The sequence below is a fragment of the Electrophorus electricus genome, chromosome 8 (assembly GCF_041902795.1).
Source record: "Electrophorus electricus isolate QZ-2024a chromosome 8, ASM4190279v1, whole genome shotgun sequence".
NCBI classification, from domain to species: Eukaryota; Metazoa; Chordata; class Actinopteri; order Gymnotiformes; family Gymnotidae; genus Electrophorus; species Electrophorus electricus.
The window spans coordinates 14,809,575-14,950,000 of record NC_137504.1 but is presented as its reverse complement, the minus strand read 5'-3'; the positions used below and the strand labels follow the sequence as shown (position 1 = coordinate 14,950,000).

Here is a 140,426-nt window from a genome sequence, read left to right as displayed (position 1 = left end):
TGTGCAAACGTTCAAAAATGTCTTAAAAGACCTCTCCCCTCCTCTAATCTCCTCTTGCGTCCCTCGTTCCACTCTCCCAGGCCATATTCCTAGCTCTGCCTCTTCCCTGTCCTCTTACTCATGTCCTTATCAATGCTGATATTGGGGTTTCCGTAGTAACCCTGACTATTAGTGATGCATTAGCATCATGACGCTGGAGGAGGAAATGAAGGCTGATGTTTATCGCAAGCGCTCTAGACACACACGCTCAGCAGGGGCTAAACTGTTCTCCTAATCTCTCGTTGTTTTGATTTCTCTTGTTTAATTGTGAATATCTTACCAGCAGCTGAACACAAACGGGGGAAAGACATAAAGCCCATGAGCGCACGAGAACATCTGTGAGCGTTTTTCGCCGTGCAGGGGCAATTATTGGCCAAGGCTGATTAAACGTGTATTCATTAAGAGAAATATGCCTTTTGTTTTTGTCTTTCATCTGAGAGCGTTTGGGGGTGGGGGCTGTATGGTACTGGGAGCATCTGTTGTTTCGTCACATTTGTATTCGGTGATTTCCTGTTCATTTATCGGTGAGACGCGATTGCTTTGTAAGCAATCCTATTGCAGTTGACTGGCATGTCTGTTCTTTGCTGACTGATGCCTGAGTTAAGTAATGTTCATTCTCCATGGTATGATATCCAAAATATATAAATACAATACCTAGATGTAAAGTGTAATTTCACATATAGTTTGTTAAATGTTTTCCAGGTTCATAGGTAACTTCTATTCTGACTATGAGACTTGGAAAAACTTGGAAAAAGACTATTAGTTAACAAATTCAGGTGTATTCTCTGTAACTGAAAATGCAAAGTCACTTTTGCTGGTGGTACTGGCATGACAACTTTGTGCTTATACGTCCCCAGACTAAAGAATACTGCATGTTCTTATAATCCTCTATGATTCATGGAAAGCCTTCTAACCGTGTTGCTTGTGAGGTCATGTGGAGATTGGCTGAGCAATGATTAGAACCATCTAATGGTGTGCTTTGATTGGCTGAGCATTGATTAGAACCTTCTAATGGTGCGCTTTGATTGGTTGGTTTTTAGAAGCAGTGATACCTGAAGCGGAGCCTGAGCATAACAGCAATCAGCAGGAGAACTCATCCGTACAAGGTAAGACTCCACACTCTGTGTGTGTTTGTGTGTGTGTGCGTGTGCGTGTGTGTGTGTGTGTGTGTGTACCTACTGCACTGCACTGTGCAATGTGAGAATTCAGCACAGGCAGGAGGGTTTTACTTCGGATCTCACCCACATCCCAAGTCCCAGTTTTAAAGTGGCTCCTGTCATCCTGTTTTACCCCCATCAGAGTGGCTCTCCCATTGTACTACAGGGGTTAGAGGCGAGGGGGAAAGAGGTTTAGGTGGAGGGAAAACGCAGGCAGCCATGTGCAGCACACATGGTGGGGAACCCCCTCAGCCTGTCTTGGCTGCCAGGGGCCACGGATAAGGTTGAGCCCCCTCCAGCCCCTGCTCTGCCACCACAAACACTAACCAGAGGCCCCTCCTCAAACCGCGCCCCACCTCTCCTCGGGCCCTTTGAAGACATCCCCGCTTTTCAGATGGGGGATTGCAAACTCATGTTGTTCCATGTGTGTTTTCAGCTTCTGTTTTCCGCAACTTCTGTTTGTATTTTATACCACCACCCCCATCCACACCCCACCCACACATTCTCATAGTCACCCCGTTCCATCTGCACGCCTTTCGAATCACAGCGAACCTCCCGAATCTGGCCTAAGTAGTCTTTGACGAATGGGGCCTATTATCAACACGTCTGAAGGTAAATTAAAGACCCTCAGCCGTAGATCTCACTGAGATGTGTGGCGAGAAAAAGGTGAATAAATACATATGTTTAGGGAATACACAGTGGAAATGCTACAAAGTGCTGTGTTTCCCTCCTCCCCTCCACCTCTGTAGCCAGTCTCACAATGTGCAAATACAGAGATGCCTATTTTTCTTTCGGTGCTTGACAGCAGAGCTGCAACAGCAGAGCACCGCAACCCTGTGCAAAGCCTTCACTCAGTCCTGTCTTTATCTTCGGGCTGGCTCCGGAGTGCGTTTGCACTCAAAAGGGGTCACCGGCCGGTCACCGGTGGGTGGGTTTCGCAGACGAATCAGGGACAGAGTTCACTCTAAATCTTCGGCCCTTCTCATGTTTCCAAGGCCGTAACTCTCCAGCAGCTCAGACCTCCAAAACCAGAAGATGAAAGGCTCAGAGCTCCATGTCCATGACAAGAAACATCTTCACCGCACGAGCCAGTTTCTGGGATAGGGACCCGTTTAGCATGTGCACGTGCACTGATCCTAAGTGCTAGCAATTAAGTTGAGAAAAAAAGACAGAAGGCTACTGCAGATTCGAGCATCGATCCTGGAGATCTTGCGGAGCTCTGCGCCATCGCTTCGAACCTCCTGTCATCAGAAGTGCTGAGAAGCAGAACAGACCCGTCGCTAATGCTAGCGCAGAGATGAGGACGAGCGACAGCGTCCGAGCTGTGACACCTCTGACCTTTCAAAGCAAGGAACAGGGCTGGGGATGGTGTGGCGCTGATTGTGCGATCATGCCCCGTAACACTCGGAGGCCAACAAGAGGCGCAAGTCAAAGGCTCTGCTCCAGGTCAGTAATCGTTTGGTCTCAGCGCTAAACTGTCACGCTTCCTCCATTCTACACTCTCGACAGCGATGCCCACACCATCCCATGACAATGACAAGATGTCACGTCACATTTAGCAACCTTTATTTTATTTATTTATTTTTACAACCGTGACCCCACTGTGAAGAAATGGTTATGGGCTGGCTGTTAACACAGGAGCCCCAAGCATTATCTGCAGCTGTTTGACTGCTTTTTTTTTTTTTGTCAATTAGAATAGATTGAGGTCATCTTAAAGACCAGGGTGCCTAAAGTAAGGATTTGCAAGCCAACAGTGTTCTTGTTGAATATAGTTAACAAAACATGACTGTCATAAAGCAATTTTCCTGCCGTATTACTTAGTTAAAGGATGCCTAGACAAGACATGCAAAGAACTCAAGACTTTAGTAAATGTTTCTCATCAGTTAGGGGAAAAGTTAAATGATGTAGTCTGTGTTTTTCTTCTATGCATTTTGGTAAATTTTGCTGGGGGTACCATTAATTGTTGACGGTCTATGGATCAGGAGCTCTGTGGATGAGTAAGAGGACTTTCTTCAAGAGTTTGTGTATGAAGTCAGCTGTCCGGTCTGCCTAGCCCCTCGCACTCTCAAGTCTGCTGCCCAGCCCCCACGCCTTGCCACATTTATCCATTATGCCCAGCAAAAATCTAATTATTTCCCGCTTCACTCCCAAGTCGGACTTCACAGTTTTGCAAGCTTAGCACTGACAACTGATTTCATTAGGTTTGATTGTCCTTGCAGAGAGCCCGCTTGGCGAGCTAAAAGCTTTTTACGCTTTCTCAGGTTCCAGGCCAGTGCTGGCCCATTACGCTGGCCCGTGCCTTCTCTGATTAATCAAGACAAGTGGCGCGAACAGCAAACTGCTGAACACAAAAGAAGGTGACATCACTTTCCAAGCCGATTAAGAGAAGTGGGGAGCAGAGAGAGGGTGGGGAGCACGGCGGGGGGATTGGAGGGGAGAGGTGAGGAGGAAAAGTAATTACGGAGGTGGACCAGGAGTGCCGAGAGAGCATCTCAAGACGGGCAGTATCTTCAGATGCCTCCGTCACGAATCCCGGCCATTTGTCCGAGCGCTATCGCATTCCTCCAACTTTGGTAATTATGTGCTCACAAACAGTGCTGAAAACTACAAATGACCTACTCTTGCACCAACCATGCTGGATGTACACACCCCCAAATGAGCCCCTTGGGTACCATTCATATACATAAGTTTACAACCCACTAATTGGCAGAAAAGGGGAAAAAAATATGGTATGAAAAAGTCAAGCTTCACCAAAACAGGGTAGTTTGCATCAGACGCAGGGACGAAGCGGGTATGGAGTAACATAAAATATGGGGTCTGTGGGTGTGCAGGGGGTCCCAATGGAAGATCAACCCCTCACCCCCCTCCACGCATCTATTTACAGTATCTCACATGTGGGCCATGAAATCCAAACCTTTGGTTGTAGTTAATATATCTATCCAGGCTGATACAGGCCTGGTCAGGTCTGGGAGAAGACACACGCAGCTGGATGTCTGGGGATCAACTCACATGACCACACATGACCAGAAAGGAGAGAGTATAGAATTGAGAAGTTAGAACGCGCGGTTTGGGGAACGGGAACGTCATGCTGCCTTTGGGGATCTTCATGGTGCCTTAGACGCTCACTTGACAGGCCCGGTTTGTTCACCCCACCGAAGAGTATGGCTGCTTCCCCTTCCTGCTCTGTGTCAGATCGGAGGTTGAAGCGGATGATCTGTTGGACTCATCTTCCCCTGGGTGTTGCATTTCTGTGGCAGATTTAGCCTGCTGTCAGCCATAGGGCCCAATTAATTGCACTTCAGGATATTACAAGTCATATTTCACAGCACGATAAAACACATCTTTGGTGCCCCCATCTGAGCAACTCTATTAGTCTGCTGGCTATAGCTGGTGGGCCTCTGTGTGGCTCTAACTCCTTTGTGAACAGAGTAATATGAGCTTCCCATGTCACGTGTTCACATGACGCACGTTACAGCATTTAACTACGAAAAAATCTGCACAAGTTTGTATGAAAACATTGTTGCATGTAAACGTAGGCGGATCGCAACCTAGCCAGCAACATGACACACTCTGACAGTTCACGCTGTCCGATCGACCAACCCCCCACCCCCATGACATCATGCCTACCTTTACATCCTGAATACATATTAGTTCATCTGTTATCACTCGCCAAAACAGGCACGTTGCACACAGAAGAACAATCCGCTTCTGATGAACTGCTTCCTCCATGGCGACGGCAGAAACTTGGAATTCTGGGTTTAACACACCACTGTGCCGCATCCTCTCCTTCCCAGCCACTTGTCCATTCCTGATCCGGGGTGTCATGTCAACAGCTAATGCTAAATGATTCATTCTCCAAACAGGCTTCGGTGGGAAGACTGCAGTAGTATTATCAGAGTACTTTGTGGAAGGGATTTAAAGGAGGAACACTCTGTGTGTGTGTGTGTGTGTGTGTGTGTGTGTGTGTGTGTGTGTGTGTGTGTGTGTGTGTAATTTTTAAATTAAAGCTTTATAATTTACTTTCTCTCCTATTAATCTGTCAGTAGAGATGGATTAATATGTAATGTTTTCTTTTCTCATTTGGTGTCCAGAGAACAGACCCTACTCCAAACCTCCCATCCTGTACTGAGATGGACCGGCAGCCCTTGTTGGCCCCCTTCCCCACCAGTAGATGGCGCTGCTTCATGCCGCTATGGACTCTTTGCCTGGAGTGGTGTGGAGAGGGGGTGTGGGGTTTGTATGTGAAGCGCTCAGGGTGATTATGACCAATCACCCTAAACTCCTGTACAGGACTCAAGAGTGTGTGCGTGTGTGTGCGTGCGTGCGTGTGTGTGTGTGTGTGTGTGTGAGAACTCGCGCCAAGATTGAGTTTTGATGCGGTCCTCGTGAGAAATCTCTATCCTGAGTACCGTTTGTTGGCAGCCGCCCACCACACCACAACAACTTGTAAAAAAAAACAAAAAAACAAAAAACAAACACAAAAAAAAATCTCTTTCCCTCTGTTTTTCAATTCCTCTTACATCCTAACCTTTTTTGAGACTAAAATGAAGTGGTTTGGCTTTTTTTTCTGGGTGAACACACACTGTTGGGTCAGTCCTCCATCTTCTTGCAAAGCACACACCGGCGTCCTCCCTGTGTTCACCGTTTCTCCCTTCTCCCACCGTCAGCCTTGCTATTATCATTATTAATTATATTATTATTGTTATTATTATTGCTTTCATTTGACCCCATGTGCAGCAGTGATTCTGTACAGCACAAAGCTCTTGACGAGTCTCTAAAGGACAAATGTCCACAAAAAGCTTGAAAAGACTAAAGGAACTGAGACCGCTGAACATGGACACCTTAATGACTCCAGTCAGGACCAGCAAGCTTCTCCTATGGACAGTGTCTGTAGACGAGGCTTCGTCTTTGCCAGACACGGGACTTCTCCTTTTTTTAAAAAGAATCTGTTGTATTTTTTAGGAAATGTAGTAATGTCATCTTTTCCTTCTTGGAGTGTTTATTATTCTATTGTTTCATTTTGCTGTTTGTTTCTTGACCGTATTTTAATCAGCATTTCGAGCGGATGTTCGAGAAGTGATATTGAAACATATTCTTTGTACATCTGACTTCGCCCCTCTGACAATGGTCTTTGTATCACTCCTTGACAAGTTAAAACGTTTTTAAAAAAAGGTGTTAAGTTGTTGTTGCTATAAATACAGTATTACTGTAACTCGCCCCCTTTCTGTTTTTACCTTTGTTTATAAAGACTTGTAAAAATGCTTTAGCATTTGCTACTCTAATGTCGTTATAAAGTGGATACATTTTTAGTGGCAAAGGGAAAGAAAACAGACATAGAAAATAAAGTACCCTGACGCACCTCCGATGCAAGCATGCTTGTAGATACAACACTGAAGACAAGTGATACTGTCTCAACACGAAAGAGCTGCCTCTTCTAATCTATTTTTTAACGTTTCTGGGAATTCCATTGGAGACATGATCACAATCTGGCAGCTATCGATGATGGTTGACCTTGTTTTAAAATGATGACATAACCATAAATCACAGCCTTGCACATGACACAGCAAATAAAACATCTCTATGGACGTCATCCTGGTAGATTATGTTTGGGTTTTTTGGGAGTAATAAATATGAGCTTGAAAACATTGTTTGTTGGTTTGATTTTCTCGCTGCAGCTTTTTTAGAAGTTCAGTTCTTGGAAATTTGAAACGGGGCCGTATTTGTTCCTGCCTCTTCACAGTGAGCTTGAAGTGGAACACTGTATTAGACAGACATCAACTACTAACTGCTGAATGCCAAGGTAAAAAAAAATGGCTACCTTTGCAAATTTTTTTTAAACATCAGGTTGAAAAAGCCAACCTCTGCCTCCTCTAAGTAGTACAATCCTCTCCCCATTCTTACTTTGATTTGAAAACATAATGCTCTACAAACCATGGGGATTTATTGATTTTCTTTGCTGCAAACTGACAACCACAGTGAGAAAGCAAGCAAATGTCCACTTTGCGCTGTAAATGCGTTTTACGGTTCCTGCGTTCTGCTCGTCTCCTACAGCAACAGGTGGAGACAACGTGGATACACGCACCATCCATATGTAGGGTTGTGTCCAACAGGCTTGCATAACACTAAAGGTTCAGGGTACTGCCCAGTTTGGTGGTTCCTTTGCTCTAACACACATGGATCAGCACCATAGATGAAGATCAGGCTTAGTAGGTATGTTAGAGCAGGACAAATCACCAAACTGATGGATGCTGGGTGTCCAGACTGGAGTTGTACATATGAAGGTTTAAATTGTAACTGGTGGGTGCAACTTCCTAGACCTTAATAAGAAAAGTTAAATAAATGCTAATTATAGATCTCCCACAAGAGACAAGGTCCTCACATAATGATTAAGGCATAAAGGCAACAAACGTGAACTGAAACTGGAAATCTAAGTGAGGTGCAGACGTAAATGATACAATCTCAAAGCCATCGCCCTGCAGCATGAAATAGTTCACACCATGGCAACAAGTCTCTGTACAGCTCAAATAAGATTTTTAATAATAAGGTTCTTTTTTTTCTACCCACACACCTAAAACTGTAGCGTTTGCCAGCCTGAAGCTCCACAGCATGTCTCGCTCTGCAGAAGCTCTGCTCAAGCTAGTGCCGCTCACCTGCACCCACCAGAGGAACTGACCTAATTAGACACGTCCTCCCAAGCCCCCCTTAGCCATTCAGCAGCACCCCCTCGAGACCACATTTCCCAGAGTGACTGCCGTGTTTCGTCTGTTGTCCGCGCCTGCACGGACCGCTGGGACGGCGAGGAAAAGGACTGAGGCTGCAGACAAGAGAACTGGAGCCCGGAGTAGTCCTCTCTCTATAACAAAACCAAGAGGGTCTGCTTTTGCACTTCAATTAAGAGCGATTCGTTTGATCTAGTCCTGATTAGTCCTCTCCTCACTTACCGACTTTATGTAAAGTAGTAAAACTACTTAATTTATGATTAGTGATTTTTTTTTTTTAGAGTGGGCGTGGGAGGGATGAAAAGACAAACGCCGCGGCAGACTATTTGATCAGCGAAAAGCACAAAAAAAAAACAAAAAAAAAAACAAAAAAACACCCCAATTTGCATGAGTTTCATTAAAAAACATTGAATTTGATTATGGCCAACAAGATATGATGAATCAAAATGGGGGCAGGCACAGGGTTAGAGGTGGAGGTAGAGTGGACCTGTGACCTTGACATTAAAGCCAGGTGTTGCTTTCCTCTTCCTGTCCACCCTCAGCTCCTCCTCATCCCTTGCTCCTTTTCTCAAGCCTATAATCCATAACAGCGGCTCCGAGTCAATTAAGAATATTGTTCCCGGGGATGAAATATGAGCTGTGGCTGAGATCGATGGCTCTTAACCTCTTCGGAGCAGAGCTGTTTGGACAGATTATGCCTGCTGTGTCCCACAGCGATTGACTCTCATGGATACACAGCGGTGCGGGACAGCGTCTCTTACCTTGGGGTGGAAGGGCAGCTTGGGGGCAGGGCGGGGGATGGCACAGATCTGTCTGCCTTGCCCTGTCAGTGAACGCGGTGCGGTCTACGTCCTGACACATGGAAACTCTTTGGAGCACGTAAGGGGTAGTTTGAGTGCATGCGATACTAAATCCACTCTGACCCAGCTGAGGACAGGAGGAAAGCCTGAAGGCCAGTATTATGCCTGATGTATGGAGAGAAGATCATTTTACATTCACATGCCATCTTTCTATTTGTTTGTATGTATGTTTTAGGTCCTCTGACCTTTATAAGGACAGGCGTGCTCGGGGTCTGTTGCCATGCCTGTAGCATGCAACGGTTAGCTAACAAAAACCATGCACTTGAAGGCTAAACGAAACCCAAACAGGGGTTGCTGTCGGGGGCGCGCATCTGAGCGTTTCACTGGAAAAGCAGAGAGCAGGTAAACAAATGCTGGGGCCATGGGAGTTAAAGAGACCACTAAAGCGTCCGTCTGCAGCGGCGTCAGGGGGTCTCACCTGCGGGCTGCATTAAACAAAATACAAACAGCAATAAATTTCACTCTTAAACATAATGGCAAGTAATAACCCTGGGTGTGGGTTTGTGAAGATAAAGTGGTGTCTAGGAATTTCCTCCTGGTATGCTCACATACACCCCTACCCCCTCTCGCTCTCTCTCTCTCTCTCTCTCTCGCTCTCTCTCTCTCTCTCTCTCTCCCCCTCTCTCTCTCTCTCCATCTTCCCTTCCTTCTTTCCTCTTATGCACATTGCATCTGTCATCTGAAAATAATGCAAACAAATAACAGTTTATTGTGTTAGAATTCATGGACACAGTTGAAGAATAATTATTTTTTTAAAATACAATAAAACATGCAAAAGCCACAACAAGCAAAGTATAACTTGGAAGACTGCGAACCCCATATCAGTGCGAAAAACAAGCCTAGCAGCAAGGTTAAGTGGTACTTGAAAAGTAATGGATTCAAAAAACATGTGTAATAGGTGCAAAGGAACATTACATACAGCTTCCTTCAGTGGGGCAACATACTCTGGGAATGGTCAGGAAGCCCGGAAATGAAACAGCAGAAACAAACTAATGCAATAGAATGCACAGCTTTGTAAGTTAAGGGAAGCAACTATGTATACATTTCAAAACTGACTTTCATTCATCATGGTAAGCACACACATTGGCAAGCGACACTAATCATGGCCTGAAGCTATACTATTTCAAGTGTTTTTGTGAATATATGTGAATTAAACTGAAGTATTGTTTCAGTATTCGCATGAACATAAAATTCAAGCACATTAATCACGTTTTTAACCTTGTGTCGGTCAGCAGGGGCCAGAACAGGCATATTGATGATGTGGTAGGGGAGCATAAATTTTGCCTAGTTACATTACCCAGTGAAAGGGTTGAACTAACTCTCAGAGAGGATGGTCCCCCCTCGGCCTAGCCAAGCACTGCCGCTAAAAGGCTTAAGCCAAAAGGCGCTTGTGCTTAGACCTTGATTCTAATTCTTGATTCCATAATGCATTGAATGTTCACTACGGTCCTAATTTGGGTCAGCGAAAACACGGAGATGTCTTTACGTCCATGCGCACGCATTTTTATTTTAGCGGCTGTGTCTCGACAGATACAGACTTAATCATTTAATGTTTTGTTGACAAGTGGATACCCTTTTGAGAGCGGGTTGAGTCACGCTCACGTGCTGTTAGAGATACAATGTGCTGTTGGGGGAAGATACAAGCATGAGCGCAAAATGTAAACTATTTGTACTCACCAATGTTTATTTATTCACCTATATCTTTATCTCGTTTACGTTACTAGTCTGAAATGGTTGGAAGCAATGTTTTCGTGTGTGTGTGTGTGTGTTCAACTTGAAGGTTCAGTGAAGTTATGACACATAACCATATGGAAATTCAGGTGGAGGTGAGAATAGCAAAGGGTATTGAACCCTCCCTGCCACCTCACCACACACACACACACACACACTCTCTCTCTCTCTCTCTCTCTCTCTCTCACATTCTTTTTGTTCACATTTGAACGAGTGCAGGTTATTTTTACTGGGTCGGGAATCGCGTTGGGAGCGCCACGTAATGAAGCATGGAGCCAGAACTGGGCTACACCACAGCAGGAAAATGTCAAGTCGCATCTCACTGCTCGCAAAAGCATAAATCACCACCTGTACTCTTTGCTTGAACACACACGTGCACGCGCAAACACGCACACATTTGCACATGCACACAAACACAAAGTTGAAGGACAGGAGAATATGAACTTGTACATAGTTATTCTCAGCAAGGAATAATTACAAAGAAGACACAATGTCCAACACCGATTCAGAACTGACAATGTTTAGATATTCACATTTTCTTCTTACAACTAACAGTATGCAAACAAGCACCTACAGCCTATTGCATTGCGGGGTTGTGCACTCTGAGACACTTCGGATGAGACGAGAACAGACCTCCAGAAATGCAAGAGGAAGCCGGGTGGGATATAGAGGGGGATGAACGTGACAGAGTGAAATCTACAACGAATATCGTAGAGAGCTTTAAACTTCCTATATTATTAAACACATCAAAATAAATCTTTAAATTGTAAGCGCATAATATACTGAAGGCTACTTGTTAGTAAGTGCTTTGTGTGGGTGTCCGAAAGCACGGCAATTTCCCTGCGCAAAACTGCAACAGCAGCACGACAGCACACCGGACCGCCGCTCTGCGCTGTCTCGTTTTATGCACGCTCTCGAAGAGCCGAACCGGTCCGCGTAGCGCCGCGTTCTCCGCAAAAGCGGGCTGTCAGCGCGTGATAAATGGCATCATCACGGCGAAACCAAACAGCACCAGTGCGCTCTCTAGCCAGCCTTCCCAACATATTAACACATTTATTTATTTCTGCTCCGCCACACCGTAAATAGGAATGTTTCGAGCAACCTCAGATGTCTGCAGGCGATAACGTTCTGGTCAGCAGCTTCAGCGAGTTGTGTCCATGCCCCCCACCCCCCCCACCCCCGCCCCGTTTCATTATTTAGAGCTGGGATGGGCACGGCTTGTTTCTCCAGCGAAAACCGAAGAGGTTGTAATTGTAGTGGCAAAATGGCACAAGGGCGTCATGCTGTGCTGAAAGAGTGCGCAGAAAATTCCCCAAACTTTGCCAGAATGCACCCCTTTTAAGCATTATAAGTTTGTTTTTTGTCCCAGAAAACTGATTTATGGAACTGATGAATGAAATTTTAAATGTGCTTTCCATTGTAACTGATGGGTATGTAAACTGGCAGCAGTAGGGAAACATTCCGCTTGCGGTTATATATTTATATCAAAGTGAGTACCGCACACACGCTAAACATAATAGAAAATACGCAGTTGTACACAGAAATACAATTTAAACCATTTTTTTTTCAAAGAAACTCTGATGAAGTACATCTTTTTTCTAATTAGGCTAGAAAGCATGACTTTATACGGGGAGCTGTAGACACTACTGCAGCGCTATCACTTGAAGCATGGGAGAGGATTTCCAAAGCTAACATCCATTTAGTTCTCCCACATTCGGTCCGGTGATTCTGACAATTGATGGATTGTTTTAGTTTTCCTTCTAAGTGGAGCAGAACTGGTACGGAGTGTTTGGTTCTCCGTTAGAAAAACACAGACTGATAGCCAGATTGAGAGAAAGCAAAGTTGACAGTTCGGCAAACAAGTCTATGAGTAACGGTTTACTGGGGTGTGTGTGTGTGTGTGTGTGTGTGTGTGTGTGTGTGTGTGTGTGTGTGTGTGTGTGTGTGTGTGTGTGTGTGTGTGAGAGAGAGAGAGAGAGAGAGAGAGAGAGAGAGAAAACAAGGCAGAAAATTATATTAATTTGTGGGTGACATGTATTCATTACCATCATTCATTGCAACTCGCTCATATTCCTGCTTTATTGTACAGTACCCCATAACAGTATTACTTCAAAACTCACATAGAACAGCACTGTGTGCTCAGAGATGGGGAATGTCTGAACTGAGTTAGACTTTACAGCACACAGTTAAGAGGCTGAAGTAGAAGTGTTGATTAGACGAATATGTTCAGTAATCTTCAGTATGCTGCTAGCCTTACTTTCAGCAGTGTGTGTGTGTGTGTGTGTGTGTGTGTGTGTGTAGTAGGTGATCAATAATAGATGAGCCCTGTCAAGACCTGTCTGCGAGACACACAAGATCAGCAGATGGACCCAAGAACCAGGCCTGTGTTACTACAGACTTGTACACACACACACACACACACACACACACACACACACACACACACACACACACACACACACACTCACACACACACACACACACACACACACACACACACACACGCATGCATATGAATTGCACTTATTCACTTGCCCTGCTGAAGACACTTTATGTACATTTGCCCCACTCCCACGATGAAGGCTCTATAAAACACTGCCGTTAAGCCACTATACAACTGACACCAGCCATCTAAATAAGAAGTGAGAGAACCATGTGACATTTCCACTCACCATGTAAGTACACACAGACTGAGGCCATGTTCTGAAACATTCCAACATTCATAATAAAACATTGCAACACTTTTTTATCTTATGGTTCAGTTCACTATGTCTAAAAATAGGGTACTACAAAGGATCACAGCTGGCTGTCTTGGATGTGCCCCTTAGCTAAGTGCTAGTGTGTGTGTGTGTGTGTGTGTGTGTGTGTGTGTGTGAGGTTGTTGTGGCCATGCATTTGTAAAGAGACTTCATACCCAGAGCTGAGAGGCACTGATCTCTCTACACGTGGGCATAACAGAGAGCGGGTGCGGCGGCCCGTCAGACTAATCCGGGCAGTGTGATGGAGGGCGTGCGACGGAGGGCGCGTGAACAGCAGAGTGGGGGGAAGGGACCGGCACTGCAATTAGCAGCTGGCATATGCTGAGCCTGTCAGGAAGAGTTTGAGCGTCGTGCTAAAGGGTACGCTGTGCCTTCTGTCCCCGTGGAAGAGAAGACGCAGAGTTGCTGTCCCACCCACGCCCAGAGGAGCCATCAACAGCTAAAGTCTAGCACAGTGTCAGAAGAAGCTGGGAAAATGAGACAGTTTATATAGTACATTCACATGTTATAGTAAACAGGCAACTCCTATAGTGGATTGTCTACGGAAAGGAGTCACTCAGCTGGGTTATGAAGTAATCACAGTCATTGCGGATAACGGGGTGGTGCGTGACATGTATGCAGTGGCTATGTTCTGCAAGTTCGCACACAGCAAACAGCACATGAATAATCAGCCATTACTGTGGACAGTTTGGGTGTTAAACAACAGAAAGGATGCATACTAAAAGGCCTAGCCAGCTGATCGAAAAGTCGGCCACTCAGCTAAGCAGTCCTTAGTCCCACTTAAATGCAAGTGAGCAAAGGGAATCCCAGCAGTAATAAAAAGAACGACGAGCCAAATGAGAGGAGATTTTCTCTAATGAGCCTGATTAGGGGCGGCAGAGGGCTGGGAATTGTAGTCTTACTAGCAGCAGGCTTCACAGCCCGGAGGCAAGGAATCTACAACCGAATGACGAGTTGGACCAGAAAAGGACATTGAAACTTTGAAGCGTGAACTCCAGAAGGATGAAGACCTGGAGTTCCCGATTAGAGCAGCCTACAGTCTGGAGGCAAGTGAGTTTTGGACTGCGAAGTACATGCAAGAGTAGCCGTACAGCTCAAAAGCAGATCTGCAGCGTGGAGAGACAGATTGGGGGACTTGTGGAAGGTATATGCTGAGCAGAATGGAATAGTGACAATAGTAACAGTGCCTGTGCAGGGCCTTCCATTGGGATCCCAGATGTAAAACATTTAAAGAGGGCGGAGCACTCATATTTTTGTGATTGGAGTTCCATCCACTGCTCGATTACAAATTGACAGGAAATTACCCATTGAAAAGTCACATCTTGATTTAGCGAGGCACACCAATAGCACAACTGCAATACCCAAACTACTGGGAACAGAGCACGAGATGGAGACCACAGACAACATGAGCATTTCCCTTCTTAAATGTGAGTTTAAAGCTGGTTTTCGGAAATGGCGAGTTCATTACTCAAATCTCCTTCTTTTGACGGAACGCCTTTTGCTTTCCCCTAGACCTGCCCTAATATGTGCTGCTATCTGTACTCCAGCTTATTTCGGATGAGTTTCCTGCCATCAGCCTAATCATGGAAAAGGCATTACGGGCAAAGGGTTTCTCACGAGACGGATAAACATAAACTCTGGGGTCATGCGGGAGGAGGATGTCGTATTGGAAAGGACTGCCTCTCCCAGGGCAAAAGTGGCGATCTCACGAAGGCCCAATCCGGGAATAAATACATACATATTTGACTGACACAAATATAAGCTCATGAGGCATAATAGCGCTAATAACAGGAACAACTTCCATGGACAAACACAGTGCAAAAAATGCCATGTCCACGATCAGTGCATTTTTGAGTTATGAGCGTGAAGCTGTGCTCAAATAGAAGGTCCTCAGACATACAGCATAAGTAAACATATTCTATTACTGTCTGAGTCACACTTGAGATTGCTTTCCAGTGCTGGCCCTGCCCTCTATGTTTTGCTCCTCTGCCTGCTCTGAAACACCCATTTCAAACTCACAAATGACTCTGCAACTGTAGAGAAACCGGTGGGAAACAGGGGGATTGTGAAAATTGTGAGAGTATGAAACATGGATCTGCCCAAAGAGCATGCAGTCTCATTTAGGGGTTGTGAAGTTCAGAATTATGTCCAGAGCAAGCGGAGAGGAAGGTGAGCCGAGCCGGCAGGAAGCGAAGCCTCTTCAAGTGATGGACGCTTTCCTGCTGACTGCATCGGTGGAGCTTCAGAATGCAGGCAGGGGTAGCAACACCTCCCAGCGCCCACTGAACTAGCGGGTGATTCAGATGACAAGGCCAATGGTGGTCTCTCTGGGTGTTTCCAGCAAAGATACTTTAACAAGCACTCTGTTTGGTTGAGATTATATAATCTTGTTTTGTTTCACTCATTCCCCCCACCCACCCCTTTCCTTTATCGTCACACTAATTAAGATTTAGTGAGGTGCGGTGAAGATTAATAACCTAGAACAGGCCAGTAAAAACCCAGGAACAATCTCTATGCTTTCAAGACAGTCAGCAGTACCGGTCCTTTGAAGCGTTTTTGTACTGTACACACGTTTTTGTTTTTTTTTTTTTAACAAGGCTCAGTAGGAAGCTCTGTGGAGTCATATGGGGGCGTTTCTGTCTTTCTTTGAAGTGGGAGTGAGAGTAACTGCTGTCTGGCCGGTCAAAGAGACAAGCCGGGATGGTGGTAGTGCAAGCCGTTGATTATGGTTGCTAAGCAGCTGTTCATCATAAACAACAACAACAACAACAACAACGGCAAGTGGTTGCTATGGACGTCCAGCATACGGCTAGAAATTTCCCCGATTCTGTTTAAAACCATTAACAATGTTGCAGCCTTAACCCCCATGCCTCTGTTTTCTCTAAGTCTGTTTTCACAACTCACCTCAAATCATGCGCATCACCACATGCTCCACAACATTCAGACTATTACCAGTCTGGTTCTTACATTGCTTATTAGAAGTACTGTTCCAAAAAATAATAAAAGTAACCCCTCCTCTTTCACGCACAGCCGCAGGAGTTTGGGGGAGGAGACTGACAGCAACAAATGAGCAGCGACGTTAATTTCACTCAGCGAACCCTTTAACATCCGCAAAGGTCATTCATTAATAATGGGGCAGGGGCTCAGCTACGGGCCACGCGCCTGTCCCAGCCCCAGCAACGTATTAGGCCACGGCTCAGCACCCTGCTCCTTTGTCATTGCCGCTAATTACCCCACACGCCTGCGTGCAGTAGACAGAACCTCTGCATTCTTCCTCCCGGATTGCGGTGGAACATGTGCACATGTGGCCCGCCATGCGAGAGGCAAGCGCTGATTGGTGCGCCAGCCGCACGATGCCACGACACTGACACGCAGATAAATGACATGTTTGGGGAGCCATGTTTCAGCAAACCCACTTCCTTTTTCTAATCTGCCACAGTGATGTTTAAACGTAAACCATGTTCAGTCTATCGAGAGCTCGGGTCTCATAAACCCAAGATATCTTGGTCAGAACTGTTCAAATTGAGCCTTTGTAAGGAGCAGGCTCACGCTTAAGAGGAACTTACAGAAAATGATAAGGATGTACCTGATTGATCTAAAGAAAAGGTTACATTTGTGTTTAAAATCGTCCACACAAAACAGTCCCTCTACGCAAACAAGCTTACGTAAACATCTCATAAAATAATAATTTCCAAGCCCCCCCCCCCCGTACAAAGAGCTTTAGGCCTCCGTGTTTATTTTTTCATTCACTACTCCTTTAGCTCTCCAAATCAAGCATAATGTTCCCTGCTACCTGAGTCTGTTTCTGCAGACCGCCGTGGTTGCCAATCATGAAGGCTAACCCGGCCACGAAAAAATTCACCAGCCAACACGACAAAAGTGTCTGTTCAGCAAAGAACAGTGGGACAAGATAAAAGCAACATGAACCTATGTCAGCAGAGCGTAGGGGTGGAGCAGTTCAATTCAAACAGCAATGATGATTTAAATTATTTTTGTTATTTATTTGTTATTATTTTCTGTTATTTAAGTTATTTTTGCAGTGACAGAAAGAGCTCACTGGCCCATGACCAGAAACACTGAGGACACAGTTGTAAAAGAAGTGCTGGCTGACCGGCATGTGTTTGTATGATGGTGTATGGCGAGTGTGTGTGTGTGTGTGTGTGTGTGTGTGTGTGTGTGTGTGTGCCTATTAACAAAGGAGCGAGGGAGGCACCTTCTTGTGTTTCTTTCATTGGTTTCCTTCAATAGCAGCATCTATGATCATTCTTATCAAACCCTGTCCAATAGAAAAGAACAAAAATGCAAAACAGTCCCAAAGCCATTACCTTGGCACCAACACATCACTGCTGTGCACCTTAGATACACATGTCCACGCCACATTTCCACACCTTAGATACATACGTCCACACCACATGTCCACACCTTAGACACACATGCCCACTAGACTCCTTCTTCTAGTCCCCAGACCAGTCTTCCTCCCACTCTATACAAGCAGTTACCACACTCGTAGTTTTATGGGCAAAACTGAGAGGCCACATGGGTTACATTGACTCATACTACCTCCCAGTTTCCATCAGCACTTCTGAAAAAAAAGCAAGATTTCCAATTTTTGCATTTTCCTTCCTTGTCTTTTTCTTTTTTTTTCTTGTCTTTTTTTTCTTTTTCTTTTCTTTTTATTTGTTTCTTGGCATTTTTGACCTTCCTGCAGCATTGTTCTGTGGTCATGACAGTGGTGTGTGTGTGTGTGTGGGGTGGGGGAGGTGGGGGGGGGGGAAAGGGTAGCAGTGGTTGTGTCAAAAGGGAAGTGAGCAGGACTGCGTGAACGATGGGATGTGAGAGCGATTGTGAGAGGTTTCAAATGTCTCCGTAGCGCTTCTCCGGCACCGTGTTCATACGGGGCGGCTTGAGTGAGCGCTGGCATGCTTCAAAATCACACGCATCAGGCCAATTCGGACAATGCAAGCACAGTGGCGCGTGGCTCCAATTACACTGGTGCCCAGGCTACACGTGCCTGTGGTTGGATAAACACTGGTGTTTGCAGAAGCTGGGGGCTTGTGTTACGTAAGCTCTTGTGTCACGCGAGCTCTTGCTGCTTCAAGCGTAAGTGCTCGGCGAGGCAGCATCGGGAAAATATCCGTCAAGCACTTCTGGAAGAAAATGGAGGCTTTAGGAGACGAGATACAGAGGACGCCATCATGCAGTGTGTGAAGAGTGGCAAGTGGAGGTCAAAGAGACACTCAAGTTTTTTATCACACTATAACTCGGCGTAATAAAAGACCTCAGACAGAGGGACGCACAAAGGGGTGGGGGAAAGCTCTCACAGGAGAAGTTCTCTCAGGAGAAGTTCAGTTCAGGACAAGAGCTGATGTTCAATTCAGAACTCAGAAGTCAGCCATATTATTGCTATTTAATAATGTTTGTCCAAAAACATATAGTATTTTATATAAAGATTTACAGATGCCTAAAGTGTCCCATAACCCGCTGGGGCAGAAATCTGTCATTCACCTGGAGCAATGTAGGGTGCCTCAAGGCCAAAACAGCAGTGTCAAGTGGATGGGCTGAGATACTGAAACCAGCAGTCCTCCATTACATGGATCCAAGCCCCTTAGTGTTTCAGCCTGGTGCCAAGGCCCTCAGCTCGTGACCTACTGAGACCCCAAACAATTACTTTCAATTTATTTATTAACTGGCTGACATGAGACAAAAACCCACATGCAAAGAGGCGCTATAGAATATTAAAAAAATATTACTTGTCTTCCACAGAAATTATTAATTTAATTCAACAAGTCTTCATCAACAACAAATGGTGCCGGTCAGCTAAGGGAGTGAGATACTAGTCTGGAAAGCGATTGGGATGCCATGATATGTGGTGAATCCTTGCTTCTTAGTTAAGACTTTAAAGTCTTAGACTTTAGTTAAGTCTCTCTCTCTCTCTCTCTCTCTCTCTCTCACACACACACACACACACACACACACACACACACACACACACACACACACAGGACAGAATACACACTCACGTAGTTGGCACCATGTAGAGCCAGGAATGTTAGGACCAGCTGCCTCAGCTAGGCAATATTCCCCTTAGGTCCTAGACTAATGAGAGACGACAGTCAGCTATGGCCTCCCTGAGTTCCTAACAGGTGCATCAAGTAGGCCTAGATCTGTCTAGTGTCCTATCATAAAAAAGAAAAATACATATTCAATACTACACATACAACACACAGATACTATAACATGGTGAGGAGAAGCGTGAAAGATCACAGCAGTGGCAGAAGATTACCTTTCATATGAGATTGTTGATCTTTACTTCCTGTTCTGATCTATTGATCACATGACCAGTAGAGGCCTTATAGTCTGTAATAGTCTGTTCATTTTCCATCCATCTTTCTGACACTGTTTCTGTAGGATGGCATGCAGTGTGGTGGGGAAAGGTTATGGTGACTGGTGGTTTGTTACTATGCGTGTACCCCAAGTTCAAGGTTTGATTCTGTCACATACAAATTGCCCATCATGGACCGATAAAGTATATTCTATCTATCTGCTGATCTACTTGATCTATGTATTTGGTAATAAAAGAACATACGACTGATGTGGATTAGTCATGGACGATCTTTTATGCCAACTGTAGCGCTGGTCCTCTTGTATTTTATGATGGCGAACACATTCTGGAAATTGGCTGTTAACGATGAGACGGACTGTAGCACCCCATCAACGCACAGCAGAATACAGACCCGCCAATAAAGGCAAGATGACATGAGACGGGTGAAGGGGGACTGTTTGGAAACATGGACCGAATCCAGACATGGAGACTACACACGAGCACTTTGTTTCTTCCCATGGCGCAATTTACATACCTTGCGCCGCGCTTTTAAAAAACCTCTGAATAGTTTCTTCAAACAAAGCGGGGCTTTTAATGCCGCGCGTCTGACAAACGGCATTCAGTCAAATGAATCGTCGGCCGCGCAGGGGAGGATGGGCTGCTGCCAAATATTTTTGAAATGGGCCGTGCTGAGGCAATCTGAAGATTAAAAAACATCTCTTGAATTACAATGACACATCACAAAATAAAATTAATGCAGTATTTTCATTAGAAGGATTGAGTCCCGGAGTGTTTCACTATCCATTAGGTAAAGGTGGGTGGGGGAAAGAAGGAACACGAAGGAGTACAATGATTCTAGTGTTGAAGACCTTTTAGGCAAATACGCAGTATCACACCATTGCGCTTTGTAGCGCAACATCGCTGCGCGCCGAGGACACCGAATCCTAATGAACGAATTGGAAAGTGATGATCTTGCTTAAGGGTTTCAGTATTAAGTAGTTAATGTTAGAACTGAATACGAATAGCAGTATTTTACTGTAACTCTATTTACTACGACGCTAGTTTTATTCACTTCTGCTTTTCTGTACATGATGCACTTGTAATGCGGGTTATTTAAAACAATGAGGGCCTTAGAAACATTGCAAAACACATTCATCTGCATCTGCAGGTGTAACAAAACTGATCGTGCTTCTGTTTTCTAAAACTGAAATGTATAGGGCTCGGCATACACATATGACAGCTTATTGTGATCACCCTGAAATTCCTTGCCGTCGTTGCATGAAATTGACATAAGATGTGATTTTTAGTAAGTAAACGCGAACAGTTTTCTGTAACTTGTGATTTAGTTAAAACATACTCTAACATTCCATGGAAAGCGCACGTTGGTTTTGCTCTAGAAGTTACCAAATAAAGACCCTACGCTGCCTTTTTTCCACCTCCAAGACTTGCTTCCAGAAGCCAGTCCACGTGCGGCCTGCTGAGAAAAGTGAGTTTTAAACAGTTCATGCACATTAATGAACATCTGGCAACAAGGTGCTTGGAACCTGAGAAAAAAAAAGAATATATCTTCTCGATATCTTTCGCTTTTTCTTTAACAATGTTTGAACTAATTAGAAAAGATAGAACCTCGTTATTAGCGAAGGCTATCTATTTAATGCAGTTAGTGCTGTATCCTCTTTTAATCAAACAGTTAGTTTTACAGATAAACTCAGATGACTGATCTAGACACCATGTTTTTTGATTAGCCTAAAACTTAAATTATATGTAGCACATTATCTTTCTTTAGTTGTATGAAGATTATGGAAAATATCATCATTCAGTATTACTACTACTACTACTACTACTACTACTACTACTACTACTAATAATAATAATAATAATACTAAGAAGAAGAAGAAGAAGAAGAGGAAGAAGAAGAAGAAGAAGAAGAAGAAGAATTGAATAATAATAATAATAATAATACTAAGAAGAAGAAGAAGAAGAAGAAGAAGAAGAAGAAGAAGAAGAAGAAGAACAAGAAGAACAAGAAGAACAAGAAGAAGAATTGAATTTTAAGAATAGTGGTCAACATTCAAATGCTTGTTCTTTGAATTAACCTTAACTTATAGATAAAAGAACACTGCTTCTTATGGACAGTCGATAGATATCGAACGTACAATTAGATATAACTTTACAAACGCTTCATTAGGCTTTAAAGTTTGTATTTCAACGATTAGATTAGATTACAATTTCATAATCCCGGACATAACACGCTATAGAGAATTTAGAACCGGAATTAATCGAAAGGCTTTTTTAGCTTTTATCGATTTTTTTATTTTATTTTTTTGTCAAACACTCATTAGCTTCGTCTAAGTTTCTTACTTTCGATGAAACTTCCCCACATTATAAAAACTCTTCTAGATCCCTGTCTCCACCTTGTGGTTCATTATACAAAAGTGTAAACAAGATCTATATTTCAAGGCTCGATTTAGGCTGATCTTGCTGATTTCATATTATGGACATTCTAGCAGCAAGTGAAGTGTTTTCAGGTCAAATTAAACAAAGGACAGTTTTGTATTCTTTAGCTATATAATTTCCTTCTTGTTGTCTCTAATTGGTCTGCATCCTTTATTAGCCTACCTTAATATGTTATGAAGCCAATTCATATGAGATTAAATAAAGTGGTGTAGAATGTGTATCTAAGACAAACCCCGTTTACTGAAGGGTTTAAAATAAAATAAAACAAGTTTGTGCTGCTAACAGTGAATGTTTTAAAATAAGGAGGCTCACTACCCACAATGCTCAGCTTTCAGTCTTAGTCTTACGACTTGAGAACCACTATACTTTAAATTATTTTTAAAGTATTTTATTTCTCACATCTGTTGATTTTCTAACTTACTTTCTCAGTCATTTATATATACAAATATCACAACCAAAGCCACCACAGGTGTCCTGTTTTTCCCTCCAATCAAAGCTATCATTTTGTTGAAAGATTTACTAAGTTACACATTTACATGTACAGTATGAGTTGTAGCAGCAGAACAGATACCATATGCGAGTCATGGTTAAGGTCATGTGGAAGGAGGACTTGTCCCCAGACTTTACTCACACAGAAACAATGAGTAAACGTGCTACTTATCCCTGACAACCTATACTTTCACACACAATGATTTATCTCAGGACACTTCAGGCCAGAAGTATGAGAGCAAGTATGATTGTCCTGAGTCAGAATAATTGAACCAAATGTAGCTAGGTAACAGGATAATGATCTAAAATGTACTTTAAAACTATTTATGTAGGACAGAGCAGCAACATGCACTATAGAAAAGCAGTCACAAATGCCTTCTATAAGTACTTATAAAGGCTTGGAGTAGCAAACCAGCAACATTTTCACTGAATTATCATGCAAGAATGCCTCTAATGACGTTATCTGACAAAAAAGATAAAGAAACGATGAAAAACAAATCAGTAATTTGAGACATTTTTTGCTCATTACTGTATGTTGTCTCTTTACAAAATCAAATTTTCACTATTTTTTTAATACTGTGGACTGTTATGCAGCTGAAAAAGTAACAGCGAGTGCGTTCAGTGCTATTGTGTCTGCTCCTAGTAGCTTAGTAGCTTGCATTAGAGCACCATCTACTGTAAACTATTCTAAACAGCTTGAAATGTAGAATATGAGAGAGAGAGAGATTGAGAGAGACATTCAAAATTGTAATAAAATTCACAATTTCCAGAGAACCAGAACATTTCAGAAAGAGTAGCACTTTGTTTGCACAGCTGATAAAGGACCTCTGTTCGAGACATCCTGTTTCTCTGGAAACTGCGTACTTCACTACAATTGTCTACATCTCTCACTACAGTAAACTGGAATCTTCTACACACACACACACACACACACACACACCAATGGGGTGTAGCCTCACTAACCATGAAATCCACTAACTGAATCCATGAAACCTATCAGTATTGCTTGGTATTGGATGTATCATTTTGATATAGATCTTATGCTTATTTTTGCATTTTTTCTACGTATCAGCTTGCACAGTTGTTGAAGGGCCTCTGTCTGAAATATCCTGTTTCTCTGTAGGTTTTGTGTACTTCACCACAATTTTGAATCTCTCTGTGTGAGAGCAAGAGAGAGAGAGAGAGAGAGGTTCAGAGGTCCTTCAACAAATGTGCATATAAAGTCAGTGTTTCAAATATAAGCTTCCATATAAAATTCCATATATTTAATACATTAAACTCATATATAGCTACATAATCTTTCATGCAAACTGACAATTCAGTAATTATAATAGCTTTGACTTCTTTCATGGCTTTCGAGATGAGGCAGATGTAGCCTTTTTTTAAAACTTCCCTTTAAGTCCTCCGAAGGCATCTGCCTAGATTTACACACTTCCACATTTATAGGTTTTTGTTCATAAATAACACCATGTTAACAACCCCCCCCCCCCCCCTTCTGTTTGTTCATTCTATACATCACTAACTAAAACTTTCTTTCTGAGGGTGAAGCAGTGAATCCCAGGCATTTAGTTACAGGTCATCTTAGTGCTGGGATAATTTACTTAATGCCCCCAAAATAATGGGGGGTGTAGGGAGGTGATGTAGGAAGGTGGTATATGGAGAGGGATGTTGGGAGGTGGTATATGGAGGGGTGTGTAGGGAAGTGGTATATGGAGAGGGATGTTGGGAGGTGGTATATGGAGGGGTGTGTAGGGAAGTGGTATATGGAGAGGGATGTTGGGAGGTGGTATATGGAGGGAGGTGTAGGGAGGTGGTATATAGAGGGGGGTGTAGGGAGGTGGTATATGGAGGGGGTGTGGGAAGGTGGTATATGGAGGGGGTGTAGGGAGGTGGTATATGGAGGGGTGTGTAGGGAGGTGGTATATGGAGGGGGTGTAGGGAGGTGGTATATGGAGGGGGTGTAGGGAGGTGGTATATGGAGGGGGTGTAGGGAGGTGGTATATGGAGGGGGTGTGGGGAGGTGGTATATGGAGGGGGTGTAGGGAGGTGGTATATGGAGGGGGTGTGGGAAGGTGGTATATGGAGGGGGGTGTAGAGAGGTGGTATATGGAGGGGTGTGTAGGGAAGTGGTATATGGAGGGGGTGTAGGGAGGTGGTATATGGAGGGGGTGTAGGGAGGTGGTATATGGAGGGGGTGTGGGAAGGTGGTATATGGAGGGGGGTGTAGGGAGGTGGTATATGGAGGGGGGTGTAGGGAGGTGGTATATGGAGGGGGTGTGGGAAGGTGGTATATGGAGGGGGTGTGGGGAGGTGGTATATGGAGGGGGGTGTAGGTTCTGTCTGGCCCCTTTATTTACAACATTGTTGTTTCTTTTTATCAAAAATTCTGGTCTTATTGTGGAAGTAAACTCAGACATTCTCTGTTGCAGTGTTACAATTACAGCATGATTTGTGGCAATAGAACAGATACCATTCGCTAGTCATGGTTTAAATGCATGATGGAGGAAGTTACAAAGAGATGACTTAATAAATCTTCTCAAATCTGGCCAAAGTTTCAGAGCCACTTTATCATTTAAAGACATTTAACAAGACAGGATACAGGTCACTAAAATCACATGTGGATAATTAAATCAAAGTACAGTCGTTACTGTAGTAGTATAGGTACTCTATAGCTCTGCCTAATGCACATTTTACAAGCAATTCCAAGTTACAATTCATCACATCTAGTACCAGTATTTTACTGTGAAGTCAGTTGACTGACTGTACCAAAGTCTTGTACCTTGAATGCATGGTATCAACTTGTACTGACCTCTTTCATGAGTCAGTTAGATGCTACTCACACACATACTGTACATGCACATTAATACTGTTTACACAAATACTCATGAATGCATTTTTATAAAGAAATTACTGGGACATCTTCTGCCCAGATTTTAAAAGCATGGCACACTTATGCAGAGAGCAAGCAACCAAGAGAGAATTAACGACTGAGTAGGATCGATCACCTATAGGTGTCATATTAGGACGGCAAATGAAATCTTAGCACAAAACTAACGTCAATATGGCCAATGTACAGAAATGTCCTTAAATATTATTGGTCACATAAGAGAACATTAATGGCATTAGATCTAATTCTGTTGTACGTAATATTACCGGAAACTATAAATTCCACAGAGGTGAAAAAAATAAGCAAAGTTGAAGGCATTTTAAGAGAAAGGAAGCAACTAGATTAGGCAATAGGTTTTTGGACTATGCTATTGCGATGATTAGTTAGCTAAAACAAACTATTTGTATTCTTATGATTGGATATTTTATGCGAGAAGAATGAATTAAACCAAATTAGAGCAAGCCACATCATTTATTGCCCAATTCCTACTGTTTGTTTGTTGTTGAACAATTTACGACCTAGGTTTAAACATTGAGTCATTATTTTTAAAACTGGCAAAAGTAAAAAATAAATAAATAAATAAATAAATAAATAAATTTAATTTTGAGCCGTCAAAATATTCACCGTGTTGATAATACTGTACCGTTAAACTGTTTTTACTGTCACGATACGTAAATAAATGTTATTGGTAATGTAAAGTGTATAACAACCCTTAACCTATCAGCAACAATTTGCGCGATTGCAAATGGACAATTTCAAATTCTGAGCCGTGTGTTTTGAAAAAAAAAAAAAAACGTTGCGATAGAGTTACCTTGCAATATACGACCTCCAAGGCTGCGTGCTAAGCTTGTCTTAATCAGTGCTCATTTGAAACACGTGTTTCTTTCTAAACTGGAAAGGAAACTGTCGACCTTCTCATTTTTCGTCTGCATCAAGAGTTGTTAAGCTTTGCATGTGTACTGTTATTTATTTATAATTTCTTTACAATGCAGAAAGCTTTGAAGAAGTATTTTGTGAACATGGACGAGTACCTAGCCAGCATTTGTTTATACCGAAAAATGATGGCTCGAGATGCGTCCTGTCTGTTTCGAGCTGTTTCTGAGCAGGTATTTTTGCGTTGTGATGTTAATAAGTTTCCGATAGTTCCAGCGCATTTATTTACAGCCGTGTATTCAGGTAGCCAAACGCTTTCGTTTGTGAGCTATCTAATTTGCTATCTCTTTATCCACATACATTTTTAATAGCTTTACTACTCTCAGAACTACCATCAAAAAATAAGAAAAGACTGCGTCAACTTCATGAGGGCAAACAGATGCAACTTCGAACCTGTGAGTGAATTCCACTTGAGTTTGATTTTGGAAGCGTGTGGAGCCCGTGACTAAAGGTGAATTTGTCTTAAGGTTGTGGTTTTACTGTATCTTCCAGTTTGTTGAAGGGTCTTTTGAAAAGTATTTGGAGCGTTTGGAAGACCCCAAGGTTAGTGTTGAGGCAAAAGCAAAATTGTAGGTTATCTGTCTATGTCGAACTATAACATATGACGTATTCAAACATGTCGTTAGGAAACTGCAGGGCAAGTGGAGATCAAAGCCTTGTCTCTGCTGTACAAGTAAGCGAGCTATGTTTTATTGTATTCATCTTAATTTCTTGCTCTTTTTCAGTTCGTCAATTTTGAATAGTACCACTTACTCTCTGAAATATTCGTTTGAGGTTTATTAACATTTTTGATTGACTGAGAGCACTGTACTTATTATGAATCCTCAGATACAACTTGCCTAATTGTGCACGCAGTGTACAGCTGCCAGGACTTGTAGAAAACATAAATGCCTTATTACTTTGCTTTTGTGCTAATATGTAAATGTTGTGCACGTGGCAGACGCTGCTTCATAATTTACCGGTACCCTGGGAAACCGGCGACCGAAATCGGCGAGGACAACGTGGCCAAGGTGAGGGGACGATGTCTGAAGTCTAGCACGCATTCGATTTGTTACTGAACCAGAGTATGCTGCAATGTAGAAGCCAAGTCCTTGGTGTAAGGCTGAAGTGATTTTAGTTGCCAAGAAGTTGAAACGCACCTTTTAGATTTTAGTTTCCTCCAGCAGATGGTGGTTCCTTGTCAAAGACGGTATTAAGGCAGCAAAGGATTCCAAAGAACCCTTTTTACCTTGGGGAACTGGAATGCTTCTGCAACATCTGGTGTGTTTGAGGTTTATTTTTATGCCTTAGGACAATAGTTACCTGTATCACTTATCTACTGCTGTTGCATTATATTGGCAAAATGTCATATTGCAGGTATATCACTGCAAATAGTTTGTGATTACAAACTAATGGCTGGACATGGTATGTCCAAGGAATGCTTAAATCTGCTGTATGACTTAAGACTGCTTTTCCATTCCATCATATCTGATTGATGCCCAGTAAATGCACGGTGTTCATCAGGGACTCCTGCGCCTGGTATATTCACAGCTAGTGGTGACCAATATGGCAGAAACCCATGGCTGTGTGGAGACATTTTGATTGTAATACAAACTGTCTTTTCTTTGTCAGTTATAAATGATGGTACAACAGCAAAAATGGCATGAAACACAATCTTTTTTTTTTTTATAGTTAATATTGATTGGACTAACTTTTTTTTTTTTTAAACTGATGTCTGCAGGCAGCTTCCAGTCCTGAATGTACTGTAAGATTAAGATGGTTTTGTAGTCTAGCATGACCCCTCATTGCTTGTTTGGGAACAACTTGCTCAAGCAGCGTTGCCACCAGTGACTGCATTTGTCCTGTGGAGTGGTTGAGGTGCTTTTGATATCTTGTGTATATACTTAAGCACTGCACTTATTACTACAGCCATACAGAGGACAGTGCATTCTGTTCATATTTAAAACTTAAAATATTTAAGGCTAATGAGCATTATTCTCTGATTTTCCAGATTTTGCTCTGTTGCTCGAACAATGGTCACTACGACATTGTTTATCCAAGGACCTACCCAGTGAATGCAGCAATGTGCCAGTGTGAGTTTACTGAACCCTTGAAGCACAAGTTTAAAGCAAGCAGTTCTGTTTGGTCGTAAGGGGCTGCTGTTTGGGAATTCTTCTGTTGGTCCACCATAATGAAAAGTGTGCTTGGCACATCGTTAAAACATGGGGAGTGAACAGAAGGGAGGACGAGGAAAGGGGGGGCTTGTATTTAGCGCTGAACTGTTCTCCATTTCCTGTCTGGTTACAGCCCTGCTATATGAGTTGTTGTACACATGCGTTCTGGGCGTCGAAGAGGACGACCTGCACGTGGCCCTGGATGGGTTCCGTGGGTGTGGGCGACGCTACAGGGCCAGCCTTTCTGTGTGCAGTGAGGATGCAGGCTATGACACACCTGAGGACAGAGGGTCAAGGTCTGCACATGCATGTTTACATGTTCATCTGCTTGATTGAACTTGCATGACTTATGCACAAGTTTAGCTCAAAACAAAATCTTCAGATCATATGCTAACCATACTGCTTTTCATTGGACTATACGACTACCATGTGCAATAATGACAATTCTAAAACTTGCTTTATAGACAGAGAGAAGTATGTCGTGTATTGGCATTAGATTTTTCCTAAGGTTTGTGGGTTTTTTGTTTTTGTTTTTTTTTATAAAAATGTGAAATGCAATGTGTTGACTTGGTAGAGAGGAATGGGAGCTGAACTGTCAGAGCCGCTCTGAGGATAAATCCAGGTTTGGAGTGGATGACCCAAAGGTCTGTAAGAGAGAGAGGGGAAAAAGAGTAAATGGGTTTTTTTGGGGGGTGGGGTTTTGTTCCTTACTTGTTCTCCATAAAGAGATGATCTCCACTTCCACTCTCCTAGGCTGCTGACGGCCTAGTGAAGCTCACTCTCCCCTACAAGGTGCTGAAAGCCTTGGATCCCGAGGTGTACCGCAACGTGGAGTTTGACGTGTGGCACGACGGACGCAAAGGTACTGGATCCACGTTACACACCGTTCTGTTCCCATTATGCTTCTGCCACTCAAAAAGGGTGTCTTGATTAGCCATCAACTTGAATCGGGTATGCTGGAGCTCAAACTGAGCCAGTGTGTGGAAATGCTGTGCCTTATGGGATCAAATGAAAACCTGGGCCTTCTGTCGAAGATCTTTTTTAGTGGTTGTACTTCTGTTCAACTCTAGGGGCCAGTCATTGGAGAGTTGGAGAGGAAGCCCTCTACTAAGTTTCCTTTGTACTTTTGCCCGGTTAAAGCAATTAATTGACCAATATGAGTCAGGTGTAAAAATGCAGCACTGGAGAGGAGGTGCTTCAGTACTCCAGGCAGTGATGCTTTAATTCTTGTTTGGCCCATAAATAACAATTAAAAACAAAATGGCATCCAGAGGAAAGACAGTATGGTGGGGGGGGTTGAGGCAGGAGACTACCTTAAATAGTTTAAGTTCTTTCTTACTCAACGTCTACAATACTAATTAAATATGAGGTGATGAACTTAAACAAGTGGAGCAAAAATGTCTCTTAGTGCCCCTTTTGTAGTTTACCTGAGTAGCTCAGTGTCTGCCTCTGACGGGGCAGGAAAAGGTGTTTACTTTGTTTCATTTGGTGTTTCAGAACTCCAGAAGACTGATTATATGGTGTTTGCAGGCAGGCAATACTTCTTGGGAGACAAGTGTCAGGTATGTGAGTCTGGGATGTAAAGAATGGTATATTCAGGCAACAACTCTTCTCCCCCCCCCCTCCCTTTTCTTTTGTCAAATGGGGGTGACCCAAATGAGATGCAGTGTAATCCCTGTAATATGGTAGAACAGGTGTCACTTGTTCAGCAGTATTCTCCACTGTTTGCTCCTGGTAACACTTGAATGTTCTCCATTGCTCAGGTGCGCCTGGACCCAAAGGGCAAGTATTACAATGCCTTCATCCAGGAAGTAGGGACTCACCCCAGTGCTGTGACTGTATTTATCGAGGAGCTGGGGGAGAAGTAAGTTCTACACACACTTGGCCTGTGGCAATGTACTGCCACTGTTACCAGGCATGTTTATCAACTTTTTTGTTGGATCATGTTAATATTGTGATTAAATAACGTTTCCCACAGGAAACTCCGCTATAAGATCTGTGTTGAGGACGCTCGTGGCACACATGGATTGATTTGATAGATGGCTTATTTAAGTACTGCAGCTTAGTGCAATATCAGTATTGTTGAGGACAGCATTGCAAAAAAGTGTTATATATATTGGCAGCTCAGGTTGAATGGTTTGATGTTGTGGAGTTTTCCGAGCTTGATGTTTTTGGTGGCAAGCGTTTCATCACCGGTCAAGGTGACATCACGTCAGTGTGAGCGTCATTGTATGAGCGCTCATGTGACCTCCACTGGTGAGGAAATGTTTACCACCAAAATATCAAGCTCAGACAACCTTGTCTTAATATATTTATTTACAGTATTTGTTAGTTAGTTACTAATGCAAGCATCACCTTTTTGTTTTCTAGGCACTTGGTGTCCTTAACCAATCTCAAGCCAGTCAATCCTGTTCCAGCTTGGAACATCACCCCGAGCAGGAAGGGGAGCTCCTACAGCCATGCTGAACAGTACCCCGGAGAGCTAGGTGCCAAAAACCTTGCCTCATGCAGAATGTTGGAGGGGTGTTTGAACAGTAAATGTGTTATAGTGCTATATAGCCCTTTAGGGTGAGAGGATTAGCAGGGTAGGTCATTAGGTTGGTTGGTTGGTTGGTTGTTGTGCCTTCCCCGGCGCAGATGCAGAGCTACGTGGGCGACGCAGGTTCCTGAAAAAGGCTCGTGGAAAAGAGGTGCTGATGACTGTGTCATATGGCAGGCCCCAGCCTGGGCTACCCCCGCGCCTGCAGCCTTGCCCAGGGAACCTGGCCCCCATGCGTGCCCCCGGGGTGCACGGCCACGCTCCACCCCCAGCAGGCTTGGCCTTTGACCATTATCGCCCACACCCTGCCCCCCGGCCGCCACGTGGATATGGGCCGCCCAGGTCAGACTCCGACCACCTTCATTATCAGGCTTTTCTTTGTTTTTGTTTTTGAAATTATTTGCTTATGGCTGGTAATTTTTGTCTACTTTTCAGTCTTGGCTCATGAGGCACCAAAAAAAATCACAAATTAATTCTCAAAATGGTTGCTTTCAAAAAGACACATTCTTAATTAAGCTTTAGTACCATGTAATACTAATCGTATTGGTTCTAATTTGCCAGCGACCATGCCAGACATTGTTACAAACGACTCCCTGCTTAAGTGTGCCACCTTGTTGACAGCCTTGTGTATGTCTCTCACCCTGTTTGTTTACTGGCATCCTCTTGACATCTCCATGCCTTCCTTCTTCTGGTCAGAAACTCGACACGTTTCCTCAACAGACACCACCTCATTGGACCAGAGATGGCTTACTATCCCAAACGCTGCTACCAGGCCTTCGACAACTACTCATTCAAATCGCGGTAAGGGAACTTCGCTAGGACTCTTGGACAGAGAGAGACGTCTCTTCCACAGTAAATGTGACTAGTATGTTTTTTATATATACACACTCAACCCCAATGGGGCATAGCCTCAAAGCTTACTGCGTGTCTTCCAGATGTGCCCAATCAAAAACAATTCGGAAGCATTATTTGAGCCAAAGCTTGGGTATGTGTGTAGGAGAGTAACACCTGTGCTAATGTACAGCAGGAGCAGGCGTCAGATGCACTCCATGAACAAGGAGTGTCAGTTCAGCTTCGTACCTGAGCCTGGCGAAGAAGCCCCAGACATGGAGGGAACCATCACCTTCTACGAGATGGAGGAGGCGGACGAGAATGCCTTCTCCCCCGTACCAGTTGGTGTCAAAGCCTTATTTGAATGAATACTGGCTTCACAAGTAGGGTGGTAATGACCCCACCCCTTTCTCCCAAACAGGGCCAGGCAGTGACCAGCGCCATTGGTCCAGGTGCTGCCCCCTACTGGGTGCCAAGAGGTCCCAGTCCGATCCCCTCTGGCAAACAGCCTGTGACCTCATCAGAGGAAGACCCTGATGAAAGGAGCACCACTGGAGATCATGGTAGTATTCATTCATTCTCTCTCTGTCTCACATACACACTTTTTAATGTTGAATTTCTTAAATATGTCGTCTTCTGCAGGTGAATACTCGGAAGAGTTTATCTTTTCTGCCTCTGGTTAGTGACTTTCTTGTGCAATGTTTCCTCACTGCTGTCATCTAACTGGCGTTTCATATTGCTCTGAATTTGACCGCTGCCTCTGCTCTATTGGAATGCAGATGCAGGGTTTCAGAGCCCATCTGTTTATGCTGCCACAGAGGCCAGCGCCAACCTGGTACTGCACGATCCTGGCCTTGCCAACAAAAGCCTCCCAGTTCAGCCAGCTGTGCATTTCTGACGCACCATAAATTGTGCTATATTGTGCCTTATGTTGCTATGTTTACAAATCTAATGTGGGTGATGCATGTCAGTTAAACATGGCTGTTATAACTGCAAGATCAGTTTTGTATTTCGTAAAACGCATCATAATGTACTAACGTTTTAGTTTCAAGTCTCACCAAGTGGATTCCTGCATTTTACAGACTATTCAAGAGGGAAGCTCTCGTGCTGGATCACCACAAGAGGGCGTTGCTACCTACAGTTACTCCCAACAGGCACGTGGTGCTCTTGCTGCATGCAGTACGTGTTGACGGACCTGAGGGCCAAATGGTGCTCAAGCTGTTTTCTGTGCTGTCTGCTCCCCTGTCGCTGCTGCAGGTGGTGGTGAAATCAGCCGTCATCTCTTCCTCCCAGCCGGTCAGCTCTGCCCCAGCTGCCATCTTCACCTCTTCCCCTTCCTCCTCAACCGGCAGCTCCCAGAGCCCACCAAATACCCTGCAGCCTTCCCCCATGAGCCCCGGACAGCCCCCGCCCCTGCACCCACTGGGCCGGCCCGGTTCGTCCACCGCCTGACCTACCATACCGCCAAAAACCTCTGTTTTCTGTTAGGGTTCTCGATCTGCCCATCAGAAATGTACTCTAATACTGTAACATGTACAAATTCACTATATTAACTGTGAACCTATAAGAAAATATTAAGATAAGCATGTAGTATAACAGGTAAAATGAACATGTAAGATGAAATGGTAGTCTTATCTATTGTCTAAATCTACCAGATGAGTGTAATTTGCTTGCTGCATTGTGCTCCATCTGCAGAAGAAAGTCAGTTTTGTCTTGCCTTGCACTTAATTGGTATGCATTGAAGTTTGTTTTGGCTCAGCTGCATAGTCCTCACTTGGTACAGTGATCATTAAGCCCTTTACTGCAGCTGTGTTGCTGTATCCCTGGCGGCACCCTTCACTGCTGAGTCAAGGAGGCTGGTGTTAAATTCATTAAGAACGAAGGGGTATTTACATGGTTTGCTCTGTCTCCAGTTCTGTCCATGCAGTTTCCCCCATCTTCCCCGTGGTTTGTGAATGAGATGGGGGAGCCAGTGGCTGTCGCCCCTCCTCCGCCATACTCCTACGACCCCAACGGCAACGACCTGCCTAGAGGTTCGAGGCAGCCAGTGACATGCTATTCATGAATCAAATTCCACTTTCACTGTATTAACCTATTTATTTAAAAATGGTTTGCTCCAACAGACTGCAAGATTCTCCAGTACTTCTTCAACTTGGGAGTGCAGGTAGGTAGCAGCGTAATGTGAAGAACTAAGAATGAGCAAGATAATGGTGTTCAGAAAAATGGGTATAGTGCTGTGACTACATTTTTGTGCATCCTGCTATGCGAGAGCTCTTTTGCTGTGTGTGTGTGTGACTGCAGACTTACCAGCAGAGCTACTGGCACTCCATGGTGCACATGCAGCAAGTATCTCAGGCTCCTGTAGGGGACGCACAGTTCCAGTCTTACCAGCCTGCAGCTGCAGCACCCAGCCCAGACCACACGGTGCCCCAGGTCTACCCCGAGCCTGCACGCTCCTGCCCCCACCCTCAGGGCGAGATGCCCAGCAACGGTCAGCACATCTCTCTTTGCACCTCCACCAACCTCCAGGCTCTCAGCTGGCACACAAGTCTTGAGCTTATCATAGTCTGTTGTAGTTGACCCCCACCCACCCCTTCCACAACCTCACCCTCACCTCGCTTGCCTCCTCCTTTTCAGGCACCACACTGGCTATGGAGCCCCCTACCGCGCCAGCCCCTGGCACCATCTTCTACCCCCTGGTGCAGGAGCAGTGCAGCCAGCCACCCCTCCACCCTGCCTACGAGCCTTACGTGCCTGTGCTCTCCACCACCTATCACTACCTCACTCCCTGGAACCCCGGGCCTCTTCCACACACACGCTTGCACACACATGCTTCCTACTGTCCCTCATCCCACCCGCATGTTAACTACATCACCACCCCAACTCACCCCACCCACTATGTACCCCCCACTATGTAAACAATCACTGCAGGGGAATTATTATTATTTTTATTTATTTATTTTTTTTTCCCTTTCCTAGTAGGGTGTTTTTTGTTTAAGGTGTGTTCACATTTCTCACTTGCTCATTTGTCTTGTTTTCTAATGTTGTTTTTGATGATTCTTAATAAAGAGTTAAGTTTCCCATTGTGATGCATTGCAGTTTTCCACTAGTGTTGCTATTTCTGACATCTTAACACTTCCATAAGACAAGTGAATTGAGGCAAATGTTCCTGGTTACAGTATGCACGCAGGCCAATATAGAACTTAAGGCACACTTCTGTTTACCTATGCTGTTCAGTGGAACGCAATGATGAAAGCAGTCCCCAGAAAATGACAAATTCAGTGCTATGTGGAGTGAATGATGCCTAGAATGCAAGTCAGCACCATGGACAGCAACCTGAAGAAACATCACGAGGCCCACTCAGCACCTTGGACAGGGCTTTATTAACAAACTAATGGAACCAGACAAGTGTGCAGTTAAACCTATTTGCCAAATTAACATCATTAGTTCCACCTAATTTGGAATTCTTCTCCATACATTTTCAATAGTGATGGAGGCCTGAAAGTTAATGCTTCATTTACATTCATTTTCATTCATTAGCACTTTTTCTAATGTTCTTTTACACATTCCCTGAATGTGAATGTAAATGTGAAAGTTTCCCACACTCCAGGAGTCCAGACTTAAGCATGTCGGTGCTAGAGGGTTTTGCTATACCAATGAGACAACCAGCTGGGGGGGAAACAGCAATGCTATTTGTTTAACGTGATCTGTTTCAGTGCTCTGAAGTAGAATGTGGGCAGCTTTGATAAGCAAACTGTAAATTTGTTCAGATGTGGACAATATTGAGGCCCTGTAATACTACCCATGCAAAACCAACTGCATACAAAAATAACCTCTCTTCCCTGTTATCATGACCAGTGCATATGCATTCTTTCCTTCTTGTAACCATTGTGGAGTAATTTAATAATTCATACCAAAGCAACTTTAAATCAAGGTGTTAAAATAATCCTTGCACTGAGAGAACCTAAGCATAACAAAATTCTTCTCAGAATGTATTTTTTGTTTTGTTTTGTTTAAAAATGTTCAAAAATTTTTCAAAAAAACCCCAAAACTTGTCAAATATCAACTTAACATGGCATAAACTGCAGGGTGCAGAGGTTATTGAAAAATGGATATTTTGCTAGTCCAGGAATAAAAAGTATTTAAGTTGATTAATTTCTTTGTGCCCCGCCCTGCCCCCATGTTGTTTATTTACCTCAACCTATACAACCAGCTCAGGGTTCACAATCTGACAAACATTACACAGATGGGACTACTGTCTTTCAGCTGATCCGTGTTCATGTTCTTTGGAAAAACAATCATGGTACCATGAAGTGCATGCAGATGGTTCAGATGTACCTTTCTTAATTTGCATGATATTTCAGTGCAGGAACATCCCACCCGCTCACTCTCACTCTCCAGTTTGTCTTCTGACACCAGAGCCATGTGTTTTAACGATTGACCTCATCGCTTCCACTGTGACAAATGGCTGACGCGTAACTACAAAAGGAGATGAAGGTCGCCATCTTTAAAGTGTGCCTTACAAGTGTGTGTAAGGTCAAAAGGAAAATGTTCTGCATAGGGGCACTTTGGCACTGTCAGCTAGTCTGCTGACCTTTGATATGTAGCTGCGTTGAAACAGCCAAACGTTTCGCTGCTGGCTAAAATGCAAGCTTTGGGTACACATCCCTGTTTTTTCTACCAGACCTATAAAAGCTAAAGGTGTTGTAGTTGCATTTTCTACTTTCAATGCATCAAACTCATGACATTGATTTTTTGAGACAACTTAGAAACCAGGGAAGCTTTCTTAAATCAATAGCATGAGTGAGACTGTCAATAGTAGCTAAATTGATCTTTTAGTAATAAGTCTATACTGCAAATAAAATTTATGCCATTTAATGTGTACTTGTGTGTAATAAAAAAGCAGCATTGCATCGTATCAATGAAAATGCACTCTCATATTGCAGAAAACTTAAATGTTAACATTCCCGATAGAGTACTAAGTATTGAAAGACTACTTATTTGCTAATTATAGTTTGCAGTAATAAAAGCATATTGAATATACTCGATGTATGAGTGTTGCCCATTGTCACTATTGGCAATATGTGGTCAGTATAGACCAGTAGGTTCACAGCAGTATTGTCTTGGTCACCATGGCCTACATTTGAACAGCCAATGAAAGGCTCTTGAACTCTAGAGCTGTGTTGTGACAGACTCTTCCTGTTCCCAGTAGGAGGAGGCCAGGCTATCACAGGGTCCAACCCAGCCCTGGCAGAGATCGTCGTTTGAAGAGAGTAGACGGGAGTTGGAGGCAGTCAGGCTGGAAGCACAGTGCAGGGGAGGCAGTGAGGGGTGGCTGGGGGGCCTGAGCACAAGGCTGTCCCTGCCATTGGCCTGCTGTGACAGAGCCTGTGCGGGGCCCTGGTCCCTCTGACCCCCTGCCATGTCCAATGCATGCAGGTGCGTGCCAATCCCTGTTCTCCGGTCCTGCGGGTCCAGCCAGGGATCCAGTGGCCGCAGGACTCCGTCCGAGATGCTGTAGGCGGGCTCCTGTCGCCGACATTGCTGGTCAGGCCGCTCAGCAGGACCCCTGGGGCGCACCTCCGGTACGTGGCCATTCATACGGTGGAAGAGCGAGCCCAGGCACCGCATCGAGTCCTTCTTGGAGCGCGAGAAGCGCTGCAGCCGGTGACCAGCCCTGGCCAGCGACGATGGCGACCACCTGCTCTTCCGCAGGCCGTTGCTCTTGGGTCGCCCCTCGGACGCGGCTGAAGCCAGTGCTGCTTCCTCGGCCCCTGCCATGGAGCGAAACAGGGCTGCCACACCAAACGGGCCCTCCAGGCTCCTATTGGCCCGGAGGAATGAGACGGAGCTGTGCCGGAGGGCCTTGGCTCCACGTTTCGCCATGCTGGTCCTGCCCTCCTCCTCCACCTCCCCGGTCTCCGTCCCGTCATCCTGCTGTGTGGCCTCACTGCTGGATGAGGTGGTGCGCCGGGCTGGCTTACGGTTGCCCAGCAGGTCCAGGACCTCGTAGCGGAAGCTGGAGATATCCTGTTTGAGTTCCTTAATGGAGCACAGAGACACAAATAAGTGAAGGCAAATCCACACAAACCACATCGCTCAATTACAGGAAATGTAGCATCACTGGAGTTTAATGGACAAAATGGGGCTTCGAGGCTAACAGGCCTGTGAGAGCACTCTTTGCCTTGGATGAGCAAGCAAGAGCTTGCCAGCGAGGTGCCTCTAAGGTTTGCCTAAGGGCTTGTGGCATTCCGGCATTCTTGCTTTCAGGCAAAAATACTCCATCTAACCTGTGAAATGGAGCCTTTCAAATTGGATTTAATTGCCCTTGAAATGAGCAGAATCTGTTATGTGAATATTTAGATGTCGTTGTTTTTAAATTGATCTTATGGAGACCTGTAATTTCCAAAAATTTCCAGCATGAAATTTTTACAGAAACACAGCTCTAAAAGAAGGTATGTTAGCCTTGGAAAACTTAGCAGAACTGAATAGCAGTAAGCAAAATGGCCCCAGCTTCCTGATTACGGATTTAAAGAAGAATGCAGCCAAAACCTTGAAGTTTTCTTCCGTCAGCCCTTCATCTGTTTTGGTTCTGCGGATCATGGCTGCCACATAGCGTTTCACTAGATTCCGGATCACCTCCTGGAACAAACAGCCAGAAAAAGCAACATTGTTGCTAGAATTCGGCTCATGGAACGCTGACACGGAATATCATGCTCCTAAAATAATCATGTTTGCTCCTTGCAGTAATATTCAGAGGACTCTATAGACCCCAAAGGAGGTGATCTAATCTTCCTTATTGGTGAGGGTGGAGCAGAGAGGGGAAGGGACCATTTGAATATGCACATTATTCAATTCCAGTTTATTAAGGAAGAAAAACAGTTTGGGGCATATTCATGGCATATGTATTAGCTGGAGGTGAAAATATGGACATGCATGCATTACCATAGATTTGCATATCGATAAAGGACGAGTCAGTGGTGGCTCCAGGAAACAATCAAATTCATGCGGTTTGTACCTGCTTAGGAACAATTAAAATGAATCACACCTCTCTTGAACGTCGCAGGAGAAATTGTTCCGCCTTTTTAAAGATATAGCATTCCACAAATACAAGCCAAACAAAGAAAACGGCACTACTAAAAGCTTGCAGTATGAAAAGCCTTTGCTCCATAACCCAACCAGACAGGTCCTCCATAAAGTCGTCCTTGGCGCTCACGTGCCCTGCTTCTTAAGCTGTGGAAGCGCGCGCGACACGTACTCTTTGATAATGACTGTTCATTCCAGAGATGGCCGCGCGTTAGTATCAGTACGCGGGCCGGCGGTGAAGGCGCCGTGACACCCCAACGCATGAAACCAGACAAAGAGGCGGAGTTGCTGAGGACTAGCCTGTCGTTCAGTAATTAGCGCGAGGACGGGGTGCGCATGCAGTGACTGATAAACAGAGCAGCACGTCTCAGAGGTTGAAGGATTGCTCTGTTTCCTTTTCTAAAGTACAGTATGACATGAGGGCAAGGACGATACAATATTTATTTATGTTTCCTGTCAGTGATGACGCGATTTTAAAATATTCACGGGTTGGGCGTTTGCTGCTAAAGCTTACTATCATGATATGACTATCCAACAGGTATAACATGAGAAAATAATACATGAATGTTGTTAAGCTTGCAAGTTCTAGCCTGAATCCCAGTATACAGTATATAATGACTTGCTCTTTCTAATAACACGAAATGTCCGAACATAATTATCACAGGAAGTAATGTAATGTAAACCAGTAATGATACTTGTGTCATTTTTGCATCACATGAACAATGCTATAACACCGTTAAGGTTGGAAAAGTGACCCAAATGAATAATAAAAACAAATGCTACGATTCTTAATTGAAGCCTCCTATATGCATGCGTTAACACTAGCACTAACAGCTTCCAAAGAGCAGATGCAATGTCAACCGCCACGTTATAATGGGAGTAGCTAAATTACCTGATAGTGCTGGTTCTGAATGAGGTTGTCAGCATGTCTCTCCTGCAAGAAGAAGAAAAAGCAATATTCATCAACACTGCTGTCTGACAGTTCAATTCCGTTCATTTTGCTACGACAGGACTGATGGTGCAGCCTGCATCATCTGAATGGTGGATGGATATCAGCCAAACAGGTAGATGCAATGTGTAGAATCAGGCAAAATGTCGAAAAGTCAAGTACTTGAATGATATTCAAGCTTATGTGGGAGATTTTCCTATTCCATCTGCAATGACAGTATCTTGAGTGCTTGGACCCCTGCACAGTGCACAAACAGCCCAATTTATGTAATATTGATATAGCCTTAAAAGTGCCCATGCACTGAACTACTGAGCTACCAGCGGGAATGCTGGCAGAAAAGGCTCATTCCTTATCAGCCAACAGCACTGCGCTCCTCTGCTCACTTTGAGAGGACCTCTCACATGCTACTCGCTGGAACAGCGTTTCAGGATTCAAAAATAAACTCCAGAGGCCTTACATAATGATTTTTGAACCCAAATATGTGCGATTCGGCACGCTGTGTGTGGGAGAATGTGAGTGAGTGAGTTTTACAGGAGAGAGAGAGGGGGGGGGGGGGGGGGGGACCTAGTCAAGCCTGGCGTGCAGAGCAGAGAAGTTCAACTGATGGGAAGACGTCAGGGGAATTGGCATAGTTGAAGCGCGGTTGCCTAGCAACCGCCACTGGCCCACTGCAACTCGAGGCTGGCCGAGCAACGTGAACCGTCTAGGCGAAAGCCCAACTCTTCCTTTCGTCTTTCCCTTCTGTTTTCTTCCCGCGTTCAGAACCATTTGGTGGGGGCGTTTATTGGTTTTTAAGGATTTGTTCCTACTGGTTATTCTTACGTTGGCTGAGACAAAAAAGGAAAACACGCTTCGGTTATCAAACAGGTGTCAGGCGCGTTGGGGTGTAACAGCACCCGGATGGCAAAGTGAAAAGGCCCCAGCTAGCTCTACTGCTTTACAGCCCGTTATAACTCCGAACTCGTTTTGCTCCTGCAGCCAGGTGCGTTATTATGCCTCCCCTTCCCCCGTTTGGCTGTGTACAACAGCCAAAGCAGAGTATACTGTGTTTCTATCAGAAGTATTCAAAGGAACAATGCGAGAAAGGCTTTTATTCTTTGGTCTGTTGTGCTAAAACCAGCAGCTGAGCCTCACGCAAGAACATTTTCGTGTCCTCATCTTGAATTTGTTGTACCTTTATCGTAAAATCTTTTCGAATGACCGTGCCATGGCACCTCACCAAATTGTTGTAAATAACCCTTTTTATGGATTAGCATATTTAACGGTCCAAAAATGCCTTGTTTGTACAGAAGTGTCATTCATATTTATATATAAAAATATTACATTTAGGGTAAAGAAAGAGAGCAACTTTTCAGAGAACAGTAAATAAAAATATCATGATAACACCAATATTGGAATTAAGAGCTGATAAAGCCAAGGAATTGAAAACAAACATTGCCAGAGTTGTTCACACTGTCACTTAATGTCTGCACCACCACAGAAATAAGCAAGACATGGTTTTATATGAAATCAGAAAAATAAAGCAGTTCACCAAAGCGAGACAGTACTGAACGAAGGTCAAGGGAGGATGGAGAATATGTGCCATGATAATGTGTTGTGGTGTTGCACTGTCAGGCACTGCAATAGCACATGTTCCCCTGGACAGAGAGTGTCGACATCACTGAGTGTTAAATGATTATTTTTTTTGTGCCTTATTAATTGAAGGCTAAATTTGTCTCTGTATAGAAAATCAAAGGGCTGTGTGATCATGTGCAATATCGTAACATGTCAGGTTCATAGCATTTCAAACGAATGGCTATTTAGATTTAAACTGACATGGGAAAACTGCAAAAAAAATACTGGTGTCACAATAATTGCAAGATGAATGTACAAATGTTTTATTCTGTATCAAATTTCTTCAAGATAATGAAATAGATATCTTAAATACAGTCTATTAGTCCACACAGTTTTTCTTCCTTGGAGATCACCTCCACCTGACTTACACAGCATGTCTGGACCACTTGATACTTTTGTTCATGTCTAAGAGTAAATTAGTGAATGTGGCCCTCTTAAGAACATTTGTATGTATGGCTCTTGCAAGAGGCTCTTTGCTGTTAATGTATCACTAAAAGAATGGTTTGTTGCCTTATTGAGACACAAACTTTAGATGTTTTCCCATGATGCTCTCTTCCAGTAGTATATATGCTGCAGTGTATTAAGTATGTGTTGGATTTGAGCTTGGATGCCCCAGTAGTGTCGGTGTGGATGAGCCCATACCGTGAACTCCTTGAGGTTCTCGTGCTTCTGCTGCTCACTGGGTTCTGGCGGACCCTGGGAGCAGAGGCGGCCATGGATCCACACGCACAAGTACCACACGGACTTGGGGCTGGGCACGATGTTGAAGGGCGGGGGCAGTGTCCCGCCCTCGTCGAAGTAGCTCATCCAGAGCTTGGTGCGAGCAAATTTCCATTCAATGTCAGCATGGTCCTGAAAGGGAGGGGGTGTAGTGGAACAGTGCTCAGCCTCACACAGGGCACGCTCAAATCCCACCTTTCGTTGAGAAGCCGGTCAGGTTCTTGAAGGGATTGCTTGCGTGATACTGCACATGCTCATGCTTGTTTACACAGATACTACAACTGCTTCCATTAGAGACGCATTGAAGAGCAAGAAAGGCTGTCTAACCCCATCTTACACAAGCTCTCCCACAACACACTCCACCAGAGAGGCAGAATCAAGCCTGCTTAAGTACTCGTGTTGCCTGCTTTCACCAAAATGATGCAAATGACCTTAAAGTGACTCACTCATCATGAGAACCTTCTAATTTACTTTCTGAGTCATGGTGTCTACTATTTATAATAAAGGTAAACAAAACATCATCAAATGATAATTTATGTGGATAAAAATGGGATGTTTGTATAGCTGGAGCTGTGGTACAAAGCCTAAAGTTTACTATCCATTAGGGTTAATTGGAAAAATTCTATAAATCCCATGAATGGTCATTTAAATAATTCCTTAGGCTTAAACTGAATCCACATAAAGAATATATATTCAGGTCAGGATAGGGATTAAAGGAGAATTCCTCCATTTTTGTTTCTCTCTGTTACTTTGGCATGTTCATCATTAACATATTGTGAAAAAAAATCTATTTTGAAATGCCATGTCTTCTATGCCTCAGAAAACATACATTGTAGTTTTTGAATGAGGTAGCCAAATGGATCTGTTCTTGGTGCAAAGAGTACAATGTGTTTCTAAACATAAATTTGTATTATAGAAGCATACAGCAATTTTATATTTATATCACCAAATCACAATAGAGGCAAAAATGAAAATTTGATTTTGGAGTTGAAAGGGGTTCTGACATTAATCAACAAAACAGAACATTTGGCTTAAATGCAGCCTCCACTATCACTTCATTGCACAATGTAATGAATTCCCTGTAATGGTTGGCCATGCCTCACCGCGATGAGCTGGTAGGAGTTGTTCATCATGGCGATGAGCATGTTGAGCAGCACCACGAGTGAGATGACGTTGTACGTGCCGAACATGGTGGCACCAACGAACTCGGTAAACTCATGCCGGGCTTTCACGTTGGTCACATACAGGTTGAGTAGGCCGAACACAGACCAGAAGAGAGACTGGAGGGTCTCGAATAACCTGATATGGAAAGAATGACAGAGAGAGAGAGAGAGAGAGAGAGAGAGAGAGAGAGAGAGATCAAGGATGTCATTAGTTCTCTCCATCCAAACAGAAGCATTAATACAGTTTCATATTGCTCCCTTCACATGAAATATGTACAGAATAATTCTGAGTGTGTAATTCTGAGTGTCAGGTGATAGTTTTGTATGAGGTCGATCAAGTCAGTTATTAAATATTGGAGGATATTCATATTCTCTTTGTCCAGAACATTCTCTCTATTTCTCGCTCACACTCGCTCAAATACACACACGCACACACAAATACAGCAATGACGTTATTTTGAGCAGGTGCATAACCCTTCTAATACTGGTATTTCTACTGACAGATGAATAAATACCACATAGAGAATCCACCTCATAAATTCTTCTTCTCCTGGTCTAAAGCCCATTTCACTCCACTGATTCCTATTTCTATTTTTACTATGGTTAGACATAGATAATATATACATGAAAAGATGTCACACCTGTCTTTGGGAATAGTTCTTTTTAATCACAGAAGGGACATTACTATTTACTGTACACATCGGTGCACATAAAAAATGGAGACCTAAGTAACATAGATAAAGGGGAGAGAGAGACAGAGAGAGAAAAAGAAAGAGTGCAAGAGAGAGAGAGAGAGAGAGAGAGAGAGGGATTTCTTCTTCAAACAGCAGATGAGATTTGTTCTCAGCATCATTATATACTGAAGGCTAAAGGAAAGAGAGAGCATGAACAATACAAGGAAATACAAGGAGAAACGGAGGGTTGCTTTCATTGTTTGAAATCAAGAAAGAAATCAAACCACAGATGTCCATAAATTATGTGTAATAATGAGAAATGACAGGAAAAAAAGTATTGAACACGCTTACTGAAATTTATTTAATACTTTGTTGGTGATGACAGCTTCAAGACATCTCCTGTATGGAGAAACTAGTCGCATGCATTGCTCAGGTGTGATTTTGGCCCATACTTCCACACAAACACTCTTCAAATCCTGAAGGTTCCGTGGACTCCTTCTATGAACTCTGAGCTTTGGTTCCTTCCATAGATTTTCAGTTGGATTCAGGTCAGGTGATTGGCTGGGCCATTCTAGCAGCTTTATTTTCTTTCTCTGAATCCAATTGAGAGTTTCTTTGGCTGTGTGTTTGTCTTGCTGAAATGTCCACCCTCATTTCATCTTCATCATTGTGATAGATGGCAGCAGACTTTTATCAAGAATGTCTCAGTACATTTGTCCATTCATCCTTCCTTCAATTTTTAGCCGTATGCTGAAAAAGTCCCACACCATGATGTTCCCACCTTCAAACCTCACTGTTGGTATGGTGTATTTGGGGTGATATGCAGTGCCTTTTGCCCTCCAAACATGGTGTGTATTATGCCATCCAAAGAGTTAAATTTTGGTCTCATCTGACCAGACTGTATTCTCCCAGTATTTCACAGGCTTGTGAGGTTGGTGAGCAAACTTTAAATGCGCTTCAACATGCTTTTTCTTCAGCAATGGAGTCTTGCATGGTGAGCGTGCATACAGGCCATGGAGGTTGAGTGCATTACTTATTGTTTTCTTTGAAACAATTGTACCTGCTAATTCCAGGTCTTTCTGTAGCACTCCACAGGTGGTCCTTGGATCTTGGACAACTCTCTGTAACCAATGCCATCAGGATGTTTTGCAACAATAAGGTCTTGAGAGAGCTCACTGCTTTTACCCATCATGAGATGTTTCTTGTGTGGCACCTTGGTAATGAGACACCTTTTTATCGGCCATCAGTGGAACCAGCTGATATTAAGTTGCACTAAGTGGCAGGATTGCTTTCTAATTACTGATAGATTTCAGCTGGTGTCATGACTTTCCCTGGCTTTTTGCACCTCTCTTTCTTCGTGTGTTCAATACTTTTTCCCTGTCATTTCTCATTATTACACACAATTTATGGACTTCTATGGTTTGATTTCTTTGCATGTGTGGATTGGATGGGTTGTTACCAACATCTGGTGAGAATTTCATGTCAATAGCACCTATAGAAATATATTTACTTAAAAAATTGGTGACAAGTTCAATACTTATTTCAGCCGCTGTATAGGTACCATATAATGACATTATAGTCAAGAGACTAAGAGGAGTAAAGAAGCTAGTGGAGAATCTTTGATTTTCCATAATTACTAATTTTCTCCTACCATTCCTATCCATTTTTGTCATTACCAATATAGAAATGCTTTGTGACATCTGACACAAAGCATAGAAGGATGGACACTTAAAGACATCTCAGATTTTTCCATGCTTTCAACACCTGTGGTTACAAAAACACTCCTGGAGATCCACCTGGTTTCACCACCAACTCAACTTTAACCCAACTCACCTAGCTAACTAAGCATTCTGAGGATAATAACTATGCATCAGGTGTAATGCATTGAGGCTGGAACAGTGCTTTGCAGGGCACCGGTGCACATGTTCAGGTTCTACAAAGTAAAAGTCCTGCCATGATTTCAGATTTTGCTAATTCCATCAATTGGCTTAAACTAATTAGAAAATCAAGGCACCTGGAATAAAAATCCTGCACTGTACTTTTACTTTCTGAACCTGAAATGTGCACCACTGATGTGCACCCATCTCCAGGACAGTTGCTCCACTCACGTGGAGAAGGCGTTGTTTTGCTTCTCACAGCGGATGCCCTTGCAGTGGTTGGGCTCGTCGGCTGCCTCCGTCTCATAGTAGAAATAGAGCTGGTTGAGGCCATTAGCAAAGGCCAGAAGCACCAGGCAGTAGATGAAGAGGAACTTGAGGATGTCCAGTAGCATACGGCCCAGCGAGATCTGCAGAGGGCCCAGGTGCGAGTTGGCTGTGAACAGTGAGATGAGCCGCAATGAACTGAAGATGTTGGCCACAGCAAACAGTGCCTCGGCGATCAGCGTCGGGTGCCACATCTCCCACTCCTCACGTGGACGTGAGCTGTTGTACTGTTGCAGTGACGAAAAGAAAAACACAGAAATGAGAGGCAACTTCGAAGTACAGATCTTTGGGAAAAAAGAAGCTGTTGCATCAGGTGGGCTCTTAATGCAAATAGACATAGACATAAATACTAATGAGGTTATTATTGAGCTGGGGAGCACACCTTAAAATAAGCCACAATTTTTAAGGATATGGTGGCGAGGTAGAGGGAGTTCATGGCAAAGTCCATGAGGTTCCACCAGTCATGGACGTATTCTGTAAAGCCTCCATCCCACATCTCTTTGATTTCAGCCCAAATGAAGCCTGGAAAGATCAGAAAAAAATAAACATCACGAGATGGCATTTACAAACATCTACAGGAAATAAATGAATAAACCAGGAGGATAATATGCAGGCCAATCTGTTTGAGGTCTGTGGAGATCCGTGTTCACAGACTCTGAGACATGTTCTGTTTTTGCTGATTCCACCCGTCCTCTAGAAATAAGGTCTGAGAACATGCCTCAAATCTCCACTTGAATCCATTTTGGAGTTGCCAAGAAAGCTTGGTGAACCTCAAAACATTGCAATCGAGCTTTGATTAAATCCATTCATTCTCATATGGCACTCGAGATAAAATTGTCTCTACACTTGTCTTGAAACTAATAAATTAAGGTATTAATAATTCATGAGAGATTACTTGCATCCTTAGAATGATAAAGCCCTTAACCATCCATTTCTCACCCATAGGGCCTGGTTTTATTGCTCAAGAAATGTGATGCTTCGTCATTGGATAACAGTAAATGAATAGCAAGTAGGTTGACACAGACACGCGTAAGCAAACTAACAGACATGCTTACCGAGGACCCAAGGTAGGATCATCCACTCCACGATAGTGGGTGGTGGTCCTTGTACATGCAGGTCTGTTTGCACTATGTGTTGAGAGGCCAGTAGCAAGAAGAAGAGAAAGGTAAGGTATGAGGCAGTGTGACAGATGAATTTGATGAATGGCTTCTTAATGAAGAGACCAAGTGTGCTCTTCGGTGCCAGCAGGTAGATGATGGAGAAGACGGGAAACAGCAGGCCAATGGTGAAACACGTGACCAGCTTCACTGCCCAGTGTCGTCGTCTCCAGCCGGGAAATCCGTCATACCACAACGTGGCTAGGAGCTGCTGGCAGTTGGGCTGAGCCACAAACTTTGGGGGAGGGGAAAGACAGGATGAACGGTTAGGTAATACTGTCAGAAAGAGAGTAGACCATTCTGTTACAAAGGATGTAATCTATCTATGTTAAGCAGTTTGAGCAGTTATTCATAGTTGTTCAGCTATGCACTGAAAAGCAGGTTTGATGAATGAACTGTAAATGGCATGACATTTACACATAGTTAAGGGACACTCAGGAGAGCAGCGGTGCATGGTGATAGTACTGACTTAATAAAATGTTAAGTGCATACAGAGTAGGACAATCGGTTAAATCATTTTACTGAACATTGTACTGAACAATTTCTAAAATGACTGCCTGCGGAGATGTCGCTACTAAGATTGGTTAAATTGTTGAGCCCACTGGAGGGCCCAATTGATTTTCTAACTAATAATGCTGCTAATGTGACATAAATCTATCTTAGAATTTGCTAACATTTATTAGGTAGTAGGCTAAACAGATATCTGGAGCAAAAGGGTTTGTGTGTCCAACTGGATGAAAATTTTACGTGAAACTGAAGAAGCCTAACCACCCATCCTTCATCCAGCCTGCTGTTGTACAGAGGGGTGTGCCTTACGTAAAAGAGATATTTTGTTCTTTGACCTGACTGTTTTAGCTAGGTTCAAATGAGATAAAAATCTTACAGTAATATTGAATGTCACATTTATATAAACTGTGGTATAAATTAATATTGGCATGTTTGAGGAAAAAAAAAAACCACCTTAACCAAGTAAACAAAAAGCCAACTGGAAGCTGAAAGCTGACTGGTAAGCGGAGCCGGTTGTATGACTCACTAAAAGGAGCTGGAATGCCCATCACTAATCTATAGGAACATTAGGCCTAGCATTATGTACAGTCTGTAGAGCTTGTGCAGTGACAAATTTTCTGCTTTCCTCCCTCCATTTATGTTTCTCTGCTCCACTCAGATCACAAATCTTTTCCATTTTTGTCTTTCGACACTCAGAAAATCACTTTGAATCACAGTGGCGTTATTACATAAAGACATGGATGAGACCATAACCACCATGGCCCTGCTGCAAGATTACTAAACATAATTTCTACAGTAGCAGACAACCTTTCATTTATTTAACATCAACACATACATTTAATTTGAGTTTGTCCCTTGGCTTATGGGAGGACTATCTCACTGCCTACCTTTGCCTAGTGCAAACAACCCTGCAGCAGCACAACTATTAAGAGCGAGCCTAGCAAAACCTGTTTGTCTGCCAAGTGTTACAAGATCTTCATCCCTCTCTGTTCTTCACAACACCACTTTTGTTCACACAGTTGACCATTTGGAACCACAGTGTCAGTATTGTGACTTAGCCTTGGGCCATAAGACATGGAAACGCTTTTTGAAGGCAGAATGTATTGTGCAGGATCAACAGCTGGAGTGGTTGCCTTTTCAGGTAAGAGACAGCAAGTGAAAAATCACTGTTTGTGTACATGCATGTGCCCGTTTGTGTGTGTGTGTGTGTGTGTGTGTGTGTGTGTTCAGAATAGAGGAAGCATGAACAGTGCCTCTGGCATTGAATAAATGGACAGAAGTTCTTGACTACAGGTATCCTTGTAAGAACAGATGACTGTAAAACACTTCTTCCCCTTTCATTGCATTCTTGGGCCTTATATTGGCATTAAAGATGCTTGTCTTCTTCTATGATGTAAAACTGCATGTTTTCAAAATGTGTACGAATAATTTTTTGGATGGTATCTTTAGCTCTAGTCAGACCAAAATATTTCTGTTTTGCACTTGAGCAAATGTCTCAGAGTGATAATGCAGCACTAATGACAAGCTTCAAGCATTATGTCTCAATAAGGGGCTTGTTCCAGGGCAAGCGTGCCCTTTATCAGTATTCTAACAGTTTTATGGTGGTTTGAAAAGTACAAATGTAAATGTAAATGATTGTGTTTTTATTGTCCTGAATACTCACGAAGCTGATGCAAGTTCCTGATTTATATAGTGTCAGTTTATCCATAATGTACACCTAATTGCAGTTTTCTCTTATGGGCAAATCAATACAGAATCACTAAAGAATCACTTCAGATTCACTACACAATCACCACAGATTCACTACAGAAGCCTAACCTTTATGTTTCTAGCATCATCATGACGCATCTAATGCCAACCAAAGTGTTCCTTTGGATGCTTTTTTGTTTCATTACTCAGCTTTCACTACATTTCATCAGCCACTAACAAGCACTTATTTGTTTACCCTCATTTCTGAAGAGTCCACTAGGATGGTTTTTGTTAATTTCCTTTCCAGAATTTGCCTCTGAGATTTCTCTTTCAACAGTATACTTCTCCCAGCTTTCTACAGCCATTCCTCCCACTGTCTCATCACTGTCTCCTCACTGTCTCCTCACCTCCTTCTGGTGGTACTTAATAGCCAGCTTGAGCTTGGCCAGGTCCCTGCACTTGCGGGGGTCCAGCTCCTCGCTGTGATCGTCACGATGATTGAGGATGGTCTCCAGCTCACGCGAGCTGCGCGCCTGGTCCAGCAGGTCCTTGGCAAATAGCTTGCACTGCTGCGACAGCTCCTCGTACTCCTGCCGGAATTCGTTCTCCACCTTGCTGAGCTCCTTGAGCTCCCAACCCAGCCGGAACGCTGTGAGGATGGGGTCCTCGCTGGAGAGAGCAATGAGAGATGGGCTGGCCAGGGTCTTGTAGATGTTGAGGCGGGAGCGTGAGTGCCGCAGGCTGTCCACCTCTGAGCTGGAGACACACTCCACGCAGTCACAGCGGATCTGGTGCGGCCGTGGGATGGTGACCCTGCGCTGGACAAGTAGCTTGATGATCTCATAGTTGTTGGTATGGGCAGCCAGCATGATGGGCGTGATGTCGGGGGTGAACTCGGAGAACTGCGTGTCCATCATCAGAGAAGGCATCTAATATTAAGAACGAAGAAAGGAACAAAGAGAATTAACCCTTAATTAATGTACCCATATGACATAAAAGCTAAAACATTATTTTATTATTCTATGCTGAAATGTATTTGGGCTCTAACTTGGGCATCTGCCTGTTTTTTTTTCTTTATAATGAGTCTAATCATTGGCTAACCTACATGAACGCTCCCCCAGGCTATTTGTCTTTTGCTGTGAAAGTAGATTTGCTGCACTACAAATAAAGAAACAGAGCTAATATACATTGAGTGCTTTGACATGTGTCTATGTTGCTAAAGGAATGGTCACATATAGGAATGGTCACTCTCAATCTCCATTCAGACTGGGGCATTAAAAAACCATGAATATTTGAATATTCAATGCAGTCGTCTTTTTTAATCCACTTGAACAATCAATGTCACAAGTCTGTGACTTTGATTTCTGAACACTGAGGTGAAGCGTACAGTGGTTGCCATTGTACGCTGACTTCAAAGGCCACTTTATACATTTGCCCCAATCTCTAAGCCTTTCACTTGACTTTAAAGAACCTTGCAAATGAATTTCACGTCTGCTGGAAGCAACATACATTACCATAATGTTTGAAAAAAAAAACCTGGCCTGAGTCAGAGAGGCTTCACAGAGCACTGCTCACTGTTCTCTTTCACAGAAGGGAACAAAAATTATACCAGTTTTGGAATTCAAGGAGATATTCTTGATATTGAACACCTGTTCTTATTTATCATAAAGGCCTCAAGGAGGCCTTTTTTTTTTGGGTGCAGCCGCGCTGGCATGGCATTGTGCCACCCCCCCCGCTCACCTGCCTCTCGCCGCTGGGTTTCCTGTAGCAGAGCAGCAGCTCAACGGCGCCCACCACCTCCTTGCGGATAGCGTAGAGCAGTGCATCACCCACGTACACGCCGTGACTCAGCAACAGCTCCATCACCTCCAGGTTCTCGTTCTCGATGGCGATGAGCAGTGCACTGCGCCCCAGAGGGTCCAGGCAGTTCACGTTGATGTTGTAGTAGATGTCGGCCTGCTCCAGGGCCACCTTGACACCAGCGTAGTCGCCCTTCTCCACGGCCGTGAGGTAGGTGCGCTCCTCGGCTGACAGCTCCGCCTCGGCGCGCACCACCTGCAGCGGGATGCGGTCACGGTATGGCGAGTAGCTCGCCTTCTTGTAGTACAGCTGCGCCATGGGGTTCATGGGGACTGAGCGGCACCAGCATACGAGGGATCGCAGGAAGCTGGAGAAGATATTAAACAAAGAGTGTGTTAGGATTCATAAACATGTAGGAAAGTCTGCATCAGCTCCAGGAGGTGGGCACCCCCGATCTTCAGACCACATTCTAGGAGTTGAACATTTGACCATGGTTTGCCTGCTAAATAAATGCATGTTTCAGAAGCTGGTGGCAATTTCAGTGTTGTCACAAGAAGCCCCTCTGCCACAATACAAAATCGAGCCGTGCCGGGTGACCATCACGCCTCAGAGCAGGAAGCAGAGGAAGCCTTAATGCTGTGAAGAAATGTAAATTTCACACATGCATATGTATCTACCTCTGCTGAAGGAAAAAAAAAAAGAGCCAGCTGTCGGGCTCTGCACCGACAGAGCCAAGAAAAAAAATTCTTCATCTTGCACATCTCACTTTCACACTTCTCCAGCCTTCCGTCTTTGATGCTGCCCCAGAAGGCCGATTTAATCACACGGATAAACACTTGATGGAGCTCTGTGTTTGATCCTGCTAAGCATTCTGACACCCTCCTTCTCTTCCCTCTAAGAAACTGACAAACGAATGAAAGGGTATGCTGGATCATGACTGCGCGAGGCCACCTTGCCTCGTGCACTTCCCACGCTCCACCGACCTGTATTCCTCCACCAGGTTCCTCCTATCTCTAGAGTTCAGGCCCCTCCAATGACCTCAGGAGGAACATCCATATTCCTGATCCATGCTGGACTTCAAATGGAGGCCTGCAGAAGAATGATGCACTGAGCTCCTAGCGTACACTCTACCCCTACCTGGGGATAGGGACCTGAGATCAGAGAGATGGTGGAGACAGTCAGCCTGAGGCTGGGCTGTCAAACTGACACGTGGAAGGAGTTTTTCCTTGGGGCCAGCTCATGCATCAGCATGCAGTGGCGCTTGTGGTGGAGGACTATCCTCTGCTGGCCATTGACAGTGTGGAGGAGGATCGTTTTATCGCTTCCTAGATTAAAAAACAGTTTGAAACTATTTAGCTGATTTGGTTTTAGTAGCAACCAAGATCACAGAGGGTGACATTGCTTCTTCCAGACAAGGGGCATTCTGGGGAAAAACGTGTATATGATCACTGTATATGATGTCTAGTGCACATTACCCCATCTTTAGGAACAGTTTAAGTAGCTGGCTATACAAATCTATTTAGATTTTCTTTTGTTTTTGTTTACGCTTAATAATTTTAGTCTCATGTAAAAATTCATCTAACTACTGTCTTTCAGAAAACATAGATGCCATTATGGTAATCTGTTTTGAATCAGTAATTCAATCACATACTTTGCTATTATGTTATGTTACTCCATGGACACAGACTGCAGGACTAGGCATACATCCAATCCACCCCCCTTTAATTCGCTTACCATTTGAACCACTTGTCTTGTTACGATTTCAGCGATAACATTACCGTATCACCTCAGTGACCCAAATTGATGTAATTGCAATAAAAAACAAGCAAACATACAAACAATGAGTAGTCTGTAGACTCCCCCATGATTCCAAGAGAACATTTTTGTCATTTTTCTTTTAGTGTAGATACGGCCTATTTGCAGGTTCAGGGACCCCTGGTCCCAGCAGATCGTAGTCCTGGTGTTCAGTCACAGAGCTCAGCTCTGCCCAGTTAAGGAGTTCAGTCCATACATCATAGCACTCCATTTTATACGCTCAATTTTATATTCTCTTCCTTCATCTTAACCCAACAGTTTTATTGCAGATGCACATTTACATGCAAATGCTTCACTGGAAAGTAATTTACCTTCTAAACTCATGACTGAATTATGTACAGGGGGCAGTTGGGATTCTGCTTTGCTGTTTATTTCTCTTCATATCTCTGAACTTTGAAAGATTACAGTGGCAGGAATCTTGACAACTCTTATTCTGGTATTTATTTAAACAATTCACACTGATCAAGACCAGTTTACCTAACAAGTATGCAGTAAAATTTATACTGAAATATGGAGGACTGCAGTAGGGTAATCTTCTGTGCTCCTACATAAATATATGCTTAGTAATTATTTATGTACCTTATTATCCCAGGTAAAAAAAAAAAAAAAAAAAGCAGTATGGATCACAGAACTGCTAGAAAGATCAAGTCCAAAGTGATACTTTCTTACTTTCCATCTTAATCTTTTGACTATTCAAAGAAACCCATCATAAACTTTATTGGTCATTGGTTCTTATTCCTTGAACAAGCTCACAATGAACACACGTTCATTAAACGTAAAGAGGAATCACACAACATAACATCTGCCTACCCTTCTTGGGAAAATATGCTTCCAAACAAGGTTCAGCTCATCTGCTCTGAAGGTAATTGAGCCAAATCTTATTCCCTCATAGTACTGTAGTCTGTGGGCTCCTGTGCGGCAGAACGCTTTAAGTGCTGGCCCCATCATCGGAGGGGATGTGGTGGATGGCTACTTGTGTGTCACAGGAAGCGCATGCCACATTCTTCCTCCTGGCTTGGTGGTGTCATGCGATGGAGAGAGAATTAGTTATCTAGTGGGTGGAATTGGAGACAACTAACGCAGGTTAAAAAAATGGTGTAAAATATCCTGCAGTCTGTCTCTCCAGTTCTCTTTCGTTCTCCACTCTCTTTCTTGACACATTTACAACACACAGAACTCCGTACTTATCTAGTATCAATATGTTACAAGAACAAACATTATCTAGCATAAGTTAATAGATCCATGGCATTCAAAACATCAATTTACATGTATATCAACTTGACCTATATATTGTCCATCTATGGTAACTCTAATATTACCAAGTAATTAATGAAAATGTCAAATGTCCTGTTCAGATAACAAGTGGGTAACAAGTGTGGTGGTCAGTGGTGCTCTGTTTATTGCCCGCTTAGAGAGATGAGAGGAAAATACAACCACTGAGGTATAGTTGAAAAGAAATATTAAGAAAAATATAATGTAGCATATTTTCAGGCCAGATGAACGGTTGAAATAAAACAATTTTAGCCATGGAAACCAAAGCCAAACCAAAGCCACTGTTCAGGAAACCAAAAGTAAACAGTAACCAACCCAACCAGGCTTCTAAATCACTATAATACATCCATCCAGAACATGTACACAAAAAGCTTTGTCTGGCTGAAGATAAATATCTATCCATCAACCGCTGCCACTTTATAAAAGTTTACTACTCATATTATTAAGGGCTTCAGCCAGTTGGCTTCATCTGTGTCTAGTCTCACTCTTTATGTGGATTTTCCCAATGGCTTCTCTTCTGAGTGTATTGTTATAGTTGAAGGTGACAACCTGCTGCAAGCCAATAATGTTCTGTCATTGAATCACTTTGACTGTGGATGTGATTAGCTTACATATGCCAGCGCCTTGGCACTGTGTAGCGGTGCCAGTCTCTTGGCACTGTGTTGTGCTGGAGGTTGCCACCACAACATCCGAAGCCCAGATTTCCTGTGACCTCCTGTCAGTAATATCACCAAGTTTTATTTGACACCATTTAAAGTGGTGATAGTGTGAGTTTCATCATTTAATTATGCAGCTACGAGTAGGAGAAATGATAGTGGTGGCATGATGGCGTGCTTATTTTCCTTCTGTTTTTGTATCCTTCATGAATAACATAAGAATGCAACCTCTGCAAAGAATTATGGGTTTTATTCAGCATGATTGTATGGCTGGACTGACACGCACACAAATCTAGACAGTTCTTCAGTTTGCACTCCATGCAGTTATAACTAGCTGTTGGAATTGCACATACCCTTCAGATGTTTCATGAATGCAGATGTGGCTTCTGTGAGCCTGACCTGTATCCCTGGCATGATGGTGGGTAATGTTTTGGGTTTTTTTTGCACGGCAACATTAAAGCAGCTATTGATTACATTTCTGCGCATGTGAACCATGTGCGCTGAGCCACTGAATGCAAATGAACATGCCACAGTCTGCTTTACAGCTACTGGCAATACAAGTGATCATGAACAGGACGTTTATTGTAACAGCTCTACTTGTCATATCTCAGTCCATCATATTCACTGCTACCTGGTGAACTGAGGTGTTGATGGAAAAATTGTCATTTCTATATTCAGGTCACATTATATGTAAAAGGACAATCAGGTGTTGAATGAATATTGACACATTGCTTACAGAGTCTCATGCTTCTTGAGGGTTTAGTTTTATAACAGAAAGGACAGGAGATAATGAAAGATAACGTGGCTTTACTTGCAATCTTTATTTTTTTTGTTGAATGTTTCCAGATTTCTCTCTATATCAGTGATGACTTCAGGTTTCAGTCTATTCTAATACATATGTGATCTGTATGCAAGTTCATAAGTCATAAATCTGGCCTATGACTGAGTATGTATCACATATTGTTAATGCGGTATCAAATGATCCTAAAGGATGTCAATCTGGCAATCTATTGCAATCTCATACTCAAAACCAAAACGCCCTTGTATGAAGGTGTGTTTTCCAACGCTGCAGGTTCTGTGCAGCGTACAGTAATAAGCAGTGGGCTGAGGAACGCGGAGGCTGTGTGGATCTGACGCAGGGGAAAGGGTTAATGCGACTGATTCAGTGCACTTGTGAAGATATCCTGGCCACAGCACGCAGACCTCTGCGCTAAGAGCAGTCTTTGTGTGGGTAGAGCAATGCTGAATGTATCTGTTTTAACTAGAGGAATTACTCATTTGAAGGAAAGGGATAGCAACCCCCCCCCCCCCCCCCCCAAGGCCTATGCCTGCAGCCATAAGCAGTAGGTAACAAATATTACTCAATGTGGAAAGAGAGAGCGAGAGGGAGAGAGAAAGAGACATAGTGCTTTCTCTATATCGGTGAAAGAGAGGTACAACGAAGTCTAGAGCGCTGTGCACTGGCACAGCATGACATCTGGAAGCATGACGATCGAGTCGCATAATCGCACAGCATTTGGGGGAGCGTGTATTCCTTTATGATCACAGTGCTTCTGCAGGTCACTGTTCTGTTTTTTCCTTTGTCTTGCCTCTCGGCGGTGTAAAGCATTGCCTTCCCAGTGATGGGAAAGACTAAATAAGGCTGTGGCCCTGTATACAGCTCTTTGGCTACTGACTACTCTTTGCTGTTCTATCAAACAAGTTAAATGCTAATTTAATTTCTCTTTCAACTCTAACTAGCTGTAACAGTCTGTAACAGCTATAACAAGCTGTAACAACTGCTATCAGTAACAGTAGATCTGAGTGATAGTCCTAATTGCAGAACATTTTTGTACTCTGCATTTACTGCAGGGGAAACCAAAAATGTTTACATGTTTAAATGATCATTGTCTTGTTCTTGTATGAGAGTTGTGAATTGTTACTGGCATAATAGAGGTGTGGGTTTGTTTTTCCTTTTTTTTTCATCCCATTTGCCTGGATTCTCAAATGTGAGTTTCATTATATGGCCTGGTACCATCTCCCCTCTGTTCCACATTAGGGTTCATCAGAGATGCTCTTTAGGTCAGTGTGCGTCGGAGTACAACGTCATTAGCCAGCCCTTCACTGTCATTTCCTTAATGACCTCAGTGTTAAAACAGCAGGCACATAGACGCTGTCTGAACAGGGAAGACGCTTGGCTTAGTGCCTGCTCTGGGTTACAGTAGTGTGATGGCAATCCTCTCCACCTGACATTTCCTGAACATCAGTTTAGTCTCATAAACCACCCCATCATTCTCCGAATGAATCTAAAGGTTGAGATACAGTTATGGAATATTTTGGTGAACTGATGGTTCATCTGCAGTTAACTTGTGAAAAATGATTTCATAGGTACAGCAGTGACACTACATATATATAAAAATATGTGTTAAATATAAAACTGACATTTTGTTATAAAATGGGATTAAAGAAGCTTCACAATGAATTGTTATAGGTAATCATTATAAAACTATATATATATATATATATATATATATATATATATATATATATATATATATATATATATATATATATATAATGTATGCACTGCATAGCACAAAAATCCATTTCAATAAGAGCCACTGACAGATACTTGGCACCATGACTCATGGGATGTCTTGAGCAGCTTCGCAGAAGTCCTGTCTGTTCTCTGGCTGGTTTCCAACATAGGAACTGGAGGGCTATAGCCAATGGCACTCATACTCAAACCTTGAATCGCATTTCCTCATTAGTCATTTTTTATTGCCCTTTTTGTGGCATTGCAGGCGTCGGCTGAAGCTTAAGACAGACGGCATGCTGCTAACGCAGCAAAGACAGGTCATTGCTGGTGAGCGTTCGATTTGAAAGGAGTTTTATTTACCAAAAGAAAGAATGCATTAAGGTATCCATGTGTCTGCTGTGCACCACACAAAAGACACAAAATCCACCCGAGAGCTGCTCCTCATCTGAGAGCATACATGAACTTTGTGCCAAATCTGGGATTGTGAGGAGGCAAGATTAGCCAGAGAGAGGAGGCGAGGGCTAGTTCATATTAGGCAAACAGCTCATTGCCTCCTCCAGAAGCACTGCTGCCAGTGCTTTGGGAACACATGGTGAGAGCACTCAGTTCAAGACGCTAATTAGGCAATGGCTGCTGTTTACTAGAGCACAGGCGGAGCCAGCCAGCCAAGGAAGTAGGGGCCTGGGGGCGAGGGGGCGGGGCTATTTCACAGGCCCCTCATTGCACCAGGAGACCCCAAGCAAGCACATGTTCACATCAGCCCTGTCATATGCATAGTTAAATTCCTTGTTGTTATTAACTTTTAGCCCTCAACTACAAAAAGCAACAACCAAAGCTATGTCAAACACATTCTTTATAGCTTCTTGCAGTTTGTGGGGATAAAGCTGTGTCTTTGTCTGAGGACTGCAGGTCTGCAGTCCTCAAGGTGTAATCAAGGTGTGACCCTTCATATGACCCTTCCTCAACAAGCACACCGTCCTTTAACGGTGGACGCGAAGCAGGTAGTCAGCTCCATGCCTGTACTGGGTCCTGTGTGTGTGTAAAGTCTACACCCACAGCACTCTTGTAGCCTCCAGGCGTTTGTCATCCTACACCACCTGACACACGGTGGATGTTTCTGGCCTCAGCAGAGAGAACACTGAGTGGGTGTCAGGTACTGCTGCGAGAGGACCACTATAATGTGCGCTATCAGCCAAGACTGCGTACATTGTTAATGGTAACGATCCAATTACAAAAAATCACTCAGAGTGATAATTGAGTGTTTTGGTTTCACTCTGTTATCATGTTAGAATTTCACTCCCCTGAGATGCTTTGCAAATCTAAAGACATTATTTTGTGGGAATATAAAACAAAGACAACTCAGGATGTTTTCCAAGACCAAAACTGGATTGTGCCATCACATCGTCTCCGTGATTCTTCTATTATGCCTTGGCACAATAGCGTTTCACGAACAGCAGTCATGGCAGCGAAGGTACCCTGAAGTGGGTCCGCATGTACTGATGTTGGAGCAGGAGTGGAAGCATGCCTCCATTAGGTGTTTTGCCACAATTGGTCCATCAAAGTCTATGAGGGAGGGCCACAGCCCACCGAGCCATGTCACCGTTCAAATGCTGACAGTTTCGGCATCGAATTGGCATCTGACAGCTGCACTCCCTCAACTTGTTTCTATGAATTCTTACTCTCTCCTTACACACTTCCTCTTACAGCAGGTCTTTCATGAATGCAGGCCTGCGCTGTTACATGGTTTTCACCGCAGTGCAAATATTATCGCAAGCCCAAAATCATAGGCCTATGTCTCCAAAACGTCATAGCACACAACGTGATCTCGAATGGACTGTGATTGACTGACTGTGATTTGTTTTTTTTGGTTTACATTTGACAGAGGCATAATATACAGTACAATACCCTGTAAAGTATACAGGGGTATCCATTCAAATAGATTCACTGATGAGGTCTTTGTGCTAGATGCAACCTCATCATAGGGTATGATGTTCTCTCCATAAGCAACTTCCAAACTGAAATCCTCTTTTTCCTTGGAATCTAACACTTGCTCATAGCAGTTTGTGTGACAGCAGTGATACACACTTCTCCAGGCCTTGCTAAATGATCGAACGCATCACAAACGGGTGGAATGGCACCTCGCCGATTCCATGCCTGTCCATAAATTTGGGCTCCAGCCTTTCTGTCGCCTGAGTGCTCTTTAACAAGCATTGCTGTAGGAAGATTCATTATCCCACGAAGATTCTGTTGACTGCCACCAATGAGCATAGCGCCGAACTGCGTTTGTGTCCTTTGAAAAGGTTGTGGACCAGTGTCGGGGTAAGGGGACTCATCTCTGACCATGGCCCTGGCGTGGGGTGGGTTTGGATGCGAGGGTGTTGTATCTAACTGGAATAACATCAAATACCTGTTTTCTTCTAGCTAGATGTTTGTGGCGTGGGGTTATACAAACACTTTGATGGCCATTTCCCATGTTCAGAGAATGCTTATATATATATATATATATATATATATATATATATATATATATATATATATATATATATATATATATATAATGTTATTGGGTATATATATATTTCTCTGTTGCTTGACTGGGACTCACGTACTGATGTAGTTCACTAAATGCTCTCAGTTGATCTTAGAAATAAAATATTTACTAAAAGCAAAAGGATTTACATTTGCATATTGCAGCAAGCCATGCATGTTTAATTATCTCAGAATAACACATTTTTCTAAGAGGAATATATGGTGTCAGGTTATGACAGTGGACGTTACTTACCCAGTACCGTTTACTTTACATAGTTCCGTCTCTTCGGCTCCTCACCCAGTTGGAGGAGGATGAGGATGGTTCTCCACTCTGGCAGCAGTAGTTCTGCTTGTTTGTTCCAGAAAGGGAACATGGGGTGGGGTGGGGGGGGTTCAAGCCCACCTCAGGGACTCCATTGCTGTGTCAAGGTTGGAGGACTCCTGGGAAAAGCTCTCCGTAGCTCTCCCCTACAAGGAGGGGAGCACACTCTTCCAGTCAGCAGTGGACACAGCGCCATTCACGCCTCTCCACCACCACAGAGGCAAGGAGAAGAATGAAAAAAGAAACAGATATAAAAGAAAAGAATAGAAGAAAGGAAAAAGATCCTCCAGCAATCCTCTGGGTTAAAAGGGAGAGGAATGGAGAAGTATCCTTCTTCGCTGAGGAGGTTGCTGTCAGATGTTTTTTTTCCTGCCGTGCGTCCCGGTTTTCGTCCTTCTCCCCACCTGACGTCGAGGTTCATAGCCCCCTCACTGGAGCTGGAAGAGAGCTCGGGCTTGCTGTGCGCTTGCCTCGGTTGTCATGGTTGCCAGATAGAGTGCGGTCTCTGTGGCGGCAGCGGCGTCTCCTGCTCTCCTGCGCTACCCCTGTCTGTCTCTGCACGGCTCCTGCTGGTGCTCTCTCTCTGTCTCTCTTACTCTCTCGCTCATTCTCTCCTGTCTTGCTCTCCTTGCACTCCCTTGTTTCTTGCTTTTTCTTTCTTCTGCTTCACCCACTCCTCCTACTCTCATTCCCTCCCCTTTTCTCCCCATCTCTCTCTCTCTTTCTCACGGTCTTTCCCTCTCTCCCTCCCTCTCTGCAGCACACCCCCCTGGTCCCCCTTTCCCTTTCTCTCACTCTCTCACCCTACCCTTTCTCCACAATAGGTTTTTTTTTTGCTCTTCTCGTCAGCTTGCCTTCTCCTGGTCTTTTAAAACCATGTGGAATGTGACAGCAGCTCCAAGTTGCCCCATCAACCTACCTGCCCCAAACGCACCCTCACGAGGCTGTTGAATTCCACCACAGTTCCCACTCCGATGTCATCTCATTGTGTGCTGAACAGGGTTTGCACCTGAGCAATCATTAGCCTGTTTATTGGTGGGTGAGCGTGCGTTAGCGGGTGAGAGTGTGTCTGTGTCTTTTTTTCTCTGTCTCCCTTGAGTTGTGTGACTCGTAGCGATGATGAGACTGGCTCGGTGGGAAAGATGGTTGAAGTGCAGGTGCACACCAGCTATCAGCTATCAGTGCCCCCACCCCCACCCCCCGAAAACAAGCCTGGCGTGCGACGTGCGGTGCTCAGTGCAGAGCTACACTTGTTTGCCACGGTGTTCATTTTGTCATGCTGAAGTGCACAGAGGTTGTGTTTGTGTGTGTGTGCATGTGTGTGTGCTTGTGTGTGTGCGTGTGTGCATGTGCTGCCGCTGTTGACATACACATAAACAGACAAGCTGCCCCCGGAGATGCCCACTTTTAAAAACACACACACACACACACACACACAAACACACACACACACACACACACACACACATACACAAACACAAACAAACACACAGGATGATTACGTGTCAGTTCAGTAGCACCCAGTGACATCCCTTAGGTTTCTCTGCTCTGTATTTGTTAAAAGTGATGCGGTTTCTGCTGTGCACATCTGCAAACCAACCATATAAGAAATGAATTATGTATTCCTCCCATCCCCCATGATATACGAGCCATTCAATTATTAATTCTCATTGCTTATAGAATAGACATGTGTTATGTGTAATGAAAACCACCTTTTCCAGCTCATTAACAATCCTGAAGATAGTTATCCTGAAGATAGTTATCTGTTTAGTGTTTGACCAGTTGGCCTTGGGCCAGTACTAGCACTCGATGAATGCTCTTCACAAGCCCTTTGTTAATAGATGTTATTTAAAGATCAAATTTTACACCTAACTCACTTGTTAAATGGGGATGAATAAACAGTCTCTTCTTAATAAAGTGTTTAGTAATAACTGTGAGATCAAAATGGTAATATTGTCCAGTAGTGTTTTTTGCGTTCCTTATGTGGTCAAAAGCAATATGTGTTACCACCACGTGTGCGTACAATGTTAACTCTCATGGTCAAAGATTACATTAATGGCAACATCTTGGGAAATGGCATAGTCTCCAATTTTTAATAGACACTTTTTACCAAAGCAAATGTTTCTCTAATGTAAACTCAAATCCTCTGTTGCATTTCAGTGTTAATATGCAGTATTTCTAGTCATCATTATTAGTAACATCTAAACGTTCTGCTAAATAACAACTGAGTCTTCTCACTGAGAAAGGAACCAGATAATGTATAAACTGAAAACAGCATGTGCGTGAACACACACACACACACATACACATGCACACACACACACACACACACACACACACACACACACACACACACACACACACACACACACACACACACACAGCAAGGCAAAGGTATTTACAGCAACAAGGAAAGAGGGAAAAAGAGAGCTAGAAGCAGCCGTGCCCAGCCATGTTGGCATGGGAATTGTAACGGATCTGACACAGGCAGCACGCTGCGACAATTGGCTTAGCCTGTCAGCGAGGCGTCGGGAAATCTGCAGCGCGTCGCCTCTTTGAGCATGCTGGCAGGGCCCGCCAAGCTGAGGAACATCAAGCCGAACTCTCAGACTGAGCGACGCAGTCAGAAGAGAGAGGAGAAGACATCAAACGGGGCGTGAACGAAGATCGGACCAGAGCTCCGCACTTGGGCTCTTGGAGCGGCGCTCGCATGCCGAGTCGCATTGCGTAACATGTGGGGTGTTGTCATTTGCTGGTGCAAATCCAGAACTTCCCCGCCGGGACTTAAAACTCTTTCGATTTCTGTTTGCTTACACGGGCGTGGTGTGAGATGTTATACAAGACTGAAATGGCACATCAAGGTCATGGTTTCTCATACTTCACGTTTGCTCGGTGATGACATTTCCGACGCCAGCGTTTTGGTGTTACAGGCTTTGGACGTCAGGCCTCTAACAGTAAGACAGAGATCACACAAGTATAGCATCATGTGTTTTATGGGCTGATATATACACAAATTTTATAATACAACTGCATAGTGCAGTTATATTAAGTATTACAGTTGCAATGTGTCTTGCCATATAAATGAAAAAAACTTGATATAACATGATATAATTAAGGGAGGCCTGCATTATTTAAACAAATAAATGCTTGTTAGATCACCAAAATGCCTCAATTCATCATTATAGACACAGGACACTCATCAGAGAACATCTGAAATTGCAACAGAATGAAAAGTGAACTGAAAAAGTGCTCATTTGTATAAGTCTGTGCCACTGTTAATATTAAACAGACCAATATTTCATTATTAATACACAAATTAACAAGTGATATATTGTGCAGTCCTAGAAGCAACCATGCTTGTTCTCATCTCTTGCTCATGTGTTCTCAGCTTCTCACCCAGCTGTTCTAATCATCTCAGCCTGATCAGAGAATGATTCTCTGCTGTGCGGTTCTCTGCCCCCTCCCACACTGCCGATTGTATATTTGGTGAATGTAATTCCATTTGGAACCAAGCCAATTTTAACATTATTCCATATAAACTATTCTTCCTTCTGCTGTCGGTTTTGACCTTTCTGCATCTCCTGTCTCTTAATGGCTTGCCTGTTTATTGAAATTAGTAGGCCAATAGAAGTGAACTTAAATGTGATTTAGGCCTAATGATCTGTTTAATGCAGACCATTAAAGGACAGAGACACTACCAGATGTTTTGCTGCATTCTGGCTTTTGGAAATACTTGCAGCATGATTTCAATGAGGCTTTATTTTAGCATGAGCATGAGGAAATTCTAAGCCATGCTTTCCATCACGCCATTAAGCCTAAACAAAAGGACGTGGTCCGATACCTCATGTCTGGCACTGTCTAAATCCATCCTAACATTTTGCGGACCTGATACAAAGCTGCATGAGCCATTAGAGTTAAACGCACATTGAAGATTCAAAGATCCAAGAAGGAGATATTGATGCCCCTCCTTTTACTCTCCTGTAGAAGAAAAGTTCTTAGCAAAAGCAATTGTGAAAGAGGCAGACCCATTCAGATGCTCTCAGACCGTGGGAATGTATGGAGAGAGGACCTTGAGAAGGAATCGATGCGAATAGCTTCATGCCAGCTGACAAATGGCAGGCCTGGGAATTCGTTATTGTCTGTGGTCTCTATTTGCTGAAGAATCCCATGTTCATAATTTGATTATGAAGCTCACATGCGGTCAGTCTCCAGTCTCCTGTGCACGAAGTTGAACCACGAGGCTACGTGCATAGATGTCCACATACCTGTTATTTTCTGCCTGCTTGTTGTGGCCCATTTTAAACAGCATAAGGTGCTTGGTAAAGTTTACGTAACCATTTGTCTTGAGCAGGTGTACAAACAGAATACAGGAATTCAATTTTATTCATTGTTCAGTTGTAACGTGGAACTTGGCTCTTGGGGGAATCAGAACTCTGGAGTAATTGGCATACCGAAACTGACCTAAATTCAGTGAAACAGTGATTTCAATCATTTCACTTGGTGTGGCATGTCCATAGCTCTGCATACATTTAGCACACAGTTTTACTATTATCAATATATAGAAAATGAGAAATTATATTTGAATACAGTTTCTGTTTCAACTACTTAATGTAAAAGTCTTTTTTTTTATATTACAGGAAAAAAAACAATACAGATTAAGTAGATTTGTATACTACTGAAAAAACAACAACAACAAAAAGCACTATTACTCGAGTTATTATTGAACAAAAAAAGCAAAGACAGTTTGTAGAAGAATTTTCTATTTTCAGAGTACACTTTCTGAAAGTGGTGGGGACAAAATTGGCCATTTCAGAAATTGTTGGTGACATCCTGGGTGTAAATCTATGCCTATGACTGAAATGGTTTCCCCTTACTGGAAAGGTGCTTAAATCAGAGCTTCATGGCTCTGATTTAATAAAAAAAAATGATTGCAAACCCAAAACCTTTGTGTATTTATGTATTTAGATTCTGAGAACTGGTACTGCCAGACATCATAACGCAAATTTAGAGTCCAGGATGTACATCACAAATATAGACTACATGTAGTTTGTTAGGAGACTAGTAGTGGTCAGTTAGTTACTGTAGTATAGCAACCAAACATCACCCCCACCCACCAAAATTCCACCCTTTCTATTCTTTTGCATCCATAATCTCTGCAGTATCTGTTTAACATTCATAGTCACCATTGATAAACACAGATTGGGAACAAAAGAAATGGTGTTAATCTATCTTGTGCAGGAGCCAAATTTGCATTTGGAGTGAGGGAAGAGACACACTGCCTCATTAACATCGACTGATCTTCAGTGCTGGCAGAGTCATTAGCCATCGCCACAGCTCCACACCCGCAGAACAGGCTAGTCTGAGAAAACTCAGCACTGCCTCTGAGGGGAGAGAGAGAGAGAGAAATAAAGAGAGAGAGGAGAGAGAGAGCTGAAGTTAGATAGGAGATGAAGAGAGAGAAAGAGAGTTAGCTAAAGATAGGAGATGAAAAGAGAAAAGAGCGAGTGAGCTAAAGATAGAGAGATGAAGAGAGAGAACAGAGGCAGTTCAAAGAGACAGGAGCCAGAATAAAGTATCGGTATATGTTCAAAGCAATTAACATAGCTAATATTAGTGAAAATGTGATAAATGTTAGACACGAGTATGCCCTGTATTGTATTAACGTGCTTGTGCGAGCTATTGTAATTGTCTGCACCATGACATGTTTTATCTGATGGGTAAAATCTGCAATCTAATGATTTTATTGCTTGGCATAAATTCGACAGCACTTACTTGTAGGGAGGTATTCAGAAAATCTTATCAGTAAAATCTTATCTTGTCCAAGTGACTAATTTTTCTCTCTCCTATTGTTAGTGTGTGTGTGTGTGTGTGTGTGTATGTGTGTGTGTGTGTGTGTGTGTGTGTGTGTGTGTGTGTGTACTAGGCCCCTCAGGAGCAGGGAATGGGTCCAAAGGCAATCAGACAGGGTGATGACAGGCACTCGGCTGTACTCAGGGTCCCACGATCGATAAAGCCATTACACACCCAGACTGAGCTGGTGCACCACATTCTACACATCCTCCCTAAAACACACACACACACACACCAGCACAGCAAGCAGAAAAGCAAGGCAACCACTGTATGCGTATGTGTAGGAAAAGAGAAAGAAACAGAGAGATAGATGGATAGACAGAGAGTGTGTTTGTGAGAAAGAGAGAAGGAGCGAGATAGAACGTGTTTCAATAATAGAAATTTAATCTATCGCGGCCTTGGTTCAGCTGTATCATCTATGAGGGTTTGATTACAAAGAATCTTTCACACTTATTTCTCAGCTGTTCACCACCAGTGGGTCTGCCTCTTCTTTTAGCTCCTGTTCTTTATGGTAAGATCCAAACCAAACAGGTTCAGGAAACAATGGAATCTGGGAAAGGAGAACTGCTTCACCACAGATTTAGAAAAATTGTATCCAGTGGGTCTGAGTCAGTTCCAGAGAGACTGACACCCTATAATCAACTGAAAATAATCTAGAGACAGATCATCAGTCATGGGCTTGTGCTGCTCGAGGCCGATGGTGCTTGCTTACACAGCCGCCTTGGTGTGATGCACCGAGGGGAATTCAATTAGCATGTGTCAATGGGCGGCGACACCGAAGGCCAATGGGTGGTGGCGCAGGAGGCTATGGGCGTGGCTGGGAGTGATGTATAGGATTTAGAGGAGTGCCTGAAGAGGCCAAAACCATGGCAATGTTTTTATAGATCAGGGATCTATACAATTTGGCTTTTTTAAAATTTCATTAACAGTTTTGGCTTTACATTATTTATGAATTTATTAAATAAATTCAAGCTGATGTTTAATTTGGGATATAGCTTAGTAGGGTTTTTTTTATGTTTTTGACCAAAAGTATAAAGTTACTCTGGGAGTAAAACAACTGTCAGCAACAATCCCCAGCCACTTTATTAGAAACACAGTACAGATGGACTTTATAGCCCATCTGTAGTCATGCAAAGTTTGTGTTAACCTCTGCTAGCTCATCATTAAATGTTACTTTCTGAACAAGGAACTAATTTGTTTGTTTTTTTCTGGGGGGGGGGGGGTCTGGTCAACCACCCTCACTCTCACCAGTGACACTGACATGTGTAAAAAACAAATCAATTGCAGCACCACTCCTATGCCTGCAAAACGTGGACCAGATCAACACCCACAAGCATGTCCGTGTTGGATCTGCAAATGGATAATAATAAATAATACCCAGTCAGCAGTACTCCTATGATCAGAACCTAAACAATGCAGTTATAAGGCTGGTGTACTTATATGGTGTACATGCATGGTAGGTGTTTCAAATAAAGTAGCTGTTTAGTGTATGTTTACAATGGCAAGACGTGACCCTGAAGATGTATGGTTTTTGCCCAGCACTGGGAATCATTGTTGACAGATCACAACAGAGTCATCTCACAATGCTTTACTTAGCCTGTGTGAGTCTGGGGAATGACATACTGAGCCTTACACACCCTCCCCAGTGGGTCCAGGACTCTGCTGGTAGTCAAACAAAACTGGCATAAAATGCTGTAACTTTGATAAAGATTGTTGAACAGTCACATAGTAAAATGTGACGTTTCAGCCACAGCAAATCCCTGTATAATAACTGTAAGGCCATACAACAACCTTGTGTCCAGGCTTCATAACAACACAGTTCTTAAAGTTATTTTTCATTATTGTAAAGTTAATCTTTACAATAACCTTTTCTTACTAACCCAGTGATTAAAGACTAATGCACTACCCACACTAATGCCTTAATTCTATTCTCTCTATTCTCCTAAAGACAAAGCAATATTCCTCTGTTGCAACATGTTAAGGACACTAAAAGGAAGACGTTAACCAACTGGCCATAAAAGGTGAGGGGTTTTTTTTTGTTTTGTTTTTTGTCCCACAGCGAAAAGCTGTCATTCTCAGTGAGAGGCGTATTTGAGGACGGCGTGCGATTCTCAGTGAGAGGCGTATTTGATGACAGCTTGAGCGGCGAGCTCTGTTGGCGTTTGCTGCTCTCGTGGCTGAGAGGTGCTGCTGAGAGTTTCGCTGGATGCAGATTGATATTGTTATGAAGGGGCTTATCTGCAAGACCCCCAGCCTTGCATGATTGCCAGCTCATTCCAGCAAAGCTCATTCCAAGCATGGAGCTGCCGTATAGTCAGAGGCCAGCACCTCCTCGCCTTTATCATAGTACCACTCCTCCTGCTGCATACGATATCCATTTGCAGATCCCTATCTGCAGGAGAGGTGGAATGTTTTTTTTTTTCCCCAGGCCAGAGCCGAATCCATTGAAAGAAGGGTGGGATATGTGGCAGAGGAATGATATGGTATTACGTAATGTCACCACAGCAGTGGAGTCTGTAGACTTGAAGGCATGATCCACATTATGGAAGGTGGAACTGCTTTATTTCACAGGATCACTGAACACTTTGGTACATTTGTCTCTGGACCAGGAAACCTCTGCTTCAGAAAGGAAGAACAGTCAATCAGGTACTCAGCTAACCTGAAACAACGCTATTGGGTATAATATATGTAATGCACATCATTAAAGTAAATGTCAGACACAGCACCGTAGCTTGAAGCCTGACTAATTTTGAGAAGTGTCATTTTAAAACCTACTTTTATATGGAACAAAGTTGAAACCTAGATGCAAAAAGCCATTAAGATGGATTTTCAGCCTGCGTCAAATAGTCAATTATTCAGCTGTAACTCAGCTCGAATCTGAATTTATTTTAAATGCAGAAATAATCACTATCTGAGATACTACATCTGAGATGGTGATTATCTGAGATACTACAGTGTATCTGTGAGAAAGAATGGTTGTGAAATGACTAAAAAGTCTGATTTTTGTACATTAAGTATTTGGTGGCATTGATCAATTTTATGCTGTTTTACAATTATTTTTAATCTAAAATAAAAATACTTTGTTGATAAAAATAAGTTTGTTTTTAAACCTTATCTTATTTGAAACTTCGAACAACAGTTCTGCTTGATGTAATGTTTTTCTGTTGTCACATTTGCTAAACTGACTTTAGCATAATTTTCCAGTTTACACTGGATTTCTACTGAGCACTAATTCTAGGAATCACTTGCTCTACACTCTGTACTTTGGCATTACTCATTCCTAGTGTGTATTAGGCTAAAATCTGTAATCAAGTGCAGCCTTTTGGCTTTGTTAGTGTCCTGACCTCCATTGATCTATTTCATCTCTCCTTTCACTCTCAAGCTCTCCAAATTCAGTTTGATGTGCTCTATTCTCATAGGTGAGATCACCCATTGGTCTTCACATCCCCATCCACCTTCCCCTTTCCACCTTTCCACCACCACTTGCCTTAAGAAATCTTTTGTGGCAACCTGGTTGTGGCAACCTGGTTACACTATTATATATGTAGGGGGTGGCAGTTGCCTTTTTATGAGCGAGGTGTTAGCATTTGGCATGTCTGTGGCGAAAAGTCTGACCTTTGGTGAGCCCCACCCCTACTCCTTCATGTGACCACATGCCTACCAGACCATCCATGAACCCAACTCCCTTCAAGCACACATGGACTTAAAATTTCACGTAGGTGCCACTGCTTTGTCACACTGTGGTCTCAATTAGTCACTGCTCAGTTGCTTTGCCTTAGCAGATGCTGATTCCATTGAATGCATGTAGGAATAATAATTGCTGCCGGGCCTCGATGGCTACATTTCCTCCCTGTAAGAAGCTAATTACAAATTTCCACAGTTTTTCTCTGTACACAGCATGTTCTGAATGCAACATGTGTTAGTGCTGGCAGCATGTTTACCTAAGCATATAATAGCCATGATGATGAAGAGACAATTATGAATTACAGAAGTAGTCTCAGAGAAGGTAAAGGTGGATACCAGAATGTAAAAGAGTGTAGAAAAATAAATAAATAAAAGGGGCTGACTAATTTTTATTTATTTATTGTAAATCAATTTTTGAGGCTTGTCAATTTTCAAATAAGTGCTTACCTTTCAAAGCCTTTTATTTAATTATGAATATACACCACAGGGATGTGCTGTATACAGAGAGGGTGGACTGTTGGCCCTCAAGTCAGAGGTGTGTTTTCAGTGAATGGGACTTTGGTAACACCTTTGGCACGAGACACTGCCTCACTAATTGAAACGATGTCAGCCTGCGTCAAATCCGCTTGCTCTGTGTAAAATGTTCAGAGAGCGATGCTCATAATGTGAGTGTCAGGCTATCAAACCCCTAAAGGACGGGTGACTCACACATGTACTATAGTTGAGACATTGTGTATTGTCTTGTTGTTCTCTGACTTGGGGATTGTTATTGGTTGCAGCTGTAAGTCTTCAAAATCACAATCACCATGATCACACTTTGGGGCCGAGGAAACCAAATGAAAGAAAGTGCTCATTACAGCTCTCTTAAAAAAAGGATGAATTAAGTTAGCAGTTTGGTCCTGGATTTTGGGCTACAGTTTGCCAAAATGGATTCTTTAAGTTGGCATTGGGGTGTGTGGGATTAGCACCAGAACTACCACAAATTAGACCACAGATCAATCGACCTTTACTTGGGCCTGAATTCATAAGATCAAGCAGAGTAAGAATGTCAATTCTATATCAGTTTTAATCACAAGCCCAGACAGCATGTATACACCGGCACAACACATTGACTCAATAAAATTGATCCTCTGAAAAGAAAAATCGATATTTTTTGCATAATCTATGCTTAAACAAGTTCTTTTCTGTAATATAATCATGTAACAGGAGTACAATGTCTTACTCTGCAACTGTAGAATTCAGTACTGTGACGTGATGCATTCAACAACATGCATGAGCAATAACATGAGAATGTGTCCTTTGTATCTTCAGTGCTGTATGGCCTTCTTTATGCTCTGAAATTAAAGTTCCCAACAAAGCTCTACTGTTCTCACCACTCTCTGGACAGCTTTATGGTTGCTGACGGAGCAGGTTTTGATGCAACCAGACAGAATGCTCTCTATGATGCATTGGTAGAAAATGGTTAGAATGTTAAAGGGCAGGTCATACGTTTTCTGTCTTTGGAAAAAGTAGAGAAGAAGAAGAGAAGAACTTGAAGCTGTTGATTCTTTCCATGTTGGCTCCATCTATGTGTATAAAGGAACCAAGGAACTTGAAGCTACTGACTCTTTCAATGGTGGTTCCATCTATGTGTGGAGAGGCATGTTTTCCCTCCTCCGGCAGCTTCCTAAAGTCCACAACCATTTACTGCAGATGTATTTTGCAGGGTAGAATTGCAAGGGGTACAATCCTATATACCAATATCTATAGGATTCTCTGTATTGTGACCCACTGTGACCCACAATAGTGGCCAAATATATAGAGTGTGTATATATATATATAATCACTGGCTCAGACGTCACAAACTGAGATTGATATTGATGAGATACAACACAAAAGCTACAACAAGAAGGAGCTAGGATCACAGGTCAGAGGGGAGATATGATGATCCCCACACCAGAAATTGGGAAACAAGACCCATTGAGTCCATGCACCAAACTCAACACCAGAGATGCTGATGATTGAAGATCATGGCTAAGCTGGACAGACTACCCAAATGGTGCAGACTACCAAGACCAAGTACAGCTGGAAGATGTAAATGCAGCACTATAGGCAATCACTACTGTGATCATCACTGAGACCAACGAGCTGATATAATTGAGGAGCAGTATCCTCCATGGAGAATGAGGTTGGAAGACAAGATAAGGGCAACACAGAGAGTCATCCACCTATCAGAAATGTGGAAAGATGTGCTGAAGGTACCTGAGAAGTCCAACAAGCTGTTTAGGCATCACACAACAATAATTCCCAGTGGTTAATGAACCTGAGAGCAGACCACAGCAATCTCCCTGAGCAGGATCCACTAAGCATCCAGCTAGCAAATGTTCAAAAAGGGTTTCAAGTACGAAAATCTGGACAGCTTCAGGCCCTGATATGGTCCACGCCTACTTGCAGTCCTGATCCTGAAGAATCCCCCAAAAGAGACCAAGAGTTCCATCTAACCAGTCAATAACATGCCTATGCACAACATGGGAGCTCCTGTCAGGCATCCTTGCAGCTAATATGAGGAGGCACATGGCTCAGTACATGAGCAGGGCCCAGAAAGGTATTGGCGAGAACACCAGAGGAGCCAATGACCAGCTACTGGTGGCTAAAACATTCACTCAAGACTGTAAGACCAGACAGACCAACCTGTGTGCCACCTAGATTAACTACAAGAAAGCATATGATTCAATGCCCCACATATGGATCTTGGAATGCTTGAGGCTGTATAACACCAACAGGGCTCTAAGAGCCTTCATCAAGAACTTAGTGTGGCTGTGGAAGCTGAGCCTAGAGGCCAATTTCAGGCTAATAACACGAGTCACCTTCAAGTGCAGGATTTACCAGAGCTGCCCTGTCCCCACTGCTGTTCTGCAAAGGCCTGAACCCCTCAGTGAGATCATCAACAAGAGTGGCAATAGATACCGGCTATGAAATGGAGCAACAATCAGCCACCTCCTCTACATGGATGACATCAAGCTGTATGCCAGAAATGATCAAGACATCAACTAACTAATCCATCTCACCAGGATAAATCCTACCAATGGCTGGAAAATGCTAGATTGAAAGACAGCATGGAGGCACAAATCATGGCAGCACAGGAACAAGCTCTGATTACAAGACTGACAGAGGCTGGAATCTACCACATCAGGCAGGACCCCATATGAAGGCTGTGCAAACATGCCCCTGAGACAATCTAGCACATAACAGCAGTGTGCAAGATGTTAGCAGGCAGAGCGTTTTGGGGCCAGATGCTAACAGGCAGAGCATACTTAGTTATGGGAATGCCATAACCAAGTGGCTGGCATAGTATACAGAAACATCTGTGCTGAGTACAGGTTGGATGTTCTGAGGTCAAAGTAGGATACAGCCCCAAAGTTTGTGGAGAATGACCATGCTAAGATCCTGTGAGACTTCCATATACAGATTGACAAAATGGTAATGGCTGGACATAGTAGTGGTGGATAAACAGCAGAAGAGGGCTGTAGTGATAGATGTGGTAATCCTGAGTTATAGCAACATCAGGAGCAAAGAACACAACAGGAAGCTCGATAGATACCAAGGGCTGAGAGAAAAGCTGGCAAAGATGTAGAAGTTAGAGACAATGGTGGTTCCAGTAGAAAGAGGAGCACTAGGGGCTGTGACCTCCAAGCTTAGAGAATGGCAGCAGCAGACTGCAGAAAAAACATCTGAGATCTCCATCCAAAAGAGTGCAGTACTGGGAACAGCTAAGATACTACTCAGAACACTCAAGCTCCCAGGCCTCTGCTAGAGGACTTGAGCTTGAAGGAAAAAGACCACACAGAGTAGCATGAGTTGGGAATTTAAAAACCATTTAACCTTTTAATAACCATAGCAGTGTGATATATAAAGTCACAGAAAAATCTAGGACAATATTCACTGCAAAAATAGTAAGTAGAGCAGTGCTCTGCTGTGTGAGTGTCTGTCCTCTCAAAACATTATGGTAAAAGGTACAGTTACTGACCATTTGAATAATTGTTTTAAAGAAAAAATCTCTCAACATAGCCTTCAGAGTCACAGCTTGCCATGACATACATGATGTAGGAACACTTCATCACTTCCTGTTAGTACAAAGCTTTGCAGTATACCAAATGCATACTATATAGTACTATATAGTAAAGTTCTTAAAATGTTACCTTAACGTATTAGTGTGCAGTACCCAAATGGGATGCATCCAATTCTAAATGTTGGTAGCTGCATTATGAGCTAAATAGCTAGGTTAATGTTAGTGACATTACGAGCCAAATAGCTAGGTTAATGTTAGTGACATTACGAGCCAAATAGCTAGGTTAATGTTAGTGACATTAAGAGCTAAATAGCTAGGTTAATGTTAGTGACATTACAGGGCAAAATTGCTAGGTTAATGTTAGTGACATGACGAACTAAAAAGCTAGGTTAACATTTGTGACTATCTCTAGCTAACCAAACATTAATTGTAAGAAATGAAACTTTGCTGAATCAGTAACTGAGGTTTAGCTAAAATAAGCTCTCAAAATTCACACTAATGTTATTATTAAGAAGTTTGCTTTTGGTGAAATTACTCTGCCATACCATCCCTCTTACACACACAGAGAGGTCATGGACTTCCCATAATAATTAATGTAGATGAATTATGAACACAAATAAAGCGTAATACATGAGTAGAAAGAATATATGAATGAAAGTACTGCAGTATCACTACATACTGGGACATTTCTCTTTATAATGACATGTTTTCAAGAGTCTTAGAAACAGGAATACTGAAGAATATAGGATATATTAAAATAATTCAGTTAAGGTTTTAAAAAGAAACTGAATGTAACACCAAATAATCATTTATTTAAACTGTCAAGAAAAATGAGGGCCTATGTACCAAATTACATATTCACTATTTAAATATAATAATCAAAACGTTTTTCGATTTTGAGGTGAACTGGTTACAACTAGTACCTGATTATTTAAAATCATTTTGTGACTGACTTAACCTTTATCAGATTGTATATAGCCCCAGCAAGGTAAATTTAAAGTGCCCTAAGTAGTCATTATTAATCAGTTTAATACTTACAAATTCCCCTCACAAGTACTCAGCTGCAACAATGTTTGCAAATTATATTAGTGATCATCTTGTTGACATATTAAAAGTGCAAAAGCACTAAACTACACTATGTATTATGGTTAGACACAGAATTAAGTACTTTGATGAGCAAACATTTTTACAGGACTTCAGTTTGATTGGGAAAAGATTTCAGTTATTGAAATTCAAGTATTTTTATGATGACATGAAAATCCTTGGTTTATCCCAGACTTCTTCATGAACAGGATATAACTTGGGCAAATGTTAAACATATTGGTGAAGTTAGATTGGTTGAGCTGTAAGGAATTTAAAAGTGTACAGTTGTAATTAGTAAAGCTAATTGTTGACGTTAATCTACCACAGCCAGCTATCAGTGTCAGAGCGTAAAAGATGATAAAAGACATTGCTCAGTTTCTCTGTATTTACGTTTCTTGTTTATTTTGTTCTTTTAGATTCTGATTCTGGGCCATAACAACACAGCCAGAGGGCATGGACTGTTTATTTTCAATATATATTGCAGTTGCAAGCAGCTGTCCAAGGTTCTGGACAATGCCCAAGGTATAATGAGTACCAGAACTCCACCCATGACTGTGCTAACACTGCATGTGTGGTTAATATTTAATATTTTCCTTTCTCTCACTTTCTTTCTTACACTTGCGATTACCGTGGACTGGGAGAAGCCGGGAGAAGAACCTTGACTGGGTGAGCCTTAGGACGAAGGATGCAGGACATAACACCATCTTGGCCCTTCTCCTCACCCATGTTGTCCTTAAATCCTCCTCTGGTCCCTCCTCTACAACATCCCCACCCGAGGCCCTAGGTGGGACTCTTGTGTGCTGTTTGGGTCTGTGGGACCTGTTTACAGTGTTTGAAATTATTTGAAATTTATTTAAATGATGTAATGAATAATTTTTTCATCCTCAGCCCTTGCTCGGTTTCTGTGAAAAACATGTTAAAGAACACATTTTTACTGAAACACTGAACACCTCCAACACACAATTATACTGCACATGTGGTTTCCGGGTCCACCAACTGCCAAAAAAAAGGGTGTGAATTGTAAGTGAAAACAAGTAAACATGGTAAAAAGGAAAAAAGAAAACATTTTCTGTGTACCTGTACTTTGTCTTCCTCCTACATTGGGCCTGCTGTTTGTGTGTGTGTGTGTGTTTGTGTGAGTATGTGTGTGTGTTCTTTTGGAGTTGCATGTTTCATAGATTGAACACAACCCACTCTGCCATTTTATTGCCAAATATCCCAAGCTTAGTCCCATCACAAACACACATCCACCCATCTCCAGCAACACACACCAAACACACACTTCCGGTTCATAAGGATACTTATACTTTTTCTTTTCAAAATTAGATATCACCTCCCATCTTCTCTGTGGACAACATGTACACACACACCACACATGCACACAAACGCAAGGTTTCAACAGAGCACCATGAACCTTTCTGCTCCCATTTTTCCTGTGCTCTTTACCCAACATATCCCAAGAACCCCAGCCTCTACAGCCATTGTGAGGAGGATTCCCCCAACTGACCCACACAACCTCCCAAAAGACCCAGAGAATCCCCAACTGCAATACCTGAAGTAAGTGTGAGTGATGTGGTTGCATACATATATGTCTTACTCTCCTATCGTGACCCACTGTAATTAAATATGTGTGAGTGAGTGAGTGAGTGAGCAATAGAGACAGGGGTGGTAGTAAAATTATTGTCTTTTCATCATGCTAGGTTGCAGCCAGTAGCAATAACAGGAAATGGTGTGATGTATGTGTAGACACAGGACAGAGAGGAAGACACACTACACATGCATCAAGGGCAAGAAATACATTTGTTACACAAACAGTAAAACTCTGTCCCTCATGTGTTGGGGAGACTGGCGTGAATATGGGTTCGTTGGGTGTCATTTATCATTTAAAATCCTAAATGTAAAACTTTTCTTTCCAACTTTTCAGTTCAAAGCAATACATATCAATAATGATCAAAACCTTGTTTCTGTCACGGTAGACCGATCCCCTACAGGGGGGGGACACGCCTCCACCACACCTGGACCGTACTACTTACCTTTGCCACTCGCAATCACCTGTCTTTTGACAGGAGATACCTGTGTCTCTTTAACCCTGTGCCATATTTATACACCCACAGGTTTGGAGGACAGCACTGCACATTAGTGGTCAAGACCATGTTCGTCTACTAGTGTAACGCTGCTCCATTCCTGGAGACCACCTAGACTTGTCATCGTTGCTTTATCAAAATGGATAATAAAGAACCTGTTAGTGTAACTTTGCCTCTCACTTCCTCCATGCTGCCCATGTCACAGTTTCATTTATATATAAGATAAAGATGATGCATTCCACCTATGTTTTCACCAAAATACCTGGGAAAAATAAATAATTTGCAATTACTACTTATTCCACTCCTTATTGTTTATATTGTTACTATTTTAATGTCCGTGGTCAGCCAGAGGAGGACAGGCCACCCTTTGAGTCTTGGTTCCTCTCAAGGTTTCTTCCTCATGCAAATGTATGGATTCCCCAGATCTCAGTTCACTTGAGCATATGTGGGATGTGCTAGGTAAACAAATCTGTTGAATGGAGGCCCCACCTCACAACTTACAGGACTTAAAGGATCTGCTAATATCTTGGTGCCAGATACCACAGGACACCTTTGAGCCCATACCTTGATGGGTCAGAGCTGTTTCAGTCCCACAAAGGGAACCTACACAATAATTAGGGTGGTGGTTTTAATGTTATGGAAGATTGGTGTATATATAAACATTAAAAAAATAAGTGCAGTCCAAAACAGCTTCCTGCTGTCTGAGAGGATAGCAAATAAGTCTACTACTGTAACTCCTGTGTGTCAATCTAGGAATTTCTTTTATAGCATGAATCTACGTTTGGGTGTCCTTTCTGTTACCTCTGGGTGATGTCTTATGCAGGAGTCTATGAAGATCCAGCGTTCGAGGTATATTCAACCATGTGTAGTGGTTTCAGCCTCCCCTCCTTTTCATAAATACCAATAAATACTCTTGTAACCAATGCATGACCATTTCTACCATTCTCTTTAAAGCTGTGGTGTGAGGTAAGTCTACAACTTCAGTCGTTGAAGGGAAAAGAGAATGGACTGTACAAATAGTAATTTGACAGTATTTCTGGAGACCACTACAGCATCAATTCCTCATTCAGTTTTAATCTGACTTATTCCTGAGAACGGTAAATTTCTCAAGGATTTAGATTTCAATAAATTACCTAGCACTGAGGCTGTCAAGCCATTATTTTCATTTATAAAGTTATTGCAGCACCTTTAACCCTATATTTTTAATATTATCAGAACCTGTTGTGAGTAACCAGTTAATGGAATTCTTAGCCATAAATAACATTTTATCTGAGAAACAATCAGGGTTCAGAAAGAAATAGCACAATAATAGCACAATTGAAAGTAACAAATTACACAACTGACTGTTCAGATAAAGGACACCATTGTGCAATTCTTTTTAGCGATTTATCCAAGGGTTTTGATGCAGTGGATCATGCACATATGAATGCCAGTCTCATCACTGATGGATTATCTGAAGCTACTTTTCTCTGGTTTGAGAAGTATGCGGTAGAACATATGTGCAGGCTGAGGGTTTTATGCCTAAACCTCTGATGGTAGTAAAGGGGATGCTTCAAGGATCAGTTTGGACCCTCTTCTTCTTTTTCTATATATATGAAAACCATTTTTAAGGTTTTTTTTTTGTTTTGTTTGTTTGTTTGTTTGTTTTTTGATAATGTTCCAAGTGCGCCCTGTGCTGCTAGGTTAAGCTCTGCACCCTTGACCCTGAATTGGATTAAGCAGTTTAGAAGTTGAATGAATGGATGAATGAATGAACTGATGAGTGAATGAAGTGCAATTGTTCAGTACTGCACTGAATCTTACTTTTATTCAAAATCATGCTTTGTGTAATTTACATGACATATGAAACATTGCACAGATTTTATAGTTTAAAACCCATTTTAGACTTTTGTAAAACTAAAGGAATGCTGTGGAATTCAAGGAAAACTCAAGCTTTGAAGCTTCCAATACAGTAAAGATAACCTAGAGTCTTATATTTTGCAAGTTGTAAGAAATTTAGAAAGATTATATTACAGATACAAATCAATGTATCTATTTGAGGCCAAAAATAAACTAGTATCTGATACCTTTCCAGTTATAAACTACACATATGTTCTATAAATGCATATTCAGTTCATGCTTATCTGTCACTGTTTATCAGTGCTCTAAAATATAATACTAACTGTAAGATTGCTACCCACCACTATATTCTCTATGACAAAGTAACTCTGGCCTCTGTCCTGCAAGCAGACCTATCAGTTGGTACATTTTAATTTATACCTGTATTCTTTGTTTACTAACTTCATATATAGTGATCTTACTTGTCAGACAGACATGTATAATGATGAGCTATACTCTCAAAATATGTCTTTTCCCAAGAGTCCTGCAGAACATACACAGTTAGGAAAACAAGCTTTTAAGTTTTTTAAGTGCTGCCCCACTGGAATTTCAAAACCTCAAAATCTTGTTCCTCAAGATCATTGCATTTGTTTGAAAGAGATTTTTAATCCAAGTCAGGTGTTCTCTTCTGATTAAATGAAAGCAATACATATAAAAAAGGATCTTCCCAAGAGATTATCAGCACATATAGCACAGGTTTCTGAATTTGATATCTGGAGATATTTGAAAAGTATATGGTCCCTGGTGCATAATGTTCAAAATTCTTGTAAGGGTTTCCTATGATACAAATATGATATACACTGCATATTCAAAGTATTAGATATGCCAGATATTTCCTTGAAATGAACGGGCCAGATGAAAGCTATGACTCTCAAGTGATTTCCCCTGGACCCTTTCAGTAAAACGAAGAGACAGATAAAAGGTTGCATATAGATCTTTGTGGCTTGAAACAAGAGGCACAGACACTATGTGAAGAGGAAGGGACAAGGAATATTCTGGAAACTATTGAAAGAGGTACAACAGTAGATGTGAGATGCTGTTTTGAATGTGACAAGAAATGCAGCATTTTTTCCAACCCAGCAGTGTCCTCTATGTGTTAACCAAGATGTCCATCCAGTGGCAGGGCTTTGGACAATCAATCAATCAATCAGACTCCATTTGTGCAAATCAAGATAATTTACTGATAGTTCATAAAGTGAATAAAATGCTCATGCTTTGTACAATTGTGAGACCCAAAAACCAGAGTTTAGAAGTAAAAAGGCTGCAGCTTCCAGCAGCTGCAGAATGCAGGTTGTCTTTGTGGTGTACAGAGCAAGCCACAAGTCAGTCATGGTGTGTTAATGTCAAAGTTAGGAAGTTGTTTAATTGGATCACTTAAATTCATCAGTAGTGCCAAAGTCTTGAGGTGCCTCATGGTTTACACATTTGAGCAATGCGATACTATAACTTTAAGAGACCAATATGCTTCTCTCAACGAGGTTAACTAATGCATCTAGATAAATTAAGTGTTTAAAAGTTAGCAACTTAAGTGGCAGTCTCACACTGTCCACACTTGTTGCAACATATTTGCATATCTGCTCGTTCTAGCACCCCTGCTGAAGATCTGTCACCTTGTGGTTTATTGCAGTATCACAAGACACAGCAATAAGCTGCTCTTGTGTGCAGTCATAACCAGTTTCTGTTCATTACAGTGGCTTTTGCTAAATGAATGACCCAGACCAAGATGCACCATTGTTGACAGTTTATTCCCATAAATATTCATACACCAGCATCAAATGATCAATAAGCATATGCCATTATAGTCCAAACACACCAATCACACACATTTGACATTTTTACATAAAAAGGTCACATCACACTAGATCTAAAAATGTCATTTTAAATCACAGTGTTATCTATGCGCTTTAAAAAAAAAAAAAAAAAGGAAAAAAAAGAAAAAAAAAGGGGGGGGGGGGCGGCGGCACAGATAAGGGCTTTATCCAGCAAAGCTATGATCATGTTCTTCTGGTTAAAGCCAAAATGTCCTGCACACAAGTTGAACGTATTTACCAAATATTATACAAAACGTTAAGTCTAAACAAATATCCTTCAATGCATTATACATTGGAAACCTCCAGTTGATTCCTAACCAAGAACTGAAAAAACATTACCCTCTCATCCCCCCAGTCTTGAATTGTGCAATTTGAAGCTGGGAGAATAGAAAAATAAAATGTAGTTTCTAAGTTAAGAGCCATATGGGAACACAACCTTACAGCTTTAAAACATGTATGCTTATGCTACCAGATGCTTATTGCTGTACAGCGGGAACATTTCACCCCCCCCCCCCCTTTTTTTTTTTTTGCAAAACACTTAACAGAAGTTTGGGGGAGCACAGGCAAAACCAGCATTTGGAGAGAGTAGTCTTAAGGTTGGGCCTCTCCGTAGGTGCCAAATGTATGGCCTGGTTATTAGCAGGTTTCAGACCTTATATGAATTCACACTGGCAGTGATGACTGCAGCTCCTCTGTTATCAGATTAGGGATACAAAGTCCATTAGTCATCCTCCTCCTCGTCTTCATCATCATCTTCCTCGTCCTCGTCTTCGTCATCATCATCGTCGTCATCGTCCTTGGGTTTGGATTTGCCTGCAGACGCCCCGCCGCCAGTTTTGCCCTTACGCCTGTAGTCCGCCATGTCCTGAAAGAGGGAAGAATGTTCGGATCATTCCACGCCTCCAAAAGAGATGCCGATCGGCCACCTCGAGCCACAGGCGGGCAATGAAGCTTTAAACACTGGCATAGCAATAAAGAAAGTCTTGAACTAGTAAACAAAATGAGATCAATGAGACTACCCAGTCACCCTCACATAAGGATAAATGGACACTGGAAGCTGACCCTGGTGTGCTACAGAAAGAGAGAAGTACAAGTGACAGCAAACCTCACCTTCTGATACTTGTCCTTGAGTTTGGTAGCCTTTGAAAGGAAGGGCTGCTTCTCTGAATCGGAGAGATTGTTCCACATTTCGCCGAGCTTCTTGGCTACATCACCAATGCTCATGCTGGGGCTTTGGGACTTGATGCTTGGTCTGTGCTCAGCACAGAACAGGAAAAAACCCGACCTTCGAAGGTAAAGAGCTCAATTAAGCACTCTAATTCCACAAAATATTTAAAGTGTATGCATATTCAAAACTTTAATTATAAATCCTATATCCAAAAGGCTAGCTAGAAGAAACATACGGTGGCCTCCTAGGGGCATTGGGGTCCTTCTTCTTACGGCCCCTTTTGCCTGGGTTGTAGTTCATCATTTCTTGGTCATAGCGAGCCTTATCCTGCTTAGCCATTTCATCAAATTTAGTTTTCTCTTTTGGAGACATAACCTGCAATAAATAGCAGAGGGATTATAGATGAAAATGTTTACACACTTGAAGAATGCAGTTAGCACTTAGAACCTTGTTTAGAGGCAATACACTCACCTTCCATCTTTCTGAGCATTTCTTGGAGAACTCTGAAAAATTCACCGGGATACCAGGGTTCTTCTTGTTGTGCTCCTCACGGCAGGTCTTTACAAAGTAAGCATAAGCAGACATTTTGCCCTTCGGCTTTGCTGGGTCACCTTTTGCCATCTTGGAGGCTGGAGGACTTCCACTTGCAGCACTGAAATATCCCCACTCCTAAAAAGGTGTGTTCTTAAATATCAGTAGTACTCAAGGCAGAAATCACACCCCTTAGTGGCTGGAAATGACATAAAATGCATACATATTTATAATACATGTGTATAATTAATATATATATATATATATATATATATATATATATATATATATATATATATATATACACACACACACACACACACACACACACACAGTGTGTGTATGTATATACACACATACACAATATATATATAAAAATAGAATACATGTTTTATTTATGTATATGTATTATGTATGTATGTATATACACACACAAATAAAGTGTGTATATATACACACAAATAAAATGTGTATATATACACACAAATAAAATGTGTATATATACACACAAATAAAATGTGTATGTATATACACACACACACACACAATATATATAAATAGAATACATGTGTTTTATTTATTTATATGTATTATGTATATATGTGTGTATATACACACAAATAAAATGTGTATGTATATACACATACATACACACAATATATATATAAAAAAATATAATACATAGAATACATGCGTTTTATTTATTTATATGCATTATGTATGCATGTGTGATATATATATATATATATTATTACATACACACACAAATAAATAAATAAAACACACACACACAACGTAAGTCCTCAAAAAGGTAAAAGTTATCTGCAAAGCTAAAAGTGAGTGATTTAACAAACTAAAATGCCACGCGCCTGAAAACAGAATGACAGGGAGACACTACGGGAATTATTCATCTTCCATTTTGTGAAATGCAATGTCATGACAGAAACCGACATTTAAATTTAATGTACAGCTGTATATTTCTTATTTTCACAATATGCAGACCGTCAAAATAACGTACCAATACTTTTAACGCAACCCATGCCTTCTATACCAGCACCGACATGAGGTTACAACAGCCAGCCTTTGCCGTTCTTTTGAATAGGACTCCATTCATTAAAATGGCCTCTCCAGCGCGCTCGGAAGAAGGCTTAGGGAATGGCTAACAAAGCCTTTCACACCCTTTCGCATACACACGCATTGTATATGAAGGTCATCGGGTATTCTGCGTGCCAGGGTGATTTATTAAATGTTGGCTATTTCAGGATTCATTACATTAAGCGCGGTGTAAAAAGTACCTAGACTCAGTTTTCCCAAAGTTTCACCAGTACGGCCCCATGCAAGCCCATTTATAACAAAGGCAGAGTAAACCAGCCATGACTGGCATCGGCTGTCAATCGCGTTTTAATAGCGTGCTGCTCTTAAAGAGGAAATTAAGTAAAATATACAATACGATGGGGTGGTTTTGCTGCGTACAAGACATGGCTAGACAAAGAACTTTTTAAATTATTTTATAAAAATGTGTGGGGGCCATACTTTGCGTAGGGCAGATTTTACAGCGCCAGCCATTTTAAAAACACGGTCACTATACGACACGTCTTAGTTTAATCAAAAGAGAACATATGCCATTAAATAACACAACACACAGTATAAAGGTATACAAGCGGTGCATTCAAATAAAATGTAATTTAACTGTGTAAATATAGAAATATAAAGCATACATTCGACACAACATTTAAAGACGAAATAAACTATTAAACACCGAACACAATGCAGAAATACAACACTGAGGTTGAAATAAGTAGCTTTAAGTAGTGTTTTGCGTCGCTACCCACCGATATTGTTTGCCCAAGCGTATCTTCTCGGTAGTCGCACTATGGCTTCACGCTTCCTCTCAATAGAAGACTACACAGCCTCGCGCTAGCTCACTACGAGACCGGCCTGATTGGTCAGTCCCAGTACACGTTTAAAACAACCTCCACAACTAAGGATTGGATACAGGAACATACATGTTCATGGTTATCCTAATACTATTGGTCAAGAACAAAAAAGCCACAACCCATCATTTAAATACGACGCGGGAACGTCTGTCAGAACATTGGTAAACATAAGTTTAAAGGTCTGTGAGAGTCTACGCTTAACAAAGCACTAGGGGCGGCGACATATTCACTTAACTGAATGAATCAATACAAACTGCTACATACGGTACAAGTAATGATGTTAAACGCTGAGAGATGGTAACGATCTATGATGATTTATGATGGTTTCTTTGGCATTGACTTATTGAAATTGGATGTAAGCACTTAAACAGCTACAATTTTTTATTTCAAAGAAACGTTTATGCAAATATTTCTGTCAATTTTTAAGATACTGGCATACTATGATCATACATATAGTAAATACGTTTAACACATTTTAATTATTGGTTTAAACAACTGATTCAGTTGATCATTATTATCTTTGCTTTTACCAAAGAATGATTATGTTGATAGAAACCATATTTCCTTAAATCAAGACAATGAAAGGAAAATTACAAAGCAATTAATTAAGAGTTGTTTTACAACCAATGGTGCTGGAAAAACACTGCTAAACTGCTAAAGTAAACAAATATTTAAAATATACAAACCTTTATATAATTTAAAGCCTAGGCTAAATGAAAGAAAAAAAATATGTATGGCATATTACAGCTTTTCATATTACAGGTTTTCAAAAGGCACATATGCAAATAATTTTATCCCAGTTGTCAAACTGCACTGTAATTTAAACATTACGTAATCGCTATATATTTTTTTACATATAAAATGGAATAAACTAAACCGTCGAGAAGTCCCAATATTCATAAATCTTACAAAATATAACTTCAATTTTATATATATATATATATATATAAAGAAGCTTATAACACTAGTCCACAGTCCCCTCTTCAGAATCCTATAACCAGTGCAGAGCGTTAGAGCGTAGAGAGTGTTGCTTTACACTTCAGATCACGTTATTGATAATCCAACATGATATTGATCATCCATCACTTTATCATATAGTTTTGCGAACAGCAGGAACGCCCGTGTGGCGCACTCCTATTTCAAACGACACGCAGTCAATCGCTGGCCTCGTTTACGCAGCGGACAACCTTTGCAGTAAAAACGTCGATTTTGTCTTCAGGTCTAAAAAAAACAAAGCAAAACAAACCTATAAATAAGAATTTGAATTTTAAAGTGTATGTACACCGTGTAATAATTTCTGAAATACACCAAGTGGAATTTTCCATTAAAACAGCAACACATATGGAATGGTTTTGAAGATTTGACGCTTATGAATTTCCTAGTTTCTGAACACAGTGTTAGTTTCAGTGTAATGGTTGAGGCAACATTGTTGTTATTACTATTGTCCCTATCATTATGAAAAGCACTAAAGTGCTATATAATTTAAAACTGTCTGTGTACTTTTAACGTGACGAACTTTCAAACCAGCCTCCATTTCACTGCCACTAGGTGTCGCTTTTAACCACATTATAATGACTCAAGGAAGTGTAACTACAGTAAATGTGTTTACCTAAAAGTTTAGTAAACATGTGCGTGAGTGTGAAATCCATTAAACAGTTTTACTGGCTTGTTTCACTAATGTTCTTGGTGGAAGACTATCATACAGTGGTATGCATAGCAGTTCCCCCGAGATCTGAGGATGAGGAGAGTGTGTGAGATGAAGAGGCTTCTCGTTGTAGCTCTTCCACTCTTCGCTGCAACTCTGCCCTCATAACTAACAGTTCCTTCAGGTTCTGGTGAACCGGCACCTGGAGGGAACAAGAGGCAAACAGACATTTAAAAAAGAGAAAGATGCATACACACACCTTCACACACACACACACACACACACACACACACACACACACATACACACGTGCACACCCACACATACACATACACACGTGCACACACATACACATGTGCACACACACACACACACACACACACCCACACCCACGCACACATACACACACACACCCATGCACGCACACATGCACACATTCACGCACATACCCACACATACATAAGCATGCACACTCACACATGCACACCCACACATACACGCACACATACACACCCACACACACACCCACACATACACACACACACATGCACACATTCACGCACATACCCACACATACACGCACACCCACACAAACACATGCACCCACACCCACATGCACATGCACACACCCACACATACACACACAAACGCACGCACGCACCCACACCCACATGCACACACACGCACACCCATACATGCATATACACACACCTACGCACGCACCCACACATACACATACCCACATGCATGCGCACATACACATACACACATACACACGCGCGCACGCACACACACACACACACACACACACACACACACACACACACACGTGTGTGTATACATATATACACATACACACACACACACACACATTATATATATATATAATGTGTGTGTGTGTGTGTGTGTGTGTTTAATTACCATCATGGCTTATAGCAAGTGGAAGCACTTTGCTTGCTCAGCTGCAAAGCAAATAAGGATCTGGCCAGAGGGAGCAGTCTCAGCACTACAGGACTGTTTTGAATGCACTGACTGGAATGTGTTCAAAGAGGCTTCCAATGTCAATCAGCACATCCTTTTAGTGGAGTATGCCGAGTCTGTGATGGGATTCATATCCAAGTGTGTGGAAGACGTGACCATTATGAAAAATATCACATGTGCCAACCAAAAACCCTGGCTCATCAGAGAGGTGCATACGCTTCTAAGAACGTGTAATGCTGCATTCAAGTTTTGGGACAAAGATGCTCTAAGATCTGCTAGAGCCAACTTGAACCAGGGCGTGAGAGCAGCAAAGCGTGCGTATGGACAGAAAATCCAAAGTCACTTCACTGACTCAAAAAAGTCCAGGCGCTTGTGGCAAGGCATCCAATTGATCACGGACAACAAACCATGCCCAGTGATGATGACACTGACTTCCTCAACATATTCAGCACCTACTTCAGCTGGTTTGAGGAGGCAAACACTACCACAATAACAAAAGCAACCTTCAGGAAGGATGATGAAGTACTCGGTCTTGACTCAGCTGATGTCCGGAGGACCCTACGCAGGGTCAACCCTAGGAAAGCTGCAGGTCCTGACAACATACCAGGGAATGTGTTCAAGGAGTGTGCTGACCAACTGGCGTACGTCCTCACAGACATCTATAACACCTCACTGAGCCAAGCCATTGTTCCTCAGTGCTTCAAGGCAACTACTGCTGTACCACTGCCCAAGAAGTCACCAGCATTAACATTCAAGGACTACCGCCCCGTAGCACTCACTCCTATCATGATGAAGTGCTTCGAAAGACTGGCAAAAGACCACATAATGTCAAGACTTCTTGCAACGCTTGACCCACTCCAGTTTGCATACCGCCCTAACCACTCCACTGATGATGCCATATCAGCAGCGCTTCACTGAAACCTGACCCATCTGGTGAATAAGAACAGTTATGTGCGGATGCTTTTCATTGACTTCAGCTCCGCCTTCAACACAGTCATACACTTGGTAAAGCAACTCTGCCCATTAGGCATTGACACCCCATTGTGCAACTGGTTATTGGACCTCCTCTCAGACAGACCACAGACAGTACGAGTTGGAGTAAACACCTCTGAAACCATCATCATGAACACAGGAGTTCCCCAGGAATGTGTGCTAAGCCCTCTGTTGTTCACCCTGATGACTCATGACTGTTGTGCCAAGTACAACTCGAATCATCATCAAGTTTGCAGATGATACCACGGTAGTGGGCCTCATCAGCAACGACGATGACTTGGCATACAAAGAGGAAGTGAACCAACTCGTCGTCTGGTGTGACAATAACAACCTGTCACTGAAAGTCAACAAGACAAAGGAAATTATTGTCAACTTCAGGAGGAAGCACACGGTACATACACCACTCGCAATCCATGGTACTGCCGTAGCTTTAGTGAGAAGCATCAAGTTTCTAGGGGTGCACATAACAGATGATCTGACATGGACTATACACACCACTTCCCTCATCAAAAAGGCACAGCAGCGCCTTCACTTCCTGCGAAGGAAGAGAAGAGCAAACCTTCCCTCTCCTATCCTCACGATGTTCTGTAGAGGCACCATAGGGAGCGTTCTGACCCGCAGCCTCCCAGTCTGGTATGGCAGCTGCACCGTCTCAGACCAGAAATCTCTCCAGAGAGTGGTGAGGACAACAGAGAAAATCATCAGAACCTCACTTCCATCCGTACATGGTCTATACCTGTCATGCTGCCTCAGCAGAGCCTCCAAGATGGTCAAGGATCCCGCCCATCCTGACCATGGCCTGTTCAGCCTTCTGCCCTCTGGTAAACATTACCACTGCATGCGGTGCCAGACTTAACAAGAGCTTCTTCTCACAGGCCATTAGACTACTCAACCCCCTTTAACAATACACACCACATTTGTTTTATTTTACTTTATACCTAGAAATATAGAACTATTTTGATCACTATTTATAACCCACACCTCCATCTTCATATATAGCTGCTTTGTGCAATAATTTTAATGTTCTCTCTGTGAGCACCTTATCAACATTTTCCAGTGCTAAGCTTACAATACCGGTTACACTGTGCAATAATCACTGGATCAGTGTCAATAGTTTCTATATACAATGTGCAGTATTTTAATCCTATGTGCAATATATATATATATATATATATATATATATATATATATATATATATATATATATATATATATATACACACACACACACACACACACACACACACACACACACACACATATATATACTTGAACTATATATATTTTTTATATATTTGTGTATTTATACTATGTCTTGTCTATGCTGACTAATGTCTTGTCTTGTGCACTTAACTTTATGTATACTGTATATTTGCACATCGGAGTTTGGAGAAACGCAATCTCGTTCAGCTGTGCACTACTTTGTTCAGCTGTGCACTACTAAATTGTAAAATTGTTTCTGAAGCTCTAGGAGGTGAAACCAGTTTATTTTAAAAGAAAAGCGGATGTTTTAAATCATAACATTCATTCCAATAGAGAGAAAGAGAATACTCAGTTTACTTTAACCTTGAACTAAGGAAAGTGTTTCATACTCTTCACACAGGACCCTTTTTTTATGCAAAACGCATCGTAAACAGATAAATTTAGATAGTATTGTGCAAAGAAATTTTAGTCTCCAGTTTTTACTGTCTGATGAGGCGGCCATGCTGTACAAACCTGGGGCCTCATGCGGGGGTTCCAGCGCGCGTAGTAGCTCACCCAGAGCTCCAGACACCTGAGGCTGGCCACTGGGTACAGGACGTAGTGCTCGTAATTCACGTAGAGCGGGTTGATGAAGTCCTCTGCCTGACTGTTTATGTATGACCACAGCGACACTGTCTTGCTGTATACCTCCTGAAGAGACGTACAAAATGGGTTTCTTTGCTTAACGAGTAGTGAGTAGGGACTTTGTAAGTGTAAGCTATGTAAATGAACACTGACACACATCAGGGTATTGCTGTTGTGGAAGGGAGGTCGTACGTTAACAATATAAAGGGAGCTTTCACATACATGCATATACACAGCGTATGTGCCTCCTGAAGTTTTCAAGTCCCTGTTTCTCTCTAAACAGTAGACAAGAAGTGAAAACAAATCCAGGCCCTAATGAACACTTAGTCTTTGGCCAAAAGGGATTTCAGTGGAAGCTCCCTACAGATAGTGAGATTAAATACAACAGTCAACTAAATCCAGGAAATCGTCCAGGCAAAACTATCACCAAATGTTTCCAAACTGCTGTCACTCAGCGAGTGAAAATAACAGGTGTTGGAAAGAACGGTCGATTTCTGTCCTGGATAAATCAGCAAAACAGCACTGGAGCTCAGCGAGGTTACAGAGAACCAGACCTGAGCCCCAGTGAGCGCACTGGGGTCTCTCCCAGCCAGTGGGGGACCAGCCAACTATACGCTCATGCTCCACTGGCCTTGGAAGGCCATAGCAGGACTAGAAACTGCACCCAGTAACCAGTGGAGAAGTTCAGCTGCATTTGCAGAAGCTCTGCCACAGCTGGCTGAGAATTAACAACCTGATGTTGGGTTTTTTTTGCAGCCACTGTCAGAGTTTTGTGTGGTAGGATTAGTTTGCATTAGGTATCCACTGAGTCTTCTTTCAGCTACTTCATTTGACAAGTTAAACTATATTAGAAAATGGCTAAAAAAGTCCCCCGATTCAGCTGTTTACATAATGAAAGATTTTGGGTCCAGTGCTTGGAAATTCCTAGGGGAATGTGCCTTCCATTAGGGTTCCACAAGCTTGTGTGCTGGCATTGCTATTGTGGCTCACAAATCGGTCACGGTGGTTTTTCACAGAATGCATGCGTAAGTGCCCTGTATTACACTCCTGGTCAGACTGCACAACCCTTTTGTTTTATCCAGCAAGTGTTTGCACGAGCGCTGCCTTACCTTTGAGACACGCTCCTGCTCGCTGTTGTAGAGGAACGTCCCGAACAGGCAGCTGTAAAGATGGTCCAGCACCATAATGAGAAACAGCTCATTGAACTCAAACGCTGAGGGAAACTGTGAAGTGAGAACACGGTGAGCCGACCTCATCTGCAGAGGTTCACGTATCATTCCAGCACACCAGAGTGAAAAGGAAATTTAATGTTAAATGCTAATGATTAGTTGACATTAGCAGAGGCCTGTTCACCCTCTATGGGAGGCAACGGGACTCACCTGTCTGCTCATTTGCCAAACACAGTCTATGAACTGCACAAACAGAGGTGAGCGCTCAGAGTTAGCGTGGTTCTCATCGCCGTGTCCCACACGCTGGGGGGGGGGGGTGTTTCCACACAGAATTAGAGTAATTATGGGTAAAGAGTATCAAGCATCAAAAATCACAGTAGTATGTTTTATGCTAAAATGTCTGATAAAGCTAGATGCTCATGCTCCTTTCATTAGTTTATAACATAATATGTAAATGTATGTAGTTCATAAATCACACATCAGGAAATCCTGCACAACTCCAGTCAATTACTTTTTCATATTTAGGAATACTTAGCCAGAATAAGCTCCTAATGTCGCCACCAACAATCTACGATGTGTTGCAGCAAGGAGTTATTTACCCAGCACTAACTGCCATCACCCCTCATGTTGAATACTATTAGTGCCATCACACCTGTCAGAGTCTCTTTTCGGTTGTGTGCCGGGGAGGGGGGGGCAGAACGGGGGTGGGTGGGTGTTGGCGGGCGTTCTCACCGAGGCGAAGCGATGGCCGAAACTGAGCCACTCCTTCTCCAGCAGCATCTGGAACCCCCTGAGCGAGCGGTAGTGCGCATCCAGCATCAGCATGGCCAGCGAGGTGAGCTGAGCCGTGCGGTCCCAGCCATCACTGCAGTGCACCACCACCGAGCTCTTCCCAGCCTCCACCCGGTCGGCGATCCGCACTGCACCGGCCAGCAGCAGCTGCGGAATGCAGGACATTTAGCGGGTCAGTTCACTCATAAAGCCCGAGACGCTCCGGCAGAATCGTAACACACAGTGTAGGCCGGCACGCCCAACACTGCATATTAGGATCGGACAGCTGAAGATGGTGCAGAAAGCAGGATCCGTTTGGGTGCACTGGCCTTCAAGCGTGTGCCAAGGGTGGTGAACAGGCTTACTCCTTACCCTGATGTATTCGAGCCAGTGTGTAGCATCCACAGCAGACAGCCAGTGCTGCTCATCGATGGTCGGGTAGACCACCTCCTTCAGCTTGCGCAGGGACTCCCTCATCACGTGGATATTGGGAATCTCCAGAAAGTTCAGCTCAGCGTTAGGGTAGAAATTCTCGTTCTCATAGCCTCCGTCTTTGGCCTGCAGGAAACAAGAAACTGGATGTAAGTGTTCTACAGCATTAAGCAGCAGTAATAATGGTCGAGATCTCATTTATGCTTTCATTTTGGCACAAATTCCAACCTGCCTCAAATGATGTTCATATATGATATTTTGTATCTTGACACAAATACTGAGGTTATAATATGAGCTTTTGATGTGTGGAAAACAATGTGCCAAGTCATTGTCCTGATTTCAGAAAGCAGGTTCAACAAACTCTGAGTCTAAGCCTGAACTCTGAGTTGAATAACTCTGAGGTGTCAAACCTCAGAGTTTGGCCTTAGAACAGGTGATTAGTTCAATAAAGTGCATGCATAATGGGATAAAAAGCCCTCAGCAATGGAACACAGGTAACATGATTCACCATGGCAACAGGACAAAAAACGCTCAATCTTCTTTTTTGGAGTTAGAAATATTAATGACTGCTTATGGAAAATATGAGCATATATTTAAACAGACAGCAAAAGAATGTGTGTATGTATGTATGTATATATACATATACACACACACACACACATACACACACACACACACACACACACACACATATATCTGTTTCCATTTCATTATCTTCTGAGGGTCATTATCACCCTAATGAAAATATGAAGATATGTGCCATGAATTAATGCCCCCAGACGCAGACGTAATGTAATATGTAATGTAGATGTAATGTAATATGTAATGTAGATGCTGTGTGTGTGTTTGTGGGTGTGTGTGTGTGCATGCAGGTGTAACCCAAGAGGCGCAAAACAGACTTGACAGAAACTGAAAATGTAATATTAAAATACAGTTCAAACAGGTAATGTGTAACTACTTAGTGAAGGTTTATAAGCACAAAACAGTATTTTTTCAGATTTCCCAATACTGCCAGTATTTAATAATGTCTATTTTAAACCAACATCTAAAGGCATTAATACATACAAGTTTCCAAATTTGTGCATACTGGACCTTCATCCAGTAAGCTAATAAACTTTATAGCCACTAGTCCTCTGTTATAGCCAGCAGACCACTGTTATAGCCAGCAGACCACTGATATTGCCAGTAGAAATCTGTTATAGCCAACGGAGAAAAGGCAGAGGTCCGATAAAAAAAAGGTGTGGGAGCACTACCACCACTCAAAGAGGCTCAGTTGAAACATTTGCGACCTGTTGCTCAAAGCATGTCTGGAGGAAGGTCTTTTGACCTCAGCACACAAGGGCCTACATAAGAGGTTGGTTTTTGTAATCAATCACACATGTACATTCAACCTTTTGCCAGTGTTAGTTCAGGGACACTCAACGACATATCTTAGATGCAACTTTACAAACCGATTTTCTTGTAGTGGTACCATTCTTTGTGATTGACTGCTGCTACTTTTCAGTTTCTAGTTTCAGGTTCTGGTGGAGCCTTCTGCCAGAACAGGCCTCCAAGCAGTTGTAAGTATTAACATTCCACAGATTTTTAAATAATGGGTTAGAGTAGATCTCAAATTGTTAATTTTTGAGCACACTGGTCATCTCTACCCTGGCTCCTGTACTGTAGTGAGCCCATTCTTCCAATTCAAGGCTTTATTTCACAACATACTTGTATACAATATACTTTCTCCAATATGGTTAATAATAGTTAGAATAATAATAATAATAATAATAATAATAATAATAATAATAATAATAAAGTATTTGATAACCTAATAATAATTGGCTATGTGAGCCTACACTGTAGACTACAACAAATTTACACAAGGCATGTCACATCATGTCACTGTCTTGTAATCAAATGTTTCCTCCCATGTGATCAAGACAAATGGGTTTCCTTCTTGGAGATAGAGGGAACCCCTACCTGCCGTTTCCTCTGACACCACATACTGATCCTGATCCAGTTTCATGCCCACTGCAGGACCAGAGCCAGAATCAAGATAGAAACATAAGCTAGGCTGGGTTTCACTACCTGAGTGGACTCAGCATCACCCATGAGAGTCTTTATTGTGGCTTGTTCGGTACTACTGAAACCCTGCCACATCACACAGTTACCCAGAGGAAAAACCACAACCATGGCAGAGATGGCGAAGTCCTTAAGAGACACCACCGGCATAAAATTACTTCTCACTAAATGCTCAAACCCATCACCATCTCTCTGCATGAATACGTCAAATAGGCAGTAAAGGTTTTTGTGGTTTGAAAGTAAAAAAAAAAAAGAAGTTTCCAATTTGCTTCATGTCATGCAAGTATTTAAGGTCCCTACTAATTTATAAAAGAACTGTAAAAATCACCCATAACTCTGACTGTGGAATTATGAAAACAATTTGTGGCCCCTTTCTTACACAGTAACAGCTTTCATATTTACTGCCTTTCATGCACTTACAACATTGGACACATATAGATCTTATGCTGTGCAAAGGTTTTTGTTCTGAAATACCATTTATGTTAAGGAACCATTATAATTTTATTAGGAAATGTACATACTACCACAGTTATTTTTATGTATTGTACGTGGTATGAGATTTATTTTTTTAAGGTTAGTCTAGACAAAGAGGTTTATTTGGTTTGTCTGATTTTGGATTAATGTGGTTTATCTGGGATTTGCTTGTCTAGACTGATATTATGTAAAGTTCCTTTACACGCAGCTAGGAAAAGGTAAGAAAGATACCTAGCTCAGCTTGAAGTTCTAAAGTTCTGCATCTTATGTTGTTAAGACTTTATTTTGTTTTGTTTTCTGCCTGTGACGCTACTATTGGATTGTGTTCTGACTGCTATTGCGTGTTCATGGATCCTGCAAACCTGCTTGACTCTTCATCATCATGTGTCCTTCATTTCAAGACTGAGAACATTTAATTTCATACAGCTAGAGAAAATGTCACAGACAGATTAACTTTGACTGTGGGTCATCACACAAACTAAATGCTATACTCCAGCTTCCTTGAGTTTAAGTAGTACCAAAAAATAGATTACTAGTTCATAAACATAACTTCTCTGAGACACTTGACTTACCAAAAGTAAATCAAATGCCAAGATGAAAGGAAAAAATGACTTTTCTTACTTTGTTGGTGTCGGCCACACTGCTTTGCCGTGCATCAAAGATGCAGAGCTTGTGAGACTGGGCGCTGGCATCCAGGATGGTCTGGAGGTAACGCTCGTCCTCTCTGCAGCGGTGGTCGGAGGGGCCGACCTGAGGCTGTCCGCAGCGCACTATAGCCGCCTGACTCTCAGGATGAATCCATGACAGCACCTGAGTCAGTGAAGGCATGTTAGCCGACAGTGGGGAAACACTGACCGCCATTACCATTGTTCTGCCTGATTTCAGAAAGGCGTGAGGACAGTATTATTTAACAACTCAGCTAAAATATTATTATGAATGTTGTTTGTTGTTACACAGTCATAACTACAAACAATAACACTAACAATAGCAAAGTAATGTGTTTTGCAGAGAGAGATTTTGGAGGTTAGGGAAAATATGGATACTTGGAAAAATGTACTATTGTTTATTGCAAGATGTTTATTGCTTAGCAAACCAAGCAGAGACCGCGGTGACTCGGTGGGAAAGTGCAGACTGATGTCTGGGTTCTCACGGGGAAGCGGCGTTTGGCCCTGAAGGCAGCCACCCTCCGGAGCTCGTCCTCGCCGATGTTCGCCGGCACCACCAGCACGGCTGGGTACGTGTCGCACACATCATAACTGCTGTTGATCTTACTGATGAGCCAGCTCTCATTGGGCAGGCCCTGTGTGAACCACACACGCACGCACACACACGCACATAATCCAGGAGTCTTTACTACTACTCTGAACTGTACAAGCACACTTCACTTAGCTCACACTTCAGTAGGATGTGTGTCTAAACAGACTCGTTTGGAAGGATCTCATTTTCTAAAAAAATAACGTTTTACAACCAAGTTTTCAAACATGAAACTATTCACAATCAAAGGAAATCACATGCATGCATGAACCAAAGTAAACCAGTGTAAAATATCATTATAAGCAGTAGTAAATATACATATGTATGACTTGCATGTTTCTTTTTTATCTCTAGGTCTAGTCTTTCATACACTGGGCCCCTCCACATGTTCAGAGTTGTTTTCAGACAGGAAACAGTGCAAATAAATCCATCACAATATTAATGCATCTTTTTCGGTTGTTGTTAAGTTGTGAAAGGCTTTGCGAAAGCTTATCACCTGTCTCTTGTATTCACTTATAGGATCATAGACCTTCCAGCCATCTTTTGGGAACTTCTCCTGGTACTTGTAGGCAAAGAGAGGCTGCAGGCCAATCCCAAACGAGTCAGAATTAGGAAGGCAATTCACATACTGTGCACCCTATTAACTGCATGACACTGCACTGACATAAGACTGGAACAGCAGGTAAAGTTGTTTCAAAGCCAACAAGCAATACAACCAAGAAAAAAATGTAAGCAAGGTAGCTTATTTGTGAACCGCATATGTTTGAAGAAATAGACAAGTTTAGCATTTTATGCAGGATATTCAAATCAACTGTATGGGTGTAAATTCAGTCTTAAGTGTTGAAAAATGTGTAAAGTTAACATTTATTTAAATTGTTCTGAACTTCCTGTTTGGTTACTGAAAGACGCTCTTTTTAAAGTAACAGTATATTATGCTCTACGGTTTAGTCTCTTTAAAGCAGGACCACAGGTTCATGGCAGTTGCGTTTGGTCGTACCAAGTCGTGAGAGAGGGGGAAGGCATACTTGGACAACATCTCAAGGATCTCCAGCTTGCTCTGTTCCTGCTTTTTATAGGCAAACCTTGGGTTTCTCAAGTCCTTGAAGTGGAAGAGACCACTAAATTTAGAGGGTTTGAATGACGCACTTTAACTTAAACTATTATAATGAGATATTTATGAGAAAGAGAGACAGAGTGAGTGAGTTAGTTAATTAGTTAGACAGACAGACAGAGAGAGAGAGATAGATAGGAGACCTCCCCTTACTTTGCAGACTATCTCTAGGCCTCGTGTGTTTTCTCCATGACTTTGCACCACGATAGTCTCCAACCTGCTGATAGCTCCCAGGTTCACATCCAAAACAAACGGAGGATCCTACCGGAACCACCCGAACAGCAGGTTGACCACACCATGTTAAAACCATGTCCTCTACATTCCACTTATCAGTACTCGGCCCAGGAGACCACTCCCACAGGTGCTATGTACGAACAGGAAGATGGAACGTTCCGGCCTACCCGAGCGAGGCTCTTGAAGTAAAGCTTGTAGTCAGTGATGGTCAGGGTGCCACTCACAGCTCCAGAGAAAGGACATATGTACATGACATCTTTGGCTATGGAGAGAAAGGCAGGCCTCGATTATACAAACAAGGCTGGACAAACCATTATCCTTATTCTATCTGTGCCAGTATGTACAACAATATTTTAACTGGGATGGGATCTAATAATAGTTTGTTTGATCTAAAACTAGAAACTTGGCAGTCATGAAATTATGCTGTTTCAAGTGGTTTAATAAATCTCTGATGTGGCGCTTAGTAGGCTTAGTAGGTCCATGTGTTTTTACAGGAAATGCACCACATTTTTTACTTTAGCCGTGCATTCGAACAAATCAGAACTGTTAACAACATGGCTCAACCACACATTTGAGTCAAAATGAAAAGAAACTGAAAAGAGTGGAAAAAATATTCACATGCAAGTGGCAGACTGGTCATGAAACAAATCCACACAGAGTGAATCTGGTTTGAGAAATGTTGTACTAAGGTATTTTTACAAGGCTGACATAGAAGTGATTGGACATGTAACAGAACGACAGGGGCCGGGGTGAAGTCACAGATATAATTCTCTCACCTATGGCTTTGATGGTCTCGCCAGGTATGCGTGGAGCCTCCTCCAACTGTGCTAGCTTGTTACATTCCCTCAGTGCCTTGCACAGACAGACACATTGTTAAGCTCATCACAAACTCCCTATCGCTCTCTCTCTCTCACACACACACACACACACACACACACACATACACATACACATACACACACACACACACACACACACACACGTATACACACACATATACACACACACACACATTTAAATTTCAAAAGCAGCCACTGGTGCACAAGTCAGTTTGCTTTAGGTTTTCTTGGACAAGCTTTCAAGCTTTCTTGTTTTATGAGTTAAAAGACCAGACTTAAAACAACAGATGTTTAAAACAGGCAAGTCAGCACGTGTAAGAAAATAACAGCAGTTAGTCGACTATGGGTTGGGACAACGAGGAAGCATTCTCAAAGTAATTACAGTGACAGCACAACACACAAACACCCTGCATGAATCTAGAAACAGCTCCTAATAGACTCTTGAAGCTTGCAAAAATATGAATGGCTGGCGAAATTACTGGCTGCATACTGGGTGCATGGCAGAAGGCTTTCTTTCCTTCTCGTCCGCTCCCATTACAGCCTGCGGACAATATCTTGCCCCGTGTCCTGGGCTCAAAAATAAATAGTGAAAACCACTGGCTGTAATTCTGCTGGTGATTTTGCAGGAGTCAGCAACAGAGTAAGCCATCATCCCAACTGTGACAGCTGCGAGCTAAAGGCTAGAAATCGGTGGCAGGAACATCTGCAAAGGACAGGCTCATATTTCTGGCCAGAATTTTGCTTCTCTGGACATAGTGAACGCGTGTTCATGGGAGACTGGTGCACGGTACAGCACGCTGATCCTGAGAGACTCGGAAGGCCACACCCTGGAGACTTGGCAGAGTGTCGGCAGATGAGCCAGGGGGAATGGAGGGATGGCTCCGCCCACGGTGAGGGAGCTGTGTAGAGGCATTGCTGGGCGAAGAAGACTGAGGAGAATGGAGCCTGTTGGCTCAGCGGGGCAGACCTGTGGGGCAGACCGGTGGAATGTGGAACGCGGCACGACACGTCATCTCAGCTCAGCACGCAATGCTGCCTTGAGGCTCTGATTATTATCGCTATGGTAACAGAGAGGTGCATGACAGATGGTAGACGATCTAGTTTTTTGTGTTTATGATAAATCCGTGGTCTTTCTGATTCTTAAAGGGATAATAAACTCCCTAAATGCTACACTGTAGACAATTAATGTTTTCATCAGTCATCCAACTGAATCTTTCCATCAGTTCTAATTCTTGTTTTTATGATTCTCTCTATGCCAAGCTGTCTTCTTGCCTGTTTGCCTTGTGTATCTGTTTAGCCTTCTGCCTGTCCCCTCATTCAGTTTATCCTGCAGTGTCAAAACCCCCTGAAGCTTGTCTTTCACTGTTGTACAGTAAACAACGTTCAAAGTGGTATTCAACCATACAACGAGCCATGGAGCACTCACAAAATAAAGTAGGCTTTAGTCATGTCTGTGAGGCATGGGGGAATACTTCAACAAACACACAGAAACTTGCCAAGGATGAGGCTGTGTGCTGAGGATCACTGTCCAAGAGAAATCCTTTAACGTCAACATCATAGTCCTAGGAAGTCATAGTCATAGGAAGAAGAGAGGTTGGGGCGGAAGGGAAGGGGGAGAGAGGGAGTTACAGAAACCAGGCTGGTGACCTTACAGCAGTGGCCGCCCTGACACCATCCCAAGGACAGTGCGGGCCATTCAGGCGGGCGCACATGACTGTCGCATCACAGTGGAAGCACACAATGAGAAACCAGAAGTAAAATGGCAGACTTTCCAGTTGAATTCCTGCCCTTCTGGGGTCATATGTAATGCACCTGGGGTCATATGGAATGGAAATGTGGCATAGGAGACGCTGGTTTCTCTTACCAGACTTTACAGCAAAAATACTGCAGAGACGATTGTTCTTAAAGCAATCCCATTGCTCACATGCACGTCCAGACCACATGATTAAAGCACAAGTACCAAAGGCGTACATGGCAAGATTTAGATGTGAAGTGTGTTTAGCTTTTGGGGTTGGGGTGGAGGGTGTGTCTTGCAGAAAGATTATGTTTTTTTCAGTTATAACTATGACTCATATCATTTCTTTTAAAACCTAGCATTAAGAGTCCATAACATGTGCACATCAGAGCACAAAGAGCTAGCATCAAGGGACAAGTTGCATCATACTCTGCGGAACCTTCCAGATAAGCCCACGCACATCTGCTGGAGAGGTTCAGGATGGGACTAGGGGTCATAAATCTGCATTTTTGTGTGTGAGTGAATGAGTCCACATAAGAGGCACATGTTGTTTACACAAGAGCTTCAGGAGCCAGGAACCTGTCCTCTCTGGAGTAGCTGAACTATGCGGTCTCATGTATAAGAGTATAGAAATTCATTTCAAAGGAGGGTTAAGCAGTAGCCTAATGAGAAAGTGAAAACAGTTCTGATTCTACAATAAGGTTGTAGAAATGCCCTAGTTTCACTGCACTTCTCCTTGCTACAGACGTTACTAAGCGAATGTTACTTCTGTATTTCAGTAATGTTTTTGATACTTTTTGCAACGGCTCCCATAATTACTTATACTATGACCAATTGTCAAACACTGAAAGCGACAACCTGATATTGCAGTGCACTTTAAAGCTTTTGAAGCGTCCATAATGATTTTCCTAAGAAAACACACTGCTGGTAATGAACCCTCCCCGTTACCACAAAAACACACAAACACGCATACCTTGTAGTCTCGAGAGATGGATTCTGATACTATGGGTCCTGATATTTGACTTGAGATTGTAGCTGCAATTAACTGTTTGCACCATTCCACATGGGCACCTGTAGGACTGAAATAAAGAGAAACTTTCAAAAGACGCTGACACGCCAGTTCTGTATCATTACAATAACAAAAAAGAAACACATTGATTGTTTGACTTAAACTCATTTAAAATGAATCCACAAAAACACCCCAGAGCACTCGCATGTATCACACGTAGCGCAAACGTGGGGATATGCAAGACATCAGATACCAGGGGAAAGGACGCACGACACAAGAATGACTTAAAGACTATTTACTAGAAGAACATGATAGTTCTTCGCTGGCTTGATGGTGAAGTAAAATAAACACTCACCTGTCTAGCGTTTCCGTGCTCGACGGTCGAGACGCAGTAGTCCCCAGAGTCCGCGACAGTTTTCTGTTCGCATTCGTCTGACACGGAACGGTGTCTAAGTTGTGGAATCCAATATTCGAGTGTTTATCCATAGCCATCTCTCAGTGTTTGTTTTTTTCTTTCCCGATCAAAGGAATGTATTTTGCACTGTGTTGCGCTTTTACAGTCTCACTACTCTTTCGAACTAATGTACTTCAGATTCGGATGGTTCTCCTAACGTATCCAAAATCTGACACAGCCTTTCGCCGACGTCACCGTCTGAAGCACTGAAAACGCCATTACCCAAGATGCAACTTGAAGCACGACATGTAACTTTCAGGAATTCAAATTTTAGTGGCGGTGAGAATAAAATTGGTGGCTGGATGTTGTTATGTTGAAATATATAAATGTTCAGAATTCTGAATAGTAGGCTACCTAACAACAATGCAACTGGAGACAAAATAACCAGTGGCATACAGATTTAACTTCCACGCCTTTGTAGATAACGCTTAAAAGCAATTAAATGACTAAGCACAGATTTTAATTCATTTTCATTTCATGACAAAACCACTACATTAAATAACCACATTTGGAGCTTATAGAAAACCGGACTAGACATTAATCGCTTGTTTTTTTAATTTTAAGTTGTTTTTTTTCTCGTTCACTACTTAATTCTGCTCCTTATTGTTTATATTATTACTATTGTAATGCCCGTTGTCGGCCAGAGGAGGACGGGCTCCCCCTTTGAGTCTTGGTTTTTCTCAAAGTTTCTTCCTCACGCTCTTAGGGGAGTTTTTCCTTGCCACTGTCACCCTTGAGTTGCTCACTGGGGGCTTGGACTCGGACATTTGTAGAGCTGCCTTGTGACAACAACTGTTGTAAAAAGCGCCATATATATACACATTTAACTTGCCTCGACTTGACAGTGCAACTGGAGCCAAACTAACCAGTGGCCTACACTCAGATTTAACTTCCCCGATTTTACAGATACATCTTTAAAGCAATTAAATGACTGATCGCAGATTTTAATTCATTTTCATTTCACGAATGGACTCCTATTACTTTAAAGATTTAAGTATTAGGCCCAGGAACCAGCTTACTGGGACGAAACCACTACATTAAATAACCACATTTGGAACTTGTCTAAAGTGAGACGTCAGCTTGATGGGGTTGGTATATTCGGGGCCAAAGTATAGTGGAACGGTGTTATAACCATGCCAACCCAGTGTTCCATTATAGAACTCTTATAATATGACAGAGCAGAACTCTACAAACACATAGAAATCTACGATATCAGTTCAGTCTGATCAACGTTTAAGACTACATTGACGTATAACGCTAAACAATGAGCGATTTAACGGAAAGAAAAGCAAATACTATGGCCAGCCACGGTGAACCAGAAACAGACGTGTGCCACGGCGCTGAAACTTCGGCCACTCAGGGCACTGCGTCCGAAAACGTACATTTTCCCGATCGGCTTCCCCTTGCGCTCTGACTCTTCACAACATTGACGAAGCTAGCGACGGAGAGCTTCGCATTGATTTGGAGGAAAAGGCATTTCAGGTGCTTGCCCAGAAATCGGTTATCAAAAAGCCGCGCGTGGAAGTTCTAGGAGACGGCGAGGCTCCGTTCGAGCTTAACTTCGCCGGGCTCTCGTTTCCGCGGAAGCTGTGGCACATCGTGGAGAACGAGACCTACAAATCTATCGGATGGGACGCGCAGGGGATGTGTGTCGTTATTGAAGCTGAGCTATTCGTGAACGAAATTCTCAGGAAGGAGGGAGATTCTAAGATTTTCCTAACGACTAATATGAACAACGTCCTGCGCCAACTCAATCTGTACGGGTTCAAGAAGATGGGCCGCGTGTGTAATACCTCCAACGTTGCGAGGGAATCTACATCCAAGGTAAATATCCACTTAACATTAATTAAATCTTTATAGCAGGTCAAGCCATCAAGCAGGCAAACGACTCGTCATTTCCTCATCTTTCCACAGAAACTAGTGTTCCATAACAGCTCCTTCTGCCGAGGACACCCTGAGCTCCTGGACCACGTGAAGCGCCGTACGAGGGTCAGGAGCGAACTAGCCTCTGGTTCCAGGCACAGTGCTTCTGTCTGTACGTCCCAAAGCCTCCTCCCTCTACAAAGCTCTAATGGTGAGATGAGCCTAAACACATGCGATGCACCTCTGGACCTCAACCTCAAGAACAAGAAGTCCAGAACCTCCTCCTCCTCATTTGAGGACAGCCTGAACTCCACCCTGCTCCGTGTGCTCTCCCTCCTGACTGAAATGACCTGCTTGGCCCAGGCCTCGACAGCTGAATCTCTGATCCCGGCAAGACTACAGGCCACCCTGGCTGCCTGGATCTCGCTGAGCACCCTGGAGCTCCAGGCATCTGGGCTGATCTCCACAAGCCACCCAGCATTCAGTGCAATGGCCCAGCCTTGCCCCAACTGTGGACACAACATTCTCCCCTCCCAGAGCACTCAGACGGACAGCCAGGTGTAGAACTTTTACCGAATCTCTGTTCTCCACTAGATATGATACTATAGTGTATATGTTAATAATACAACTACATCATTCATAATAAAGGGATACTGCTGCAGTGTTGGTTTTGCTATGTGATTTATTTTGTGGTACTGTAAACAAGTTTGGTATGATCAGGTAAAACATATAAATTGATAATAATATTTGGAGCCAATGTAAAATAAAAATAAAAATGCATTCTGTATGAATAGTAGGCTACCTAACAACAGACCGTCTGCTGGTCGCTACGTGACGTCACCCGAGGCTCATCATACAGACATTGTGTCTGTTCTCCAAGCTGAGCAGAAATACAGAAAACAAAGAAAAATATGTCTCATTAATATTAATGTATCTGATTCACAGAAGACTGCTTGCACATTTCATCTAAAGCTGGGTTTGAATGTTAGATCTCTAACATCAAAAGTGCTCATGATAAATGAAATCCTAACAGAACATAAATTTCATGTACTTTGTCTAACAGAAACCTGGATCAAGCCAATGAGTACATACCTTTAAACAAAGTGTGTTTAGCTCAGTGGTTAAGGTACTTGACTTGTAGAAGATTGCTGGTTCAAGCCCCACCACTGCCAAGTTGCTGCTGTTGGGGCCCTTAACTCTCAATTGATCAAGTTGTACTCAGTCATAACTGTAAGTTGCTTTGGATAAAAGTGTCAGCTAAATGCCATAAATGTAAACATGTCCTTCTGGAGACAGCTATGTACACTGGCCATAAGGTGGCATTGCAGTTATTTATAATGACACATTAGGAATAAACCAGAAAACTTGTTATGATTTTGAATCCTTTGAAATTATTTTTACTAAATGATGTAGCCAGTGATAAGAAGCCCACCCAGCCTCTTCCACTAATGGGCATCTACAGGCCACCAGGACCCTATTCAGAATCTATTAACACGTTTGCAGATTTCCTCTCTAATCTAGTCACTCTAGTAGTAAGAGCCATTATTGTTGGTGATTTCAATATTCGCTTTGATAGAGCCCAAGACCCTCAGAGGTCGGCCTTTATTTCCATATTAGAATCAACTGGTTTCACCTGATGTATAAGAGAACCCGCACACTCTGTGAACATACACTTAGTACTAACATACGGTGTAGACACTGAGAACACAGTCATACTGCCAAATTCTAATGCCCTCTCAGACCATTCTTTCATTTCATTTGAACTACATATGAGCCACAATATAGTAACCTCACCTCACTACTGCACCAGACGCACAACAACATCAGACACTGCACCTAGATTTATTGCGAATCTCCCAGACTTATCATTTGCGACTAGGATACCCCCAAACCCCAGGCAACTTGATCAAATAGCTGAATGTTTAGAATCTGTATTCCGCTGCACACTCAATGATGTTGCTCCACTTATGAATAAAAAAAACTAGGGACAAAAAATTAGTACCTTGGTATAGGAATACATTCACAATTTAAAACAAAACACTTGAAAAATAGAACTTAAATGGTGCCACACAAAACTTGAATTCTTCCAACTTGCCCTAGTGCCACTCCTAGTTCTTTACAACCCATCAAATCTGCTTAGATCAAAAGGTGCAGGCTCTTAACTGTCACGGTACAGCCCGTCCTCCCAAACGTCTCCCTGTGTATGCGACTGTGTGTGTTTGTGTGTGTGTGTGTGTGTGTGTGTGTGTGTTTGTGTGTTCATCCGTATGGCCACGCCCTCCCTGTGTTTCACACCTGCTCCTCATTGTGTATTGTTAGTGTGTGAGTCTAAATATAAGTCTTTTGTTTAAGTGTGAATATTTTCTGTGTTTAATCTTACATGTACCTGATGCTTACGTTTGATGTTTTGTGCGAATAAACGTTTCGTCCAGTTTCAGGCAACTCGTCCCCGTATCCTGCTCTGCCTCCTCACGTTACATTTACTTGTACTAAGAATAAGAATATCTACTGCAGGGGACATAGCATTTTTCTATAAAGCTCCCACACTATGGAATAACCTTCCTGTAACTGTTCGAGACTCATACACATTCTCAATATTTAAGGCTAGGCTGAAAACCTATTTGTACAGTCAGGCATTTTATTAACTACTTCCCATTTTAGGTAAAGGTGTACATTTAGGGGTCTGTCATTCGTAAGTCTCCCAGTCAGCTAGACTTAATGTGAAGCATTCAAATATAAAATGAAGATGTAGACTTCAGAATTAGTTCAAGAGAATAGCTGGTCCTGTCCTTTATTGCAGGTAATGTTAACAAGCATTACTGAGGAACCCTCCGGAGAATGTCTAACAATCAAACAAAGAACCCACATTTTCATACATTTGTCAGAAGTGATTATGTATTCTCCCCACTTTTGTACATACTAGTGTTTGCATTCGCCACCATTACATACATTATTCAGCATATGCAAGCTGATATTCAACTCCCACACCAGTTGGAAGCCGATACCACGTTCCAAGAGAAGACTTCTCTTAACCTTGTCCTAAAGAAGATTGTTTTTCTATACAGTCCTGAGCCTGGTGGAGAGGTCATATATGTTATTCTGAGGTCCAACAAAGCCTACCAAGGATCCTTTGCTGAATCCTGCAGAGGCCTCTATAGAGGTCTCTGCCCTGTACACAAATCATTCTGAAAGGACAAAGAATCTCTATACTCTCTTATGTTTTATGTTATTTACCTGTCTACTGCACGGTTAGGCCTCTTTTCCCTGTTAACACTCTTTTCATTACCTCATTTTAGCTAATGCTAAGCTTACTACATTCTTGACTTCTAACAAGCCAAGAGAGCTCTCATACAGTAAAATACGTGAATATATAAATGAACAAAAATTAAACAAAAATAAATGAACAAAAAAAGCTAACAAAAATAAATGAACAAAATAACCACTCATAAACAAACAAAATAAATGAATGAAACGAACAAAATAAACACTTGATAAAGCTCATCCCATTTCCCTCTGCTTCACTGTATTAAAACTCAGCCATTACATCCATGAGACTGCTGAAGATGTAGGCCACACCCCCGAAACCGAGTCAGAAGGATTAGCCTTCAGATCAATAACTAGTTCTAGCCATACATCGAGAGACATGTGGACTTAGGCTGCCACAAGGAGTTCAAGCCAGTACCGTGACAGTGCCTGACTTAGGTTGTCAGAGCGTACACCCAGAATCTTACCAATCCTCGGTCACATGCCTTCCTCGACTGACTATCATCACTCATTCATCACTGAGGCGATGTCAGCCCAGTGGCTAGATCGTCCATACGTAAATTTAAATGTTTGTTTTCCCAGAGAAACCTTGTGTCCTGATCTGCTCATTGGACAGGGGGAGGTGAGCACCTTCTGGTCCAACCACTGAGTGTGTGGCACCTGTATCTACCAGGAACACAGATTTTTGAGGACTGTTAATTGAAACTTGCACTTTGGGCTCCCCTGTAGGTGAGCTTGATGTTACCAATTGTAGGTGCTCCCCGTTTAGGTCCCCTGGGCACCTTCAATACCATCCTTCATCGGGGCATGTGCAGCTTATATGTCTAGGTTGCCCACATGTCCAGAAATCTATCTGAGGTCTCTGATCTTGCTCTCCTTCTATTAATTGTTGAACTTGCTGATTTCCACCTTGCTGGTACACACCATTTGGTGGCATGTTGACAGGTCTTTGCATTCCTCCTTGTCCTCTACCTCTGCATCTTCATCTTCCTCCACTAGAGGAAGAGGATTTGTTGCTTAACTATTACAGCAGCCTGATTTGTTGCATCCTCTTTTTTTCTTCTCTTTCTTTTTCAGTTCCATTAAATGAGCCTTCCGTAATTGTATTGTCAATTTCTCCATACTGTCTTTTTCTTGTTCTTTCTTTTTCCTGCATCTTTCCATATGATGCATTATGTGGTCTTTGAAAACGGACCACCCCATAGTGCTTAAACCTACAACCTCTTCCAATGCATCTTGCACTTCTTCAGGCATGCTTTTCTTGAGCATCATTTGAAAGAGTCTTTGATAAGTTTCATTTTGATTCCATGTTGACTCTGTTTACTTCGGCCACTTTCTTTGAAAGGTGTTGGTGTACTCATTGACACATGTTCCTGGCTTCAGTTTCATGTTTTCTAGCTGATTGGGATCCATCTTTGATGGGCATTCTTGTCTGATAGCCTCCCACATCTTGTTTATGTGTGGGTCAAACGGTGTATCATCCTAGCCATTCTTGATGGGGTTCTCCATTTTTGCTATTGAGAAAATATTTTCCATCCTTCCTTTTCTAACGTTTGTGACAAGATAGTTTTTATATCTCCAATGGCCAACTGATGCCCTGCTGTGTGTTCTTTAAAGGCTGTAATCCATCTTTGACCTCCACTATTTATGTTTGGCAGTTGTTCAATCAGTCCTTTTAAATCTATAAATGACCATGGCACAGAAGTACATTTGTGTCCTTTATATAATAGTGGGGACTCTCTAACTTGATATTTCTGTGCTAATCTTGCAGATCTTCTGGGAGGTTGCTTCACTTTCACTTTCATTGTATACTTCATTAAAGCCCATTAAGTCTTCTTCCTGTATACGGAGCTCAGTTTCCTTCATAACTTTCTTTTGCCTTTTCTCTTCCCTTCCAGCACCTTCTTGGTCATCTCTGTTGCGAACACTCTTGAAGCTTTCACTTTAACTCTCTCAACATACTTTCATGTCTTTACTTGCTCTTCCATTTCTTTCAGCTCTTTCTGTACAACCTCATGTCTTCTTTCGGCCTGCTCTTCTCAGTCTATTATTATTATCTCTCCTTCAATTTGCCAGTGAAATGCGCTTTTTCTTCTTTGTATGGTTCACTCCTTGGTTCTGATTGCAGTTCTAGTCAACTTGTTTTCCTATTATGGAGTATTTAACTGAACTGGTGGAGCCTTTTGTTTTATCATACCTTCTGAAATAGTCAATAGACTACTTTGGTTAAGCCTTGAGTTTGGAACTATAAAGGGGTTTCATTTACTTTTGGCTGAATATTCAGTCTCTACCCGGATCAATGAAGGTGCTCTACTTCTGGTTGAATATGGTGTTAGAATTCCTTCTATCAGCAAGCCTCTATTCTGTTCTTCATCCGTAGCCCTTATCTTCCCTTTCCCTTCCACCTGTACTTCTGCTTCAGTCCATTCTCTTGTGGAGAGTACTGGATATAGATTTGATGTAGCTTCTTGTTTTGGGGCACAAGGTGGTGGCATCTCTTTCTGTCATTGTAAATGTTCACATTTCTCCTCTGCTTCACTCTTCTGCTGTATTCTATTCTTTCTTTTTCAATTGCTTTGCATGTTTTTCAAAAGCTTGCAGTACCATTAATTCCCACTGTTGTTCAATTAATTGAGCCCTCATTCTTATTTTCTGTTGTTTTTCAATGTCTCTTATTATATGACATAATTCTTCATCAAAGGATCCTCTCATTGGCCATTGCTTTTCTATCATTTCAAATATTATTTTTATAATTTATCAAAATTATTATTATAATTTTTCTTACTTGTTTGTTTTCATAACATTAAATTTCCAGCAGCCATGCTCTGCTTGTAGCCCATTTAATAATTTCCTTCACTATTCAGCTATCTTGAATTAGTAGCCATCCACCTTGGGAAATAAGATACTAAGCTATTCATATGTAAAAAATTGAAATGTTATATTTAAAATACTAGGGACAGTACTTTACTTTGGAAATACATTTTCTACCATAACATTGTAATGTATATTGCTAATTATGAGGAACATATTAAAATAATCTTAAGATGTTCCACTCAGAACGTCCATCTCCAACACTACGTAATACAGCTGCTTAATAGTTTTTATCTGTTAATAAAATGTCATATAGCTGATAACCCCCAATATTTTAGATCGTCTACTAAACAACATTCACTCCTAAGCAATTACTTTCCTTTGTTTCCACAAATTTCCTCTTTCCTAAATATGTGTAATTCATTCAAGTTTATTCTCTTATTCCCAATCTCGATGTTCCTGAAGATGTTTATCTCTGCAAATGTCTAGGGTTAAAATCAGCCATCTTATTCCAATTTAAAACCCCTCCTATTTTCTTCACCGTCATGGCTTTCATCTTAGGCAATTCCCAACAATATCCTGGGCTCAGTGAATGAATTCTGGCAAGCAGTAATGATGTAGCTAGTCTTCTTTCACATATCACTTCTCACTTTTTCCTTTAAATGATAGCTGGCTAAACAACAAGTAAAACATTACCATCAATAGCACATTCGTGTGTCCATAGCAAAAGATCCCCGTAGTACGGGCCACCAATAAATGTCGTTCCTAAATTCCCCAGTCAGCTAGTCTTAAAATTAAACATTCAAATATAAAATGAAGATGCAGACTTCAGAATTAGTTCAAGAGAATAGCTGGTCCTATCCTTTATTGCAGGTAATGTTAACAAGCATTATTGAAGAACCCTCCGGAGAATGTCTAACAATCAAACAAAGAACCCAAATTTTTATATATTTGTCAGAAGTGATTATATATTCACCAAACCTTTTTACATACTAGTGTTTGCATTTGCCACCATTACATGCAAACCATACATTAGTCAATATATGCAAACTGATATTCAATACACACACCAGTTGGAAGCCATTAGCACCACATTCCAAGAGAAGACTTCTCTTAACCATGTCCTAAAGAAGACAGTCCTGAGCCTCGTGGAGAGGTCATATATCTTAACCTGATGTCCAACAAAGCCTAACCAGGATCCGTTGCTGAAGTCTGCAAAGGCCTCTATAGAGGCCTCTGCCCTGTACGCAAATAATTCTGAAAAGACAAAGAATCTCTATAATCCACTATATTTTATGTTATTAATCTGTCTAATGCACTGTTAGCCCTCTTTTCCCTGTTAACACTCTTGTTATTACCTTTCTCCGTTGCCCTTGATGGACATTCTTGTGCAGGATGGGTTTCAAGTTCAAGTTCAAGTTCGGTTTATTTGTCACATACATAGTCATACACAGTATAACACGCAGTGAAATGGTGGAGAGTGCTCTGTCCAAACTGAGGAAGAGAACCAGGGGTGCATAGAGAAAAAAATATATATACAGATAAATATATATATTCTATGTATGTACAAAAATATATTAACAATGTATGTACAATATATGTATATTATGATTATATACACAATGTACAATGTATATGGTTGGGTATATATGTACACAATCCACAGAATGTACAGATCCATTTTGTATAATACCATATCTACAGTTGTTGTGTAACAGGTTAATTGAGTATAAATCTAAATCTATATATACAGATGTACAGATATACAGTCATGTTACGTGGTGGTGGTGGTGGTCCCCACAGTTTATCAGTTTCCCTGATTCAGGGCCCGAATGGCCTGTGGGAAGAAGCTCCTCTTCAGCCTCTCTGTCTTGGCCTTCAGGGAGCGGAAGCGCCTCCCTGACCTCAACAGAGAGAAGAGTCTATTGTTGGGATGGGTGGGGTCCTTCACAATTTTCCTGGCCTTGGTTTGGCACCGCTTGTAGTAGGTGGTCTGCAGGTCAGGAAGTTCCGAGTGAGTGATGCGCTCTGCTGAACGCACTACCCTTTGGAGTGCTTGTCTGTCCTGCTTGGTGCTATTCCCAAACCAGACTGTGATGTTCCCCGTGAGGATGCTCTCGATAGTGCAGGTGTAGACGTTCCGCAGTACCTTGGAGGGCAGTCTGAAGTCCCTTAGGCGTCTGAGGTGATAAAGACGCTGACGAGCCTTCTTTGCCAGGGAGCTGGTATGGCAGGACCAGGACAGGTCCTGCGAGATGTGAACACCAAGGTACCTGAAACTATCTACTCTCTCCACCGTGGTTCCACTGATCCTCACAGGTTGGTAGTGCCGCTCCTGCTTCTTGCTGCAATCCACAGTCAGCTCCTTTGTCTTACTGACGTTTAGGAGGAGATTATTTTCCTGGCACCAGTTTTCCAGGTGTTTAATCTCCTCCAGGTAGGCCCTCTCGTTGTTGTCCGAGATCAGACCCACGACAACGGTGTCGTCAGCAAACTTGACAATGATGTTAGAGCTGGAAGTGGCTGTGCAGTGGTAGGTGTACAGTGAGTAGAGCAGGGGGCTTAGGACACAACCCTGCGGAGCTCCAGTGCTGAGGGTGAGGGTGGATGAGGCGCAGTTGCCCACCCGTACTGATTGTGGTCTGTCTGTTAGGAAGTTGGAGATCCAGTCGCACAGGGATGTATGCAGTCCTAGATCTCCCAACTTAGTAGTGAGTAGGGAGGGAATGATAGTGTTAAATGCTGAACTGTAGTCGACAAATAGCATTTTAACATAATTTCCCCTCCCTTCGTCCAGGTGAGTCAGTGTAGTGTGGAGCAGATGTGCAATCGCATCGTCAGTGGAGCGGTTGTGGCGGTATGCAAATTGCAGTGGGTCCATGGAGGCTGGCAGTGAAGATGTGATGAAGTCTCTAACTAGCTTTTCAAAGCACTTCATCACGACTGATGTGAGGGCGACAGGGCGGTAGTCATTGAGGTCGGAGGGTCGAGGTTTCTTCGGGACGGGGACGATGGTGGACCGCTTGAAGCTGGACGGGACAATACCGAGCGTCAGGGAGAGATTGAAGATGTCGGCGAATACCCGGGCTAGCTGATCTGCGCAGGCTTTGAGGACCCTACCGCAGATACCGTCTGGTCCCATCGCCTTCCTGGTATTCACCCTTTTAAACACTCTCCTCACGTCACTCTCCGTGATGATGAGAGGGCCCTGTTCTATGGTGGGCCCCGCGCATGTGCCATTGGCTGCGCCGATAGTGCCATTAGCACTAGCGCCGTTAGCATTGGCGCTGTTAGCACTAGCGCCGTTAGCATTGGCGCTGTTAGCACTAGCGCCGTTAGCATTTGTGCTGCTAGCATTAGCGCTGCTAGATGTAGCCTCGAAGCGAGCAAAGAATGTATTCAGCTCGTTCGCCAGACTCATCCGCACTCATCAGTCCGGAGGGTGGGCTCACATGCGCACATGCGCACATCCCCGGGACAAGAATAGGACTAGACATTAATTGTTTGTTTATTTATTTGTTTCATTTCACTATTGATTTATTTTTCTCTTTCACGACTTATTCTGCTCCTTGTTGTTTATACAGTTAATACTGTAGTGAGCGTTGTAACCCCGCCCCCCCATGCTCTTAAAGGAGTTTTTCTTGCCACTGTCACGCTTGACTTGCGCACTCAGATTTTTATTCATTTTCATTTCACGAATGGACTCCTACTACTTTAAAGATTTAAGTATTAGGAACCACCTTACTGGGACAAAACCACTACATTAAATAAGCACATTTGGAACTTGTCTAAAATGAGACGTCAGCTTGATGGGGTTGCTATATTCCGGGCCAAAGTATAGTAGAACGTTGTTATAACCATGCCAACCCAGTGTTCCATTATAGAACTCTTATAATATGACAGAGCAGAACTCTACAAACACATAGAAATCTACGATATCAGTTCATTCTGATCAACGTTTAAGACTACATTGACGTATAACGCTAAACAATGAGCGATTTAACGGAAAGAAAAGCAAATACTATGGCCAGCCACGGTGAACCAGAAACAGACGTGTGCCACGGCGCCGAAACTTCGGCCACTCAGGGCGCTGCGTCCCGAAAACGTACATTTTCCCGATCGGCTTCCCCTTGCGCTCTGTCTCTTCACAACATTGACGAAGCTAGCGACGGGGAGCTTCGCATTGATTTGGAGGAAAAGGCATTTCAGGTGCTTGCCCAGAAATCGGTTATCAAAAAGCCGCGCGTGGAAGTTCTAAGAGACGGCGAGGCTCCGTTCGAGCTTAACTTCGCCGGGCTCTCGTTTCCGCGGAAGCTGTGGCACATCGTGGAGAACGAGACCTACAAATCTATCGGATGGGACGCGCAGGGGATGTGTGTTGTTATTGACGCTGAGCTATTCGTGAACGAAATTCTCAGGAAGGAGGGAGATTCTAAGATTTTCCAAACGACTAATATGAAGAACGTCCTGCGCCAACTCAATCTGTACGGGTTCAAGAAGATGGGCCGCGTGTGTAATACCTCCAACGTTGCGAGGGAATCTACATCCAAGGTAAATATCCACTTAACATTAATTAAATCTTTATAGCAGGTCAAGCCATCAAGCAGGCAAACGACTCGTCATTTCCTCATCTTTCCACAGAAGCTGGTGTTCCATAACAGCTCCTTCTGCCGAGGACACCCTGAGCTCCTGGACCACGTGAAGCGCCGTACGAGGGTCAGGAGCGAACTAGCCTCTGGTTCCAGGCACAGTGCTTCTGTCTGTACGTCCCAAAGCCTCCTCCCTCTACAAAGCTCTAATGGTGAGATGAGCCTAAACACATGCGATGCACCTCTGGACCTCAGCCTCAAGAACAAGAAGTCCAGAACCTCCTCCTCCTCATCTGAGGACAGCCTGAACTCCACCCTGCTCCGTGTGCTCTTCCTCCTGACTGAAATGACCTGCTTGGCCCAGGCCTCGACAGCTGAATCTCTGATCCCGGCCAGACTACAGACCACCCTGGCTGCCTGGATCTCGCTGAGCACCCCGGAGCTCCAGGCATCTGGGCTGATCTCCACAAGCCACCCAGCATTCAGTGCAATGGCCCAGCCTTGCCCCAACTGTGGACACAACATTCGCCCCTCCCAGAGCACTCAGACAGACAGCCAGGTGTAGAACTTTCACCGAATCTCTGTTCTCCACTAGATATGATACTATAGTGTATATGTTAATAATACAACTACATCATTCATAATAAAGGGATACTGCTGCAGTGTTGGTTTTGCTATGTGATTTATTTTGTGGTACTGTAAACAAGTCTGGTATGATTAGGTAAAACATATAAATTGATAATAATATTTGGAGCCAATGTAAAATAAAAAATAAAAATGCATTCTGTATGAATAGTAGGCTACCTAACAACAGACTGTCTGCTGGTCGCTACGTGACGTCACCCGAGGCTCATCATATTGACATTGTGTGTGTTCTCTAAGCTGGGCAGAAATACAGAAAACAAAGAAAAATATGTCTCATTAATATTAAAGTAACTGATTCACAGAAGACTGCTTGCATCTTTCATCTAAAGCTGGGTTTAAATGTTAGATCTCTAACATTAAAAGCGCTCATGATAAATGAAATCCTAACAGAACATAGATTTCATGTACTTTGTCTAACAGAAACCTGGATCAAGCCAATGAGTACATACCTTTAAACAAAGTGTGTTTAGCTCACTGGTTAAGGTACTTGACTTGTAGAAGATTGCTGGTTCAATCCCCACCACTGCCAAGTTGCTGCTGTTGGGGCTCTTAACTCTCAATTGATCAAGTTGTACTCAGTCATAACTGTAAGTTGCTTTGGATAAAAGTGTCAGCTAAATGCCATAAATGTAAACATGTCCTTCTGGTGACAGCTATGTACACTGGCCATAAGGTGGCATTGCAGTTATTTATAATGACACATAAGGAATAAACCAGAAAACTTGTTATGATTTTGAATCCTTTCAAATTATTTTTACTAAATGATGTAGCCAGTGATAAGAAGCCCACCCAGCCTCTTCCACTAATTGGCATCTACAGGCCACCAGGACCCTATTCAGAATCTATTAACACGTTTGCAGATTTCCTCTCTAATCTGGTCACTCTACTAGTAAGAGCCATTATTGTGGGTGATTTCAATATTCGCTTTGATAGAGCCCAAGACCCTCAGAGGTCGGCCTTTATTTCCATATTAGAATCAACTGGTTTCACCTGATGTATAAGAGAACCCACACACTCTGTGAACATACACTTAGTACTAACATACGGTGTAGACACTGAGAACACAGTCATACTGCCAAATTCTAATGCCATCTCAGACCATTCTTTCATTTCATTTGAACTACATATCAGCCACAATATAGTAACCTCACCTCACTACTGCACCAGACGCAGAACAACATCAGACACTGCACCTAGATTTATTGCGAATCTCCCAGACTTATCATTTGCGACTAGGATACCCCCAAACCCTAGGCAACTTGATCAAATAACTGAATGCTTAGAATCTGTATTCCGCTGCACACTCAATGATGCTGCTCCACTTACGAATAAAAAAAACTAGGGACAAAAAATTAGTACCTTGGTATAGGAATACATTCACAATTTAAAACAAAACACTTGAAAAATAGAACTTAAATGGTGCCACACAAAACTTGAATTCTTCCAACTTGCCCTAGTGCCACTCCTAGTTCTTTACAACCCATCAAATCTGCTTAGATCAAAAGGTGCGGGCTCTTTACTGTCACGGTACAGCCCCTCCTCCCAAACGTCTCCCTGTGTATGCGACTGTGTGTGTGTGTGTGTGTTCATCCGTATGGCCACGCCCTCCCTGTGTTTCACACCTGCTCCTCATTGTGTATTGTTAGTGTGTGAGTCTAAATATAAGTCTTTTGTTTAAGTGTGAATATTTTCTGTGTTTAATCTTACATGTGCCTGATGCTTACGTTTGATGTTTTGTGCGAATAAACGTTTCGTCCAGTTTCAGGCAACTCGTCCCCGTATCCTGCTCTGCCTCCTCGCGTTACATTTACTTGTACCAAGAATAAGAATATCTACTGCAGGGGACATAGCATTTTTCTATAAAGCTCCCACACTATGGAATAACCTTCCTGTAACTGTTCGAGACTCATTTTCATACATTTGTCAGAAGTGATTATGTATTCTCCCCACTTTTGTACATACTAGTGTTTACATTCGTCACCATTACATACATTATTCAGCATATGCAAGCTGATATTCAACTCCCACACCAGTTGGAAGCCGATACCACGTTCCAAGAGAAGACTTCTCTTAACCTTGTCCTAAAGAAGATTGTTTTTCTATACAGTCCTGAGCCTGGTGGAGAGGTCATATATGTTATTCTGAGGTCCAACAAAGCCTACCAAGGATCCTTTGCTGAATCCTGCAGAGGCCTCTATAGAGGTCTCTGCCCTGTACACAAATCATTCTGAAAGGACAAAGAATCTCTATACTCTCTTATGTTTTATGTTATTTACCTGTCTACTGCACGGTTAGGCCTCTTTTCCCTGTTAACACTCTTTTTATTACCTCATTTTAGCTAATGCTAAGCTTTCTACATTCTTGACTTCTAACAAGCCAAGAGAGGTCTCATGCAGTAAAATACGTGAATATATAAATGAACAAAAATTAAACAAAAATAAATGAACAAAATAAGCTAACAAAAATAAATGAACAAAAAAAAACACTCATAAACAAACAAAATAAATGAATGAAATGAATAAAATAAACACTTGATAAAGCTCATCCCATTTCCCTCTGCTTCACTGTATTAAAACTCATCCATTACATCCATGAGACTGCTGAAGATGTAGGCCACACCCCCAAAACCGAGTCAGAAGGACTAGCCTTCAGATGAATAATTAGTTCTGGCCATACATCGAGAGACATGTGGGCTTAGGCTGCCACAAGGAGTTCAAGCCAGTACCGTGACAGTGCCTGACTTAGGTTGTCAGAGCGTACACCCAGAATCTTACCAATCCTCGGTCACATGCCTTCCTCGACTGACTATCATCACTCATTCATCACTGAGGTGATGTCAGCCCAGTGGCTAGATCGTCCATACCTATTGCCCACCAATAAGGCACTCTCCCATCCAGTCCATTCACCAGCCACTAATGACATGCCCATCCTGTCCCCTTGATCAAATAAGTAAATCAGCAGTCTGTCATATGCAATGTGGAACAAGGAACAAACTTACGAACCATATTAAATGAATAAGGGAAACCATCATAGCTAAAATAAAAACAAAGGATAATACTAAATTTCTGATTAGAAAACGCTTATTTCAAAGCACAGCGTGAGTCAGAATTACACAAAATCATCAAGGGAGTCAAGACCTCTGACCAACCTAAACTAGATATTCAGATGCATGTGTGACATAGCTGGGTATCTGTGTATCAAATACTGGTAGCATCGCTATGCCTTGATAGGCAACAAACAGCTGAGATGATACTGATTTATCTGCCACTCTCACAACTAGACTTCTGATACATAGAACAACAACACCTGCATAGTGCAAGCAGGGCCATCACTACCGCTACACTAGAAAAGATACTTAAAATTATGTTTCCATTTTCCAAACATTGAATCAAACCATTCAGTCATACTGTTATCAATACCAGAGTTCTTGGCTAATTAATTGTGTAATGACTCTAACTTAGACAATGCTCTTATAATAGAATCATCAGGTGCAGTATTATTTAAAATAAATGTACAACATGACTCACCAAACTTGGTCTCAGGTCCTTTAGTTGCCCATCTCCTCTAGTCATCAGTGACACATGTGGAATGGCATTGTAAGATTTTGTGTACCAATGGTCAGCTCTAGCAGCTTAGTAAATTTAAATGTTTGTTTTCCCAGAGAAACCTTGTGTCCTGATCTGCTCATTGGACAGGGGGAGGTGAGCACCTTCTGGTCCAACCACTGAGTGTGTGGCACCTGTATCTACCAGGAACACAGATTTTTGAGGACTGTTAATTGAAACTTGCACTTTGGGCTCCCCTGCAGGTGAGCTTGATGTTACCAATTGCAGGTGCTCCCCGTTTAGGTCCCCTGGGCACCTTCAATACCATCCTTCATCGGGGCATGTGCAGCTTATATGTCTAGGTTGCCCACATGTCCAGAAATCTATCTGAGGTCTCGGATCTTGCTCTCCTTCTATTAATTGTTGAACTTGCTGATTTCCATCTTACTGGTACACACCATTTGGTGGCATGTTGACAGGTCTTTGCATTCCTCCTTGTCCGCTACCTCTGCATCTTCATCTTCCTCCTCTAGAGGAAGAGGATTTGTTGCTTAACTATTACAGCAGCCTGATTTGTTGCATCCTCTTTTTTCTTCTCTTTCTTTTTCAGTTCCATTAAATGAGCCTTCTGTAATTGTATTGTCAATTTCTTTGTCAAAGAGTCTTTGATTAGTTTCATTTTGATTCCATGTTAACTCTGTTTACTTCAGCCACTTTCTTTGAAAGGTGTTGGTGTACTCATTGACACATGTTCCTGGCTTCAGTTTCATGTTTTCTAGCTGATTGGGATCCATCTTTGATGGGCATTCTTGTCTGATAGCCTCCCACATCTTGTTTATGTGTGGGTCAAACGGTGTATCATCCTAGCCTTTCTTGAAGGGGTTTTCCATTTTTGCTTTTGAGAAAATATTTTCCATCCTTCCTTTTCTAACGTTTGTGACAAGATAGCTTTTATATCTCCAATGGCCAACTGATGCCCTGCTGTGTGTTCTTCAAAGGCTGCAATCCATCTTTGACCTCCACTATTTATGTTTGGCAGTTGTTCAATCAGTCCTTTTAAATCTATAAATGACCATGGCACATAAGTACATTTGTGTCCTTTATATAATAGTGGGGACTCTCTAACTTGATATTTCTGTGCTAATCTTGCAGATCTTCTGGGAGGTTGCTTCACTTTCACTTTCATTGTATACTTCATTAAAGCCCATTAAGTCTTCTTCCTGTATACGGAGCTCAGTTTCTTTCATAACTTTCTTTTGCCTTTTCTCTTCCCTTCCAGCACCTTCTTGGTCATCTCTGTTGCGAACACTCTTGAAGCTTTCACTTTAACTCTCTCAAAAATACTTTCATGTCTTTACTTGCTCTTCCATTTCTTTCAACTCTTTCTGTACAACCTCATGTCTTCTTTTGGCCTGCTCTTCTCAGTCTATTATTATTATCTCTCCTTCAATTTGCCATTGAAATGCACCTTTTTCTTCTTTGCATGGTTCACTCCTTGATTCTGATTGCAGTTCTTGTCAACTTGTTTTCCCATTATGGAGTATTTAACTGAACTGGTGGAGCCTTTTCTTTTATCATACCTTCTGAAATAGTCAATAGACTACTTTGGTTAAGCCTTGAGTTTGGAACTATAAAGGGATTTCATTTACTTTTGGCTGAATATTCAGTCTCTACCCGGATCAATGAAGGTGCTCTACTTCTGGTTGAATCTGGTGTTAGAATTCCTTCTATCAGCAAGCCTCTATTCTGGTCTTCATCAGTAGCCCTTATCTTCCCTTTCCCTTCCACCTGTACTTCTGCTTCAGTCCATTCTCTTGTGGAGAGTACTGGATATAGATTTGATGTAGCTTCTTGTTTTGGGGCACAAGGTGGTGGCATCTCTTTCTGTCATTGTAAATGTTCACATTTCTCCTCTCCTTCACTCTTCTGCTGTATTCTATTCTTTCTTTTTCAATTGCTTGGCATGTTTTTCAAAAGCTTGCAGTACCACTAATTCCCACTGTTGTTCAATTAATTGAGCCCTCATTCTTATTTTCTGTTGTTTTTCAATGTCTCTTATTATTTGACATAATTCTTCATCAAAGGATCCTCTCATTGGCCATTGCTTTTCTATCATTTTAAATGTTATTTATATAATTTATTAAAATTATTATTATTATTTTTCTTACTTGTTTGTTTTCATAACATTAAATTTCCAGCAGCCATGCTCTGCTTGTAGCCCATTTAATAATTTCCTTCACTATTCAGCTATCTTGAATTAGTAGCCATCCACCTTGGGAAATCAGATACTAAGCTATTCATATGTAAAAAATTGAAATGTTATATCTAAAATACTAGGGACAGTATTTTACTTGGAAATACATTTTCTACCATAACATTGTAATGTATATCGCTAATTAAGAGAAACATATTAAAATAATCTTAAGATGTTCCACTCAGAACGTCCATCTCCAACACTACGTAATACAGCTGCTTAATAGTTTTTATCTGTTAATAAAATGTCATATAGCTGATAACCCCCACTATCTTATCTCGTCTACTAAACAACATTCACCCCTAAGCAATTACTTTCCTTTGTTTCCACAATTTTCCTCTTTACTAAATATGTGTAATTCATTCAAATTTATTCTCTTATTCCCAATCTCGATGTTCCTGAAGATGTTTATCTCTGCAAATGTCTAGGGTTAAAATCAGCCATCTTATTCCAATTTAAAACCCCTCCTATTTTCTTCACCGTCATGGCTTTCATCTTAGGTAATTCCCAACAATATCCTGGGCTCAGTGAATGAATTCTGGCAAGCAGTAATGATGTAGCTAGTCTTCTTTCACATATCACTTCTCACTTTTTCCTTTAAATGATAGCTGGCTAAACAACAAGTAAAACATTACCATCAATAGCACATTCGTGTGTCCATAGCCAAAGATCCCCGTAGTACGGGCCACCAATAAATGTCGTTCCTAAATTCCCCAGTCAGCTAGTCTTAAAGTTAAACATTCAAATATAAAATGAAGATGCAGACTTCAGAATTAGTTCAAGAGAATAGCTGGTCCTGTCCTTTATTGCAGGTAATGTTAACAAGCATTATTGAGGAACCCTCTGGAGAATGTCTAACAATCAAAAAAAGAACCCAAATTTTTATATATTTGTCAGAAGTGATTATATATTCACCACACCTTTTTACATACTAGCGTTTGCATTTGCCACCATTACATGCAAACCATACATTAGTCAATATATGCAAACTGATATTCAACACCCACACCAATTGGAAGCCATTAGCACCACATTCCAAGAGAAGACTTCTCTTAACCATGTCCTAAAGAAGACGGTCCTGAGCCTGGTGGAGAGGTCAAATATCTTAACCTGACGTCCAACAAAGCCTACCCAGGATCCTTTGCTGAAGTCTGCAGAGGCCTCTATAGAGGCCTCTGCCCTGTACGCAAATAATTCTGAAAGGACAAAGAATCTCTATAATCCACTATATTTTATGTGATTAATCTGTCTAATGCACTGTTAGCCCTCTTTTCCCTGTTAACACTCTTGTTATTACCTTTCTCCGTTGCCCTTGATGGACATTCTTGTGCAGGATGGGTTTCAAGTTCAAGTTCAAGTTCGGTTTATTTGTCACATACATAGTCATACACAGTATAACACGCAGTGAAATGGTGGAGAGTGCTCTGTCCAAACTGAGGAAGAGAACCAGGGGTGCATAGAGAAAAAAATATTTATACAGATAAATATATATATTCTATGTATGTACAAAAATATATTAACAATGTATGTACAATATATGTATATTATGATTATATACACAATGTACAATGTATATGGTTGGGTATATATGTACACAATCCACAGAATGTACAGATCCATTTTGTATAATACCATATCTACAGTTGTTGTGTAACAGGTTAATTGAGTATAAATCTAAATCTATATATACAGATGTACAGATATACAGTCATGTTACGTGGTGGTGGTGGTGGTCCCCACAGTTTATCAGTTTCCCTGATTCAGGGCCCGAATGGCCTGTGGGAAGAAGCTCCTCTTCAGCCTCTCTGTCTTGGCCTTCAGGGAGCGGAAGCGCCTCCCTGACCTCAACAGAGAGAAGAGTCTATTGTTGGGATGGGTGGGGTCCTTCACAATTTTCCTGGCCTTGGTTTGGCACCGCTTGTAGTAGGTGGTCTGCAGGTCAGGAAGTTCCGAGTGAGTGATGCGCTCTGCTGAACGCACTACCCTTTGGAGTGCTTGTCTGTCCTGCTTGGTGCTATTCCCAAACCAGACTGTGATGTTCCCCGTGAGGATGCTCTCGATAGTGCAGGTGTAGAAGTTCCGCAGTACCTTGGAGGGCAGTCTGAAGTCCCTTAGGCGTCTGAGGTGATAAAGACGCTGACGAGCCGTCTTTGCCAGGGAGCTGGTATGGCGGGACCAGGACAGGTCCTGCGAGATGTGAACACCAAGGTACCTGAAACTATCTACTCTCTCCACCGTGGTTCCACTGATCCTCACAGGTTGGTAGTGCCGCTCCTGCTTCTTGCTGCAATCCACGATCAGCTCCTTTGTCTTACTGACGTTTAGGAGGAGATTATTTTCCTGGCACCAGTTTTCCAGGTGTTTAATCTCCTCCAGGTAGGCCCTCTCGTCGTTGTCCGAGATCAGACCCACGACAACGGTGTCGTCAGCAAACTTGACAATGATGTTAGAGCTGGAAGTGGCTGTGCAGTCGTAGGTGTACAGTGAGTAGAGCAGGGGGCTTAGGACACAACCCTGAGGAGCTCCAGTGCTGAGGGTGAGGGTGGATGAGGCGCAGTTGCCCACCCGTACTGATTGTGGTCTGTCTGTTAGGAAGTTGGAGATCCAGTCGCACAGGGATGTATGCAGTCCTAGATCTCCCAACTTAGTAGTGAGTAGGGAGGGAATGATAGTGTTAAATGCTGAACTGTAGTCGACAAATAGCATTTTAACATAATTTCCCCTCCCTTCGTCCAGGTGAGTCAGTGTAGTGTGGAGCAGATGTGCAATCGCATCGTCAGTGGAGCGGTTGTGGCGGTATGCAAACTGCAGTGGGTCCATGGAGGCTGGCAGTGAAGATGTGATGAAGTCTCTAACTAGCTTTTCAAAGCACTTCATCACGACTGATGTGAGGGCGACAGGGCGGTAGTCATTGAGTTCGGAGGGTCGAGGTTTCTTCGGGACGGGGACGATGGTGGACCGCTTGAAGCTGGACGGGACAATACCGAGCGTCAGGGAGAGATTGAAGATGTCGGTGAATACCGGGGCTAGCTGATCTGCGCAGGCTTTGAGGACCCTCCCGCAGATACCGTCTGGTCCCATCGCCTTCCTGGTATTCACCCTTTTAAACACTCTCCTCACGTCACTCTCCGTGACGATGAGAGAGCCCTGTTCTATGGTGGGCCCCGCGCATGTGCCATTGGCTGCGCCGATAGTGCCATTAGCACTAGCGCCGTTAGCATTGGCGCTGTTAGCACTAGCGCCGTTTGCATTGGCGCTGTTAGCACTAGCGCCGTTAGCATTTGTGCTGCTAGCATTAGCGCTGCTAGATGTAGCCTCGAAACGAGCAAAGAATGTATTCAGCTCGTTCGCCAGAGACTCATCCGCACTCATCAGTCCGGAGGGTGGGCTCACATGCGCACATGCGCACATCCCCGGGACAAGAATAGGACTAGACATTAATTGTTTGTTTATTTATTTGTTTCATTTCACTATTGATTTATTTTTCTCTTTCACGACTTATTCTGCTCCTTGTTGTTTATACTGTTAATACTGTAGTGAGCGTTGTAACCCCGCCCCCCCATGCTCTTAAAGGAGTTTTTCTTGCCACTGTCACGCTTGACTTGCTCACTCAGATTTTTATTCATTTTCATTTCACGAATGGACTCCTACTACTTTAAAGATTTAAGTATTAGGAACCAGCTTACTGGGACAAAACCACTACATTAAATAAGCACATTTGGAACTTGTCTAAAATGAGACGTCAGCTTGATGGGGTTGCTATATTCCGGGCCAAAGTATAGTAGAACGTTGTTATAACCATGCCAACCCAGTGTTCTATTATAGAACTCTTATAATATGACAGAGCAGAACTCTACAAACACATAGAAATCTACGATATCAGTTCAGTCTGATCAACGTTTAAGACTACATTGACGTATAACGCTAAACAATGAGCGATTTAACGGAAAGAAAAGCAAATACTATGGCCAGCCACGGTGAACCAGAAACAGACGTGTGCCACGGCGCCGAAACTTCGGCCACTCAGGGCGCTGCGTCCCGAAAACGTACATTTTCCCGATCGGCTTCCCCTTGCGCTCTGTCTCTTCACAACATTGACGAAGCTAGCGACGGGGAGCTTCGCATTGATTTGGAGGAAAAGGCATTTCAGGTGCTTGCCCAGAAATCGGTTATCAAAAAGCCGCGCGTGGAAGTTCTAGGAGACGGCGAGGCTCCGTTCGAGCTTAACTTCGCCGGGCTCTCGTTTCCGCGGAAGCTGTGGCACATCGTGGAGAACGAGACCTACAAATCTATCGGATGGGACGCGCAGGGGATGTGTGTTGTTATTGACGCTGAGCTATTCGTGAACGAAATTCTCAGGAAGGAGGGAGATTCTAAGATTTTCCAAACGACTAATATGAAGAACGTCCTGCGCCAACTCAATCTGTACGGGTTCAAGAAGATGGGCCGCGTGTGTAATACCTCCAACGTTGCGAGGGAATCTACATCCAAGGTAAATATCCACTTAACATTAATTAAATCTTTATAGCAGGTCAAGCCATCAAGCAGGCAAACGACTCGTCATTTGCTCATCTTTCCACAGAAGCTGGTGTTCCATAACAGCTCCTTCTGCCGAGGACACCCTGAGCTCCTGGACCACGTGAAGCGCCGTACGAGGGTCAGGAGCGAACTAGCCTCTGGTTCCAGGCACAGTGCTTCTGTCTGTACGTCCCAAAGCCTCCTCCCTCTACAAAGCTCTAATGGTGAGATGAGCCTAAACGCATGCGATGCACCTCTGGACCTCAGCCTCAAGAACAAGAAGTCCAGAACCTCCTCCTCCTCATCTGAGGACAGCCTGAACTCCACCCTGCTCCGTGTGCTCTCCCTCCTGACTGAAATGACCTGCTTGGCCCAGGCCTCGACAGCTGAATCTCTGATCCCGGCCAGACTACAGACCACCCTGGCTGCCTGGATCTCGCTGAGCACCCCGGAGCTCCAGGCATCTGGGCTGATCTCCACAAGCCACCCAGCATTCAGTGCAATGGCCCAGCCTTGCCCCAACTGTGGACACAACATTCGCCCCTCCCAGAGCACTCAGACGGACAGCCAGGTGTAGAACTTTCACCGAATCTCTGTTCTCCACTAGATATGATACTATAGTGTATATGTTAATAATACAACTACATCATTCATAATAAAGGGATACTGCTGCAGTGTTGGTTTTGCTATGTGATTTATTTTGTGGTACTGTAAACAAGTCTGGTATGATTAGGTAAAACATATAAATTGATAATAATATTTGGAGCCAATGTAAAATAAAAATAAAAATGCATTCTGTATGAATAGTAGACTACCTAACAACAGACCGTCTGCTGGTCGCTACGTGACGTCACCCGAGGCTCATCATATTGACATTGTGTGTGTTCTCTAAGCTGGGCAGAAATACAGAAAACAAAGAAAAATATGTCTCATTAATATTAAAGTAACTGATTCACAGAAGACTGCTTGCATCTTTCATCTAAAGCTGGGTTTAAATGTTAGATCTCTAACATTAAAAGCGCTCATGATAAATGAAATCCTAACAGAACATAGATTTCATGTACTTTGTCTAACAGAAACCTGGATCAAGCCAATGAATACATACCTTTAAACAAAGTGTGTTTAGCTCACTGGTTAAGGTACTTGACTTGTAGAAGATTGCTGGTTCAATCCCCACCACTGCCAAGTTGCTGCTGTTGGGGCCCTTAACTCTCAATTGATCAAGTTGTACTCAGTCATAACTGTAAGTTGCTTTGGATAAAAGTGTCAGCTAAATGCCATAAATGTAAACATGTCCTTCTGGTGACAGCTATGTACACTGGCCATAAGGTGGCATTGCAGTTATTTATAATGACACATAAGGAATAAACCAGAAAACTTGTTATGATTTTGAATCCTTTGAAATTATTTTTACTAAATGATGTAGCCAGTGATAAGAAGCCCACCCAGCCTCTTCCACTAATTGGCATCTACAGGCCACCAGGACCCTATTCAGAATCTATTAACACGCTTGCAGATTTCCTCTCTAATCTAGTCACTCTACTAGTAAGAGCCATTATTGTGGGTGATTTCAATATTCGCTTTGATAGAGCCCAAGACCCTCAGAGGTCGGCCTTTATTTCCATATTAGAATCAACTGGTTTCACCCAATGTATAAGAGAACCCACACACTCTGTGAACATACACTTAGTACTAACATACGGTGTAGACACTGAGAACACAGTCATACTGCCAAATTCTAATGCCATCTCAGACCATTCTTTCATTTCATTTGAACTACATATGAGCCACAATATAGTAACCTCACCTCACTACTGCACCAGACGCACAACAACATCAGACACTGCACCTAGATTTATTGCGAATCTCCCAGACTTATCATTTGCGACTAGGATACCCCCAAACCCCAGGCAACTTGATCAAATAACTGAATGTTTAGAATCTGTATTTTGCTGCACACTCAATGATGTTGCTCCACTTACGAATAAAAAAAACTAGGGACAAAAAATTAGTAGCTTGCTATAGAAATACATTCACAATTTAAAACAAAACACTTGAAAAATAGAACTTAAATGGTGCCACACAAAACTTGAATTCGTCCAACTTGCCCTAGTGCCACTCCTAGTTCTTTACAACCCATCAAATCTACTTAGATCAAAAGGTGCAGGCTCTTAACTGTCACGGTACAGCCCGTCCTCCCAAACGTCTCCCTGTGTATGCGACTGTGTGTGTGTGTGTGTGTGTGTGTGTGTGTGTGTTCATCCGTATGGCCACGTCCTCCCTGTGTTTCACACCTGCTCCTCATTGTGTATTGTTAGTGTGTGAGTCTAAATATAAGTCTTTTGTTTAAGTGTGAATATTTTCTGTGTTTAATCTTGCATGTGCCTGATGCTTACGTTTGATGTTTTGTGCGAATAAACGTTTCGTCCAGTTTCAGGCAACTCGTCCCCGTATCCTGCTCTGCCTCCTCGCGTTACATTTACTTGTACCAAGAATAAGAATATCTACTGCAGGGGACATAGCATTTTTCTATAAAGCTCCCACACTATGGAATAACCTTCCTGTAACTGTTCGAGACTCATTTTCATACATTTGTCAGAAGTGATTATGTATTCTCCCCACTTTTGTACATACTAGTGTTTACATTCGTCACCATTACATACATTATTCAGCATATGCAAGCTGATATTCAACTCCCACACCAGTTGGAAGCCGATACCACGTTCCAAGAGAAGACTTCTCTTAACCTTGTCCTAAAGAAGATTGTTTTTCTATACAGTCCTGAGCCTGGTGGAGAGGTCATATATGTTATTCTGAGGTCCAACAAAGCCTACCAAGGATCCTTTGCTGAATCCTGCAGAGGCCTCTATAGAGGTCTCTGCCCTGTACACAAATCATTCTGAAAGGACAAAGAATCTCTATACTCTCTTATGTTTTATGTTATTTACCTGTCTACTGCACGGTTAGGCCTCTTTTCCCTGTTAACACTCTTTTTATTACCTCATTTTAGCTAATGCTAAGCTTTCTACATTCTTGACTTCTAACAAGCCAAGAGAGGTCTCATGCAGTAAAATACGTGAATATATAAATGAACAAAAATTAAACAAAAATAAATGAACAAAATAAGCTAACAAAAATAAATGAACAAAAAAAAACACTCATAAACAAACAAAATAAATGAATGAAATGAATAAAATAAACACTTGATAAAGCTCATCCCATTTCCCTCTGCTTCACTGTATTAAAACTCATCCATTACATCCATGAGACTGCTGAAGATGTAGGCCACACCCCCAAAACCGAGTCAGAAGGACTAGCCTTCAGATGAATAATTAGTTCTGGCCATACATCGAGAGACATGTGGGCTTAGGCTGCCACAAGGAGTTCAAGCCAGTACCGTGACAGTGCCTGACTTAGGTTGTCAGAGCGTACACCCAGAATCTTACCAATCCTCGGTCACATGCCTTCCTCGACTGACTATCATCACTCATTCATCACTGAGGTGATGTCAGCCCAGTGGCTAGATCGTCCATACCTATTGCCCACCAATAAGGCACTCTCCCATCCAGTCCATTCACCAGCCACTAATGACATGCCCATCCTGTCCCCTTGATCAAATAAGTAAATCAGCAGTCTGTCATATGCAATGTGGAACAAGGAACAAACTTACGAACCATATTAAATGAATAAGGGAAACCATCATAGCTAAAATAAAAACAAAGGATAATACTAAATTTCTGATTAGAAAACGCTTATTTCAAAGCACAGCGTGAGTCAGAATTACACAAAATCATCAAGGGAGTCAAGACCTCTGACCAACCTAAACTAGATATTCAGATGCATGTGTGACATAGCTGGGTATCTGTGTATCAAATACTGGTAGCATCGCTATGCCTTGATAGGCAACAAACAGCTGAGATGATACTGATTTATCTGCCACTCTCACAACTAGACTTCTGATACATAGAACAACAACACCTGCATAGTGCAAGCAGGGCCATCACTACCGCTACACTAGAAAAGATACTTAAAATTATGTTTCCATTTTCCAAACATTGAATCAAACCATTCAGTCATACTGTTATCAATACCAGAGTTCTTGGCTAATTAATTGTGTAATGACTCTAACTTAGACAATGCTCTTATAATAGAATCATCAGGTGCAGTATTATTTAAAATAAATGTACAACATGACTCACCAAACTTGGTCTCAGGTCCTTTAGTTGCCCATCTCCTCTAGTCATCAGTGACACATGTGGAATGGCATTGTAAGATTTTGTGTACCAATGGTCAGCTCTAGCAGCTTAGTAAATTTAAATGTTTGTTTTCCCAGAGAAACCTTGTGTCCTGATCTGCTCATTGGACAGGGGGAGGTGAGCACCTTCTGGTCCAACCACTGAGTGTGTGGCACCTGTATCTACCAGGAACACAGATTTTTGAGGACTGTTAATTGAAACTTGCACTTTGGGCTCCCCTGCAGGTGAGCTTGATGTTACCAATTGCAGGTGCTCCCCGTTTAGGTCCCCTGGGCACCTTCAATACCATCCTTCATCGGGGCATGTGCAGCTTATATGTCTAGGTTGCCCACATGTCCAGAAATCTATCTGAGGTCTCGGATCTTGCTCTCCTTCTATTAATTGTTGAACTTGCTGATTTCCATCTTACTGGTACACACCATTTGGTGGCATGTTGACAGGTCTTTGCATTCCTCCTTGTCCGCTACCTCTGCATCTTCATCTTCCTCCTCTAGAGGAAGAGGATTTGTTGCTTAACTATTACAGCAGCCTGATTTGTTGCATCCTCTTTTTTCTTCTCTTTCTTTTTCAGTTCCATTAAATGAGCCTTCTGTAATTGTATTGTCAATTTCTTTGTCAAAGAGTCTTTGATTAGTTTCATTTTGATTCCATGTTAACTCTGTTTACTTCAGCCACTTTCTTTGAAAGGTGTTGGTGTACTCATTGACACATGTTCCTGGCTTCAGTTTCATGTTTTCTAGCTGATTGGGATCCATCTTTGATGGGCATTCTTGTCTGATAGCCTCCCACATCTTGTTTATGTGTGGGTCAAACGGTGTATCATCCTAGCCTTTCTTGAAGGGGTTTTCCATTTTTGCTTTTGAGAAAATATTTTCCATCCTTCCTTTTCTAACGTTTGTGACAAGATAGCTTTTATATCTCCAATGGCCAACTGATGCCCTGCTGTGTGTTCTTCAAAGGCTGTAATCCATCTTTGACCTCCACTATTTATGTTTGGCAGTTGTTCAATCAGTCCTTTTAAATCTATAAATGACCATGGCACATAAGTACATTTGTGTCCTTTATATAATAGTGGGGACTCTCTAACTTGATATTTCTGTGCTAATCTTGCAGATCTTCTGGGAGGTTGCTTCACTTTCACTTTCATTGTATACTTCATTAAAGCCCATTAAGTCTTCTTCCTGTATACGGAGCTCAGTTTCTTTCATAACTTTCTTTTGCCTTTTCTCTTCCCTTCCAGCACCTTCTTGGTCATCTCTGTTGCGAACACTCTTGAAGCTTTCACTTTAACTCTCTCAAAAATACTTTCATGTCTTTACTTGCTCTTCCATTTCTTTCAACTCTTTCTGTACAACCTCATGTCTTCTTTTGGCCTGCTCTTCTCAGTCTATTATTATTATCTCTCCTTCAATTTGCCATTGAAATGCACCTTTTTCTTCTTTGCATGGTTCACTCCTTGATTCTGATTGCAGTTCTTGTCAACTTGTTTTCCCATTATGGAGTATTTAACTGAACTGGTGGAGCCTTTTCTTTTATCATACCTTCTGAAATAGTCAATAGACTACTTTGGTTAAGCCTTGAGTTTGGAACTATAAAGGGATTTCATTTACTTTTGGCTGAATATTCAGTCTCTACCCGGATCAATGAAGGTGCTCTACTTCTGGTTGAATCTGTTGTTAGAATTCCTTCTATCAGCAAGCCTCTATTCTGGTCTTCATCAGTAGCCCTTATCTTCCCTTTCCCTTCCACCTGTACTTCTGCTTCAGTCCATTCTCTTGTGGAGAGTACTGGATATAGATTTGATGTAGCTTCTTGTTTTGGGGCACAAGGTGGTGGCATCTCTTTCTGTCATTGTAAATGTTCACATTTCTCCTCTCCTTCACTCTTCTGCTGTATTCTATTCTTTCTTTTTCAATTGCTTTGCATGTTTTTCAAAAGCTTGCAGTACCACTAATTCCCACTGTTGTTCAATTAATTGAGCCCTCATTCTTATTTTCTGTTGTTTTTCAATGTCTCTTATTATTTGACATAATTCTTCATCAAAGGATCCTCTCATTGGCCATTGCTTTTCTATCATTTTAAATGTTATTTATATAATTTATTAAAATTATTATTATAATTTTTCTTACTTGTTTGTTTTCATAACATTAAATTTCCAGCAGCCATGCTCTGCTTGTAGCCCATTTAATAATTTCCTTCACTATTCAGCTATCTTGAATTAGTAGCCATCCACCTTGGGAAATCAGATACTAAGCTATTCATATGTAAAAAATTGAAATGTTATATCTAAAATACTAGGGACAGTATTTTACTTGGAAATACATTTTCTACCATAACATTGTAATGTATATCGCTAATTAAGAGAAACATATTAAAATAATCTTAAGATGTTCCACTCAGAACGTCCATCTCCAACACTACGTAATACAGCTGCTTAATAGTTTTTATCTGTTAATAAAATGTCATATAGCTGATAACCCCCACTATCTTATCTCGTCTACTAAACAACATTCACCCCTAAGCAATTACTTTCCTTTGTTTCCACAATTTTCCTCTTTACTAAATATGTGTAATTCATTCAAATTTATTCTCTTATTCCCAATCTCGATGTTCCTGAAGATGTTTATCTCTGCAAATGTCTAGGGTTAAAATCAGCCATCTTATTCCAATTTAAAACCCCTCCTATTTTCTTCACCGTCATGGCTTTCATCTTAGGTAATTCCCAACAATATCCTGGGCTCAGTGAATGAATTCTGGCAAGCAGTAATGATGTAGCTAGTCTTCTTTCACATATCACTTCTCACTTTTTCCTTTAAATGATAGCTGGCTAAACAACAAGTAAAACATTACCATCAATAGCACATTCGTGTGTCCATAGCCAAAGATCCCCGTAGTACGGGCCACCAATAAATGTCGTTCCTAAATTCCCCAGTCAGCTAGTCTTAAAGTTAAACATTCAAATATAAAATGAAGATGCAGACTTCAGAATTAGTTCAAGAGAATAGCTGGTCCTGTCCTTTATTGCAGGTAATGTTAACAAGCATTATTGAGGAACCCTCTGGAGAATGTCTAACAATCAAAAAAAGAACCCAAATTTTTATATATTTGTCAGAAGTGATTATATATTCACCACACCTTTTTACATACTAGCGTTTGCATTTGCCACCATTACATGCAAACCATACATTAGTCAATATATGCAAACTGATATTCAACACCCACACCAATTGGAAGCCATTAGCACCACATTCCAAGAGAAGACTTCTCTTAACCATGTCCTAAAGAAGACGGTCCTGAGCCTGGTGGAGAGGTCAAATATCTTAACCTGACGTCCAACAAAGCCTACCCAGGATCCTTTGCTGAAGTCTGCAGAGGCCTCTATAGAGGCCTCTGCCCTGTACGCAAATAATTCTGAAAGGACAAAGAATCTCTATAATCCACTATATTTTATGTGATTAATGTCTAATGCACTGTTAGCCCTCTTTTCCCTGTTAACACTCTTGTTATTACCTTTCTCCGTTGCCCTTGATGGACATTCTTGTGCAGGATGGGTTTCAAGTTCAAGTTCAAGTTCGGTTTATTTGTCACATACATAGTCATACACAGTATAACACGCAGTGAAATGGTGGAGAGTGCTCTGTCCAAACTGAGGAAGAGAACCAGGGGTGCATAGAGAAAAAAATATTTATACAGATAAATATATATATTCTATGTATGTACAAAAATATATTAACAATGTATGTACAATATATGTATATTATGATTATATACACAATGTACAATGTATATGGTTGGGTATATATGTACACAATCCACAGAATGTACAGATCCATTTTGTATAATACCATATCTACAGTTGTTGTGTAACAGGTTAATTGAGTATAAATCTAAATCTATATATACAGATGTACAGATATACAGTCATGTTACGTGGTGGTGGTGGTGGTCCCCACAGTTTATCAGTTTCCCTGATTCAGGGCCCGAATGGCCTGTGGGAAGAAGCTCCTCTTCAGCCTCTCTGTCTTGGCCTTCAGGGAGCGGAAGCGCCTCCCTGACCTCAACAGAGAGAAGAGTCTATTGTTGGGATGGGTGGGGTCCTTCACAATTTTCCTGGCCTTGGTTTGGCACCGCTTGTAGTAGGTGGTCTGCAGGTCAGGAAGTTCCGAGTGAGTGATGCGCTCTGCTGAACGCACTACCCTTTGGAGTGCTTGTCTGTCCTGCTTGGTGCTATTCCCAAACCAGACTGTGATGTTCCCCGTGAGGATGCTCTCGATAGTGCAGGTGTAGAAGTTCCGCAGTACCTTGGAGGGCAGTCTGAAGTCCCTTAGGCGTCTGAGGTGATAAAGACGCTGACGAGCCGTCTTTGCCAGGGAGCTGGTATGGCGGGACCAGGACAGGTCCTGCGAGATGTGAACACCAAGGTACCTGAAACTATCTACTCTCTCCACCGTGGTTCCACTGATCCTCACAGGTTGGTAGTGCCGCTCCTGCTTCTTGCTGCAATCCACGATCAGCTCCTTTGTCTTACTGACGTTTAGGAGGAGATTATTTTCCTGGCACCAGTTTTCCAGGTGTTTAATCTCCTCCAGGTAGGCCCTCTCGTCGTTGTCCGAGATCAGACCCACGACAACGGTGTCGTCAGCAAACTTGACAATGATGTTAGAGCTGGAAGTGGCTGTGCAGTCGTAGGTGTACAGTGAGTAGAGCAGGGGGCTTAGGACACAACCCTGAGGAGCTCCAGTGCTGAGGGTGAGGGTGGATGAGGCGCAGTTGCCCACCCGTACTGATTGTGGTCTGTCTGTTAGGAAGTTGGAGATCCAGTCGCACAGGGATGTATGCAGTCCTAGATCTCCCAACTTAGTAGTGAGTAGGGAGGGAATGATAGTGTTAAATGCTGAACTGTAGTCGACAAATAGCATTTTAACATAATTTCCCCTCCCTTCGTCCAGGTGAGTCAGTGTAGTGTGGAGCAGATGTGCAATCGCATCGTCAGTGGAGCGGTTGTGGCGGTATGCAAACTGCAGTGGGTCCATGGAGGCTGGCAGTGAAGATGTGATGAAGTCTCTAACTAGCTTTTCAAAGCACTTCATCACGACTGATGTGAGGGCGACAGGGCGGTAGTCATTGAGGTCGGAGGGTCGAGGTTTCTTCGGGACGGGGACGATGGTGGACCGCTTGAAGCTGGACGGGACAATACCGAGCGTCAGGGAGAGATTGAAGATGTCGGTGAATACCGGGGCTAGCTGATCTGCGCAGGCTTTGAGGACCCTCCCGCAGATACCGTCTGGTCCCATCGCCTTCCTGGTATTCACCCTTTTAAACACTCTCCTCACGTCACTCTCCGTGACGATGAGAGGGCCCTGTTCTATGGTGGGCCCCGCGCATGTGCCATTGGCTGCGCCGATAGTGCCATTAGCACTAGCGCCGTTAGCATTGGCGCTGTTAGCACTAGCGCCGTTTGCATTGGCGCTGTTAGCACTAGCGCCGTTAGCATTTGTGCTGCTAGCATTAGCGCTGCTAGATGTAGCCTCGAAACGAGCAAAGAATGTATTCAGCTCGTTCGCCAGAGACTCATCCGCACTCATCAGTCCGGAGGGTGGGCTCACATGCGCACATGCGCACATCCCCGGGACAAGAATAGGACTAGACATTAATTGTTTGTTTATTTATTTGTTTCATTTCACTATTGATTTATTTTTCTCTTTCACGACTTATTCTGCTCCTTGTTGTTTATACTGTTAATACTGTAGTGAGCGTTGTAACCCCGCCCCCCCATGCTCTTAAAGGAGTTTTTCTTGCCACTGTCACGCTTGACTTGCTCACTCAGATTTTTATTCATTTTCATTTCACGAATGGACTCCTACTACTTTAAAGATTTAAGTATTAGGAACCAGCTTACTGGGACAAAACCACTACATTAAATAAGCACATTTGGAACTTGTCTAAAATGAGACGTCAGCTTGATGGGGTTGCTATATTCCGGGCCAAAGTATAGTAGAACGTTGTTATAACCATGCCAACCCAGTGTTCCATTATAGAACTCTTATAATATGACAGAGCAGAACTCTACAAACACATAGAAATCTACGATATCAGTTCAGTCTGATCAACGTTTAAGACTACATTGACGTATAACGCTAAACAATGAGCGATTTAACGGAAAGAAAAGCAAATACTATGGCCAGCCACGGTGAACCAGAAACAGACGTGTGCCACGGCGCCGAAACTTCGGCCACTCAGGGCGCTGCGTCCCGAAAACGTACATTTTCCCGATCGGCTTCCCCTTGCGCTCTGTCTCTTCACAACATTGACGAAGCTAGCGACGGGGAGCTTCGCATTGATTTGGAGGAAAAGGCATTTCAGGTGCTTGCCCAGAAATCGGTGATCAAAAAGCCGCGCGTGGAAGTTCTAGGAGACGGCGAGGCTCCGTTCGAGCTTAACTTCGCCGGGCTCTCGTTTCCGCGGAAGCTGTGGCACATCGTGGAGAACGAGACCTACAAATCTATCGGATGGGACGCGCAGGGGATGTGTGTTGTTATTGACGCTGAGCTATTCGTGAACGAAATTCTCAGGAAGGAGGGAGATTCTAAGATTTTCCAAACGACTAATATGAAGAACGTCCTGCGCCAACTCAATCTGTACGGGTTCAAGAAGATGGGCCGCGTGTGTAATACCTCCAACGTTGCGAGGGAATCTACATCCAAGGTAAATATCCACTTAACATTAATTAAATCTTTATAGCAGGTCAAGCCATCAAGCAGGCAAACGACTCGTCATTTCCTCATCTTTCCACAGAAGCTGGTGTTCCATAACAGCTCCTTCTGCCGAGGACACCCTGAGCTCCTGGACCACGTGAAGCGCCGTACGAGGGTCAGGAGCGAACTAGCCTCTGGTTCCAGGCACAGTGCTTCTGTCTGTACGTCCCAAAGCCTCCTCCCTCTACAAAGCTCTAATGGTGAGATGAGCCTAAACGCATGCGATGCACCTCTGGACCTCAGCCTCAAGAACAAGAAGTCCAGAACCTCCTCCTCCTCATCTGAGGACAGCCTGAACTCCACCCTGCTCCGTGTGCTCTCCCTCCTGACTGAAATGACCTGCTTGGCCCAGGCCTCGACAGCTGAATCTCTGATCCCGGCCAGACTACAGACCACCCTGGCTGCCTGGATCTCGCTGAGCACCCCGGAGCTCCAGGCATCTGGGCTGATCTCCACAAGCCACCCAGCATTCAGTGCAATGGCCCAGCCTTGCCCCAACTGTGGACACAACATTCGCCCCTCCCAGAGCACTCAGACGGACAGCCAGGTGTAGAACTTTCACCGAATCTCTGTTCTCCACTAGATATGATACTATAGTGTATATGTTAATAATACAACTACATCATTCATAATAAAGGGATACTGCTGCAGTGTTGGTTTTGCTATGTGATTTATTTTGTGGTACTGTAAACAAGTCTGGTATGATTAGGTAAAACATATAAATTGATAATAATATTTGGAGCCAATGTAAAATAAAAATAAAAATGCATTCTGTATGAATAGTAGACTACCTAACAACAGACCGTCTGCTGGTCGCTACGTGACGTCACCCGAGGCTCATCATATTGACATTGTGTGTGTTCTCTAAGCTGGGCAGAAATACAGAAAACAAAGAAAAATATGTCTCATTAATATTAAAGTAACTGATTCACAGAAGACTGCTTGCATCTTTCATCTAAAGCTGGGTTTAAATTTTAGATCTCTAACATTAAAAGCGCTCATGATAAATGAAATCCTAACAGAACATAGATTTCATGTACTTTGTCTAACAGAAACCTGGATCAAGCCAATGAGTACATACCTTTAAACAAAGTGTGTTTAGCTCACTGGTTAAGGTACTTGACTTGTAGAAGATTGCTGGTTCAATCCCCACCGCTGCTGTTGGGGCCCTTAACTCTCAATTGATCAAGTTTTTACTCAGTCATAACTGTAAGTTGCTTTGGATAAAAGTGTCAGCTAAATGCCATAAATGTAAACATGTCCTTCTGGTGACAGCTATGTACACTGGCCATAAGGTGGCATTGCAGTTATTTATAATGACACATTAGGAATAAACCAGAAAACTTGTTATGATTTTGAATCCTTTGAAATTATTTTTACTAAATGATGTAGCCAGTGATAGGAAGCCCACCCAGCCTCTTCCACTAATTGGCATCTACAGGCCACCAGGACCCTATTCAGAATCTATTAACACGTTTGCAGATTTCCTCTCTAATCTAGTCACTCTACTAGTAAGAGCCATTATTGTGGGTGATTTCAATATTCGCTTTGATAGAGCCCAAGACCCTCAGAGGTCGGCCTTTATTTCCATATTAGAATCAACTGGTTTCACCCGATGTATAAGAGAACCCACACACTCTGTGAACATACACTTAGTACTAACATACGGTATAGACACTGACAACACAGTCATACTGCCAAATTCTAATGCCATCTCAGACCATTCTTTCATTTCATTTGAACTACATATGAGCCACAATATAGTAACCTCACCTCACTACTGCACCAGACGCACAACAACATCAGACACTGCACCTAGATTTATTGCGAATCTCCCAGACTTATCATTTGCGACTAGGATACCCCCAAACCCCAGGCAACTTGATCAAATAGCTGAATGTTTAGAATCTGTATTCCGCTGCACACTCAATGATGTTGCTCCACTTAAGAATAAAAAAAACTAGGGACAAAAAATTAGTACCTTGGTATAGGAATACATTCACAATTTAAAACAAAACAATTGAAAAATAGAACTTAAATGGTGGCACACAAAACTTGAATTCTTCCAACTTGCCCTAGTGCCACTCCTAGTTCTTTACAACCCATCAAATCTGCTTAGATCAAAAGGTGCAGGCTCTTTACTGTCACGGTACAGCCCCTCCTCCCAAACGTCTCCCTGTGTATGCGACTGTGTATGTTTATTTATTTGTTTCATTTCACAATTGATTTATTTTTCTCTTTCACGACTTATTCTGCTCCTTGTTGTTTATACTGTTAATACTGTAGTGAGCGTTGTCACCCCCCCCCCATGCTCTTAAAGGAGTTTTTCTTGCCACTGTCACGCTTGACTTGCTCACTCAGATTTTAATTCATTTTCATTTCACGAATGGACTCCTACTACTTTAAAGATTTAAGTATCAGGAACCATCTTACTGGGACAAAACCACTACATTAAATAAGCACATTTGGAACTTGTCTAAAATGAGACGTCAGCTTGATGGGGTTGCTATATTCCGGGCCAAAGTATAGTGGAACGGTGTTATAACCATGCCAACCCAGTGTTCCATTATAGAACTCTTATAATATGACAGAGCAGAACTCTACAAACACATAGAAATCTACGATATCAGTTCAGTCTGATCAACGTTTAAGACTACATTGACGTATAACGCTAAACAATGAGCGATTTAACGGAAAGAAAAGCAAATACTATGGCCAGCCACGGTGAACCAGAAACAGACGTGTGCCACGGCGCCGAAACTTCGGCCACTCAGGGCACTGCGTCCCGAAAATGTACATTCTCCCGATCGGCTTCCCCTTGCGCTCCGTCTCTTGACAACATTGACGAAGCTAGCGACGGAGAGCTTCGCATTGATTTGGAGGAAAAGGCATTTCAGGTGCTTGCCCAGAAATCGGTGATCAAAAAGCCGCGCGTGGAAGTTCTAGGAGACGGCGAGGCTCCGTTCGAGCTTAACTTCGCCGGGCTCTCGTTTCCGCGGAAGCTGTGGCACATCGTGGAGAACGAGACCTACAAATCTATCGGATGGGACGCGCAGGGGATGTGTGTTGTTATTGACGCTGAGCTATTCGTGAAAGAAATTCTCAGGAAGGAGGGAGATTCTAAGATTTTCCTAACGACTAATATGAAGAACGTCCTGCGCCAACTCAATCTGTACGGGTTCAAGAAGATGGGCCGCGTGTGTAATACCTCCAAAGTTGCGAGGGAATCTACATCCAAGGTAAATATCCACTTAACATTAATTAAATCTTTATAGCAGGTCAAGCCATCAAGCAGGCAAACGACTCGTTATTTCCTCATCTTTCCACAGAAGCTGGTGTTCCATAACAGCTCCTTCTGCCGAGGACACCCTGAGCTCCTGGACCACGTGAAGCGCCGTACGAGGGTCAGGAGCGAACTAGCCTCTGGTTCCAGGCACAGTGCTTCTGTCTGTACGTCCCAAAGCCTCCTCCCTCTACAAAGCTCTAATGGTGAGATGAGCCTAAACACATGCGATGCACCTCGGGACCTCAGCCTCAAGAACAAGAAGTCCAGAACCTCCTCCTCCTCATCTGAGGACAGCCTGAACTCCACCCTGCTCCGTGTGCTCTCCCTCCTGACTGAAATTACCTGCTTGGCCCAGGCCTCGACAGCTGAATCTCTGATCCCGGCCAGACTACAGGCCACCCTGGCTGCCTGGATCTCGCTGAGCACCCCGGAGCTCCAGGCATCTGGGCTGATCTCCACAAGCCACCCAGCATTCAGTGCAATGGCCCAACCTTGCCCCAACTGTGGACACAACATTCGCCCCTCCCAGAGCACTCAGACGGACAGCCAGGTGTAGAACTTTCACCGAATCTCTGTTCTCCACTAGATATGATACTATAGTGTATATGTTAATAATACAACTACATCATTCATAATAAAGGGATACTGCTGCAGTGTTGGTTTTGCTATGTGATTTATTTTGTGGTACTGTAAACAAGTCTGGTATGATCAGGTAAAACATATAAATTGATAATAATATTTGGAGCCAATGTAAAATAAAAATAAAAATGCATTCTGTATGAATAGTAGACTACCTAACAACAGACCGTCTGCTGGTCGCTACGTGACGTCACCCGAGGCTCATCATATTGACATTGTGTCTGTTCTCCAAGCTGAGGAGAAATACAGAAAACAAAGAAAAATATGTCTCATTAATATTAAAGTAACTGATTCACAGAAGACTGCTGGCATCTTTTATCTAAAGCTGGGTTTAAATGTTAGATCTCTAACATCAAAAGCGCTCATGATAAATGAAATCCTAAC

At 42.6% G+C, this 140,426-nt stretch overlaps 6 protein-coding genes and 1 long non-coding RNA gene across 20 annotated transcripts in view; 4 read left to right on the top strand and 3 right to left on the bottom strand.

Annotated features, from left to right (window-relative positions):
* dacha (dachshund a) overlaps window positions 1–6,457 on the top strand; it is a 111,105-nt gene extending 104,648 nt beyond the window's left edge. For all 5 annotated transcript variants that reach the window (XR_014124742.1, XR_014124741.1, XM_035527325.2 and 2 more), the window contains 2 exons: window positions 1,080–1,145; window positions 5,288–6,457. Coding sequence is in view for 3 of the 5 variants with exons in the window: in XM_035527325.2 (XP_035383218.1) it covers window positions 1,080–1,145; window positions 5,288–5,325 (104 nt within the window). In the remaining 2 variants the exon portion in view is untranslated. The remainder of the gene's footprint in view (window positions 1–1,079; window positions 1,146–5,287) is intronic.
* A 19,931-nt stretch (window positions 6,458–26,388) lies between these two features.
* Window positions 26,389–34,794, top strand: alg13 (ALG13 UDP-N-acetylglucosaminyltransferase subunit). Its single transcript, XM_027030524.2, has 24 exons — window positions 26,389–26,526; window positions 26,665–26,748; window positions 26,846–26,896; window positions 26,980–27,026; window positions 27,294–27,363; window positions 28,344–28,425; window positions 28,640–28,802; window positions 29,081–29,150; window positions 29,260–29,368; window positions 30,004–30,068; window positions 30,270–30,370; window positions 30,877–30,992; window positions 31,144–31,387; window positions 31,742–31,846; window positions 32,070–32,217; window positions 32,298–32,439; window positions 32,519–32,554; window positions 32,656–32,711; window positions 32,959–33,030; window positions 33,134–33,311; window positions 33,790–33,909; window positions 34,000–34,040; window positions 34,178–34,367; window positions 34,514–34,794. Exons 1-24 carry the CDS (start codon window positions 26,407–26,409, stop codon window positions 34,792–34,794), a joined length of 2,691 nt encoding a protein of 896 aa, XP_026886325.2. The 5' UTR covers window positions 26,389–26,406.
* Window positions 34,795–36,735: 1,941 nt separating this feature from the next.
* Window positions 36,736–61,158, bottom strand: trpc5b (transient receptor potential cation channel, subfamily C, member 5b). The gene is made up of 11 exons (XM_027030519.3): window positions 60,483–61,158; window positions 51,380–51,806; window positions 50,047–50,568; window positions 47,342–47,678; window positions 46,669–46,808; window positions 46,191–46,513; window positions 43,349–43,544; window positions 42,168–42,377; window positions 39,855–39,896; window positions 38,429–38,518; window positions 36,736–37,918 (listed from the first exon to the last, which is right to left on the bottom strand). The coding sequence occupies exons 2-11, from the start codon at window positions 51,764–51,766 to the stop codon at window positions 37,049–37,051; spliced, it is 3,117 nt and encodes a 1,038-aa protein (XP_026886320.2). The 5' UTR covers window positions 51,767–51,806; window positions 60,483–61,158; the 3' UTR covers window positions 36,736–37,048.
* Window positions 61,159–62,976: 1,818 nt separating this feature from the next.
* Window positions 62,977–76,008, top strand: LOC145659078 (uncharacterized). The gene is made up of 3 exons (XR_014125072.1): window positions 62,977–63,505; window positions 75,633–75,738; window positions 75,861–76,008. It is a non-coding gene; the product is annotated as an uncharacterized LOC145659078 (long non-coding RNA).
* A 4,896-nt stretch (window positions 76,009–80,904) lies between these two features.
* hmgb3b (high mobility group box 3b) lies at window positions 80,905–84,662 on the bottom strand. 2 transcript variants are annotated; one of them, XM_027030521.3, is made up of 5 exons: window positions 84,521–84,662; window positions 82,629–82,887; window positions 82,393–82,532; window positions 82,100–82,274; window positions 80,905–81,854 (listed from the first exon to the last, which is right to left on the bottom strand). In XM_027030521.3, exons 2-5 carry the CDS (start codon window positions 82,776–82,778, stop codon window positions 81,711–81,713), a joined length of 609 nt encoding a protein of 202 aa, XP_026886322.1. In that variant the 5' UTR covers window positions 82,779–82,887; window positions 84,521–84,662; the 3' UTR covers window positions 80,905–81,710. The 2 variants fall into 2 exon arrangements, with proteins under 2 accessions (XP_026886322.1, XP_026886323.1); XM_027030522.3 differs by having other exon boundaries at window positions 82,629–82,826; window positions 84,521–84,647.
* A 326-nt stretch (window positions 84,663–84,988) lies between these two features.
* On the bottom strand, window positions 84,989–101,821 carry mtmr1b (myotubularin related protein 1b). 9 transcript variants are annotated; one of them, XM_081719111.1, is made up of 17 exons: window positions 101,519–101,820; window positions 101,128–101,233; window positions 99,916–99,981; window positions 98,357–98,432; window positions 97,748–97,842; window positions 97,500–97,607; window positions 97,233–97,334; window positions 96,732–96,815; window positions 96,132–96,281; window positions 95,603–95,791; window positions 92,384–92,569; window positions 91,973–92,179; window positions 91,451–91,543; window positions 91,181–91,294; window positions 89,961–90,137; window positions 86,235–86,472; window positions 84,989–85,846 (listed from the first exon to the last, which is right to left on the bottom strand). In XM_081719111.1, the coding sequence occupies exons 1-16, from the start codon at window positions 101,653–101,655 to the stop codon at window positions 86,323–86,325; spliced, it is 2,040 nt and encodes a 679-aa protein (XP_081575237.1). In that variant the 5' UTR covers window positions 101,656–101,820; the 3' UTR covers window positions 84,989–85,846; window positions 86,235–86,322. The 9 variants fall into 9 exon arrangements, with proteins under 9 accessions (XP_081575237.1, XP_081575232.1, XP_081575229.1 ...); XM_081719106.1 differs by lacking the exon at window positions 99,916–99,981 and having other exon boundaries at window positions 91,181–91,232; window positions 101,519–101,821; XM_081719103.1 differs by lacking the exon at window positions 99,916–99,981.
* An 11,688-nt stretch (window positions 101,822–113,509) lies between these two features.
* LOC118241570 (uncharacterized) lies at window positions 113,510–114,709 on the top strand. The gene is made up of 2 exons (XM_081719066.1): window positions 113,510–114,064; window positions 114,152–114,709. Exons 1-2 carry the CDS (start codon window positions 113,546–113,548, stop codon window positions 114,707–114,709), a joined length of 1,077 nt encoding a protein of 358 aa, XP_081575192.1. The 5' UTR covers window positions 113,510–113,545.
* Window positions 114,710–140,426: the final 25,717 nt, after the last annotated feature.

Bases quoted from the DNA above. Each gene is read 5' to 3' on its own strand.
- alg13 (XM_027030524.2), top strand. From the start codon at position 26,407: ATGCAGAAAGCTTTGAAGAAGTATTTTGTGAACATGGACGAGTACCTA. The intron at 28,426-28,639 runs GTGAGTTTACTG...GTCTGGTTACAG, and splicing joins GAATGCAGCAATGTGCCAGT to CCCTGCTATATGAGTTGTTG. The intron at 34,368-34,513 runs GTCAGCACATCT...CCTCCTTTTCAG, and splicing joins GGGCGAGATGCCCAGCAACG to GCACCACACTGGCTATGGAG.
- trpc5b (XM_027030519.3), bottom strand. From the start codon at position 51,766: ATGAACCCCATGGCGCAGCTGTACTACAAGAAGGCGAGCTACTCGCCA. The intron at 47,679-50,046 runs GTGAGGAGACAG...CCTCCCCCAAAG, and splicing joins TTAAGTACCACCAGAAGGAG to TTTGTGGCTCAGCCCAACTG. The intron at 46,514-46,668 runs GTGTGCTCCCCA...TCACTGCAACAG, and splicing joins AAATTGTGGCTTATTTTAAG to TACAACAGCTCACGTCCACG.
- hmgb3b (XM_027030521.3), bottom strand. From the start codon at position 82,778: ATGGCAAAAGGTGACCCAGCAAAGCCGAAGGGCAAAATGTCTGCTTAT. The intron at 82,533-82,628 runs GTGAGTGTATTG...TATTTATTGCAG, and splicing joins AATGCTCAGAAAGATGGAAG to GTTATGTCTCCAAAAGAGAA. The intron at 81,855-82,099 runs GTGAGGTTTGCT...TCCCTCTTTCAG, and splicing joins TCAAGGACAAGTATCAGAAG to GACATGGCGGACTACAGGCG.
- mtmr1b (XM_081719111.1), bottom strand. From the start codon at position 101,655: ATGGCTATGGATAAACACTCGAATATTGGATTCCACAACTTAGACACC. The intron at 92,180-92,383 runs GTAAGGAGTAAG...TGCATTCCGCAG, and splicing joins ACTGGCTCGAATACATCAGG to CTGCTGCTGGCCGGTGCAGT. The intron at 86,473-89,960 runs GTTTGTACAGCA...TGTTCCCTCCAG, and splicing joins ACCCCCGCATGAGGCCCCAG to GTGCCGGTTCACCAGAACCT.
- LOC118241570 (XM_081719066.1), top strand. From the start codon at position 113,546: ATGAGCGATTTAACGGAAAGAAAAGCAAATACTATGGCCAGCCACGGT. The intron at 114,065-114,151 runs GTGTGTAATACC...TAGCAGGTCAAG, and splicing joins GGTTCAAGAAGATGGGCCGC to CCATCAAGCAGGCAAACGAC.